At 34.6% G+C, this 144,179-nt stretch overlaps 1 protein-coding gene across 1 annotated transcript; it reads right to left on the minus strand.

Moving 5' to 3' along the window:
- Window positions 1-10,570: 10,570 nt before the first annotated feature.
- LOC143389434 (A-kinase anchor protein 9-like) lies at window positions 10,571-83,247 on the minus strand. Its single transcript, XM_076842497.2, has 28 exons — window positions 83,087-83,247; window positions 77,654-77,756; window positions 63,020-63,265; window positions 62,455-62,499; window positions 58,845-58,898; window positions 58,101-58,256; window positions 57,131-57,328; window positions 50,385-52,745; window positions 42,813-43,023; window positions 40,931-41,093; window positions 30,614-30,713; window positions 29,398-29,490; window positions 28,283-28,639; window positions 26,404-26,607; window positions 23,782-23,904; window positions 23,575-23,683; window positions 22,474-22,529; window positions 22,295-22,385; window positions 21,985-22,123; window positions 17,207-17,308; window positions 16,279-16,339; window positions 16,129-16,164; window positions 15,985-16,052; window positions 15,774-15,874; window positions 15,453-15,590; window positions 14,425-14,501; window positions 12,657-12,819; window positions 10,571-11,645 (listed from the first exon to the last, which is right to left on the minus strand). Exons 1-28 carry the CDS (start codon window positions 83,245-83,247, stop codon window positions 11,332-11,334), a joined length of 6,030 nt encoding a protein of 2,009 aa, XP_076698612.2. The 3' UTR covers window positions 10,571-11,331.
- Window positions 83,248-144,179: the final 60,932 nt, after the last annotated feature.

A 144,179-nucleotide genomic window follows, 5' to 3' on the forward strand; every position in this document is an offset into this window, starting at 1 on the left:
AAGAGAGCCCTGGCTCTGGGATGAGACCACTCAGGTGGAGAATGTCCCAAGGGAAAGCATATGTGATGACCCAGGGGAGTAGGTGGCAGCGATGGCCACTTACTGACCACACAGTGCCAAAAGTTCCTACAGTGTAGAATGGGGGTCATGCTTCTTCAAGGTATCAGAATCACCTGGAGGATCTTTAAAACCCAAGTCCACAATTCCAGCTCCAGGGCTTCTGACAGCATGTGGAGGCTGGGGCATGAGAAATGCACTTCTGACAAGGTGTCAGATGGCCTGGAGGTGACACGTTGAAAACCACCTGGGCACAGGCCCTGTAGGACAGCACCTTAAGTACCTTTCCATTTTCCTTCCTCAGGGGTGTGCATGTGAGGCCGCTCACCCTGGGGTGCCCTTCTCACATTCCTGTGCCTGTCCACGGAAGGATTCAGATGGCCATTTCTCCCTCTTTCACTCAGGTTTGCTCTTAGAGTTCCAAAGATTGTTCTGATGCCCATCCTGGTTGAAACACTCTGCCAACTGTCTGCCCACGGTGCCCTGACCACCAGGGTGGCTGCCCTGGATTGCCTTTGTCCACAGTGTCATCTCAGTCAAGACCCCTCCCCCATATTCCCACCTTCCCCCTAAATGGGTTCCTGTCCCTGACTCTGCTGGGACTTTCCTTCTGCCTTACTGTACCCTGTATTATACATATGACTTTCCCAGTTAGTTGTGGAATCAGGGGGACAGAGTCAAAGGTCCGTGCCCCTCATGGGTCACAGTGAAGACCATATACCACAAGGGTTGGATGAACCACAGAGAGGAGCTGAAAGCAAACCAAAACCAGACAAGAGCAGTTCGCATTGGCCCTTGCTGGCCACCTTCTGGAGAGTGACCTACAGAGGCCTAGGTGATGGGGAAGAGGTGGCTATTGCAGAGCCCACCATGAGATGAGGTGACCCAGAGCCAGAAACGGTGGGCTCCTCAGTCTTGAAAATAATGCAATTACTAATCTTCTTACTCAGTGAACTGCCACCCCCAGAGCTGTATTAGGAATGTTTTCCTCAGGCAAAGAAATATGCTGTCTTTGATACCCAAGCCTGCCTCAGGAATTTCATTTTATGATTGATCCCTCTTTTTTTTAATTGTTGGTTTTTTTCCCTACATTCCTGTACTTCTTCCAGATCCTTTCCTTCTGGATATCTTCATCAACACAGCCAAGCCTTCCCCTGCATCCCTTCAACACTCACATGACTTCCAAACACAGTGGCTCTGCACCAGGCCTGTCTTCATTTCTTGTCCCCCATTCCTCTCCAACAAAGCCACCATGTCCCCCAGGTTCAATGATTTCCCCTGACCTGCAGACCCCACATGAGTCCCATAAACCTGAAAAGTTCCAGATGCATCTCCGGGACACCTATCTAATAAAATGGCAGCATCATCTTGGAGAGAATTCAATTCACATGACATCCTTGAACTGGTTTCAGTTCAGCTTCTTCACAGAGGTGCTCTTGGAAACTGCCCTTCAACTTGTACCTAATTCATTAACCATTACCATTGTCCCCTGAATTCCGGCCTTTCTCTTAAAAAAATAATCCCTCCGAGTACATGTCTCAGATTGAAGAAAGGACCCTTAGTCTTGGTTCCTGATCCTGTCTTTCACTTTTCAGGAAAATGGCATGTGTGTCCCCTCAATTATTTGTGTGCCCGCTCTGCTATGTCCCCCCAGGCCTCCCTGCCCCAGCACAAAGTTGGAACTGATATTTTTGCTTTTTAAAATATGGATCAATAAGTCTCCCAGTTTTGGGTGGTGGACATTGATTTGCACTTAAGCAATTCTCCAGTCTATCAGGGAGGCAGGCCATAAGGCTGAGACAGGACTCAAGCTCAAGTTGTGGCCCCTCTACTTCCCAACCATGTGACCCTAAGCACTTCTCAGCCTCTCTCAGCTCAGCTTTCCTACCTGCTAAATGTTCCTGGTAATCGTGTTTTTCCTACAGCAATATTACCAAAATTAAAAGGAGATATTCGCATTCATAATGCATTACACAGAATAGGTACTCAGTCCATTAGCTATTCTGTGTATTGGTGGCCACCACATCACTAGATGACAGATTAAAGGTCAGTGGGGCATGCCCCTTGCCTAGCTGACCACATTTGGTGCAAACCCGAGTTCCTCAGCCGGTGTCAGCCCCAGGGCCTCATAGGATCTCTGCTGGTTCTAGGGCACTCCCTGCTCACCATCTCTGTACTGACCTCTTGTTTAGCCACATCACTCCAAGGTGCACAACTCAGCTCTTTCACCAGTGACCCAGGAAGTCACAGACCAGACAGAACACTGATGATTTTGTGGGCTACAAAGGAGAAAAAGAGAGAGGAAAATGTGTGATGTGAAAGTGTGTAGCAGTCACAACTCCTCTGGCCTCCTCTCCTCCTGCCTTTCCCTTCTTTCACAGAGCAAGGCACTAATTACCCCCCATCCAGGCTCCTGGAGCCTCACCTTCTAGCTTTAATGGGGCAAATTTCTACACAAATACTTTTCTTCCTAGAGGGACTTGTGTTTCCATCTCCTCTTCATCTCTTACAAGTGTTTAAATAAAGATTCTGTGTCCTTGAGGCAGAGAAGCCAATGCTTATATCTGGATGGACTTGAGAGGCAAGTGGAGGAGCTGCCCATCACTGGGATGGAGGCCTCAGTGGCCTGGAGAACAGCCACGGTCTGGAACTGACATCCTGGATATTTTGGCAAAGTGAGCCAAAGTGGGGTGCAGATGGCTGCTGCTGTTTGTGAGGGGAGGGCTGCTTTCCCTAAACTGCAGACCTGACATTCCGACTATGGGACTGGGTAACTTTTTCATAAAGAATCGAAGCACTGACTTTATGGTGAATGACGAGATGTAGGAGAGGTAGGCTGGGAAACAAATGAGACCTCCGACAGGCCTGACACATTCACGGGAGGGTGATTCAAAGAAGAACTGCAGCAGGAGTCACAGATACAACAGCTCTTCGGAACCCAGGGGCCTGGGGCACTGGAGTCTGCAGTGAGGGCTTCAGGCTACATGGAAGAACTTAGGGATGCAGGAGATACGCCAGTCACCAGTTACAAAGTTACTGAGCCTGGAAGTACATATGGAATATAAATATTATGTGAGCATATAATACTATTATGTATAATTGGGCTTCCTCAAGTGATGTTTTTAACAAACTTTTATTATACATACTATACACTATTGTTATAGAAATTATTATTTCTGCGTAAAGGTGATTGTATGGTTGGGAAATGCAGATATATTATGTGTAAAATTAAATATTTTTCTAAAAAAGTATAAATCAGATGTTCATGAATTTTGGAAATAAAAATACATAATGCCTAGCTAGTTCTTAAGAGGTAGGCTATATCTTCTGTTTGTCAAAGTATTTACTCTGAATTATTGGTGGAGCTAACTTTTATTGAGGTTTCTCTGTTGCCAGGTACTTTATTACCAAGGTTGCCATCAGAACCGGGAATGACATTACTCACTATCAGGATTGAGAAAATTGATCTAAAAGACACTGGACAGTGCATCGATCCCTACATTACAGTTAGTGTAAAGGGTAAATAACTGGCAAATTGCATTATGTTTTTTCTTATATGGTGCTGGGAGCCATCAGCCAAGTAGGTATGACAAATTCCTTGCCAGCTTACTCCCATGCTGTCTAGTGGAAGGACTTCTGAAAGGTGACCTTGCTCAAGGACCAGGGCAGTTTAGCATAATAGGAGATTAGGGTGTTCCCCCTTTAGAATAGGGGAGTTTAGCATAATAGGAGATTAGGGTGTTCCCCCTTTAGAATAGGGCTTATCCTGCTGTTGAGTTCCTCTTGAGTTCTTAGGGCCAGACAGTATATTTGGGAGACAGAAATCCATGCGGAGTGGATTTGGGCAGAGTGTTGGATTTGGGCAGAGAAGTGGATTTTGGGAGAAGTGGATTTGGGCAGAGAACGTGGATTTCCCCAGAACGTGTTTGTAGACAGCCAGTGTGAGTTCGGGAATAAAGAATTACTGTTTGAATCTACAAGCTGTGTGGAGACTCGTGATTTGTGCCCAGCCAGAGACTGCGGCAATATGGGACAAAGTTTTTGACAGGGGATGGTCTTGTATATGTGACAACTTACTTTAATGCATTCTATAATGAGGCAAAATCCTAGAAGAGATCATAACAGAACATAGTTCTGAAAGACTTACAAAATATATTTCCTACTTGCTTTTGAGTTTGTATAGATTTTTGCTCTTCAGATTCCAGCTAATGTGCGGACTAAACATACACATTGTCCTTAACAGCAGCTACAGCCTTCAGGATGTAGATTAACAACAGCACTCCTCACCTTCCATGGGTGTGTAGTTTTCTACACAAAGCCCCATGTCCTGTTTTCCCATCTCTCCTGCTTCAGCCCCTCTTCTTCCTGTGCTACTGAGGTATCTACATAGGTGAGTCCTACAGAGGCAGATGAAAATCAGGGGACAGGGAAGTAGGGTGCGTCCATAACATCCATGCCCTGAAAGCAATCCCTTGGGATGATGATGTGATTAAGGAATAAATTATACCATTTTACAGAAATAACTATAGTTAGTACAAATGGCTTATTTTAATCTGTAGTTTTGCACCAAAGGAACAGATCGGTGCTGAAATTAAATGGAGGAACTTTTATCAATTGCAGAAATAAAGTCAGATCCATGGGTTCATTAGTGCTAATTAAAAGAAAAATATGACCACAAAGAAAAAGATTTATTTAAAGAACATAATCCACAGCATTAATACTGGTACACTTTTAAATTCCGATGTTACCAGTTATCAAATATATAGTGTACTGGAAAATATTTACTTTGTTTGATAGACCATTTGTAAAACTGCATACTCATTCAGAAAGTATACTTAAAACACAAAAATATTTAATGATGTTGTAAATATTAAGTTACCTTTGCATATGTTAAACTGAAATATTTTTATGTAAATATTTTTTAATAATTAAATGTACTAAATTGTTTTTGAGCTTTTTGAGACTCATAAATGAATAACACATAAACACTGAGGAGTTATTAAATGAGTCCATGTTGAATTTGATTAAACTGAGATTTTAAAACCCAGAAAATTAAAACTACATATAACGTACCATCTGGTTGCTGTAAATTCAGGGTATGTTGTAAACAGTATAACCAGAATTTAGAAAATATATATAAAAAATTATTCATTAACAAAAGGGTTTTTGTTGGCTGTTCTCATCCATTTTGGGTTCTTAACAGGGAAATTATGATAAGGTTAGGTTTAAAGACTTTTCTAAATAAGCCATATACTTGATCAAAGTTAGAAATTGGTGGCAGAGCTCCATTGTGGCAAATTATATACTCCAGATTTTTTTTTTTTTTTGCATAGAAAAATATAGTGGGCTATTCCCTAAGGAAAACATGTTTGTTCTTTTTACCACTTCACTATGAAGATCAAATTTTGTCCACTTGGCCATGTAAAGGCTTCCTTGTCCCCTTCATGAGGTCTCCTATCCAGTCAATATTCATTTCTCTCCACATGCCCCATGAACTTAAACAACTCTCACATACTTGCTCACACCAAATAGGAATCTCTTAGCCTGAGAATCTCCTCTCAGCTCTTTCCATGCCTCTTTAGGAACTGTAACCTTTGCAGTTTCTAGATTTTCCATCTGTATATGTGAATGCTCATAAGCAGAAACTTATTTTGTTTCTCCAGATCTGAATGGCATAGATTTAACTCTTGTGCCAGATACTCCTGTGGCTTCAAGAAAAGAAGATACATATGTTCATTTTAATGTGGACATTGAGCTCCAGAAGCATATTGAAAAATTAACCAAAGGTTTGTAATTATCAGTTACTGACTTCTTAAGGACTTCTTAAGGACAGTACTTATCTGGGTTTGTGTTGATAGTGTACTTAACACAAGATCTTATGTCACATAGTTATGAATATTGACTTAAAGAAAGTGAAATCAACAATTTTTTTTAAATATGAGAATTAGCAGTTGCATTATCTAGTTGTGTAATAATGTCGTTAAATATTATTTGACAGGGAAGCTTTTCTCATAATACAGAGTTAAGGAAGCAGGTTCTCTAATAATTACCTTAAGTCCTTTTAGGAACCTAATGATTACTTTCTAACAGTTAAAGAATTATTATTATTTCTTTCAATAAGATGCATTGGGTAAAAACATACTATAACTGGCAGTTAGTTTGTAAGAATATGGAAAGGACAATCTGGGCATGGTGGTTTCAGGAGGGAGAGAAATAAAATATCAAAGGAACTCTTAAATTTCTATTCTATCTAATAGAGGTGCTTATTGAAACCATTGCTATAGGTACTGCTGATACTTAAGTAACTTCTGTTTTTCTTGTGGTATTTAATATTTTATATTCTTTGGTAGTTTATGATTCTACCTGTGTACATAACTTACATTCTTGCTATACAATTTTGTTGTACTTTGTAGAATTAAAATGATATGGAGAAATGTCACTCAGACAAGGTAGAAGAGCTTTGAGTGACAGCCACAGTGAGTTATCAACAGTTGTGTCATCAGACTGTTTGACATGTTACTTTGTAAAATCATAGGCTTCTGGTGACACATAAGAAATGTGTGGTCTCTGGCTTATGTGGTTTGTTTTAATTCCTTAGGTGCAGCTATCTTCTTTGAATTCAAACACTACAAGCCTAAAAAAAGGGTTACCTACACCAAGTGTTTTGCTTTCATGGAGATGGATGAGATTAAACCTTGGCCAATTGTAATAGAACTGTAAGTGATATACATATAGGATTCATACTGTTCTAATGGTTACTGGTTCATGTTTCTTCTTAGTCCCTCTTATCTAGAATGTAACATTGGAGTAAATCAATCATCAAAGTATTTTAAACAATCATCTTTCTATTGTGGTTACAGATACAAGAAACCCACTGACTTTAAAAGAAAGAAATTGCAGTTATTGACCAAGAAACCACTTTATCTTCATCTACATCAAACTTTGCACAAGGAATGATTCTGACATGAGTAATGTGGAATTTCTGTGAATTTTACCACTCAGTAGAAACCACCATAGCTCTGGGTAGCATATTCATCCTTCAGGAGGCAGGAAGTGAGCCGTACCTATAGGCCAGTGAGTCATTTGCAAAGCTGTACCACAGAACTAAAGTCCAGCACCTCATTGTTATGACTCCTTTGGATACAAGGTTTATTGTAGATTTCGAAACATGTTTTTACTTTTCTATTAATTGTGCAATTAATAGTCTTTTTCCTAATTTACCACTGTTCCTACCCTGCTTCCTTGAACAATACTGTTGTGGTAGGTATGCTCATCTTCAAACTTTAAAATACAGCAATAAGAATGTGCTAGAGTTTACACGTTTGCTCACTTTTGCTCCAATATGGTCTTTTGATTTGAATTAACTTCAAACTTTTGAATTGAAGTGGGTAGGATAGTACCAGATTGCTTTGAAAGGAAATTGGATCAGTTATGGTCTGTCTTATAGGCTGTTCCTTAGAGCTGGCCTAAATTCACCCTCATCTGATAGTTCTACTTAGAAATAGTGTGCCTTGACCAGATCAATATCTTATATGGGAGTGCCCCCCAGATTGTAGCTATGATTTTTTTCCAGATGACCAGATTGTTTTTCTGAAAGTGAGCATATTTTTAGTCATGTTGATTAGTTGTTCTACATCACATTGCTATTGTTTCTAGGGTTAACATTAATGATTCTAGGGTTAACATTAAAACCATGTCTCTCAGAATAATTACAAATTTTTGGGTGGGTTTAAATCATGTCATCTAAAAATATATGAGTCAGATGCTAATGAGATACTGCAGGAACAACTGCTGTTTTTCTGACAACTGATTGTGAAACCTTAAAACCTGCATACCTTGTCTTTATAAAGTGATGAGTATGCAAAATCTGGAAAGATATTCTATTTTTTTAATATAGGTAGATACAACTGCCATTTATATCCTATTTAGATATATTGACATTCATATGAAAATATGCAGGTCATTAGCCTATTATAATTTCACCATTTACATTACTTTTAACTTAATGATGAGACATAAATAAAACTTTCATAGTACACAAGGTGGATATTTGATACACAGAACATAAAAATTTGTGAGGAGCTTTTTTGTGGGTTACATGTAGAACCCATGTATTTTAATATTCACTATTTTAAAAGAACAATGCATGAAGGGAATGCAATACTTGGCCTATTTTTAAACTAGTGTAAACCCTAATCATACTATCTGTTTGCTTTTTAAACCGAATAACAGTTATTTTAGCCCTTGCACTTCAAGAGATCTAGTCTTTAATTTTTCAGTTGTCTGTTAGGTCAATTTTGTTTACTAGATGAATGTTAATAAAACTATATGAGCCTGAAAGAATTCTCAACCAAATTTAGTCTTTTCTTTCATCTGGATTGGGTTAATTTCACAAGTGCAAAAATAGTTCAGTCTACAGTAGTTCTAGGAAATGAAGAATTTGCCTTAATAAAATGTTCACTCAACTGAAACTCTGAGTAGTCAAAATTTCCAGACTGTAAACTTCTCAAGAGAAGGGCCTCATCTTCTCCATGTCATGTAAACTTTACAAGGTGCTTGGCAGTACTCTGTACCCTGTGGAGTACTCAGTACCTTTTTGTTTGATGTTACTGATGTTTGAAGTTGCTCCCTTAAAATCTACTATTAAAATGTAGCAAAACTGATACATTGTTCTTTCTGTTTTTTCATAGACTATAAAACACGTATATCAAAGTGATAATTTAAAAAAAAAAACCTTTTTTTTTTGGTTGTAGATGGACACAGTACCTTTATATTTATATGTGGTGCTGAGGATCAAACCCAGTGCCTCACATGCAACCCCAGCCCCTCAAAGTGATAATTTATATAAAGAAACATTTAGCATCCTTCACATAAGAATGCTTTTTTTAAACCTCTATTTATCTATGTGATGCTGAGGATTAAACCCAGGGCCTTGCCTGCGCTAGGCAAGTACTCTACCTCTGAGCCACAACCCCAGCTGCCACCAAAGAACAGGGTTATGTGAAAAAAAAAAGAGGATGCTTTGTATGAATGTCTTTCATCAGCATTAAACAAACTTAAATTGAACATTGTCATCAGCTTAGCTTTAATTCAGACCTGAATGACCAAACCTCCCCTGCCAAAAAAGGTGGTTTTATCTTGAAGCAATTAACACAAAACAATCTGTATCTCACAAATTAGTTGTTTAAATTTACTTTCTAGTGTGGGAGGGGATGAGTCACTGGACAATAATTACAACTATAGCAGTAATACTTTCAGGTTGAAACACTACTGCTTCACAAATGAAATGATTTTAGTAACTAAACTCAAACACAATTTGCTGGAGAGGACTTCTAAAACTTTTGAGATACAAAAGTATAATTGAATCAAGAGACAGTATTCTCTCACAACTGGTATATGGGCAGCTACCTTGGGCTTTGCTACAGAAGTGGTACAATCAGATGGATGTAAGGAGAGGCAACTATGGGTGGGTTCAGAACTGCTCAGATAAACTACATAGAACACATAATAGCTTACCAATAGAATAAATACAAAAAAGGCTTGAGAGGGAAAACTACTGTTGCTTTGAATAAAAAAATAAATCTGCCTTTCCTTGAAAATCTATCTTCCTAGCTGACATCACCTTTATTTAAATGCTATTTTAAAATTAGAAGTTTTAGTAACTTCAGCATTGCCTTGTGTCCTATAGAGGTTGAAAGATACATTCAAAATTGGTGTTTGTGACTTAAATTTTATTTTACAAGGTTAAAAATGGCATAAGCTATTATATGGTTTTCCTCTTACACACAGCTGCTGCTTCTGATATTAAATGGAGGCTATGTAGATTGAATTCTTCCTAACGGACTCAAATTCTTTTTGATTCTGAGTCATCTTCAGTAGTTTAGAGATGTTGTTTCACAGAGATTTTGTTTCACACTGAAGCTTTTGCCCCTATTTTGAGAATACTTAAGGGACATAAAAAGAACAATGATATGTTCTAGGTTTCAACAATCCTATTACTTTCTAGAACTTTAAAGAATGGAAGAATATGGTCTAGCAGTAAACAAAAGTACCAGGCTTTTATAATTTTATTTAAATCTTAAACCTCTTAAAATGTACTGTTAAAATTGCTGTAATTAAAATTACAGCTCTGGAGAGCTAGTTCTTAGAAACATTGTTTTAAAGACAGTAGTTACAGATTCAGGACTTGCTTTAATTGATTTTTAAATAAAATATATTTGAGTATCTGTAAAAAAAAAAAAAAAAGAATTTAATTCAGCCCATAGTTGCTGATTAAAGACATTATAAGCCTTAGAGTTTCATTCATTCTTTCTCAGAGGATTATACTTTTCTAATTTTTTTAATCATATTTCTTGAAAATCAGTGGCAAGGTACATTTTTTAAAAGAAATTTCCTTATTTTTTATAGACACAACATACCACCCTATATTTTACTGTTATAATGCAATAATGGCAAAAGCAGTAGAACTTCAGGTCAAACAACTCTTGCTACTAATGTAAACTCATTCTCAGAAAACTATTCTCACATGGACAGTGGTTAGAAAAAAGTACATGAATGTGCTACAAAAATAGAGCCACAAGACTTCTCACAAGTAAAATAAATTCCTCTGTATAAGTCCACAGTTGACCAAGGTCCAGCCTCCTTAACAGTGAGCAACAGGAAATATGCTGCCAAGTCACCATCTTCAGTTCTGAGAGTGAGTTTACATGCTTCCCCAATGGCACAAAGTCTCATGACAATCCAATGAATCAACAGACACTTGGGAAATATTAATAAACAATTTTTTATGAACTATTACAACAAAGAACTTCAGCAAGAAGGAAAATGAAGTTTATGATCTTTGAGTAAACATTTTTAGCGTAACAGTCTCTGCGACCAGATATTTAAAGAGAAAATCAAGCTTATAAAACACCATTTCTCTGTTATCAACTGGAATACACTAAAAAGAGGATAATGGAAATACATGTTCTTAAAGCATTTCCACAGGAAATGTCCATAATTATGACATTCTAAATCATTTAGCAATTGTATATGCTACATTAACTAAAACAAAGGTATTCTTTATTGCACATTTTAAAGTTGGAAGGATACTCTAGTTTAAGTGGGGGATATTTAGGGGGAAAATATTTTGGCTCCAAATGTATACTGTGCCAAGGCAGCTTCATTCTAAAAACATAAACCAATTAAAAAAACTTTTATATTTTGAAGCCAATAATCCTTCAACACAATGAATAGTTCATAGTCCACTTTCTGACTAAGTGTCAGAGGTTAATTTTATGGGCCCTGTTTTAAGGCCTGTGAACAGCCCTCACTACTCTGAGAATCGGGTGTAGTTGGAGGCTCATCTTTAAAGCCTGAAGACATTAAGTCTTTTGCAGCAGGTGGTGGCCCATAGTCTTGGGGACCATGAGTTGGAGGTGGTAATGGGGCACCAGGAATGAAGTACTCTCTTGGGTCAAATGAGCCTAAAGGTCTAAATGGTGCAGGTCCTGGAAAAAAATCACGAGGGTCAAAAGGCAAATCCCATTGTCCAGGTGGAACACCTGGTGCATATTCTCTGAAGCCTATTGGTGGATGCATATCAGGACCTGGAAAATAATAAGGAAGTTATGTAAATACCCAGAAATTTCTGAACTTGGGTGATTTCAAGTATGTTAATATAGTCTTTAATTTCTCCCAAGCCTAGAACATCAACTGGTGAACACCCTGACTTGCCAGATGAGGCAAACTGAAATGGAACAAGTTTAGGTTATAGCCTGGCCAACCAGCCATGAAGCAACATATTAAGGATTTAAACATGGCTCTACCTAGCTCCAGGCTTATCTTTTTTCTTTCCCTACTATATAATTGCAGAATTATTTCTATCTCACAAGAGCTCCATTTATATTTGGAAGTACTATATTACCATGACAAGATAATAGATTATGAAATAAGAACTTTGCTACATCAAAGAAATTTTGATAAAAGGAAATCCCACTATTTATTACTGTATCCATTAAAAATTCATGAAGTATTTCAGCATGGACTTTACACATGCCATCAAAATCAAGGTGCATGCCCTCCTGGAAAAGGCCTTCCACAGCCACCTAATTAAATCAGCAACATTTATTAGGTCACTGTTAAATCCTCCTCTTTAACACTTCCCTCTGACTTTTCTCAAGGTAAGGAGGATTTGACTTTTCCTTTTCTATATTCTATAACCTACTGCTTATGCTTCCATTATGGGTGATTACAAACTTTATGCTATAGGATTTTTATATCTGTGACAAAATTTTAAGTTATGGCATGTGTCTCATCCACCTTTCCATCTATTGCAGTGCATATCAACATATTTTCAACAAACATCTGCAGAAGTAATATTTCTGGCTTTTCTCTATAATAGCCCCTTATCCTTGTCAATGAGATAGCTATTGCCTATCTCAGTATAAGATTATGTAGTGTCCCATATGTCCCAGAAAACTGGAGGAAAAGTTAAAATGTACTCAGCTGTATCCTTTCATTGTTAAGACCTGAGATAGCAACCAACTGTTTTAGCAAGCAATAGAAATGAAAGATGAATGTGATTTATAAGTCAATCACTACTGTTCAGATCATCATACCAAATGGTGGAGGAATTGGCCGAGGCCCAAAAGGCCCACCGAGCTGAAATGGCGGTCCATACCAAAAGGGAGGTGGTGGAGGCCGTCCCATCGGGGGTCCCATAGGGGGACCCATGAAGGGTACCCCTGAGAAAGGAGGGGGCTCTTTCATAGCCATATTAACCTGCAATTTAAGATTTGAAAGCAGTTAAAAGTTTTAAAATTCCTATGTATTAAGACAAAGTACCAACACCGATAAAAGCTAAAACCCAAAACAGGCACCTGTCCAGAGAACACCATCAGTGCAACAAAACTCTACCCACCCCTCCTGTGTATTCCCACTGACAGCTTACAGAAGTTATAAGGATTCCACAAGAGGGAGCAGTTTGTTACTGATTATATTTGCACAGGAAAGGAAAAGGCAAGAGGACTGGCAGAGGTTATTAACAGAGGTGATTTCTGACCAGTATGTCTTGCTGTATTCACTACAACCTATTTCAAAGGGAGTCCCCCCCTCCCCATCACTTCCCTTTCATCACAGTAGCTCATTACTTCCATATTAAGAATGAACAGAATACAATGAAAAATCCATTCTCTACCCATGTAATAATAGCTACAATTCAGAGTATCTTCAGTACGTCTTTCATATATTATTCAACCTCTGAGATCTTTAAGTAAACTGTCTTGTTTTAAATAAGAGGGAACAAAAGCAAATGGATTATCATAATTTGTTGACGGCCACACTGCATATTAAAGGATCTCAATCCCAGGTTTGCCTCCAAGCCATGCTTTCCCACCTATACTCCTCTCTAACAACAGGTCTTTGCTCTCTTTTAAATCTTCTACTACAAAGGGGTTTGGGGGTCTTATCTAAGCTGCCCTTAGATTGCTCCAGAGATGTATGTTCCTGGAATATGTATACACTGGAACTTGAGAAGTATTTTCCAACACAATGCTATATACACAAATTAGGAAGACAAGGCTTTAATATTTACTTTCATTTACTGTAAACCATTTGAGATATTGATTTATCATTTCCTATGAGTAGTGGGTTTGAAACTAAACAATTAAAAATTTATTTTATTATAGAGCTGCAGAAGACCTACCAGATATAATAGCAACACAGTTACAAGAGAATGCACTTATGTGAACAAATGAGACCATTGCTTGGGACTGGCTCAAGAGGTCATTTCAGATTATCATTGTTGCACTGAAACAGTATTTCACTTTCAGAAAATCTGATACCAATCTAATTCAAATCACTCAAAATAGGGTTTGCTCAAATGGAGGAATTCTTAAATAGTATTCTTCCAAACAAAAATAAAAATGATGAATTATATAATTTATAATGAATTTACTTTGCCTTAGAACATTCAACACAAAACATCATATAAAGTTAGAGTGATAACTTTTCACATTCTGTAGTTCATTATAGTTGTACACACTTAAGCCACATTTCCAAGTTAAGGAGAAAAGTAAGCTCAAAATTGCATGCAGTTTAAAGCAAACAAGATCAGTGTCATGCTCTGAATATCCTTCCCAGAAATGCACAGAATAAAACCCAATTCAGTTCTCAACCTCTAAGTACTTACTCCAACTGGATGCTCAGTCAAAGAAGTAATGGTAGAAACTGAGTGGGTCTCAGGTTCTTGGGGAACAGTTTGCTTTTTAAAAAACAAATGGGATAGTACAAATAGAACACAAAGAAGGATAAAGCAAAGAGCAAGTACTGTAAGAAAGCTACATGTTCCTGCACGACCACGTGATTCACAGTAACTACAGAACTTACCTTGCCCTCATCTGTCACCTTAGCTGGAGAAGAACTTCTGGAGCTGCTGTTCATGTGAGCTGGACCACATCCTGGGTCTGTTAGAGATCAAAGAATGGATTCAGACTTATGCTAACATGAAAAGAATAAAAATCCTGCATCCACAATTACAGATTCTTTGAAATTACTTGGTCTCTTTACCAGAGGCAACGGGTTTCCCAGATGCCTCAGAAGACCATTGAGTACGAGGTAAAGGTCCATCCATTGACCCTTGGGAAAGAAAGATCAGAGCCCTTGTATGTATTTTTCAGAAGAAATAAACCACTGGTGGACAGGTCAGGGTTCAACAATAACTAGAAAGCAACATTAAAAATGGGTTGCCCAGGGGTTAGGGTCGTAGCTCAGTTGTAGAGTGTTTGCCTAGCATGTGTGAGGCACTGGGTTTGATTCTCAGCACCACACCATCTACAATTAAAAATATTTTTTATAAAAAATGGGTTGCCCAATACGAAAATCACAATTTATGAAGAGACTTAAGTAAAATAAAGAACTGCCTTGGGTTGATAGAACAGCAAATTAATACGTACTGGTCCTAAACTTTAAGCTATAGACTTGAAGTATGTGTAGGTTGGCTTTTCTTTAGTCTATATAACCTGACTTCTAATCTTACCAAGACTACAGTTCTATTTAGAATTGGAAATAAGACTCAGTATTTCATATTGGAAATATGTATGCTACATAAAGTTTAAGGCTACTTTTTTAATATTTGGGAAAGGAACACCATAGAGATTTAATTTAAAGATAAAGGTTTACACTTCACAGTGTAAAATTTAAAAGAAAAAAACAATACAAGGACCTCCAGGAAAAAAAAAAATGTTTTCTATTCTAGAACAGATTTTACAGAAAACATTCACTAAGATAAAGTAAGAAATTATCTTCTATATATTGTGCAGGCCCAAATTCTATGTTTTCATTAGAATATTCAAAAGGAAAAAAAAAAAACCAAAACCTTGAAGCAGTTTACTATAAAGCAACATGCGAATGCTCACCAAATCCATTTCTAGGCATATCTCTTTGATTAAGAGTAGCAGAAGGAGGTCTCCCAGCTGGCTCTGCTGTCAATGGAGGGGAACATTCTCCACCACTCACGGGGGATAGACCAAAAGAGCCATTATGGCTCAGTGGACCTAAAGACAACAATGCCGTGTTACTACTTTAAGGCAGCCTTCTCCCTGACACCAACCCCCACACCTCCCGCTTTAGCAAATCATTCAGATTATTTCATAACCATTACACACAGAAATAAAAAGTAATTTACATACATTCTGCACCAAGAAATAAAATAGCTCCTTTTACAAAGTGCCCCCTACCTCTCCGAGGAGGATTTTGTAAATTTGGTCTCCCCGGCATTGGTTTTACAATCACAGGTTCATCTTGCCGCATTGCCATCTTTTGGGTCATTTCCAGTAGTCTTGAATATTGAGAAAGAATGGGCTGAATTATGAAACAGCAATCCTAAATAATATCTAGCATAACCTTAAAACACTATAAAACATACAGTAAGACACAAAAATCACATACTTCTGTCTCAAATTAGCAACTTCCCTTTTCTCTTCAGCTATAGCTCTTTCTGCAGAATGAGCTTTGAGCTATTAAAGAGAAAATATTCAAATTCAGTTACGGTAGGCTATGCAAAAAATAAAGAAAAGGGGGAAAAAATCTTACCCAATTATCATGAGCTTTCTTCTCATGCATAGCAATCTGAAAAAGACAACACATTAAAAAAATGTTTTTAGGGACTCATTATAATAGCCTATAATTGTCTGTATTAGATATCAAAGAATTCTGCAACTACAGGACAGTATTAATTACTACCTGGTTTTTAAATGAGCGCTCGGTTTTCTGTAATTCTTCTTCTATCTCTTCAATTCTCCGCCTAAGAATTACAACAATTGAATAAAATTTGAAACATTCTGACCATTTTCTCTTTATTCCATCAGCTATACTTTTAAAGACTTTTATCATACATAAGAAAAACATTTCTATAGTTATATGAATCCAGTGTGATCAAAACTAATACTACAGACCAGGTGCAATGCCACATGCCAGTAATCCCATGCCAGATTGGGAAGCTGAGGCTGGAGGATCACAAGTTCGAGGTCAGTCTCAGCAATTAAGTGGGAACCTATGCAACTGAGACCCTGTCTCAAAGTAAAAAAAAAGGTCTAAGGATGTAGCTTAGTAGTAAAGCATCAAAAATAAATAAATAAATAAATAAATAAATAAATAAAATAAAAACCTAATACTAATAACTTCTTTATCATTTAATTGCTAGAGATTCTGAATTGATAAATTATAATTTCCTTAACTGCTCATCAGTGTGTTCTCAAGTAATTCTGCTAGAAATATCTTCCTCCTTAAAACTTTTTTTTCTCTTTTTCAAATTATATCCATAGAAGATTTCCAAGGTCTATCAAATGCCACACTTTTGTCGGTCTTGATATAACACACAGCAAACTGATTTCTTAAGAATTACTACAACATACAAAACCCCCAGAACTGTTTGCATTTACCAAGTTCCCTATGGTCTTGCCCATTGGGTACAAGTAAATTTTTGTTAACATTTTTTATTTGTTAAGTTGAAATTTATTTTTTCTCCTGTGTGAATTGAATGTGTTCATATCCTCTCGTTATTATACTTCCATGCTATTTTCTTCTATCTACATTATGTAAAAAAAGATTAAAAAGAAAGCTAACACTAATTCATTAGACATTGACACCCTCCTTTAGAAACTGAACTCACTTGTAATTTTTAACTTCCTGTACAGCGGAAACCACCTTTTCATCTGCAGCTGACAGCTGCTGCTCTTTTTCTAGTCTCTCACATTCTTCTTGACTCAGTTTCCTAAAATAAAGCCAGTTATCAAATCAAAAGTTTCTCTTTGTGAATATCACTTCCAACAATTCTATAAAATGCTTAGGCACATAAAATGGGAATTCAAACCTGCAATTTCATAAATCAAACTCTGGCAAATCACTTACATTTTCTAACTTCTCCTCTTAATTCTCTACTTACCAGTAAATAAAATAAATGTGAAAACAACATGTGCCCCAAGGGCAAGTCTCCTGTGTGTAAGATAATAAAAACTCACTTTACTTCAATGTGGAAGATCAGGACTGATCAACCTAACATAATTAAACATATTAGGATAAAGCAGGGGATAATTCTTTTCTCGTTTCTGCCATGGGTAGGACACTAAGTATATCTTTGTCATGGAGGAACTCTTTTCTCAATCCAAGACTGGTACCATAATAAACATATAGTCAGTCAAAGAAAAAATCTTCTAGAATATGTCTTTTAGCTATGTAATTAACCACAGAACATTTTTCACACTTCAGAATTGTAAATTAAGCAAAAAGACAAATCTGAGTTTTGATAATGTCTATCAACCAGAAAAAGAAGCCAAACTGACCCACTATCAGAGTATTATCTACTGACAAGTTTTAACTCTGATCATGAAACTCAAGATGTTCATCTACTGACAAAAAGGTAGCTACATTTAATGATTTAAAAAATACTATTTTCTGCTATCCTTGTACTACTTTAGCCATAGTTCCAATTCGAAAGATAATTAACTTGAAAGTTAATTTCCATAAATCAGAAGAACTACAGTAAAAAAGGATTACTGATACCAAATAGAAAAAGGGGATTATATATTCTTATATAGCTTCTCATTTAATTCTTCAGCAAGTATTTTATGAGTGGCTATAATATACTAGTTACCTTGTAAGATGCTAAAGAATAAAAGAGCTCACTGTTTCAGGTATAAATGATGCCTAAAGGAATATAATAATTTTCCCCACTGGCGTAAGAAGGAATATGGAGAAAACTGAATCTTGAAGAAAAGAGAGAATTTTGTTTCCAATTATCAAAGAGTTAGTCTGAGAGCACTAAGAACAATCAAAACATCTTTATAAGAATATAAAATTGTGTTTGAAGGGATCCAAGCTAAAAAGTCAGTGAAGATATATGTATGTGGCCAAGATCCATTAGAAAAAGGAATCTCAGAATTACAAGTAAGGCTGGCACTTTAAGGTACTTTTCTCCTATTAAAGATATCACAAAGATATGAGTCTGAACCAAGCCTTCATTAAATTCCTGGGCTTAGAGGAAAAAAGAGGCTACCAATAAAGGGACCCTTAATAAAAGCCCTAGTCTTTGAGTTTAGATTAGAAAGTACTGCACACTTAAGTGATGAATAGGCAAAAAATCCAAAAGGAACAATACTGAAACATTGAAAAGACAAGTCATTTTTGAATTATCTTAATTGTTGACTAAGTTTAAAGTGACAATCTTACTCAAGTAACCTCAACACTTTTCTATAAGAAGATAACTTCGTCTTAGTCCTCAAATTTCATCTATAATTATCACAACAATGTTGGCCAATCAAAACTGACCAGGCACTCCATAAGACAAAATTCTGTGAGAAAAAATCCCACAGAAAAGGAAACCAGCTAATGGGGTTATCTGCACATGTTTTAAAATCACTGTGCTTTATATAGTCAAAAAAGTAAAGTCAAGATTATGAATTTCAGGGCTGGGAATATAGTTTAGTTGGTAGAGTGCTGCCTTGCATGCACAAGGCTCTGGGTTCAAACCCCAGCACCACTAAAGAGGAAAAAAAAGATTATGAATTTTGTCAAAGGATTAGAAACTATAAAACCAAGAAATAGTTGGGTGTGGTGACCTTCCTACAGTGGAAGATACTCAGGAGGCAGAGGCAGAATTATGAGATTAAAGATAGCTTGGAAAGCAGTAGGACCCTAGTCCCTTATGAGAAAGAGCAAGGAGTCTGGAGAGGTAGCTCAATAGTAGAGCACATGGCTCAAGGTCCTGGGTTTGAGCTGTAGTACTGAAATAGGACTGGGGTTGTGGCTCAGTGGTGAAGCATGGGCCCCACACGTGTGGGGCACTGGGATCAGTCCTCAACACCACATAAAATAAATAAAATATTGTGTCGGGCTGGGGATGTGGCTCAAGCGGTAGCGTTGTCGCCTGGCATGCGTGCGGCCCGGGTTCAATCCTCAGCACCCCATGCAAACAAAGATGTTGTGTCTGCCAAAAACTAAAAAATAAATATTAAAATTTTCTTTCTCTCTCTCTTAAAAAATCCTATAAAAAATAAAATATTGTGTCCATCTACAACTAAAATAATATTTTAAACCCTGAATTTTTTAAAATCCTAAACTCAATGAATGATTTTAGCAGCAGATTTGGGAAGTAAAATAAATCCTAGCACTTTTAAGACAGGTCAGAAGAAAATATCCAGAAGAAGTAAATCCAGAATGTAGGAGGCAGGGGAAATCAAATTCTAATATGCATTATTATAATCAGAAGAGAGAATGAGGTAAAATCAACATTTAGAAAAAGACTCGAAAATTCAAGAAGTGTTTAATGGTCCCAAGCAACATAACTGCAAGAGGAAAAGTGGGTGGGGTGGGGAAAACTACACCTAGGCACTTCCCAATACAACTGTTAAAAAAACAAGAGAAAGGACTACAGAAACTAGGGGAGGGATAAGACCAAACAACAATGATAATGGACTCCTTAAAGAAAAAATTTAAAACAGATGGTAATTAATTGGATATTTTTAAATTGCTAAAACTAAGTAACAGTCAAAATTCAGTAGCCAAAAGAAAGATCCTTTAAAAATGGAAACTGGTTTTAACTCTAATCATGAAGTTCATGTCAGCCTAATACGGATTATAAAGGTAGCAATATTTAGTGGATAAAATACTATTCTCTGTTTATCCTTGTACTACCTCTGATACACTAATCAAATCTATCATTAAAGGACAATGTTCAAATAGAATGAAAATAATTTCAAATAAGAAACCAACAGTGTAGAATGCAGAACTACAGAAACTTTAAATATGTGTATAAATTGAATGAATGTCTTGTGGAGTTCACAGTATATGAAGTACTAACATATAATGCCACAACAGCTATCTGATTCAGGAGCTACTTAAAGCCCATAAAAAATAATAATAAACCTATTAATCTATGTCAGGTTTTTATTAAATCCAGAATATATACCATGGCCTTTAAATTATGAGAAGATGAATAAAATTATAATTATATAATTATAATTCCATTATAATTTATGATTACATCAAGCTTATACAGGGGATGAGGAAAATAATTAAAAATATATAAACTATTAAAAAGATACAAGGAAGAAAAAAAGAACAGGTCATCAAATAGAAAGCAAATTCTTCATAAACCACAGGCACATATTGACATGGACAGACTTATATTTTAGAAAGTCCACTCAAGCGGCTATAGAGAAAACTACTAAGAATTTGAAATAAGTTATATACAAATATAAAAAAATGGAGAATGAAGACAGATGATCTAGGTTAGAAACAGAAAAGATGACAGAGGCATGAACTGACATAGTACCTGAGGATGAGTAAAAAGAGTACAAACCACAGATGATGACTGAATGAATTTTGGAGGAGTTGAGAAAAATAGTGCTACAATTTAATTGCATTACAAAGAAAATTAATTGCCTTTTAGGTCATTCAGATTACTAGTAGGGACAGAGAAAACAAGTGTTCTTTTAAAAAAAAAGTGATAAAATGAGAAATGTTTCTTTGAAACAGGCCAGGAATTTAGATCTGGCCTGAACAAAAATTTGAGATTCTAAAAAGGTCACTTGGAGATCACAGAATTTTAGAAAAGTTAATGGAAAGGTTTCAATATGTAATGCATTAATTAGGCAACAGAAGTCAAAATACCTAAAAATAGTTAGGTCTGTAAGAAGGTCTGTCTTTGCTTTACAAGATATATATATATGCCGAAGAGTAAAATCAGGTGCAAACAAATAAAATCTGACACAACCTATTTTTAGAGAATTCAAGTATTTTTGTGGATTAAAAACTTCAAATGAACTTTCAAAAAATAACTAGCTCCACACTAAGAAGATTAATATATAAATATATACTCCAAACAAGTACTTCTGTAATCATAACTCCTAAGGTCCTTGCCACAGTTCAATTTTGTGTGAACATCTGAGATATTCAAGTCCAAAACTTGTACCATCAATAAGTAAATATTATTCCTTTTTGAAGTTTTTATTCTACTAAAACATGTAATTCCAAATCACTCAGTATTTTTAAAGGTCCAGAGTTAGAGATACAAGTTCAAAACATTAGAATTACATAACTGATCACAATGAAAGGTAATTAAAATAAATAGGGGGATCATAGAAAGGGTCTTGAACTTTGAGAGGTATTTCCACAGTGACTGTTAATACCTTTTTACCACTTCCTGCCTTCATATGAATTTGACAATTGATTATGATGTCCTCACAGCCTTAGTTTATGGTTCCAACTACCTCAGGACTCTTAAGACTGACGATGGAAAGAAAAATGCAACTTATAGGAAACAAAACACAAAGGAAAAAAGACAAATCTCTACTTATTACAACTAGAAGAAATTGTAAATAATCTTAAGAAAAGATAAAATTATCTGTTAGTTCACACAGTGATAACAATAACAAACAATGAAAATCTTACTTTTGTAGTGCCATCTCATTTTTCTGGTAGAGTTCATTTAAAATCTCCATTTTCTGCGTTAGAGTTTTGCATTCCTCTTCTAGTCCAACTTTAGAAGACTGTAGTGAATTGCAGTCACCTTCTAATTTATTTATTTGGTCTGTAAAGGATAAAACAGCTTATCTCTATATGTGTACAAGGACTTAAGAACTTGTTTGAGGGAGTAGTGCCAAGAAAAGTAAGAAGCATGAAAGCAAGAAGCCATTCTTTATCTTTGCAATAAAATTTTAAGTCTTTCCAACATGGCAATTTCTTCTCAAGAAGAACCCACCTTCTAGATTACATTTTGTGGACATCGAGGCTCTTAGCTTAAGTTGTAAAAGTTTTAGATCCTCTTCAACTACTGATATTGTAGTTTGTGTCTAAAAATTGCAGAAAAGAGAGGTATTCTTAAAAGTGAGGCACAGGAAGAATTCACAGGCACTATGGGACTCTAACAAAGAACTATACCCGAGAGACATCCATCATCTGCTTAATTTGATCTTTGATCTTCTCATTCCGATCACCTAAAAAACAAAAGACTTTAGCTTTTTCTTTCCTTACTTTTAACTCTATATTCTCCTAACTTCCCCAAACTAAATAATGATTGTGTTCAAACACCAGAAGAAAAAAAATCAATTAAATAACTAAACTGATTAGACTAATGACTTTTAAGAGAATTGCAAGCTTAGATTTAAAAAAAAAAAAGAGAGAGAGAGGTGAATTTCAGGCTGGGGTTGTGGCTCAGTGGTAGAGTGCTCACCTAGCATGTGTGAGGCACTGAGTTTGATCCTCAGCATAAAAATAAATAAAAGTACTGTGTCTGTCTTAAAAACAAAACAAAAAAAAAAAGGTGAATTTCTAGTTTGCACAACTAAAATGTTATCTATGCTATTCTTGTAAGATAAAATCTTTTCTTCTCTCTCAGATCTATCTTCACCTGGGCAAGTAAGTGTCTTATTTAGAAAGATTCAATCCTCTATTTTCTCCCTGAATCTACTACCAGGTGTGGTTTGAAATACTTGCTATGTAAGCAATATCCAACTTGGGAGAAAACATGTGGAAATATTTTCCTCATCAGTAAACACTGTTACACTCCCTCTCTCTAGATTTCTGATAGTCTCTAGCCTCTGTTCTCACAGCCTTAGTTTATGGTTCCAACTACCTCCGGACTCTTAAGACTGACTGTTGACCTTAAAACCACAGAGCCATAGAGATGATGAGTATCAAAATCAACTATCATCTGCATAAGTTAAGAAATAAATTTCTCTTACTGTACAATGTTCAATACTCTAAGTATTGTATAGGATGTGACTATTGTAGCTGCAGTGTACTTACTAGTTTTCAATGGAATAGAAAAAGTCAGTGTTCTTCACATGCCTATTGCTACATTATACCCCAGCAACCCACCTCTGCCAATGCAAAAGACATATCTATAGATCCAGTGATATGTGTCTACAACCCTGAAGCTTAAGAAGAAAATCAGCCAGCTGAAAAGTGGCATCAGTATAAATACTTAATTAAAGACAAGAAAGCAAAAAAAGGATTCAACCTCCCTGAGACTGATCTTACCTGCTACCTCTCCGTTGGTTAATTCATCTGACTCATCTTCTCTATTTTGATCCTCAGATTCAGATTCACATTGTAACCGATTCAACTGTGTGATATAATTAGTCAAAGCCTAGAAAAGAAGCAAAAGGTTGGAAGACTCTCGATTTTAATTCAGAAGATTTTAGGAGAATTCATGAGATGAAACATGTATTTGGAGTATAAACTTACATTAATAGTATCATCTTTGTGATTAAGAGCTACAAGTAAATCTTTCTGGAACTTCTCAAATGATTTGATTTGTTCACTGAGCTCAGTGTGTGATGCACTCCAGTCTTTGACTTCCTGCTGCAACTGAAAAGTCAAAACACATGAATTCCTATGGGTTAGGGAGGGGTTTCTGCACTGGATACATCAGGACTACAAGACTTAGACAAAGAAATAGAGAACCATACTCCTTGGTGGCCTGCCTCAATCGAGGGGGTTGAGACCTTGGTTAAGGAAGAGGGCGGAGTGGCCCCAACTTTGACAGCTGCAGTAAGAACATCAGAGCTCTCAGGAAGTTGACCCTGTTTATTGCATTCCCCAGAAAATTGCTGCCAATTCAAATAATTTACCTCCAGCAAGAATGGCTGGGCACATATGACTGTCTCCTAAATTTAGACTCCTTATCATGTAATCTTCCCTTGGCCGGTGAATCAGTAACTACTCAAAAGAGGATCATAAAATACTTAATTTTCTGGTTTAAAAAGTTTCTTTGAGGCAATGCAAGTTTGTAACTGATTGACATTTTAAGAAAATACACATATACAAGATAAAAATCAGGATGAATAAAGTTTATTACATTTGAACAACCATTTTAATTGACTTTGCACTGAAAAAATACACATTTTGTATAGCTTTCACTGGACAGACTATCAGGAGGTACATCTTCAGGTTTTATGTCCATTTCCTTTTCTTTCAATGTCTGTTCCTCAATTTCCCTTTGGTTTTCATTTTCATTCTGTTTAAGTTTGTGCAACGGCAGAGAGGACAAGACAGAAAGAAAACCTGTCATCTTAAAAACAGCATATCATTCTTCTGTACTGGTATGATGTGAACCAGAAAGTGCTTGAAATAATATTTAACTACAATTTATCAAGAGATCAGCAGTATCAAGAAAAGGATAAAACATTCAAGTGTAGAGATGAAAAATGTTTTAATGGCTTCAAACTAATATACTCTATATAGTGTGGCAATAAGGGTTGTCAATAAAGGTTGCTCCTTGGTAGAACAGTTTCTCCTACAGCAATACCAGATTCAAATTATCTTAAACAGAAAGCAAGGCATTTTGACTCCACCTACCTTACATCTAAGTGATCACCAATATGTTAAGCTCAGTAACTATAAAAATACGTCACCTATCAACAATAAAGACAAACAAATCCTACTGCATTGTTGATCTACTGTTCCTAAATGCACCAAGGTCAATACTACCTGTGTTTGCGTACTGCTGCTGTGCAGCTCACAACACAGCTTCTCTCTTCCAGCAAAAGACAGCTGCTTTAGTGCTTCCAACTCTTCTAAAAGCACCCTTTCTCTTTCTGAAACCAGGTTTTTGTTATTTAATTAGGATCTCTAAATAAGAAAAGAGGTCATGGAAGAATATTGATTGCGATAGAGGTAAAAAGCAGATTTCTTTTAACCCCTTGGGACCAAGAGACCTTGGTTCTACCTTATGATTCATATTTCATTATTACGGATTAAAAGGCACATATGAAGTTCAATGCAAAATTCGCAACTTTAGAAAAAAAGTTATTTAAACTTAAATATTCGGGAATTTGTATAGTTCGAGTAATATTTTCTCTGTCAATTTTTGCATTGAAATTTTAGAAGAATAAATTCACAAAATGCAATGAAGAAAAGCAAAACTGATTTTTCTTAAAGGAGAGAGAGAGAGAGAGAGAGAGAGAGAGAGAGAGAGAAAGAGAGAGAATTTTTTTTTAATATTTATTTTTTAGTTCTCGGCGGACCCAACATCTTTGTATGTGGTGCTGAGGATCGAACCCGGGCCCCACGCATGCCAGGCGAGCGCGCTACCGCCTGAGCCACATCCCCAGCCCCACAAAACTGATTTTTCAAATGATATATTTTATTCTCAAATATCAATTTCCCTATTATTTTATATTTTAAAAATACACGTTTTAGTTTTCAAAATTAAATTCAATAAATTTGTTTTCATAAGAACTTTCATGCAAATATTTCTTGCTTTTCTGAAATAATTTTGTGAGTATATTTTATATAGCAGTTGATAAGAATATAGCTCCCAAATACCATGAGATATTTAAATTTAGAAAAGAATGTTATATAAATTTGAATTTCTCTAATCAACAAGAGATGTGTCCTCTGAGAGAGTTCTAGAAACAGATTACTTCAGAAGATTTCCATTCATGATTAAAAAGATGGATTAAAGATAGCTAAAGATAAACCTTGGAGATGGTAATTGGTAGACTCACAGAACTACAAATGAACATTGAAAAAGTGAATGACAGCAACTGTATACTCAAGTACCTCAGTATAATATTTCCAAAACTCTCAAAGTGCTTTAGCTATGTATGGTCAATAGAATTTTAAAATTTATATTGTAGTCACATTTCCAGTGCCTGAAAGGCAGTTAAATAAAATGATAATGCACATTATATCAGTTGAGTTAGGTGTGCCTAACAAGGTCTAAAGTTGATCCCAGGAACTTCCTGATGTTAAGTATTTGTAATTTATTTGTATCTAGGAAAAATAATTTTGACTTAAAAAAAAAGCCACATAAAAAATACCATTATTTCAATTGAGGAGAAAAGAGACTCTAAAGTTCCATACCTGGGCTAACTGTCTATTAAGTCTCTTAATCTCTTCTTGTAGCTGCTCCATGTGCCACATGTGTGCCTGCCTCAACAGTTCTGTGGCCTGTTGATGTTCTTCATACTGTCGTACAAGTTCTTGCCTCATATCTTCCAACTGTTCTTCGTTTGACATCATTTGTTTAGAAGCATCCATGCTTGATGTCAACATCTTACCATGAATCTTTGATAGGAAAAAACACAAGCAAAAAACTCAATCATAACATATTTTGTGGTAATTAGTCAGCACTGATACTTTAACTGAATATGAAAACAATTCTATTAACCACATAAAGCATCTGAGTTTTAGTTTTATTATTAAACAAAAGCATAAATCACTTTTTTTAAAAAAATTATTTTTTAGTTGTAGATGAACATAATACCTTTTTTCATTTATTTTATGTGGTGCTGAGGATCAAACCTAGTGTCTCACCCATGCAAGGCAAGCACTCTACCACTGAGCCACAACCCCAGCCCATAAATCACTTGTTTTAAAAAAGTATTTTTCTTATTTATAATTCCAAAACAACATGAAGTTAATTTATTACCACCATACATGTTATTTTCCAAAAGGAAACAGCTACTTACAAGATAGTTTAGCTAAAATCTAATTCTAACAGAGAAAAACAAAATACTCAAGATTCTTTATCCACCCCCTCCAACCCCCACCCCATCCACTTTTTTTTCCGCCCATACTAGAGATTGATCCCAGGGCCTCACACATGCTGGGCAAGTGCTCTACCACCAAGCTACATCTCTAGCCCCTTCTCTTAATAAAGTTATAACTCCTTTATATCTCTTGATATTTTATAATGGGGAAATAATATAAACAACAACAACAAATATACACACACACACATGCAAAGTTTATAGGGCCAGGGTTGTGCCTCAGTAGTAGAGCGCTTGCCTAGCATGCATGAGGCACTGGGTTCAATCCTGGGAACCACATAAAAATAAACAAATAAAATAAAGGTATTATGTCCATATACAACTAGAAAAATATTTTTAAAAATTAAGTTCACAAAATATAAGGAATTTTGCCTATTTAATTTTTATTCATTGGTCATCACCGTATTATAGAAAACTGCTTATTCAAAGAAAAATTATAATAAATTTTATTTGGAAATAAATGCTTTACATTTATGAGTTTCTCACACTCATGACAAGTCAATAGGTTCTATGAATACTTCAATCCCTTAAGATACTAATTAAAATCATTCTGCCTTGAACAGCTATAGCTAAATTAGTTTTCATAAACATTTCACAAGTTTTGCATTACATAAAAAGCTGACAGTTTTATTTGAATACTCCTCTGAACAAGATATATCTATCGTGAACACATAAAATAAATTTGAAATTCAGATAATTTTAAAAGAAATAGAATTTATTGTTTTCTAATAAAGGCTGCAATTCGTTGGGGTAACAGATCCTCAACTAACAAGAAAAAAGAATTAGTATAGAGATAATAAGATACTTTGAATTGTCTTCTTGAATTCGTAGCAATTTCCTTTTATGTTCTTACATTTAATTGAGCAAATCATTTGGCCACAGGTATTACCTAGTTATAATATAATTAATCTTCAATTAGTTTAAATAAAACTAACACAGGTATAATTTACAATGAGAACTTAACATGTACTATGTCCATAAGACAACCAAGAATACTATGACCTGATTTATTTTATACTTCACACCAATATTGTTTCACTTAATCAAATACCTTATAATTAATAAAATACATTAAAGTCAAGACTGGACTTCATACTTTCATTCTCTATTAATCAGCATTATTGCTACTGTTTTAAACTGAAGATGTTATTATAAGTTTTTCTTTTTTATATTCAAAGAAGCATACTTACAGATTCGCTAACTATAAATGTTTTGTCTTTGGAGAACATTTCTTCTGAAATAGTTAGTTGGTGGACCTCTGATTCTGTTATATCATCAAGATGATCACTGTTTGGTAATAGAACTTCTCCATCTTCTCCTAACTCTTTACTAAGTGGCTTAAATTCTTCTTTAAATTTCATGTCCAATGCATCAGAGGTCTGAAGATTAATTTGATCCTGAGATAATTTCATTTCATTAAAATAATGTTTTTCATTTTGCTGATAGAAAGTAAATGCTTGTTTTGATGACATAGTATTTTCTTTTCCCTTTGATAGTCTAGATAGTTCAGTTTGTTGAGCAAATGCAATGCTCATTGACACAATGACCTAAAGAAATCAATCAAACAAACAAAAAAAAGATTAGATTTATAAATACCAGCTGGATTTAAAAAGTGGGTCATTACTCAAAATTATATGAATTAGAAAAAAGCCTGGCCTCATAGTTTTAAAAACAAAAATAAATCCTCTGATAAAATGATACAGAGATAGGCTATTTTTCAATAAATTTAACATCAAAGTGTTTTACTGCCTGCCTTTTAAAATAAAACAAGCAAAACTTTTCTAACTATAACATCAATAAATGCTCAGTACAAAAATAAAAAAAAAAATAAAAGTCTTTATATTTCTTCCTTCCAAGAAAATTCACTTGGCCATGAGTGATAATGTTATGTGACAATCCTCCATCAGTATCTGTAGTTATTATCTAACATTACAATAATTTATCAGGGTAATACAACTACTTTTTCTCTTCATAACTTTTCCCTCATTTTTAGAATGCCAAACTCCTTCACAAGGTAACTATTTACAATGTAACACATATATAAAAACTTGTGGCATTCTGAAAAATTGTAATTACTATTCTATATCAAGAAAAAACGTTCTTTTCAATGAAAAGCACCGCAAAACATTCTATGAAGCAGCAATTATAGTTGATGCTGTTACACAACTGTTTGATGGACTATATATGAAACTTACAAATAAAAACAAAGTACATACCATCAATAAAATCCATGCTTTTTTTGACAGTTCAAAGATCAAGAAAATCTATAAACCAAGAAAACCTTGCAGATAAACTATAAACTTACCTTAGCTATTTCTTCTTCTAATCTTTCTTGGTATTGTTTTTCCAAAAATTTAACCATGTTTGTTTCTTGTTTCATTCCACATTCCTTAGAAAACTAAATTTAAGGGTGAAATATGACAATTTACACTGATTTTATACCATTAATTTTAAGGATGTAGTCAATATTCCAAAAATATCACTATTTTTGGACACTTTCAAATAAAAATAAATTTCAGTTATCTTTTAACTAAAAACATTTAATCTAATAATCCTACAAAATAATTACACTTAGTATAAACTTAAAGATGCAAAGAGAGAAATATATTTACATATCTGTAATTATTAGCATAAATTCTAGGGTGGGTTAAAGATACTTAAATATAATTAATAAGACATAGGTAAAATGTTAACAAGTGGCTATGTTTGATAATGAAATCATGAGCAAATTTTCTTCTTGGTATTTATTAAAAGAACACAATTTTCCACATACAAATTATTTTTATCAATTAAAAAAATAAATCTTCTTTTAGAAATGTAGATATACAGTCAACATGAAAGTATTTGTTTATTTACCAATTATTTGAATTTCATCCAACAGACATTTAATAAGGGATGAATGTGGCTCATATCTCTTCTTAATATCCAGAATGAGAATGGGCAATAGTCAGTGATTTTAATTTTTACTAGAATTTAGAATTATTTAGTGAAGATGATGATGCAGTTGGGGGTTGAAAAAAGTTTTGAATAATACAATGTCGAGGACAGGCAGAGAGTGGTTCAGTGGCAAGCACGGTAAAAAAAGCGTTTTTCTATCATTATTTCTGTTGGAAGGTGGCCTGATCCATTATTCCAGCCCTAGCACCTTGGATTTTAGGGAATCCTATACACCATTCTGAAGATACCCTCCGCTTCCATAATGGGAAGGAAAGACTATGTTGGCCATGGTACTGAAGCTGATTTGTTACACAGTTCATAAAGAAATGTTACAAAGAAAAAATTTAAACTGTAACAGGGGAGGAAAATTCTCAAATTTAACTTTCTCTGTGTTTTTCCTATGCTATGAAAAATATTTCTATAGACATTCTGGATCTTTTACATAAGGTATTATCCTCATGATTTATGCTTAATCTTAGCCAAATATTTACTACATAATTACAAAACTGAAGACATAAAATTGATAGTAAGAAAAAGAATCAGTGTACATAACTGTTTAAAAATGAAGATCAAAAATAACATACCTCTATTGCATGATCAATATTCTTTTTTAGACAACTTCCAGGATGTACTACTGATTTCTGTACATCAGATTCTTTAATTACCACTGAATCAACAGAGAAGCTAAACATAAATAAAAAAGTATAAAAAAAAATTAGTGTTGTGTGTTTTATCCAAAGTTTCTACCATGTATAACGTGTACTGAGGCAGTGGGGATACAAAAATGATAGTTCCCTCAGGGTTACAAGTATTGTAACTTAAAACATTTTTGACTAAGTTTTCCAATTAAAAGTAACAATGAATATTATGTCATTTAATGAATTTCAGTATAAATGTATGATAAAAAATTTATTATGTAAAAAAAATTTTTAATAATTCTTTTAAAAATAACATCTTAGATATGCTTATATAGCAACAGTGTACATAACATACTATATACACTGATACTACACACTACTTATATACCTAAGATATATGATACATATTATTCATATTACATGGATATCTAAATTACACAGACACAAAACATATAATAATATAGAATAGATTATATTGGATTAAATATATTAAAAGAGCCAGGTACAGTGGTGTGTGCTTGCAACTCCAGAAATTTGGAAGGTTGAGGCAGGAGGATCAAAAATTCAGGATGAGCCTTAGCAATTTAGTGAGACTCTCTTTCAAAAAAAAAAAAAAAAACGGTTGGAAATGCAGGAAGATGGCTGAATAAAGTATTTGCTTCCCTGACAGATCTGTGGAGTGAACCAAGAAAAGCAAAAAGGTCACTTTTTTCAACAAGATGGGTGAATGGTCCAGAACTAGGAAGGACTTAACTGGAATTTAATACTGGATACTCAAAACAGATCATGGACTCAAGAGATCTTGTATAATAAAATAAGGGGGAAAGATCCCCAGCTCCAGAGCTGTAAAATAGCTGGAAGTACAAACCAGAATAATCCCTATGTGAATGTAGTAAAGCAATAAAGGAATCCCCATTCCTAGGAAAACAGAGGTGTTCTGCGGTATGGAGAGCTTAAGAGCTCAGAGATACTGCTCAAAAAACAACAACAACAACAAAAAAATCAGTAAGCTGTGCTGCACAGCATGTGTGTACAGGAGGGAAGCCACCAGCTTTCTTGGCGGCATGCATGGAGGACAGCAGAAAGAACCCTTGTGAAGCAGTGGCTGGGGGGCCTGCAGTTAGGTGAGTCAATTATTGGCAGATCGAAGTCTGGCCCCAAAAATGTGCAAGGCAAACCCATGCTGTGTGATAGAGAGTGTTCCAAAGTGACCGGAGAAAATCAAGCATGGAGGGACATTTACACAGGAGAATACTGATCAAGGAAACCCACCTGGCTTTCCCCTCCCCATCCAATCAGCTGCTTGCAGTACTGGCTGGAAGAAAAGTGCCTGACTGTGAATTTGAAAGGACAGGCAAAGAAAGAGATCAAGTTTGGAGACCAAATGATGACCAGGGTTCATGGGGTCTGCAGGCAAAGTTGTGGGCTAAGAACAGATTCCTACATCACATGTGTAGAACCTAAAGGAGATTCCTGAGGTACAGTCTTCCAATGTGGACAGACAATTGCTGAGCCTTGGAGGTGTGATGACTTAAAATCTTCAGACCAATAGGCACGCAGTGAAGAGATTGGAACGTACCTAAGCCTACACCTTGGCTCTAGTAGTTCCGCTTCCAGGACTAACACTCTCACCCTAGCAACCCTAACTACCCTGAGGGTAGAGCTAGCATCAAATTCCAGACAACATACCTAACTGCTCAGAAGAGAAGCTGAGAAACTTGAACTGCAATGGAAAAAAGTGTTCAATTTTTCATCCAGATTCCTTTTTTTTCTTCTCTCACATGTCTACCATTTTTGAAACCAAGTATTTTTCATGGATCATTTTATTGAGGACTGGGATATCTGAATAGTACATTACAGTTTTGTTATTATTTTCTTTTAAAAAATTATATATATATATATATATATATTCCCCTCTCATTTATCTGTTTCCTTGTATTCTCTTTCTCACTTTTCTCTTGCTAACACCCAACCTCTATTAAGTCCTCCCTTCATTCTTCCTATAATTTTTTAACTTCTATCTTTTCTGATCCTTCCTCATAAACATCACACCCTACATGACTTTTGTTCTCTCTTTGTCCACCAATGGAAACTGTAAACTTTTTTGCAAACTTAATGTTTATATTGTAGACAATAATTGAACACATCATTTCAGTTTAATGGAATAAAACTGTGGATGCCTTAATAGGAGCTATTTGGTTTAAGGCTGTATATTATTTGTATTGGGTGCAGTTATTATTTGTCTCTTCCTTAAAGGCGAGGTACTAGAAATCTTCAGGGACACTATTAATCTACAGGGTAGACACTGTACTGCTTGAAAACCACACTGCTAGAAGGACAGACATAAGAACAACATGAGAAAACAATGGAACAAAGTGGCCCAAACAAACCAAGATGATCCAATAATTAAACCCATAGACAACACAGTAAAAGAAATGTAGAAAAGGAATTTAGAAAGTACATATTAGACTGACCTGGTACATAAAGAATGATATAGGGAATAAAATCAGAGATAAATTTGAGGAGGTAAAAGATCATTGCAGAGGCAGAGATTCTCAGAAAATTACAACAACAACAACAACAACCCCAGAAATCCTCAAAATGAAACAATCAATAAACCAATTAAAAATTCAATGGAAATTACTATCAATAGACTAGACCATTTGGAAGATAGAACCTCAGGCAATGAAGACAAAATATATAATTTTGAAAATAAAGTTGACTACACAGGGAAGATGGTAAGAAACCATGAACAGAACTTCCAAGAATGATGAAATAACAAGAAAAGACCAAAATAAGATTTATCGGGATAGGTGAAGGCATAGAGATACAAACCAAAGGAATGCCCAGTTTTTCAATGAAATAATATGAAAAAATTTCCAAAATCTGAAGAATGAAATGGAAAATCAAATACAAGAGGACCTCAAATGTACAAGATCACAACAGACCCACATCAAGACACATCATTAAAAAAAGGTCAAATATAGAAAATAAGGATTGAATTTTAAAGGCTATGAGAGAAAAAATATCAGATTATATATAGAGGGAAACTAATTAGGATCTCAGGTGATTTTTCAACCCAGACCCTCAAAGCCAGGAGGTCCTGGAATAATATATACCTAGTTCTGAAGAAGATGGATGCCAACCAAGAATTTTATATCTAACAAAAATAAAACTTCAGATTTAAAGATGAAATAAAAACCTTCCGTAATAAAAAAAGGTTAAAGAATTCATAACTAGAAAATCTGTGCTATAAAACATTATCAACAAAATATTCCATGAAGATGGAAAAAAAAGTCAAAAAAAATCAACAAAGGGAGGAGCCATACAAAAGGAATAATCAATCAAAGGAGAAATTAATTCAAAGTAAAAAGTAGAAATAACCTAAAATGACTGGGAACACAAATCATATCTCAAAAATAATGTTAATGGTCTAAACTAATAAACCCAAAAGACATAGATTGGCAGATTGGATTAAAAAAACAAAACCCAAAAATCTGTTGTCTCCAAGAGACTCACCTCATAAGCAAAGACATCCACACAGTGAAAATGAAAGGACGGGAAAAAACATACCACTCACATGGACTGAGTAAACAAACAGGGGTTTCTATCCCCATGTCAGATAAAGTGTACTTCAAGCCAAAAGTTAATCAGAAGGGACAAAGAAGACATTTCATACTGCTTAAGGGAATTATACATCAACAAGACATAATACGTTAAATATTTATGCCCCAAACATTGGAGCATCTACATATATCAAACAAACCCTGCCTCAATTTCAAGAATTACATAGACCATAATACAATAATACTGAGTGACTTTAACAAACCTTTCTCACTACTGGATAGATCGTCAAACAAAAACTAAACAAAAAAACTATAGAACTTAATAATATAGTCAATAATTTATACTTAACAGACATATAAAGAGTATTATACCCATCAACGAATACATGCTCTTCTCAGCAGCATACAGACTCTTCTCTAAAATATGCCACAAAGCAACAACTATGAAATAAAAAAGAGATTATACCCTGCATTCTATCAGATCATAATGGAATGAAATTAGAAATAATTGATACAATAAAAAATAAAAAACTCCAACACCTAGAGACTAACCAATGGACATAAGAAGAAATCAGGGATGAAATTTTTAAAATACTTACCAGAGATAAATGAGAACTAATAAAACTTGTCAAAATCTCTGGGACACTATTAAGCTAAATTCATGAAAGAATGGAAAGTCAATGAGTAAATGACCTAACATAAGACCTCAAAGCCCTAGAAAAAGAAAAACAAATCAACAACAAAAGCAGTAGAAGACAGGAAATAATTAAAATCAGAGCTGAAATAAATGAAATTGAAATAATCGGAACAATTAAAAAATTAACAAAACAAAAATTTGTGTCTTTGAAAAAATAAATAAAATTGATAAACTCAATCGTGCTAATGAAGACAGAAAACTCAAATCACTAAAATTCATAATCACAAAAAATATTACAACAGATACTGTTGAAATACAGTAGAGAATCAGAAGTTATTTTGAAAATTTATACTCCAATAAAAATGAAAAATTTAAAGACATCAACAAATTTCTAGAGACAAATGAGCTACCCAAAAGGAATTAGGAGGACATACACAATTTAAACAGATCAATTTCAAGCAATAAAATAGAAGAAGGCATCAAAAGCCAACCATTTAAGTAACACCCAGGATGAAAAAGATTTTTACCCAGTACTACAAGACCTTTGATGAATTAATACCAATAAGCCTCAAACTATTTCATGAAACAGAAAAGGAGGGAACTCTTCCAAACTCATTCTATGAAGCTAGTATCACCTGATATCAAAATCAAAGACACATCAAGGAAAGATAACTTCAGACCAATATCCCTAATGAACATAGATGCAAAACTTCTGTATACAATTCTGGCAACTCACATATAAAAACATTAAATATATAGTTGTTATGGTTTGGTTGTGAAGAATCCCCCAAAAGTTCACATAAGACAATGCAAGAAGATTCAGAAGAGAAATGACTAACCTAATCAGTGAATTAATCCCCGATATGAATTAAAAGAAGTGGCAGGGTATGGCTGGAGGAGATGGGAATTGGGGGGATGGCTATGGAGTATACATTTTTTATATGGAGAGTGGAGTCTCTATATGGGGTATATATTTTGTATCTGGAGAGTGAAGTCTCTGACTCTGTTTCCTGATCACTATGTGAACTCCTTCCCTCTGTCACACTCTTCTTCCAGATGTTCTGCCTTACCTCAAAGCCCAAGGGATGGAGCTGGCCTTCTATGGACTAAGACATCTAAACACGATGAGCCCTCAAATAACACCATGAGTCCTTTTCCTCTCTTAAAATTGTTCTGGTCAGATCTTTTAGTAACAGAAATAAAAAAGCTGACTAAAACAATAGTGCATCATATTCAAGTGGGATTCAAGGTTGGTTCAAATACAGAAATAAATAAATGTAATTCATCACATCAATAGACTTCAAGGAGAATCATATGATCATTTCAATTGGAGCACAAAAAGCATTTGACAAAATAAAGCACCCTTTAATGTTTAAAACACTAGAAAAACTAGGGATAGTAGAAACAAATCTCAACACTGTAAAAGCTATACATGCTAAACCCAAGACCAAAATCATTCTAAATGGAGAAAAACTGAAGGCATTCCATCTACGAACTGTAGTAAGACAAGAATACCCTTTTTTTTACCACTTTTATTTGATATAATCCTGGAAACTAGCCAGGGCAAGTAGACAGAAGAAAGAAATTAAAGGGATACGAATAGAAAAAGAACTCAAATTATTACTATTTGCCGACAATATGATTCTATATTTAGAAGACCTAAAAAATCCACCAGAAAACTTCTAGAATTAATGAATGAAATTCAGCAAAGTAGTAGGATATAAAATTAACAACTATACATCGAATTCATTCCTATATATCAGTGATAAAGCCACTGAAAAAGAAATTAGGAAAACTACCCCATTAACAATAGTGTAAAAAAATAAAATAGAATATTTGGAATCAATATAACAAAAGAGGTGAAAGACCTCTACAGTGAAAACTACAGAAAACTAAAGAAAAAAATTGAAGACCTTAGAAGATGGAAATATCTCCCATATTCTTGGATAGGTAGAATTAACATTGTCAAAATGGCCATACTACCAAAAGCATTATATAGATTTAATGCAATTCCTATTAAAATTCCAATGACATTCTTTGTAAAACTAGAAAAAGGAATCATGAAATTCGTTTGGAAAAAAGAGACCCAGAATAGCCAAAGCAATCCTTAGGAAGAAAAGTGAAGCAAGAGGCATCATAATACCAGAACTTAAATTATACTACAGAGCCATAACAGCAACAACAAAAAACAATGGGATGACACTGGCACCAAAACAGACATATAGACCAATGATACAGAATAGAAGACATAGAGACAAACCCATATAAATACAGTTATCTCATACTAGACAAAGGTGACAAAAATACTCACTGGAGAAAAGATAGCCTATTCAACAAATGGTGCTGGGAAAACTGAAAATCCACATGAAGCAAAATGAAATTAAACCTCTATCTCTAATCTTGCACAAAACTCAACTCAAAGTGGATCAAGGATTTAGGCACTAGAACAGTGACCATGCATTTAACAGAAGAAAAAGTAGGTCCAAACTCTACCACCTCAGCTTAGGAACTGACCTCCTTAACAAGATTTCTAGAGCACAAGAACTATAAGCAAGAATCAATAAAAAGATTCAAACTAAAATGGTTCTTCACATCAAACAATCAATAACATGAAGAGTGCCTACCGAATGGGAGAAAACCTTTACCACACATACACCTCAGAGCATTAATCCCCAGGATATATAAAAAACTCAAGAAACTTAACAACAGGGGCTGGGGTTGTGGCTCAGTGGTAGAGTGCTTGCCTGGCATGTGTGAGGGACCTAGGGTTTGATTCTCAGCACCACATATAAATAAATTTAAAAAATAAAGTTTCATCAACAACTAAAAAAAAATTAAAAAACAATAAAAACACCAGAAAAACAAACCAATCAATAAATGGGCTAAGGAACTGAACAGACACTTCACAGAAGACATACAATTGATCAACAAATATGTGAAAATACATTCAACATCTCTAGCAATTAGAGAAATGCAAATCAAAACTCCAATGAGATTCTATCTCACTCCAGTTAGAATGGCAACTATCAAGAATACGAGCAACAGGCCTAGGGACATAGCTCACTTGGTAGACTGCTTGCGTCACATGACCAAGGCCCTAGTTCATTACTAAGCACCACAAAAAAAGAAAAAGAAAAAATATGCAACAATAAATGTTGGCAAGCATGTGGGGGTAAAGGTACACTCATACATTGCTGGTGGGACTGCAAATTGATGCAACTACTATAGAAAGCAGCATGGAGATTCATAAGAAAATGTGGAATGGAACCACCATTTGACCCAGTTATCCCACTCCTAGGTTTATACTCAAAGGGCTTTAAATCAGCATAATACAGTGATGCAGCCACATCATGTTTATAGCAGCTAAATTCACAATAGCTAAACTACGGAACCAACCCAGGTGTCCTTCAACAGATGAATGGATAAAGAAAGTGTGATATATATCTTCCCAATGAAGTATTACTCAGCCTTAAAGAAGAATGAAATTATGGCATTTGGTGGCAAATGGATGGACCTGGAGAATATCATGCTAAGCTAAATAAGCCAATCCCAAAGAACCAAAGACTGAATATTTTGTCTGATATGCAGATACTAATTCACAATGGGTTGGCGGGGGTAGGGAAGAATAAACATATTTTGGATTAGACAAAGGGCAATGAGGGGAGGGGAGGGTTATGAGGGAAGAAAGGATAGTAGAATGAATCAGAAATTATTACCCCAGGTACATATATGATTACATCACATATTCTACATCATGCACAACCAAAGAATGAGAAGTTATACTTCATTTATGTATGATATGTCAAAATGCATCCTACTGTCTTAGATAACTAGTTAGAAGAAAAAAAATTGTTAGAACTAAAAAATAATAATTAGTTATTGAAACTACATATATAGAAATAATAGTTCATTAAAATTGATTTGTCTAACATTACCCAACTGGTATGTGGTAGATCTGAACATGAGTTATTTAAAATAAAAACAGTAGTTCTGAAAAAAAAAGAAGAGGGATGAGGATGTGGCTTGATGGTAAAGAGCCCCTGAATTCAATCCCTGATACAAAAAAAAAATTATATATATATATAAATAAATAAATATATGTGTGTGTGCATGTATGTATGTATATATATAAAGATATACCTAAGATATATTACTGAGTTAAAAAAGCTTGTAAATTCTCACTTGCATTAAAAGCCTGTTTTAACATATATGTCTATATAAATAGGAAAATGTCTGAAAGAATACATATCAAAAGTAACAATGATTGCTTATATTGGAAATGAAGAGTGGCAACAGGAAAGAGAAGGTTCTTAACTTACAATTAGTTTAATTTTAACTTACAATCAGTTTAATTTTATCTACCCACATATCTTTTGGTATGTATGTCCGAATTCTGTATTGTTATATAAGCATTCACTACTTTGTAACAATGTTTTCTTAAAATGTCTAATCTTATAACAATAAGGCAAGATTAGTATTTAGAAATCATGTGGATTTAGAATACATCAGTGACTTAAATAGACAACGATAAGCTTAAATTCCTAGGCTGGGGTTGTGGCTCAGTGGTAAAGTACTTGCCTAGTGTGTATGAGGCACTGGGTTCAATTCTTAGCACTGCATGTAAATAAATAAATAAATAAAATAACAACTAATAAAAATTTTTTTAAAAAGGCTTAAATTCCTTAATTGAAAACAAACAAAATGAAACAGTATTTCCTCTAAATTTATATATATTTGGATACATAAATTACACACATAAATTATTTATATACACATATACATGCACACAATGATTATAATGTATTTGTACATATAAAACAAATAATTTTAAGAAAAAATGAAGTAGAAAAGTAAGACACAGACTCTTTGGGGACGATTTTAATTTATGTAAGAACATGACATCTAAGTAAAGAACCAAAGGAGATGAGGGTATGGGCATAAAAATACCTGCAGAATAATCATTCTAGGTAGAAGAAAAAGCCAATCAATCCCTAAAGCAGAAGCGTACTGATATGTGATATAATTGAGGATCACAGTGGGGATGTATGAGGTTTTTTTTTTAATCTTTTAAAATTGTTTTTAGTTGTCAATGGACCTTTACTTTATTTATTTATATGTGGTGCTGAGAATTAAACCCAGGACCTCACACAAGCCAGGCAAGCGCTTTACCGCTGAGCTCCAACCCCAACCCCATGGGATTATATGGTTTGAGAACAGTAAGTGATAAGAAAGTCAGTAGGAAAAAGCCAAAGATGTCATGGTCCTCAGGACTAGTGAGACTGTAAAGAGCAGAAGAGGATTAGAGTAACATGATGTAACTGAAATTATAAAAGCAAAGGTTCTGGCACTTGTGTTGACTATATAGAGAATAGACTGTAAACAGAAGTTGAGTAATCCAGGTGAAACACAAAACAATGGCAGGGACCAGTGGAGCAGTAAGGAGTGGCACAGTTGTGATGTACTTTGAAGGTTAAAAAAAAAACAAGATTTTTTCATAGAATGGCAGAGAGTTATGACAGAAAGGAGTCACGATGGATGAAGATGGCTACAGAAGGAGCAAATTTTAGAAGATCCTGATCCAAGAAAACATACATAGTGGTAATTGAAGATCATTTCTTCTCTCCTCATAGATCAGGGTTCTATTTGGGACATGATGAATTTGAGCATTAGACAATCAAATGGAGTATATTCAAGTCATAGTGGAATGATCATACTTAGACTATTTAAGTACTCACCACATCAACATATCAAAGCCTAGGCATAGAATAAACAAGTAAATGTCTACTACCTGACATATTTTAATTCAGAAAATAGATTAATAATAACATCTTTATAATAGTATAAGTAAAATTCCTAAAATAAAATGTCTTTGGTTTATACCAACATTTATTTCACACATTTCAAATACAGAATTATCTCCTGCTCTTATTTCTTAAAAAATGTTACATCCTATCTCTTTCTTAAAGTTATATTTTATTCTTAAAATAACCATTCCAGATGATACTATCATTGTTACTAAGCTACAAATACTGCTGAATGAAGTTTTAAGTAAATAGATACCTTGGGTCCACCGTGGTCTCACTAATGGCTTGAAGCTTCTCCTGCAGAGAATAAATTTCTGCCCTATGATTTTCTTCAGTTTCTTTCAATTGTTTGCGCAAAAAGCATATGAAGTTTTCTAATTCTTGAATTTGTTCTTCAAGTTGTTTAATTTTTTTGGTATCTTTCAGAGAAGATAACAGGAAGAGAAGACAATACACATTTCAATACAAACTTCTCAGTGAAATAACAATCATTTTATTTCAATGTATAAAAATATTTATTCTTTGAAAAGTGTTTTGAGTGAAACTCAGGTTTTAATTTGACTAATTCTGACTGATGAAAACAAGAAAACAGTGTGATTCAAGATCATTTCTCCTATCCTTATGGTATAGTATCTCTAAATTCAACAATTTTATATCTTTAAAACAATTCAGAAACATGAAACAAAAGAAGTGTTGAAAAGGGACCACAGGAGAGTAGTTAACACCTTTCACTTTCCTCTTTTATTTTTATTTCTTAAAAATGCTGATAATTAATCACTAAACTAACTTTTTTGCCAATTAAATGAGCCATTAGTTAACATGCAATTTGGGAAATAGTGGACAGACTACCTCAAGAAGATATCAATTTAAAAAAATATAAACTTAAAATATTACTATATTCAAAGAACCCCTGAAGTGAAAAAGCATGGTATTATCTGATATGCTTGAAATTCTATTCTGTTCACCAAAGCAATTACAATAATAAAACTCATTCCTAAAAGCAAAAGTGAAGGCCTAGAGATACCTTGAACACAAGAAGTCTAGTTAACTGGCCAAATAATCATGAAAGAAAAACATTAACTGTGACTAATTGTTTATGGTTCATTGTATGGTCCCTTAACATTGTTACTTCCCATTATGCCATCTTGGTCTTTTAACTCACTCTCTAGTTTCCCCTGATAACTCATTCTTGTCCTTGACCTCTTGTCCTTGACATTCATGCTGATTATAAATCTTTACCTCATAATTAAATTTTTCTCCCAGGTTTCAGACTTCTATTTTCAACTAACTCCTATATATTTTTTCAAAGTCAATAAGTATTCTATTCTTAACTCAATATATTTAAAACTGAATTATTATTTTTTTCACAAATTGGTTCCTTTCTATGACTAGAACCATACTCTAGTTTCTTAAGCTAGAAACTTGGGTATCATTCTTAATTTCTGCTAACATTAACGACAAACTAGAACCAAACTCTAAGTGTTGAACTTAACTTTCTATCATACTCAATTCAATCTGGCTGGTCTTCCCATCAATAATTTCATCCCTTCCAACTGATCCTAATGGTATCAATTTAAAATAAAAATCTTATTGTTACTCCCACTATTTAAAATCCTGCTGTAGGTCTTATCACCAATAGCATAAAACATAAACATGTTTCATCAGAGTACATAAAATATTTCCTGATCAAGCTCCTTCCAATCTCTCCAGTTTTATCTAGCTAACACAACCTGAACTCCCAGTTCTCCCAAAAGGATGCAATCTTAGATAGAGCTCAATGCTTAAGACTCCATAGCCTTCCCCAAATTTCCAACCCAGTTACTCCTACCCATACCCTCATCCTACTCATCTCCACAGGAAAGACAAAACTCTTTTTTCTCCCTCCATTCTTTACATTTCAGAAATTTTCAGTGTATTTTACATATGCTTTCCCAATGGATTATAATTTCCTATGGGAAAATGACTCAGTAATTTTAGTTTTCTCTAGCACTTGAATGAATATCCAATGTTTATATGAACAAATAAGACTAGGGCTTAGATACACAAGTCACCTTCCCCTGTGAGTTCTAAGAACAGAATTATAAAATGGTGGACTCTAAGTGATGCTTCATGGTAATTATAAGTCAGAAACTATTTACCTGTTTGTGTTTTTACATTCTGTAGTTCTAACTGGTATATTTTCTGAAGCTCCTTGATCTTTTCCTCTTGAGTAGAAATAAGCTCCTCTTTAAGATTGCAAAGAGCTTTATCTTTTTCATTTTCCATATATTCACGAACCTGATCCACGTCAGCTGAATAAACCACTGAAAGGCATATGCACTGAGCTATCATCTGTAGCCTTAAATCATTCTGAAAGTGAATATATATTAGAAAAATTTAAAATAATTTACTATAAAATAATTTGCTTTTTGCATATACTAAAACAAGAGGAGAAATAATTTATAGTTTAAAACTTCATAAGAGAACCAATGACATTTTTTCTTCATTCTTCATTCAATTATACTTAGCTACTTCTTTTTTCAAGGAGAGTAGTATCATTACCTCAATTTTAGAGCAAATTCTGATATTTGGTATAGCTTATGATTTGTCCATATTGGAGAGTCTTTATTCTGACTGTCTGGGAATGCTCCCTACAGGAACAAGTTGTCTCTGCAGGAAACAGCCTAGAGCCTCAACATTTTAGGATATTTAAAGACGAAAACCACATCCAGATTGACTTGGCAACCAGCAAGCAAGCAAGCAAGAAGTAGTACAGAAGCTGAATAAAGCCATTAGCGAAACAATGCAATGTCTTCATCAAATTTTCATTTCATTCATTTCTCCTGGGATTTTTTCATAATCATAATCAAAAGAGAAATGGATCAAAGTGACCCTAGTTGAATACACATTAAAGAATGGCTACTAACATCTAATCAATTATTCCCCACAAAGGTACACTGCCCAAGGAAAGTGGGAACCAAAGAGAACAATTTTACATTGTGCAAGAATTGCTATTCTGTATTGCAAGTAGGCTATGCTAGGCAATTAGTAATGTGGTACAGTGATGGGATTTTCCTATGGGAGAAGCTCTTCTTACGTAATATGGAGTCTCAGGGTAAAATGAAGTCTGTTTGGTCATTGCTTATATAGCCTGGCCTATAACATTCCCCACTGGTTTTATGGAACTAATCAAATCATTAATTAATCATCATTGGTTTACAGCTACTGTAGTGAGTATGGAGGACCATCAGTTTTACAGAATGTATTTTTTGTTTTATATATCTTATTAAATAAACAGTTAAAGATGCAGGGTCCAATTAAAAACCCTAAGAGGACTAACAGCAATGGATAGGCTACAGCTGTGTAAGAGTAGTTAGCCAAGGAGACCAGGAGAACAAATTTTCATACCAATTTCTCTCATGTTGTCTTGGCTCTTCCTTATCTTTCTTTTTATTTTCAAATAATATTTTATTTTCATGGCACTGGGAATTGAACCCAGGGTTGCTCTCTACCTGTGAGCTACATTTCCAGCCCCTTTTTTTCAATATTTTCATTTTTATGTGGTACTGAGGATTGAACCCAGTGCTTCACATATGTGAGACAAACACTCTGCCACTGACCCACAATCCCAACCCCAGCCCTTTTTAAGGCAAGGTCTCAACAAGTTGCCAAGGTTGGTCTTGAACTTAGAACCCTCCTCTGCCTTAGCCTCCCAAATAGCTGGAATTACAGGCATGCACCACCATGCCTGGATTTAAAATATTATTTTAAATATGGAAAAATGCAAGCAATAAACTCGAAACCCAAATTAACAAGTACTATAACATTTTCTCTGTATTTTTCATTCCCTGTACTCCCCATAAACTTCTATGTTCTCATCACTCCTTTCTCACAGGCAACCATAATCATAGTTTGGTACAAATCCAGTCCAATTCTTACATTATCACTTCTCATTACAATACATTTTGCATTCTCAATGCACTGTATATTTTGTATTTTTATGGACTTACACAAATGATATTAATTTTACAAATTTATTTTCTCATTCAATATGTCTGTGGTATTATTCCATGTAGGTAATGGGGGGTTTAAAATCCAGTACCACAAACAAACAAAAAAATAAACAGCATGAAGGCAACAGGTTAATTCATTTTAACTGTGGTATTATGACTATACCAAAATTTGTCCATTTCCTTTCAGGAGATAAATTGGTTTATTCCTAATTTTTGGATAAATGTGCTAATTTCTTTCTAATTAGTGGTTCTCAAATGTAACATGCATCAGAATCACTTGGAATGCTTATTAAAACAGGTTACTTTAGGAACCTAACCCAATCCCCACAGTTTCTGATTCAGGAGAGGTCAAAGAGCTTTGAATTCTAACCCGTTACCAAGTAATGCTGGGCTTCTGGTCAGGAACCCCACTTTGAGAACTACTTAGAAATATAACTGCTAGGTCACAGATAGTGCATTTTTAACTGTGCTAGATTTGATCAAATTATTTTTATATAACAGTACTAATTTACAATGCTACCAGAAGGTTGAGTACTTATATACTCACATCCTCACCATTCAGACTAACTTCACCAACCTAAATGGGTATAAAATGTTATTTTATTTTTACACTGAATAGTAAGGTTGAAAGAATATTTTCATGTTTATTAGATACTTTGATTTGCTATTCAGGCACATGTCTTTCACATCTTTTGCCCATTATTATTTTGTTTTTGGACCTCTTGTTACATTAATTGTTCTTTCTATATTCTTGATAGCTTTTGTTTGCAACTTACATTCATGGCAAATATCTAGTCCCAGTCCTCAAATCTGTTTTACATCATTGTTTTTAAAAGATACAATAAAAATTTTAAATGTTTTCCCATGCTTTGTCTTTATTAAAAGTTTTCCCTATCTTAAGATTCTATTTTCTTCTTATGTGTACATTTTTAACCAACCTGATTTTTTTCCCTAAAGTGACAATGATCTAATTCCCTAACTTCTAACCTCTAGTATCAAAAGTCAATTGTGCTCAAAACAATTTTGTTTTTTTCCTCCCAAACAATTTTGAATACTCTAAGCTTCTGCTAATTTGGTTTATTTTTTGATTTCCTCTGTCTCTGCTCAAATATCATCTCACCAAAGTAGTCTTCCTTGACCTACCCTATGCAAAAAAAGCCCTACACTTAGGGAGATCTTCTTATCATACTGTAATTTTATTCATAGCACTTAAGACCACCAGAAATATTTGTCTGTATTTTCTAATGTTCATTTAAACCCTAAAAAGTAAACTTTATTCTTCCTTGACCATTTTCATTCACTGTTAAATTATGAATGACTTGAACAGTGCCTGGAATGTAGTAGAAATTCACTAAGTGATTCATTGACTTGTAGGGCCTTCTTGCTAAATTTTTACAAGATACAGATCTGTTCTGGGCTTTTCATTATATTCTACTGATCTTCTTAACCATCCTGGCATTAAACCATATTGTTTATAATGATTTTGTAATAAGTTTTGATAACAAATACATACTTTTTAAGATTGTCTTGAGTATTCTTGGCTATTTACTCTTCTATATCAATTTTAGAATCAGTATTCCACATTCATTAAGAAACCTTATTGTAATTTTGACTAGAACTATTAATTAGGAGAGAACTGATATTTTTCTTTGTATCTTTCCATTATGGATATGATATGTATTAGCACACAGTCAGGTCTTTGTGTCTTCAATATTTTATAACTTTCTTAACAAAAACTCAAAACATCTTATTATCTTGGATTTAAAGTTTTGCCTGATCTGCTCATATTTTTTCTCATTTCCTATTCTTGTCATATTGCAAGAACTGGAGAAGCATTCACTAAGAACTACAAAACCATGTTGCAATAGTAATGTTGACAATTGGTATGTATCCTAGTCCTATACTTGATTCTAATGGAAATGCTTCTAAACTTCACCATCAGAAATATAATCTGTCAACATTTTGATGAAAATCAGCATCATGACTAGAAAATTTCCGTGCTATTCCTGATTTCCTAAAGCTTTTTTTTTTTAACTTATAAATGGGTTGTCAATTTTTTTTATGTATTTTTTTCTGAGATGCACTAAAATAATCATGGATTTTGTCTTGCTACATAAAAATGTAGAGATTACAGTCACAGATTTTTTTTTCAAATGTTTAACTATTTGTCCACTCTTGGTATAACTTGCTAATATTTTATTTGGAATTTCTGCAACTACACTTACAAGTTAGATTACTCTACAATTTTATTTTCTTTACAATTCCTATCAGGACTTCATATTAATATTGGCCTTCTAAGGTGAACTGGGTGGTTTTTCTTTCTTCAGTTTTCTTCTTTCCTTTGTTTTTCCATTCTCTCTTTAATCCTACTTTAGTGGACAATTACACTTTTGTTCTTGGAGAGTTAATAACAATTACTTGTAAAATGGTCTTAAGTCTAGCATTTTGGTTTGAGATGAGGCAAAAGGGAAAACTTCTGACCACTACTTCAACTCTTTAATGATTACTGACTTATTCATTTCTATTTAATGGTTATTTGAACTTATTCATTTCTATTTGCATTAGTTCTGGTAGTTTATATTCTTCCAGAACACCATCTAGAGTTTGCTTATATTTTCAAATCTATTGGCAGAGATTATTTGTAGCATTTTTTTATGACTTTTAAAATTTCTTGTGGTACCTGTACTTATGTCCTTATTTCATTCTTGATTTTGCTTATGTGTTTTTCCCCCCTTGGTCATATTTTCGGAGATCTAATACCTGTAAATAATCTTTTCAAATAATAAACCTCCAAAGTTCTTGAAAAATTTTCCCACTTGTTTATTACAAGTTCTCTTATTTTTGCTCTTTATTTCCTTCCTTCTACTTCCTTTGAATGTAGATATTCTTGACACTTTTCTATGCTGTTTAATACTTAACTCATTTCAATATCTCATTTATTAAATTGATTGTATTCTAATTTTATTTATATTGGTCTTACACATTTTTGGCTAATTTTGACATTTATTTTACATTAGGTTTTTTGGTTTCTTTGCTTAGATTATTTTTCTCAATTTCTTAATTACACCTGTGAATTATCTACTTCTATTTATGCCATGTATCTTTTTATCTTTGGAATGGTTAGGGCTTATAGAACGATGCTAAATAGCAAGCGACAAAAGCTATTCTGATTTTCATTCTAACATGAAGGCCTATCCTGATTCACAGCTGATTCTTGATAAAGCGGCTTTGTTTATTTCCCCTATTCACCCCTCATTCATCCATTTGTAAAACATTATTAACTGCTGATCATGTGCAAAACATTATTCTAGGTACTAGGGATATAGTAGCTGTCTATATAGCCTATATAGTAGTGTCTCTTCACTCACAGAACTGATATTATGGTTTCTCTTGAGGTTTCTAAGTTCCAGTAGATGTTTCTAAGCTCAGTATCTCTTCCAATACCAATAATTACCTCCAATTTTAAACACACACACTTGAATTTATGGCTTCTCTCAGCATCAATAACTAGCCAATATCTATAATGTTCCTGCCACTCCTTATTTCTTGCACCCCAATGTTGAAAAGACTCTTTGATAATATGGAATTATACTCCAAAACTATTCATTTCTTTCTTTTCAGTTAAAAAATTATTTTTTTCTTTTTCTTTTTTGGTACTGGGGATTGAACTCAGGGCACTCGACCACTGAACTACATCTCATCCTTATTTTGTATTTTATTTAGAGAGAGGGTCTCACTGAGTTGCTTACTGCCGCACTGTTGCTGAGGATGGCTTTGAACTCACTAGCTTCCTGCCTCAGCCTCCCTCAGCTGGGATTATAGGCGTTTGCCACTGCAGCTGGCCAGTTAAAAATTTTTAACAGCCACATGTATTTTGGTTTCAGTGAGATATATCTGCTCTAATTACTAAGTTTAATACTGAGAGTAGGAGTATTTTGTTGCCTCTGCAGTATTTCAGACAAGTAAACAGTATCACTATGTAAGTCACCGCTCAATTTCTTCTGTGAGCTTCCCTCCACCTGCATAAATACCTTACTCCCCCCTCTGTATCAATGATGGGGTTTATTTTAATAATGATAAATGGGAGCAATTTACAGACTTGCTTTTCTTCACTTTGTTTAGTTAATTTCAAGGAGAGAGTATCTAAATACCATTGCAAGTATCTTCAATACAGAAACAAAATTCCTATTAAGAAAATTTCACCAATTTGACAAATGTGCTTCAAATTCAGGTCTTCTTCGAATAATGCTTTTTAATAAAATTTAAATTATGTCTGACATTTTTTAGGAGTAATTACCACCATTTATAGTTTTAAAAACAATTTGCAATATTTAACATAGCAATAGTAGTTAAGCAATTTGAATTTCTTGGGTCTATTCAAGTTATTAAAAACGTAAAGTATGACCACATTTTATAAGATCATCAACATGAACATGTCATTAGAAATAAAAACAGAAAACTTTCCGATGACTTCCTATTGTACTTAGGGATAAAAATCTAAACTTACAAAGTCTGTAAGGCTCCCTATGATTGAGTTTCTTCCTTCTTCAAACTCTTTCCAAACTCAACTACATAGGCCTTCAATTCAGTTCCTCAAATTTACTCATGGTACAACTGCTCTAATTTCCATAATGCAGCCTCTTCCCTCTCATTTGAATCTCAGTTCAAGTGTTAATTCCTCCAATCTCCAGACCACCACCCACCCCCACCCATCATTCTCAATTTTTTTTGTGAGCTTCCCTGTTTTATTTTATCACGATACCGTGTTTTATTTCTTCATAGACTGTTAACAATATTTCTGTCTTATTTTCTCATTTATTACCTGTCTTCCTCACTGAAATATATACTCCTTAACTTCTTCTCTCTTTCAACACTAAACTCTTATATCTGCAAAAGATATTTATTACCTGAGTTTTAGAAACACATAAGTTTATTTAGCAGGCTACAGTTGTGGCTCAGTGGTAGAGAGCTTGACTAGCATGTGTGAAGCACTGGGTTAAATCCTCAGCACCATATTATAAAAAAATAAAATAAAGGTAAAATGTCCATCTACAGCTAAAAGATGTTTTTAATTATAAAAAGTTTATTTAGCATTATCATACTGAAGATACACATCAGACTTTTCTGTTATTTCTAATATGAATAGCTGACATAAAAGGAAATAATCTATTATTTTATGTGTTTTATTTCTTTAGCTGTACAGAGAATTAATACTATTTTTTTCCTCCTCAGGTATAAGACTCAAAAAACTCTAGGGCTTAAGTGTTTTTCTTGCACAAAGGAAAAAGAATTTATAACTATTGAACAACTGCATAAGGTTCTAAAACACTCAAAAGAGTTTGTTTACAATTGTGGAACCTTGAAAAAGACCAGTATGAAATAAAAACTCTAAAAGTCTTTGAAATTGCTACAAAATACTAAGTTATAAAATCAATAACTTTTGTAAAGTTGAGATTCTAAACAATATTATTTAAACTATTGTCTTTACAAAGAAAATATTGCTTTAATTTCTGAGCAGAATACATAATAGATTAGCTAAAAGAAAAACAGTTTAAGAAAAAAATAGAAAAATTAAATGATAAATGATAGATCCAAATGAGAATTACATAATTCACTTTCATTTTCTTTTATAAATTTGTTTTAAGAAGGTGAAAACTCTTTTTAGCATGAAATGTACATTTTCACTGTGCTATACCATATGTAAATAAGTAAACATACCTGTTCTGATTTAAGTACATAAAGTTCCTGATGGAGTTTATCGTTTTCACTTGATTGATCTGTCCCAGGTGAGGACTCATTTGTTACTGATGGTGAAAATAACTGTTCTTGCTTGCTTTCTCTTCTAATAGCCACATTTTCAAAAGAAATTTTCTCTTCCACTACTGTTTTTGATTCTTCTCCAAAATCTTCACCTACATTAGATAATGATCCTTGAGAATCCTTGTTTATAATAGTTACCATTCCATCTTGTAAAGGACTTAAATGAACATCACACATGTTTATATTTTCTGCTCTATGATGGTTAATTAGGAGTTCTAGCTCTTGACATCTCAATAGAATTTTCTCTTTTTCTTGCTTTAAAGATTTGACTTCTTCACTGAGAAAATTAACTTCACCATGTTTCTGTTTTAATTGTTCAAAGAGATCAGACAGTTTCTCTGACAATTCTAGCTTTTCTCGCTTGGTTACCTCAAGTTTTTCCATAAGTTCTGTTGTATCTTTCTCAACAACTTCACAGATTTCTAATGCCTCTGCGACAAAAGCTTTGTCAGTATCAAGCATGGCACTTTTCACTTTGATTGTAGCTGGATTTATTCTTTGTAAATGAAGCTCTTCATTAAGTGCTTTAAGTTTACTTTTATACTCTAATTCTTGTTTGTTTTTACTGTCTTCTAAATCATCTTTTACCTTGAGAAGGCAAGTATACTCCTCCTGTAACTCTTGATAGTTAGCTTCAAAATTTTTTTCAGCAAATGAAAATGTACTTCTTTGATTTTCAATTTCTTCATTTAGCTGAATACACTGTTGCTTGAGGGCCTCATTCTCTTTTGTAAGCATTTCCATTTCTTTTTGCCAGCTGCAATCTTTGGATATGGACTTGCTGGAGTCAATGAAAATCAATTTTTCTTCTTGTTCAGCAGGAACATAAATTTTCAACATGTCCTCAAAAGCTTTTTTCTCATTTTGAAGAATGTTATTTTCTGCTTCAAGTTGTGAAAACTTTTCTTTAAGGTCATCCTCTTTTTCCTTTATTTGTTTCTCCAATAATTCAATTTTAAGTTGTAATTCCTGAACTTCTTGTTCAAGCGTACCTTTTTCTTTTTTTTCTTGTCTTAATATTTCGATTTCCTCTTGGAGTTCATGCATCTGAAGGGTCATTTCTTCTGATTTTGAATCCATGATGGACTTCTGTAAATCTTTTAGTTTTGAAATTTCCAAAACCAACTGATTCTGCTTAGTTATCAAATTATCTTTTTCAAATTGCATTGTTTCCATCTTTTGACTCATTAAATTTTGTAAGCCATCTATCTGCTGTTTATAGTGAATGCCTAAGCTATCTTCAAGTTTTTCAATATTTATTCGATGTTCAAATTCTAAATCATCTTTTAGTTTCGAAAGTTCTTCTTCATGACTAAATAGGAGCTGTGTTCTCAGCCTCTCTAATTCAGCTTCTTGTGATTCAGCCATTCTGTCTAATACAGCATTTTTTTCTTTTTCCAACATTTCAAGTTTTATCTTGTAATTTGTAACTTTTGCTTCATGTTTTAACTCTAGTTCTTTCCTAGATTCAGATGCCAGAACAATCTCAGCTTTTAAAGTTTCCACTGTACTTAGGGACTTACGTGCTTCATTCAGTTGACTTTCTTGTTCAGCTATTATCATTCTAGCTCTCTGAATTTGGTCCCTTAAAAAGTTCAATTCTTCAAAAAGGTCATCAAGTTGTCTCTGCAGAGTAGATTTTTCTCCTGAAACTATTCCTAGTTCTTCTTGGAGTTTTTCCTTTTGCGCATTAGTATCTTGTAATTTCATATTCAGTTCATTTATTGCCACGTTCATTAACTTTATTTGATCTTCATTAATTGTAATATTTAAATGTGATTTTAAAACACTCTCAATTTCTTCCTTATGTTGTGCTTTAAGTTCCTCTATCTGTGACATGTGTTGCTTTATTAACTCTTGTTTCATCTGTACTATCTGTTGCCCATACATTTCATCCATCTCTGCTCGGAGTTGTTCTAATCTTTTCTGCATTTCTTGTTCCACCATTTTCTGTACCACATCAGATTCAAACTGGCTATCTGTGTAATGATGTGTTTTCTGAAGGTCTTCAACTGTACCCATTAATTGTTTTATTTCTTCAGAACATTGTCTTTCTTTTTGCTTAGAATTAGCCAGCTCTAATTTCATACTTGCAATTTGTTCTTGTAATTCTCTCATTAATTTTTCAGTGGCTGTAACTTGATCCTTTAGCTCAAGATTCTTTTTTTCTTCTTCTGTTATTCTTATATTTAATGCCTGGATGATCGCCTCCTTTTCTTGTAATTCTTTTTTATTTGACTTTTCTACTTCATCTTGTTCCTTTAGAAAGAAAAGAAAATGAAAATATAAGAATGACATTTTTAGCTTCTGGCAACTTCTTATGGGTGTCTCCTTTTTATAAAATTCTATAAAAAGCAACTGTTGGGCCTGCCCCCCCCCCCCCATTTTTCCCAGTACAAGGAGACCTAGGACTCAGTACATATGAGCAAACAATATAACAGTTTTACCCTTCTTGGGAAGAAATTTCTCTTACACTGTGCTGTGATTAAATATTTAAATTTAAAAATGCAATCTAATTTGCCTAGCATGTGTGAGGCCTTGGGTTTGATTTCTAGCACCACCAAAAAAGCAAAACAAAACAAAAACCAGTCTGACTAAAATATCTATATAAACTATCACATTTTCATTTTTCTTATTAACTGGTCAATATTCTAAATATAAGTATTTCTGATGGCTAGTTATAGTACTACATACTATCTAGACACTCTCAGAAGACACAAAAATATAAAAACCGGTCCTCCCCTGGATTCCCATAAGAAACAAAATAAATAAATAAATACCGGTCCTCCCCTGGATTCTAGTGATTTGAAGGTATTTCATGGACAAGTGCTATAAAATGAGAACAACAACAAGAACTAAAGTGGATTCCTTAAAGTCTTCCTTAACTTTATTCCTGGGGTTTTAAGTGAGTCAGAAATTTAGGGATATGCAATGCTTAAGTGACTGAACAATAAGTGACACCTAAGACCACTACTGTATATTTACAGCATACCAACTTGGGCTTAGACCCACAGTTCACACAGAAAGATAAAAGACCATCAGATAATTTTCCCCAGTTCCTATCTTTGGAACTGGAGATTAGGCTAAGACAAGACATATTAACGCATATTCATTAAACAGTTAAGAGCTATAGTCCCAAAGCCAAGGAAATAAGTGAAATCCATATAACTGATGAAAATATAGGTAAGGAAGTAAAGTTATCTTAAGGAGACACGAGTCCTTGCCAAACAGGACTTTTAGGCGCCTTGAATAAATGTACTAAGAAAATGTAGGCATTGATCAATTGAGTATAGTTCTTGGAAGAAGACCAACGCACCATCAACCTTTTAGAAGTCTGATCCCTCTCGAAAAACCATACTGAATGCAGAAAACAATGTTGGGAGTTACAGCAAGGAGCATTTAAGAAGTTTAGTCTACAGACATGAACATTACTACTCTGAGATGGATGTAACAGGTTATCTCAACCTCATGCCACTGAACATCTGATTCCTCCAACACCCTTTCATCTAATACTTAATAAACAACTTTTTAAATTATTACCTGGCTTTTAAAATTCATCTGTCCATAGAAAGAATATAAAATCCAATGAGCTTAAAATCTGAAGTTTGTGATAATTATTTCTCATTGTAAATTCACAGTCTTATATTTAGACTTAAACATTAACCTCTTGAACTAATTCACCTCTGATATAGCTCAAGAAAAAAAAATATGACTTCTGAGCCTAACAAATAAAGGCCAAATTTTGCACTACATAAACCAAGGTTATCTTGTGCAGCCTCTTGAGTGAGACTATGAGCTGTTGTCTGAGTGTCACATATTCCTTTTCCAATTACATCATATGTTATTACCAAGTGCTGAGCCTTCTTAATTTCTACACTAGAATGCAACATTAGTAAATTAGTGTAATCTATTAATCCTGGTATTTCTATCTGTACAATAAAGATAAATTTCCTCTACCTCCCAGAACGTGTTTGAGGTTAAAATAAAATAATTAAGGTATTTTATTTTTACTGAGCTTTATACAAATATATTCATATACTAGAAAGAAATTTATAAATCATTTGGAACCTATATAAAATGTAAAATCAGGACTGGGGCTGGGTCTCAGAGGTAGAGTGTTTGCCTCACACACATGAGGCACTGGGTTCAATTCTCAGCACCACATAAAAATAAATGAATACATAAAGATATCTTGTTCATCTACAACTAAAAAAAAATTTTAAAAAAGTAAAATCAGTTCATGATGGTCAATTTTAGCTAAACTGTTAATAACTAGTTTTGAAAAATGTTAACATTGATATAAAAATCTGTTATAATTTTATTTCCTGATTTTCTATAAGATGAAAGGAACACTCCTCATAAAAGAAAATAACTTAATTCAACACTGTCCAACACCTAATATGATAACCATAATTCTTCATTCAACTATTAAACACCACAAATTCACAGTTTTCTTTGTTTAGCTTTTTTCAAATTACATGGTTTTAAATCACTTGTTCTATGTTACAAAACTGAGAGCCCTTCAGTCAAGGAAACCTCTATTTTTAGAACTACACCTGAAAGAGTGGGGAATAATATACTTCCTGTTTGTGACTACTATAACACAGGAGGTTTGGAGGATTAGGATAATGAGCCTTTGACTATCAATATAGTTACTTCAGGTGCTCTGACAGAACTACTTCTCAAAGGGATTAAATTTTTTGAAAACTGAGAAATTAAAATATAATAATAAGAACAATAAAAGTATTATTGCTAACATTCAAGTAAACAGTTTATTTTCATTACTAAAATGAATTACATAAATTTTAGATTATCTGAAATTATACTGCCTAGTGACAATAAGAAATAATAAAATCCTAGATCCAGGCACTTTCAACTTAGGCCTCGATTGTCTTTCTACTCTTACCCTCCAGAAAGACAATTCCAAAGCCTATTGCTTTCTAAGTAAATTACTTTTTGCTCCCTATACATTTTCATCATTTCAGCCTGGGTCTTTATGCCCACTCCATACCCCACAAAGAATATCCTGCCTATCTCTATTTGTCATGAATTCATAAACAATTCTCTTGATTACCAAATAGGTATTGAATAGCTGTTCCATATATTATACCAATTTATGGGTAAACAAAATATAAATAACACATTATTCCAGTTTATAGATCTATCTCAAATATTACTTCCCTGCTGATGTCTACCCTGAATCTTTTCCTCATAATTCAGACCTTGTCAAAACATTCATAACACTTGTTACCTGCACTTACTTTTTATTTTGTGGTAACTTGTGTACATGCCGCACCTCTCCATGGGTTCAGGGAAGAAAGGGGACATCTTAAGGTCCGTCATATATCTTTTGCAAGGGTTACTACAGAATAGGTATTCTGTAAACACTTGCATAATCTTTAAATTACCTTAATTGAAAAGCATGCCCTTCTCATAATTTTAATTTGTACATTTCCTATTTTTCAAAGAGGAGTCTCTGGAGTCAGATAACTGAGCTTTGAAATATGGCTCTATCAATACATCACTTCTGCACCTGGATTATTTCCTTCATCTTGCATTGTCTTGGTACCATCATTTGTAAATGATAAAGGTACCCTTATCTCATGGGGTTGTAGTGATGATTCAATGCATTAATATGTGTAAGAGGCTTTGAATACTGCCTGTTATAGAGTAAGTACTTAATAAGTGCTAGTTAAGGCTTTTGTTATCCAAACAATATTCTTGTCTTGGTAATTTCTCAACTTCCTGTAGAATCTTCTGGTTTATAAAATATGCTGTATTATATGTATTCTCCATCTTCATTGTTCCCAGATTCTGTATTTGCCTACTTGCTCAAATTTATTTGAAACCCACAAATCCATACCAATGGTGCTTTCATAGACATTTGAAGACACACACAGAGTGATGGAAAGAAATTTGAGTTACTGTAAAATGATGTTCAGCTACATTCAAACACGGTGATCACACTGCCTTGTTTCAGCTCTCACAGAGCAAAAAAGAGGACAGAGATGGCAAGGATCAGAGTGCAGTGTAGTGCAAGGAGCTCAGAATTTCAACTCTGGCACCTGTTAATGGGGAAGCTTCAGGCAAATCACATCTGAACTTCAACTTCTCAAAAAAACAAACAAAAAAATGGAATCCACTAGCATGAATTGCTTTTAAGATTAAAGATTACAATCCATGTGATACATTTCCTACCAGGAGCACTTATTGACTAAATAATTCCCCCAAACTGGAATATAACTCAAGTGAATAAAAAGAATCAACCACAATTTTTTCTAGTTTAAATTTACAAATTTTCTTTTTCAGAATTTTATAATCATGGCTAAAATAAGAAGAAATACATTTAGTTGGAGGAAAAAGGATAAAAATCCTAGTCATAAAAATAGATTCTCCTGAGACTTTAGTTTAACATAGGCAGATCACTTTTAAGGAGCAGAGTAATGAGTAGTATCATCTTTAAAACTATTACTACGAAATTCTCAATGTTTTTGAAATATATTATTTTATATACTCAAAGAGTTTGTCTCAATTATGAAATTTTGGGTGCATATGCATAAAAAAAGATAAACACCTCCATTAAAAACTTTAACGTTAATTACAAAGCTGCTACAAGTAGGTTGACTTCCTTAAGACACACATACCATTTCATATACTTTAATTTTCTCCTGTAAGAAATTAATTTGCATTTTGAAGTCTTCTTTCTTTTTTTGATAATCTTCTAATAGATGGTCTTGTTCTTCAAGCTGTTGTTGATGAGTGAGAATCTGTTGTTTGGCTTGCAGTAAATCTGCAGCTGTGTTACTGCGAGTGCTGTTTCGTAGAGTTTCACTAGCCTGTAACTTGAAAATAGAAAGAAATCTCAAAATATTAAATTTTGAAGTGACACTTTATTGTACCCTCAGCCCACAGGGGTTCTCTGGAAACTATGCTCACTTCATCGGCTTACTATCTCAGTCAACAAGTTTCCATGCTGTCAACATGCTGATAGGTCATGTGCACTTTGGGTAATGAGCCAAAGAATTTACCTTTCACATTATAAAGCTGAGAAGATAGGAGAAATAAGACAGGCAGACAGGCAGAGAAAAATGCGGACTGAAAGTTCTTCCTGGATTCTTGATGACTTTTCAAACTCTAGTTCCAATTTCTCTCAGAGTTCTGATTGTATTTCTGCCCTTAAGTTCTATAAACAAGCCTGTATTCTTACCTTAAATTCCTCCCTTTTGTTTAACGCAATTAGATTATAGTTCCAACTAAAGATAAATGGAATATATCCAGTTGTCAGTCTAGTTATAATTGAGAACCTAATTAACATAAAACCATACCAGGGTTGGAAAAAGTAGGGTGTAACTGCAGGTTAAATTTCTGCAAAAATACACCTGATAAGACTTTGTAGAATTTTTAAATAGAGACAGGGAAGAAGTACAAAGAAAACAACAGCAAGAAACTACCCAAGAAGTATAAATTAAATTCTTGATTAACATAACACTTATTCACTAGTTTTTCCAGTACGAATAAACAAATGGCTTTATAACAGATTTGTCCTAGAAAGTGAAAAAATTTAAAAATTCATTATAAAAATCGAGTAAGTCTTGTTCTACTTGTAATACTTACTTGTTGGAATTGAATCTGCAATTTTTGACTTTGCTCCGTCAACTCTAAAAATTTTGTCACCGTTTCGTCCCTTTCCCTTCTTGCCTGTTGTAAATTGGCGGTGAGCTGTGTGATAATACTATCTCTTTGTTTAACTGCTGCTTCAAATTCTTGTAACTAAAGGAAATCAGTGAAAATAATTACATTCTAGGCTTATATTTTACATAAAACTGGTTATCATTGTTACAAGCAACTTTTTAAAAAATATGAGATTCAAAACACATCAGTGGAATTCTTACAGGTTTTCCAACTAAATCGTTTTCTATCAACTCTAGGTGAGTCTCACTATAGTGTGCGCCTTGTTCAGAATAAGAATCAATGACACCACATTCTTCTTCCTAAATTAATCCAATATTTTTAATAATTCAGTACTAGCAACATTCCTGAGAGAGGAATTCAAATATTGAATTCCATAGCAAAATCCACTTTAAAACATCACTCTTCACTTTGAAGTTCACTTCTATGGTAATCTGGTTTGCTATTAATGTGACATTACCCCTAAACAGCATATCTGCAAATTTTGTTCCAATTCCATGTTATAATAAAAATGAGGTAACTTTGTTTTGTTAAGCAGTAAAGAAGATCTAGTAACTTTTAGAAATCACATACAGAAAGAATTACATACAGGAGAAAGCTTGGTTAGTAAGTCAAATGGTTTTAAATAATAAAAAATATTAGTATCATGAGTAGTTTTATATACTGTACCATTAATAAATTGGTAGGCTTTCCTGTTTTCACCACATTACAGCAATCATTTACCTGTATAAAAACAATTTCCTGATATATTATGATAGACCAAATTTTATTTACCTAACAATAATATTTCTACTAACTGTGTATCTTTTACATCTAGGGAAAAATGCCTTAATAGCAAAACAAATATGGTAATTATATTTAACTGAAGTATCTAAGAGGCATATCAAATGCCAATCATTCCTCAAACATCTAAGTTCTTACAATGCAAAAGACACTTTCATTTAAGTTAACTGAAGTTCTAAGTGCAGTTCCTATTTAGTCTTCAGAAAGAAAACTAAAAGCTTCAAGTTACTAGATCTTCTTTTACAAAATGCTTCCTTAAAATTAGCTAAATATATTTTTAAAATTAAGCCTTATTTATTTTCAAATAAAACCATTTACTGGTATAAATTTTATTAAAGGCTAGTAAGCAAGCCAAGGGAAATAAAGAGGTAAAGAACACTCCCCTAAAAACTTTCCTCTGGGGATAGTACTATTGCTAGTCATGCATATCCAGACAGATGTGGGGGCTTTCTTTAACATATCACCACTTGTCTGTAGAACAGATATTTTGTAGTAAGAGAAAGGAGGATGATAGAATATGTATATAGGGTTTAAGGAGTGGGAAATTAATTTCTTATCAATTAATCATTTAATTGCCTTTTTACCACTAAGAATACAAAAACCAACTTCATTCCTGCCCACATTCCTGCCCATATCTTAAGCCTTCACAATTCTATGTTAATAGAACCCAGGAGAATGAAATTGTTAACATTGAAATATGTAGGACAGACTAGTCAGAATGTCTAGAGTTAGGATTAAGTCTGTATGAGCCATGACACATTAAAAAGTAAAAATCCTAGGACTGAAGATGTAGCCCAGTTGTAGAGCATCTGTCTAGCATGTGCAAGGCCCAATACCCACAACTGCCAAATAAAAGGGGGAGAGGGTCCTAACTAAGAGACTTTTAAAAAATCAGTTTGATTCCTCTACTTTTATTCTAAGAATAATCTCTGAGAAATAAAGCTAAAGGGAAGGCAAAAAAACAAGTTTTGTTAACACATTATTGTAATTGGTGAAAAACCACAAGAATGTAGAATACTACTTCTAGATATAAAGTCACTTGTGATAATTTTCAAATTATAATACTTCTAAATTTCAATTAGTTTTTCATGACTCAGAAATGACACATTCTAATTTCAGTACACACTAAAATTTCTATTTTGAAGTAACAGTGTAATAAAATGAATATTTGTAAATATCATCAAAGATCATGTCAAATACCATGTTATCAGTATTACATAAATTATTTATCCAGTATAATAGTTATATCTAATACCTCTATAGCAAATATTCAGTTAGTTCTCCTCTAATTCAGTTTAAACATATTTATAATGCCCCACAATGAGTTGGTTAGGATCTATCTCCAAGTACTTTCTGGCCATCATGTTGCCCATTGTTAGTTCTCCTCTAATTCAGTTTAAACATATTTATATTGCCCCACAATGAGTTGGTTAGGATCTATCTCCAAGTACTTTCTGGCCATCATGTTGCCCATTGTAGAGTTGTCTTGAAGTGCCTGGACTGTTATGATCTGCTCTGAGTTCGCTGTTTAGCCCTGAGTGCTAGTCACAATGCAGCAGGTTGAAGACAGCCTACTGGAGGACTGTCACAACCTTCATAACTAAGATTCTCAACTTCTTATCTAAGATTTTTTTCATAAGTTTGCAGAAGAGTTCTCAAACTTCACCTCACTCTCCTCCATTTCATTCTTCTCATCCTCATCTTTAGTTAGTTGCAGGCCTTCCCACCAAATTCCCCAAGCTACAGCATATAATACTCATCAATATACAAACTGAAAGCCCTGTTTCTCCACTCCACAAAAGCAGAGTTGCTATCTGATCTTTGCTCTCATCAGTGATGAGACCTGAGTCTCCTTCAGGCAACAGACATTTTTGACAGAAAAGTGATCTCACCTCCAGACTGGGAGGTATGATAGTCAAGCAGCTCAGAAAGGCATCAGTAGTTATTGGGAGTCCTCAGAGCTTCTAGGTTTTAGAGAGTTTAAGAGAATGCCTCTGAAATTTTTTTCCCTGTAGTTTTCTTTATTTTGTGCCAGCTCAGAAAAAAGCTCAAGGCAAATTTTAACAATGTCTTTGTGAATGACTTTCAAGATTTTTCTCTGCTGAAGCATTTTCTTGGGAGATGTTCAGAGGCAGGTCCTCAGAGAACCACACCATGGAAAAAGTTGAGATAATTCTGGTTTGCAAGTACAAGGCTAGCCTGAGCAACTTAGCAAGTAAGTTTCAAATAAAAACAGCTGGGAATGTAGCTCAGTGGTAGAGCGACCCTGGGTTCAATCCCCAGTAACAAACACACACCCACACTCAAACAACAAAAATAAAAACTAATATGTTAATTTAAGAACATAGTTTTTTGAGCTGGGATTGTGGCTCAGCGGTAGAGTGCTTGCCTAGCATGGGCAGGACCTGGGTTTGATTCTCAGCACCACATTAAAAAATAATAATAAAATAAAGGCATCGTGTTGTGTCCATCTACAAAAAAGATTCATATTCATTCTCATTCTCTCTCTCTCTCTCTCTCTCTCTCTCTTAAAAAAAGGACATAGTTTTTCTATTAGAAGCCTACAATAAATTCAGACTTATGAAATATACTAAGTTGCTTAAACATTCAGAGTAAAGAATAATTTTCCATGTACTCTAAACTTGGGAGCAAAGAAATGACAATCATATCTAAAAAGAATAAGATAACAAAGTGATACTTATTGCAAACATATAAAGAAGGCAGGTATTTCTTAAGAGACCAATGCCTATTGTATAGTTTATCACCTAAAATAAAAATCATCATTGTCAGGCATGGTGATGCACACCGTTAATCCTATCTTCTCAGGAAGCTGAGACAGGAGGATCACAAGTTCAAAGATAGCCTGGGCAACTTAGTGAGAATCTATCTTAAAATAAAACTGAAAAAGGGCTGGGAATGTAGCTTGGTGACAAAGTGCTTTCCTAGCATGTACAAGGCCCTGAGTTCAATGCCCATGCACACGCACAACACTACAGCAACATTAATTCCAATAAACATTTATATATATAAATGTGTATATATGTGTGTATATATATATATATATATACACACATACATATATATACACACATACATATATATACACACACTAGTATTCAAACATTTGTAAAAAGCATTACTATAAAAATCATACTAATTATAAAATTTTTACTGTGTTAAATGGCTATCTTAAAATGGTCATGGATCCTAGAAATGCAGACTCACTTTCCTAAAAACCAAGATAGGGCTGCTATATAATTAAGAATTAAGCAATTCAAACAGTTAAGACTTTAGCTAACCACTGGAAAAAGATACAGCAGTAAAATATTATTTTCAGTTTTTCAATCCATTTATATTATATTATGTTACCTTAAATTATATTAAATATATACAGAAGCATATAAATTTATAAGAAATAAAGTACAAAAAATCAATAATTTCAAAAAAAATATCAATTTTATCTATGACATTTTTAATTGGGATATGTTAGTCTTACCTCCGAAGTATAATCTTCTGCTGTGGTTGAAATCTCACTTTCCGGCTACAACAAAAGTAAAACATGATTACAATTATGACATTTTTCCCCTGCTAAATATCATACTTTACAAAAAAAAAAAAATCCTGCTTTACTAAGACGTTGCTGTTAGTAACGATAGAAAATTCAAAAAAATACTATTAAAAAACTAGTAAAAATTATCCAAATCTTTAAAAATTTCATTTCATTATGAATTATAATGACTTATAATAATGCATGTAAAGTTTATAACAAGGCATTGTTATAAATACAAAAGTACCAAGAACTTTTACATATATAGTAGATGTCATCTGTAAGCCAAAAGCATCAAAGACACCATTCCTCTAATTCATGTAACTCTTTTAAATAAAAGTAAATCCTTAACATGCCATCAGAAAAGTTCAAGTTCTTTATAAGAATCATCAGTTCTTGATGCTAAAAAGTCAATGACTTTGTCAAGCTTCCCTCAGGTGGATGTTAATGACTTTTCACTGCCACTACTTTCTAGTTAGAGGTAGAATGTTTTAAAATCTGGATGAATACTTACATCAATAGAAAAGACCTCCTCATGCTTAAGCATTTCTTCATTGTTTAGAGTTCTCATTATTGTGGATTCAGGCATCACGGCTGATCCAACACCCTGAGAACTATTTGTGAACATCTCCTCACTCTTTGATTGATCAATATTCAAGCCATGAACATCATTTTTACTGCTTGAGGTTTTCTTCTTTTTTGGCTTCTTATGAGGGTTTTGTCCATCCAATCGAGCTCTTCTTTGTCGAAACTGGGCAAGCTACAGGAAAAAAGTATCATTAATATCAATGATAATTTTTCTTTGGGATCACTTTATTTAAAAGATCAAACTATCACCAAATTAAAACGATGATAATAATATAGATGACTTCACAGTTTCAGAATAACTATTGGATTGAATATTCGGGTTGTAAAGGTTGTAAAACTAGGTACTTGTGAATGAACTTATTAAATATTGAGGGGTACGAAATGAACATGTCAAGTCTAAAGAAGAGGAAATTAGCTGAGTTAGGGGAAAAACTATTCTATAACTAGAATAGGGGAATAGAGGGACTCTCATTCACAGTATAATCTCTGGATTTAAGATTATATGAAAATACACACAAAAACAAGGAGCTCCAAACACACTTGTTCTGGTCTACTACTTTATACAAAAGATATTGTTTATAATTATCTTTTATACAAAAAAGATAATTAGCCTATTAGCTATACAAATGCTCAATGCAACCATATTTATAGTGGGAAAAACCTTACAAGTAACTTAAAATTTTAAACAGCAGTGTTTTCTACCCTTTATCATTTGTCTGTCATCATCAGAATTTGTACCAAATCCTAGTCGCCGACATGTTATCATTTTCTTAACATATTTTAAACAGTGTATTTTCTTTAAATTTATTTTAAAAGGAGATGTAATCTCTGGCATAAATTGAAAGTTAATATCACTTGTTATTTCTTTTAAGAGATAAATTGAAAATAAAAGAAATGATAAATCTATTATTGAAATTTTAGTAAGAGGTTGCTGAAGGCTATGAAAAAAATGGACAAAATAAAAGACTGTTAAAGAGAGACAAGCATCAAACAGATTTTCATTATCATAAACAGAAAGAAAACTGAAAAAGGTAAAAACTTTCTTACTATACTATCCAAAGTTTTTTAAGACCTAAAATATTTTCTTACCACCTAAAATCAGAAGTACACATTATATACCAGGTAACACTAGAACTAATTATGGTGAACTTATATTAAAAATGCCAATGCAAGCAATTGCTATTAAAGACTTTGTGATATAATAGCAGGTATAAAGTAGTATTGTAGCATATCTATTTCTTTTGATGAAAGGAAAATTACACTTCATTTTTTAAAAGATAAGGCAAGTCTCAGGCTCATAGCTTTCAATGATTATATCCAGTATGAATTTAAACATCATTATATTCATAGGCATAGGTAAATTCTGGAAAACTACAACCTTAACAACTTTTGTTTACATTTGGAGTTCAGATTACAGGTATTTTTCCTATTGCTCACTTACATTTTATTTATTTATTCTTACGAATTTTTTTTGATGGACACAATACCTTTATTTTATTTATTTTTATGTAGTACTGAGGATCAAACCCACAGCTTTGCATGTGCTAGGCAAAGGATATATTGCTAAGCTATTACTGTATTTTTTTAAATACAGTAAGTATTCTGATTTTTATATAAAGCAACTACTGACAAAGACTTAAATTTAATTTGAGCTCCTGAACACTCTTAAGAGGAGAAAAAAGACCTCATGTAAGTTCCTTTCTGCTTTAGAAAGAGGAAATATATGCCTAGAATTACCATAACTCTTAACCAGACCAATTACAAAGACAGCAAATAAATTTCTTATTATCTAAAGTATTAAAGCAATCTTGCTAATGTTACTATCAAAATATGTGGCAAATACATTATTTATAAATAACATTTTATACTTAAATTATCTGCTGTAGATGAAGAAAAGCATATAAACAAGTTCTATTCCCTTAATAAAGATATTTAATTCATAAGTCAGAAATAGCTCATGATTATACTTACAGAGAATAAAAATATATGACATTTAACATTTTTCCCAGTTATTTAGTAACTACCCAGTGTGTTGAGGAACAGGTGCAAGACCAGTTGCCTCTATTTTCACATTATTAAGCTGCTGAAATGTACTTGAACTACTTGGAGCATAGCAGATCATTCTTAAAAATAAACTAACTAGAATATTGGCAAATACTTTATCTATAAATAGAATCAGAAATCCAGGAGCATTATTTAAAAACATCCCTTTGAGAGAATGCAATGCCAAAAAATAAATACTAATAATAACATTTATAATATTTATACTCAATTTCAGAAACTTCTTGAAATATCACGTTTCTGCATCAGAATATATTTAGTCAGCAAAATTTATCAAGGCAAAGATGAAGATTTTGCTTAAAATTCCAAGTGTTAGATTATATCAATAATTTATATCTAATATTTATTCAAATATCAAATATATAACAAAGGAAAAAATTATTAACTTTGCATTATAGAAAGAATGACTTAGATCTGGGGATGTGGCTCAGTGGTAGAGTGCTTGCCTAGCAAGCACAGAGGGCCCAGGTTCAACCATCAGTACAAAATGAAAGATAGATAAATAAAGAATGGAAAGTTTGATTTAAACAACAACAACAACAACAAAATAACAAAAAAAACCCCTCCAAAATACTAATATCTGTTACTAAATGCAAAAAAGAAGCACACAGATATGGAATAAAAAGTAGAAATAGTTCCATTATAGTATTTAGAATGAATCACTTCTACAACATAATTAAAGATACTGTTCTAGGCCTATACTACTCATTATATGAGTCATATTATTTTTTCAGAAAAACTAACCAGAAGGTAAACCCCATGAGGGCAAGGATTTTTTTTCCTCCCTACTTCTATATATTAAAAGCCTAGAGCAATATTAAATAAATATATGTTGAACTTTTTATCTATTTTTTTAAAAAGATGTTAGAGTCTGTAAACGAGTCTGGATGGGTGCCTGGCATTTTGCCAGAGGGAGTGGTTTGTGACATAACGCCAGTGAGCCATTAAATGTGGAGATTCCTGATTGGTTGACTGCTGTATCTAGTTTATGTTAATTAGATAAGCTGTGTGGAATGTATAAATACTGCTCCTGTCCTACAATAAACGGCTCCCATTCCTGCTGTATCAACGTACACAAGTTGTTCGTCATCCCCCGGCTAGTTTGCTGCAGCCGGACTGCGGCAAAGAGAGAGAGAGAGAGAGAGAGAGAGAGAGAGATAGATAGATATGGAGAGAGAGAATTTTAATATTTATTTTTTAGTTATCAGCAGACACAACATCTTTGTTTGTATGTGGTGTTGAGGATTGAACCCGGGCCGCATACATGCCAGGCGAGCGCGCTACCACTTGAGCCACATCCCCAGCCCCTATGTTGAATTTTTTAAAAGGATAATTTATCTTTTATTGAAAAGTCACCACACTAAGCAAGATCATATAAAAGGCATACCTAATTCTACTTTATTAAAATGTTCGATGGTTTCAAAATTAAAATGAACAATTTTCAAATTACTTGAATCACTCTTAAGAGGTGAAAGATAAAAGAATGAGACTAAGTGAATTTCTTTGTTCCTTAAAAAGAGGAAATATATGATTGGAATTACTGTAACTATTAAATAGACCAACTACAAAAATGGCTAATAAATGAATAAGAACATAAAAAAAAAATCCTTCTCACTATAACCTCCCTCCTCCACCAAGAAAACCAAAACAGAACAAAAAGTTTCTCATAAAAAATAATATCCATAATAGCTTTCTGGTAAGACTACTGTTTTATAAAAATGTGAGAGGAATAAGATTGTATCATGTATTCAATTATTTATAACTATTTAGTTTTATTTTAAATTTGAAAAATGGCAAGCTAGCAGATAAGCAAAAAAATCTGAATCAATTAGATAACCATCTGATACTGAAATGATGCACTTTAAATTACTGAGAAAACATTTATTCTAAAACATGCTGAAAATTCAGACTACAGCCATCTGTGTTTGTCATTTGGAAGCCAATTATAAAAGTGTTAACATATGTAGTCACAGAAATAGTTGCAAGATTTACTGGAAAGATATTATGTTCACATATTTGTCTTTCAAAAGTAGACCAGATCACAAGTAAATGTCTTATCTTGACCAGAATATGAATAAACAACTGAATATAAATATATTGAGTTCCTTAAACTCAATATTTATAATTTTATAAATGATCATTCTCAATAAAACAATACATTTTCAAAATGTTATATATAAAAACATGCCAAGTTTTTATAATGTTCCTTCAAAAATAAATGACTAATTGAAGTCTGTTTAGGTTTTTGTGTGTACATTGACTATTTACTACATGCCAGACACTGTGCTAGACATAAATGAAACACATGGCCCCAAAGGTAGAACTTCAGAGTATAATGCCAAACTCTATTATTAAATGGAGTGAGAAATAAGGGTTAGAGCACAATTTCTTAAGCCTGGAAATCGTTCATATATACATATATGGACAGCGAGAAGAGAGAGAAGAGGTGTATTGTGTTATAGGAAACTGTACTGTCCTGATTTTCTTTAAAAAGGACTTCCGAAAGAGATGTGTTGTAGTTTTATGCCTGGAAAGCATAAAAAATTGGATTTATGTCAGGTTGTAAGTATATAGTTCAGTTATTTAACAAATACTTATTGACTGCCTATCATGAGCTATGACAGGGCATGTAGTGATAAATAACACATATGAACTCTCATGAATTGTAATCCAGTAAGAAAGATAATATTAAACAAATAAAGAAATACGTACATCCAAGTTATAAAAAGTGCTTTGAAGAGAAAGTATATGCATTAAAGACAGCATACAATGGAAATTCTATTTGTGGGACTGTAGGGAGAGGTCAGAAAATATCTTACTGAGACAAAAATGTAGAAGCTGATATATAAAAATCAATTTGTTAGGGGCTGGGGTTGTGGTTCAGCGGTAGAGGGCTCACCTAGCACATGCGAGGCCCTCAGCACCACATAAAAGTAAATAAACAAAATAAATGTATTATGTAGAAATAAAAAATATTTTAAAAAATCAATGTTACCTGATCAATATTATAATCAGTGGCAAAACAAAACAGAACTAGAGTATCTGACTCCAAATCCAACCTTTCATTATACTAATTTGCTTTCTATGTATTCTTAGGTCCTTTTTCATTGTATTTCACAATCCTAGAACATTAATTTTAAAGCATGAACAAATGAAATTGCCAAACTGACAAGTGTTTTTTGATGACAGGAAAAACAAATGTGAGAATGCACATACCACAAAGAGAATGTTACAAAAATATGTAATCTGGTAATCTCTATAGTATTTAAAAATAACTATAAAAAGTGATTTTTATGTTTTTCCTGTAGAAAATAGAAGAAATCCCAAATAATTCTAATTATGGTGACTATTTGTTCCTTGCAGGGATGTCATTAAGCCTTTTTAATATTTCTTTATGGATGATAAACAAGAAGCTATATAAACTATCACAGAAAAACTTTGGTGGCCTAACCATGGAAACAAAAAGATTATAACGACTAACCTAAAAACCAGCTGAAGAAGGGGAAATGAGAGCAAAGATAAAAGCAACATTTTAGGATGCTCTGAATCATATTTTCCAAAATAACAAAAAGGTACAAACCAGGCCTAGTAGAATGCCTGTAGTCCCAGCTATTTGAGAGGATGAGGCAGAAGGACCTCCTGAATGTAGGAGTTTGGGGTCAGCCTCAGAATCAGCAAGACACACCCCCCGTTCAAAAAAAAAAAAAAAAACCTGTAAGAAAAAAATAGTGCTAAATAAAACTAAGGAAATCAAGAATGGAAAAGACCATAAGACTTTAAATCATTGAGCAACCAAACCTATTTATAGCCTATAATCTCATTCAATTTGATCACCTTCATGTTTAAAAAGAAAACAGATTCTGTAGCTTAAGGAATCATCTTAATTTTGTGTACTTCATGGCCTGGGTATACAGACAACCCAAATATTTCTTGAATTTCAAAACAATATGGACTACATATAATATAGTGCTGAGCTGTCATATAGTACTAGCTATGTGACAGTGGACAAGCCACTTAACATCAGGAGAATTCAGTTTCTTCAACTGTATAATGAAGAGATACATTAGAAGGATCATTTAAAATTTCCTCCAGGTCTTGGGGTTTTTTGAGAAAATTTTTCAATTATTTCCTTTCCTTTCTCCTTTCTTTACCTGCAATTCTAAGGAAACCAGCATTTTACTTATGAAAATTTGTAAACTGTTGCTTGAAAATACAAGCCAACAAAAAGTATATAGCTATTACTAAATAATCCCAACTGAAAAATGGTATAGGATACAGAAAAAGTGGAATGATTCAGTGTTCAGAACGAATCACATCTAAGTACATAAAATTACCAAAACATTATTTTATTCTCATGTTATTAAGTATCATTCAGAACAAATTACTAGAAAGTTCCATAAAGGAGGGGATTTTTAATAAAAATCAATCATTATACACTCCAAGTCTAGAACAATGACTGCATATTAGCTCTGAATAATTGCTGAATTTTTAAAAAACTGATTTTTTGTGAAAGAGGCACCTCTAGGCATTAATAATAGGCATTATTTCTCAGAACTTCAGAACTCCTACATAGTTTCTTTAACCAAAAACAAACAAACAAACAACAACAACAACAACAAACCCTAAAATGATACATTCAGGTCCATGGCTACACATGGCTATAATTACTTAATGCAATGTAATGTTATGCAGCTGTCAAAAAATATTTTCAAAAAATTCTAATGTGGGAAAATGTTCTCAGTATAAAGCTGGGTAAAATAAGAGCACAAAACTGCATAAAATGAATCAAGTGGAGTTTTTAAATATATTTGTGCATATAAACAAACTATTAAAAATTAAAACAAATTATTAAAAATAATTACTTGTAGATTATGAGACTACAGGTAATTTTCTTCTTCTTTACTGCCTTCTACCCCTACATATCTTTAAAGAATATTCACTGATAATATTATCATGGCTCCATGTGTTACTATAACTATTTTTTATGGTGCCTATGTTTTCCATTTACATCTTCTTATTTTATACATATAGATGCATGTAAGTATATGTGCATACACAGAGAGATCTCTGTATCTAATATGCACATATAAACATATACAACAAAAAATTTAGGTCATTAAACAATCTTTTTAGTTTCTTCCATGAATCAATACAATGATATTAGCACTAGAATACCAAGACAGAGTGAGGAACAAAGTGATAAATGCTAAAGCAGTGGCTACAGTTTCATATTGGAATCTCATTTCATTTTACTATCACATTGGTTCCTATGTTTATGATGAAAACCAAGAGTGTTTTCTTTTTAGCCTGAAGTCAACTGAATCCAGTACTCCTGGCTCTAGGGCAATCCAAATCAATGTGAGAGTTTCATTTCAGATGCTTGATAGAAAATGTCTAGCAAGAATATCATTTACAATTGCTGCTTGGGATACTATGCTCAGTCTTTGTATGCTTATGTCTCAGGCTGTCTTCTCCCGCCACTGTCATTCCACCACCATTCCACCACCATTCCACCTTCAATAATAACTATTTTCTTAAAGAATAATAAAACTATATACCTACTAGAAATCACATCCAAAAGAGTATTATTCAGATACCACCTACCTCTGCTTCATTTCACTGTCATGCAGGCTATTTTATTATTTATTAATTTTTAAGTCTAGGTTATAAATGACTCCTTCTGGTAAGCATATAGTTTTGGCAGGCAATATCAACTCAAAAATACAAGAACTGGGCTGGGGTTGGCTCACTGGTAGAGCATTTGCCTTGCACATGTGAGGCACTGGGTTTAATCCTCAGCACCACAGGAAATAAATAAAGATATTATGTTCATCTACAACTAAAAAAAATAGAAAAAAAATAAAAGAACTGCTACCTCTGTTCAGGTCAGTGATCCATATTAATGGTCAATGGGTATCAAGTGTTCATCAATAGTTCCCAGGGGTGTCTGTTTGATGATTTATATAATGAAACCATGTAGATAATATTAACAAATACAAGTTTTGCTTTTTTCATTTTTTTTATATTTTAGTGGTAGATAAACTCAATTCCCATTTTATTATTTTTATATGGTGCTGAGGACTAAACCCAGTGCCTCATATCTGCTAGCCAAGTGCTGTACTACTGAGCTACAACCCCAGCCTCACCAGGTTGCTTTTGATTTCACTCCCTCTTTCTACCTCATTTTCAAAGACACTCTCTAGTACTCAAGGACTAAGGGAACACAGGATTCATGATTTCTATCCAACTCTAAACCCTTGGCACTTGCAGACAAAACCTAACACAATAGAAATATTTGTAACAGTAACAAAACTGGAAATGACCTAAATGCTCACTGATGAGAATGGACTCTGAGATAAATTTCTATAATGGAATACTATTGCAGGAGTGAAAATGCTCTAATGATATTGAACAAAAGGAAAATCACTGAAGACGTCACATAATGACACCACTTAGTTCAAAAACAGAAAACTAACTATAGTTTATGTACACATATGTGGTATAAAAAGCAAGGTGATGATAAATTCAGAACTATAGTTAGCTCAGGTGCTAGGGGTGGAATTAGATAAAGATTTTATTGCATTGGTAGATGAATGTTTTTAATCTAAGTGACAGATGTAGAGGTCTTTTTTTCACTTGTTTTAATATTATTTATATATATATATATATTTACCATGCATTCTTCTGTAGATGAAACACTGAAGTACTTTTAAAGTATGTAGAACTTCATTCTGAGGGAACTGGCCAGTACTTACAACTTCTACCATCCATGACATCTGTTTTCACCCTCTTTTGATAAGAGGAGTGAATCAATTAGATTCTTCTCTTGAAAGTAGGGAACAAGGAAGTAGCAGAGCTGTCCAGAAAGGTTATAGAGAAGAGATATCTTGTATGAAGGATTCTAAAATTAGTGCATAATTTGATCCTCATGTAATTACAGCCACACCACTAAAATGACCTCTAAATAACAGTACACATGATCATCCTACAAGATAAATTGCAGCCCAAGACACTTTTCTCTATATCCAATACAGCCAGTTTTCCTTCTGGCATTAAATAATCCTTACAGAAGCATACCAAGTAAAGTACCTGGCTTATAAGAAGTCATAATATATAATCACTCAAGTATTGCAAAATCTTGCAAAGTGGCTCTATCAATGGTTTTAAACTTTTCTGCTCTTTGAAAATCTTTTTAAAATAGTGAGACTTTCTGATTTTGGCATGGTGTGTGTTCTAAACAGTAAAAAGAATTTTTAAAAAGCTTACCAGAAGCTTCGAGTGTACAACAAAATTTGGGAACCACCGGATAGTGGTTTATTTTATGAGATTTGCTTCCACTGTTTATATATTGTTTTTTTTTTTTTGCCTTTTAAAAAAAAATTAAAATGTTTTTAATGGGAAACCATTCCACTATATAGCATAGGTTTGGAAATTCATCCTATAATTTTTGTTCATACACAAACTGATGTGTAAATAAAGGAAGTTAATATACAAAAATATGGAAATGAGATAAGAAATGGTGGCAAGAATGGCATCAATTTCCCATGGCTTTTCAGATTCTCTGAGGCCCTACTACACTTCTCCGTCCTTCCTCTGAAATCTCTGCATTTTTACAACAACCCTCTCTTACCTCATCTTAACTAATCTTAGTTTTTGTTTTGAAACAAGGAAGTCCTACCAGAATTAGACTGTTTATATTCAGCGATCTTAATCAAATCAATACTTCATTAAAAAAAAATGATAGTTTTATTGCTTCATTTGTACAACAGTAACACATACCTAGCACCTGGTGGCAGCATACCTACCTAAAAATAATAAATTATTTGGAAAGAACCCTTTCAGAGGTTAAGATACAACACACTTTAAAAAAAAAGTTTTCTGCTATATTTAGGTTAAAATTCATACTACTTTTAAGTGATACATACAGTCCCTCATTATCTGATTCAAGCATATTTCTCTATTCTAGTTTTCTGCTATATAGCGTTAATCTTCTAAATCCCAACATGACAATGATTTTAAGAATGGCTAATAATTCTTTAAGACTTTTTACAGCCTGACAAAATTCTAAAGTATTTTATACTAAAAGGCTAAATCTTCACATCAACCCCAGTATCAACATTTACAGATGAGTTACTGAGTTACAGAGAGGTTAAGTATAACTTCATAAAGACTTATAGCCATAACTGACAAATTCACACTTGATCCCAGACAATCTGGGTTAGCCACTATAGGTTATACTTTTCTCAACAAAATTTTTGAAAAATTCCACTCAGATGTCTCATAAGAAACTTCTAATACAAAATATTCCAAACTGATTTCCCAATCTTGCCTGAAGTCAACAACTGAAACTGTTCTTCTTTTTCTCTTAGTGATAACACCAACCTTCTATCCATGTTCTCTCCTTTACCAACCAATCACATTCTGATTTTATCCTCTCTATATTTCTTGATTATCCCTACACTTTCACTCCTATTTCACTGTCTCAATTGTAGTTCAACAGCCTCTAAATAGTTTTACCCTCAAGTCTGTCCTCCATACAGCTGCAAAATGGATCAATCTGAAACTCAATCTTTTTAAGTACCAGTTAAAAATAATTTTTTAATTGCAAGAATTTAAATGAATGAATGTATATGTAACCATATTAGTCCTTGTCTTAAAACCCATCAACATATCCCACAACCTTCAGGATAAAAATCTCCTTAACATGAAATTCAAGACCCTCAGGATAGAGCCCAGACCTACCTTCTTTAGCTTCATCTCTTGCCCTATCTTGCTTATACCTTTATACTCCAATAATACCAATGCTCTTGTACACCTTCCCCCAAAGAAGTCAAACTGTTCCACACCTCGGTGCTTTACTCTTCCTGTCTCATTTTCCTGAAGTTTCTACCCATACCTCTCTCTTTTTCACCAAGTTTCTCTCAAAACTTCAAGGCTTCATTCAGAGTTTATCCATGCAAGAAACCTTCTCTATCTGCCAAATGGAATCAGATATTCCTCCCTTGTGTTTTTCATAGAGCCAGAATTATATTACATTCCTAAATTTATAAATATCTGTTTATATTTCTGCCTACTACTAACTAAATGAATCTTGTATTTAGCAGATTTCATGTCTTTCACATTCTACAGTCTAGCACAGGAAATAACAAGCAATAAGTGCACAAATGTATTTATCAAATGAGTAAATAAATGATTATCTGCACTTCACTTACTGTATTGTGGTTGATTTTCTACTCTATTAGAATGTGAAAATATTAGGGGCAGGCCTGTGGGTATTTTTATCTCTGAATCTACACCAACTTGCATGGAGGTCAAATAAATATTAAATAGATTATTAAGACTGAAAATACCTGAGTAACAAAATGAAAGGGACATTTTAAGATCAAGACAGTGACAATGTACAGAATCAACTTGAGAAAATTAACAGAGTCAAAAAAAAAGCACATAAAAGGTGAGTTAGGCCTGATTTTTTTAGGGTGTGAGATAGGAATAGAATGAGGCAGATTTTGAATTAAAAAAAATCAGGTTTGGGATTTGGCTATGAGTATAAAAAAATAATCCCATAATGTTCAAAGGATTTTTCAACCAAGATGCGTCTCGAAATAAATACTACTGTGCATAGAAAATATGATTGTGTGTGAGACAGAGAAAACTTAGAACATTAAAACAATTTAAGTTCATATCCTAGGAAAAAAATAAGTATAGATTCTTCTTTCAAAAAATTAAAATCTTGAGGCCTATATAAAATATTATTTCATTTTTTAATTTACAAAAAATAAATATCATATACAAAAATAAATCTCAAATTAAACTTTTTCTGTCAAACTTTATTTTAAAAATTGGTATTGGTTGTTTGAAGCAGAAAAATGAAAGTCATTAGAAATACTCAGACATGTAGTTCACTAAAAAGGAATTTATGCAAGTCAAAAGTAAACATTAGTTTGACAAATATAAAAGATTTCACACCAAAAATATTTATCTATTAGTAGAATATAGAATTTCTATGACTTTTAGATAAAACCCATTATTTCATTTAAAAAATGTCCTCCTAGTGCACATTTGTTAATGCAGTTTTTATACCTTTTCTAATACCTTGATCTTTAGAGCATCTACTAATTTATTCAACTTTCAAGGAATCAACATATACACATGCACTCAATAAAATATTAATGATGCGGGAAGTTAACTGAGATCATTTACCACACCTATGGCAACAACAACCCCCCACATCTCCCTCACACACTTTTCACACATTAAATTTGATTCTTGAACTAGTATTTCATTTATAATTGGTTCCTTTTTCTATCTTCCCTGGGGAAAACAACTAGTAAAGAAACACCAACTTGAATAAAAGTGAGACTTCTGAGGAATAAATAAAACCTAATTACTGAACCCCCACAATGAACAATCCTTAGAAAACAACAAGGAATTTTATAGTATATGCAATATCAAGAAATAGAAGGCCTAGCATGCATGAGCCTCTGGGCTCAATCCCAGGGTTGCTGAGGGGCTAGGGAGTGGCTAGAGAAAGAAACTGTAGATCTTGTTAGTTTTTCAGAAATCTGTAAGTCAGAAAATCTAATCAATCAATACAATTTATAAAGTCAAATTTTTAAATAGGACTTTGTATAATATATAGAGTAGTTCTGAATCATCAAAATAACTTGAGGCTCTAAAAAATGATCTCTAAAAGGGGAAACACGTCAACACACACACACAAATCTTAGAATTACACAAAAAAATTTAGATTACATAAAAATCAGAGCAAACAGTAACCCAAAAGAGGACAGCAACTGCAAACAAGAATTACATTGTTCGTGTAAGATAAAGGAATTTTACATAGAACAAAAGAATATAGATTTAAATAAATAACCTAGGCAAAACTACTCCTGGAACAATGCTAAATTTATGAACAGTCTTAACATTTAGCACTTTTGAACAGTGTAAAATCCATGAACAAATTAACCAAGCTTTAGGAGGTGTACCAAAATGGGCATTAAATATCCTAAGTTCTATTTTGGTGAAAACTACCACAAAAAGTAAAAGGAGAGTCGATATGACAATAAAAATCCTTTGTACTAGGTAGAATACATACACATGTCTATCATGTTCACACAGAAAAATGACAGGGCTTTTTGTTATGGAAGACTAAGTCATCTTTCCCCCCAAACTGATATGTATTGGTAATGATCAAGCCAAAAGGCCAACAGGTGCCCATTTGACCAGCTGGTCAAGGAATGGAATGACTCACTGCACCACAAAAAAACTCAAACTTCACCATCACGCTGTAATCAACTCACCAACAGCTTATTCAAAGGAAGTACCAGTTTAAATTTTGGTGAGCCAAACAAGCTTTAAAAAAAAAAGAGATGGAAGATAATCCCACTGGAAATGTATATTTCTGTCTGTTCCTCTCTTGTACATGATCATACATGCTCTCTCCCTTGATATGTAAATAATATGTAAAACAAATTCCTAACAACCAAATTACAAGATAGGTAAAGGACTTGAATGGTCTGAAGATCTACAAATGGCCAAAAAGCATACAAAAATGACACTCAGTGTCATTAGTCATCAAGAAAACAAGAATTAAAACCACAGTGAGAAATCCCTTTATGCCCACTAGAATGGCTATGATTTAAAAAAAAGAAACCAAATTTGTTGAGATACAGAGAAACTAGAATTATCATGCATTATCAGTGGGTATGTAAAATGAAATGGTACAGTAAAATGGTAAAGCCACTATGGTAAGCAATTTGGAGATTCTTCAAAATGTTAAATGGAATTACTATAAGACCCAGAATTCTTAATCCTAAATATACGCCCAAGAAAAATGAAAACAGGTATTCAAATGCTTGTATACAAATGTTCAAAGCAGCACTATTCACAATAGACAATACAGAGAAACAATCTAAATGCCGATCAATGGATTAAAGTGTGAACACATTGCTGTATATACACACACTGGAATATTATTCAGTCATAAAAGGGAATGAGGCATGGACACATGCTACACCATGGCTGAACCTCAAAACATTATACTAAGTGAAAACAGCCAAACATGTAAACACCATTGCACGTGGCCCTTCTTATTTATTATTTTGAGACAGGGTCTCACTACGTGGCCTAGGGTCTCACTAAATCGATGAGACTGGCCTAGAACTTGTGATCTTCCTTCCTCAGTCTCCTGAATCACTGGATTACAGGCATGCATCACCATGCCTGGCTCCCAATTAAACGGATGCTAACCAATTAAATAGAATGCCTAATTTTAATTTTATAAAAATCTTACTAAGAAATAAAAATAATGTCCCTTATCACTAATGTTTCACAATTTACCAGAACTTTTTTCTATTTGTCATATTAGAAGAAATTAATTCACATTTCAATCATCAGCAGCCTAAATTAAATGTTTAATAGTCATAGTTTTGCTCTTTCTACAAACCTTTTTATTTAACAAAAATAAGAAATGTTTTTGTTTGAAAAATTTTTGTCCCACTCTTGTCATAGTCCAATCCTTTGGATGAATTCTATCTTTTTTGTTTCCTCGTTGCTGTGGGTTATCATTCAGTAAGGATGTCTGTGGTGTTCTGTCAATAAAACTGAAAAGTGAAAAGAGAAAGTAAAATAAAAGACACATCCAAGGGACTAGATGAGAACAGGAGTGGGATAAAAATTGTTCTCAAACAAAATTATCTCTTCATTGGATTTTACTGATGCTCTGTTTTCCTGCCTTAGAGAAATTTCTTTAACATACATTTCAAGAAGCCTGTCATGTCTATTCTTTCCTCTCAACACCATGATTTCTTTTATTTCAGCAAAGCCCAAAAGTCATGAATTAGTTTTAAATCACAGGAACGCACCAGTCTCTGATGGAGGCATCAAATTGCTATATCCAGAAAAAGCTTAAAAAATTGTACGTTGTAAAACTGTTATCAAATGTAACTTTGAAAATTAAGTAAGACCTGTCACAAGTATAAAAAACTAGAAAGTTTAAAAGAAATCAGAGAGGGAGAATAGCTTTCTTCACTGTGGAGCAGAATATCTGAAAATGCAAGGAACAATTTTATACCATAACTAGCTTGCCTATCAGAGCAGCACAGTAATTGAAAAATCCTATCAATAACCTAATAAGAGAGCTTACACAGAACATTGTACACAACACTGGCATTACTCTACAAACTAAAAATGCTTGTTAAACAACAACAACAACAACAAAAAAAACTCATATAATTCCAAGTTACTGAATGTAGTAAAAATTTTAATTATTCAATAAATAATGACAATTATATAAAATGCTATAGAAGTATAATACTTTGGTTTTGCTGAATTCTAATACATTTGAAGAACTTTTTAAAAATATAGCAAAAGTGATTTATAGGACTAATTTCATTCTAAATACACAACTGTCCTTTAATTTTGTCCGCTAATAATTAACTACTTTATTTATATAATCATAAATAATTTTACTTGGAAAAAATGAAGTCATTTAAAATGGAGTTGAAATAGTTTGGTTGATTCACTATAAGGATAGCCTATGTGGGACCATCTCTGTCAGGAACTTGTAAATGAGGTCAAGCCCAGCTCTGAAAATATTTAATAATGTAGTTAACATCTCCAAGTATTGGGCTTCTTGCAACATCAATACTGAGGAGATAGTTGAGGACCCAACAGCAAACCAAAGAACTACCTAGCATCAGAAAAACTGAATTGCTGCGAAATCCTTTCTACTAAGTTCCATTAGCCCTTCATTCTTACAAATCATTCCATTAACCTCAGTTTCTGGGTTCTTTTGTTACAACAAATCTAAAGCAGCAAGTTAGGGAAAAAGGCAAATGAGAAAATACAAAGCTGGACAAGCAAGTTCATAGGAAAAACCAAAAAAACTGACAGCAAGGAAAATGGATAAGAATGACAAAAACAAAAAGGCGATCCATAAATGTCCAATAATATAGAATTCTGACTACATAATACAAGTGGTACTGGAGTAAGAATTAGAGTTCCAGGACTACACTAATGTAGGAGACCTAGTTATTTTGCATTTCATATTCTTGTTCTGGATGAGAGTCATACAACATTAACCTGTTTATCATACTGCATGTAATATCTTTTTCTTAAAAATGATACCTGGGGCTGGGATGTAGCTCAGTGGCAAAGCGTCTGCCTTGCATTTGCAAAGCCCTGGGTTCGACCCCCAGTTCCAAAAAAGACAAAAAAAAAAAAAAGAACCCCACCAAATAAAAAAAGAAAAAAGAAAAAAAAATGATACCTGAACATTGTGCCTGATCATAAAAGAATAATGTTGTAGAGAATTTGTAAAATAAAGTATAAAAAAATTAAAATACCTATAACCCACTACCCAGAGATAACCACAACTGACATCTTGGTGCATGTTTTTTCAGATGTCTTCATATATAAATACTTACACGTACCTTTTTTTTTTTAACCTGACATTTTCTGTGGGCATTTTCCCAACTTGAAAAGTGTTTGTAGAATTATTTTAATGGCTACATAAAATAATTCATTCTCCTATTACTGCAGATTTGGGTTAATATAAAATACTTTACAAAGTACACTTCTATACTGTAGGGGTTGGGGTTGTGGCTCAATGGTGGAGCACTTGTCTAGCAACATGTGCGGCTCTGGTTTCAATCCTCAGCACCACATAAAAGTAAATAAATAAAATAAAGGTACTGTGTCCATTTACAACTAAAAAAAAATTTTAAATTATACTATACTGTATACATGAGAATTTTAAAATGATCATTTATTAAAAGGTCTTGAAAAAGGAAATTTAGAGAAATCGAGAGAGAAAGAAACAGAAGACCAATTACCAAGAAAAAGATTAAAAAGTTGTATGTTGTAAAACTGTTATCAAATGTTAACACTTAAGTCTTATGAATAAATGAGATACTTGGAGAACCAAGTCTCTGAATAAATTTTGGGAAATGATCATTTTAGGTGGTTTCTGATACCAGCAATAAGAGACTTCTAATTAAGAAAATTCTGGATTACTCTTATTAAATTCCAACCTAGCTGGTAACACTATACTCATTAAGAACTTATTCTGTCATTCTGCTCATTCATTCAAGAAGCAAATGTCAGGGACTGCCCTGTGCATGAGCTAAGCCCCTCCAAAAGCCTTGAGTAAAGGGGATATTGGACTGGCAACATACGCCACACCATGTGTTATACCAAGCAAGTGGCCTTTACCCCCACTCATCAAGGAAGAGCCTCAGCTCTGGGCTTGAGCAGTACCCAACAGGATTGGGCAACCCCTGCTGAAACACTATCCCCTGCCTTATTGGGGTGGAACATTCTATCAAATGTCTTTTCCCTAATAAACAGATGGGTTCCAAGTGCACTCGCTGTCTTGCCCTCTTGCCTTGCAGCATGGAAGAGGACACTTGAGGTGGCAGAGCAGGCCCACCCTCCACCTGAGAAACTGGTGTCCATGGGTTGCATGATTCTTAGCTGTTTCCTTACTTTAACGTTGCAGCCAACTCTTTTGACCAGCTCATCTTGCCAGCATGCACAGCTTGAGAGAAGCAAACACTTATTGAATACCTGCTATTTGAAAAGCACTATGCTAGGTTGCATTTAATTGATATTGAGAGTTTTCCTTATAAAATATTCTAGAAAATGAGTCAGTAGCATTTTAAATATTTTAACAAAATGTTGTGGGGGGGGGGTAAGATCCAAAATCCAACCTCTCACTGTACTTATTACCCAGGAGCATCTGTCTCTCCTACTTTGGAAAGCAGAGACTGTTGCCATTTCTCTATTTCCACCTCTTGATCTAAGTTTGCTGATTATGTGTCTGTTCAAAGTTAACTATGTTTAGTAGAACTGCTTTATAAATTTTGTTTGGTGTTGGGGACTAAACCTAGGAACTTGTGCTCTACCATTGAGCTATATCCTAGCCCAAGAATAACTATATTTATAATAGTTTTTCAATCCCATTCTAAAAGCACATGTTTATACAAATGAAATAATGTACATACTTTGTTTAGTTTTGTTCTTGCAGTAGTTGAGATAAAGGGCAGTAGTGCTCTACCTTTGAGCTATAATGTAAGCTCCCCCGTTTTTTTTTCCCCTCAGACAGGATCTTGCCTCAGCCTCCTGAGTAGCTGGGATTACAGGTGTATACCACTGCAACATCTAAACTATTTCTGTTGTTTTCACTCTATTTACCATGTCCCTCTCAGCCTTAATTCTTTTAATGATTGTATAATATTCCATTGCACTTACATGGCCGAGGAATCATGACCTCAATAAAGTATTTTATACCAGATAGCTAATGTTACAGCAAACATATGTTGCCTTAAAGGCCTCAAGGATCTCTTACTGGAAACTGGGTTCATTTATAGGGGAAAATAAACTACAATAAAAATTAACTTAAAAAGATTTTTACCCCATAGGTAGACTTTTGAAAGATAAAGAAATATATACATAAAGAAATCAAAATTCTACTTTGCCAAATCTACTTAGAGCAAGAAATTTAATTATTATGAAATGTGACTGTTCAAAATTAACTATGTTTAGTAGAACTGCTTTACATACATTTAAGAAAGATACATTTGGCAGAAGGCAGTAAACATTCTTAGGTAACAAATAAGATATCTAACCAGAACTTCCATGCTTTTGAAAAGGTACACAAAATTACTTTCAATTCCATAGATGCAGAGTGTTTGCTTAGTCCCTTGCTTAGTCCCTTGGGTTGCACAACTGTAAGCAATTTTGGGCTTCTGAAAATGCCAATGTTCCTTCATTTATATATCCTAGAGTAAAAAACAAAATCTACCTGTTTACGTGCAAGCATTTAAGTCTTAACATTAAAAGGGGGAGATTATAAAAAGTCAATTATATTTTAGAAATGCAAAGCTGGTTAACCTACACATTCCTTTAACACACTTCTCTTGAACATCTACTACTGCATCTCTGCAGTAAGGCCTTTCTTTCATTGATTACTGAAATTATTGACCTGGTTTCCTTTGTTTATGTGGAAGAATGAAGAAAGAAAGGAAGAGAGAAAAAATAGTTAATTGTGTTTCAAGTATGATTGTTATCCATTAGCTCTAAAAAGAGTATCACCTATAAAAAGTAACTCATTGTAGGGAGGAAGGGGGCCTTTCAGGCAAGCCTAAAGAGCTGCTCAAGTATGTAATTTAAAAAAAATGCTATTCAATTTATAGTTTGTCTACGTTAAATTTTTCATGATGCCCCAAGAAGGATATCTATGCATAATACAATTTTCAAATGTTTGTGTTACAATTTCCATACATATACACACGCACACACACATAAAATCAGAACTTCACTACACACACACACACACACACACACAAAACAAATTATTTAAAGCAGGAATTCTAAAGCTTTGTTCTGTGGAATCTTTCCGTCTTCAGAATGTCCAATCCACAGGATACAAAACCAACTGCCATGACAAAGACCTCCAAACAGGAACGTACAAAGACACGCTTTTAAAAACGTCCCTAAAGCCAAGTTCACAGCTGGCACTTGTGGCACACTCAGGCCACTGCTGAGGCAGCTGTCACAGGCCAATCTCACACACGTCCTGGAGTGCCAGCGTGCCACCTAAAGAAGACAAGCTGATGATCAGCGCACAAATTCCCCACTGAATAAAAGGAAAGCTCTAAATCCCTGCCCTGGAAAACACAATGTCGGCACCACCCATAAAACTCCCTTTAAAAGTGAAGGGCTGAAAGTTTAAAGGCTATTAATTACCACCTAATTATCAATACGGTTTAAAGAAAAGAGAGAGAGAGGTGTTTTATTGGGGCAGTCGTGAGAAAAGAGCCACACCATTCAGTCACCATCAAAGTCTCCTCAGCTAGGTAGCAGCACCGGGCTTTACATGTCCTAGGAAAAGGGACAGGAGGGAAGGGAGGAAACCCAGACCCTGCAGTACCTCCCTCCGAGGGCAGCGCACATGGCTGCCACAAACTCGTTCCCCAGGCCTCCTCCCACCCTTTCCCGGCCACCGCCTCCCACCTCTGGCCCGGCGGTCCCCGGCTCTCCTACCTTCGCTTTACCAGCTTCTATCTTTCTCCTTCTTTCTTCGTCCTCCATGGCTTCTGCAGGGTAGGCAGGGAAAGAACACGGAGGCGGTCGGGGGTATAAAGGAAAAATCGGTTCAGACCGAGGTGGGACGGCTAGCTCCACGACCCAGGCCGCAGGGCCCAGCCGGGAGCTGCCTCCCCACCCGAACAAAACCAGTCAGACGCTGCAATCACTGGCGAATTGTCCTCGTCCACACGAGTACAGCGGTCGCCACCGCCATCTTCGTCTCCATGTAAACAGAGTGAGGCGGGACTCAAGACACGTCACAGAGCGCAGGCGCCTAGAACTCCACGTTGCCTGGCAGGTGCACCAGCCGCCCAGCCCCGCGGGCACCGCTGTGGGGGTGGGGATGGCCCTAGCCTGGCGCCAAGTGCAGCCCGCCTGGCACCGCCCCTTGGAGCCGGGGCCCCACCGTGCCGCCCCCAGCCGCCTGCGGAGGAGGGGGCCGAGATCCCCGCGCACGCACTCCCGGGTGCGCCCTCGGAGCTCGGGAAGCTGGCCGCGCGCCGCCCCGCGGGAGGGCCCGGCGCAAGCCGGCCGGGGAGTGGGCGGGGCGCGAGCTCCGGGCTCGCGGGAGGAGCGGGGCGCTGCGCGGAGCTGCGGAGTCGGCCGCATGCCCGCTTCCAAGCTGGTCGCGCCGCCGGGCCTCCGGGGGCCCTCCTTCCCGTGCTCGGAGCTCAGGCCATGGACCCCACCTGACGCGACTCGGGCCGGCAGGATTTGTGGCCTAGCGCCTTCCCGCCGGCAGCGGGGTCTTGGGGCCTGATGCGCCCCCGCCTGCGCCGCCCCCTCGGATCCGGGGGAGCCGGCGGGGCGGGGCTGAGGCAGCTGCGTGGGCCAGGATTCGAGCCGGAGGGGCCTCCGAGGGACGCCCACCCCGCGCGCCCGGGGTCCCCACTCACTTGGTCCTGCACTCCATGGTTACATGTCGCTGCGGGGCTGTCCATCCCGACCGGCGGCCGGCCTGGAAGCCAGCTGCCCACCACTCAAGGGTGGCGCCGCTCCCGCCTCCGCCGGCAGCCCCACCGCCAAGGAGGCTACTCACAGCGGCGGTCGCCGCGGGCCCATGTCGCGGGGCCACCGGAGCTACCCCGCCTCCCACCCCACCCCTAGAGCCTTTCTGTGACAGCAGCAGTGGCGTGGCCGCTGCCCCGTCTCCACAGGCCGCCGCCCCCACCGCCACTAAAGCAGGGGCCTCTTAGTTCCTGCGACGGAGGCCGCCCACAGCAACTCCTGCACCTTCTACAAACCAGGAAGTCGCCGGGAGTGGGGGAAGGGGCGCACGGAGACGCGTCAGGCAGCTTCACCTGGGCCGCAGGGCCCAGGGCGGGAACCTGCAGAGGACGCCTGAGCCAGGATCCGGGCGCCCCAGCCTCCCAGCAAACATAGGACACGTGGCTACACTGATTGTCATCCAAATGTGTGTTACTTCAGTCTATTTTCACGCAGGAGGTAATCCAATGTGGTATGAATATAGTGTATCATGAGATATAAAAGTCAAACAAGGTCTTGGAAATTAGGGAACTTAGAATCAAAAAAGCTAAGGTTAAATTCAAAGATCTGAAACTTTCTTGCCAAGGTTATTATTACTTGGTCAACAAAACAAGACATCACACAGCTATGGCCTCTTAATCAAAAATGAAGCTAAAACATAACTGAATTTTTTTTGAAGTTTCATTTTGGCATAATGTGTTGTCATAACTTGACTTGGGGTAAGACATTTAACTTCAGTTTCTCAGTTCCTACATTTATAAAGTGGGAATTATAGTAATACCACATGAACAGAGTAATGTTCAAGTTTTAAAGTTCTATAAATTTGTGTGATCTTTTAAAATATTATTCTGTGAATTTCAGTTGTATAATTAAGCCAACTACACCACATAAATTTGTTTTTCCCAAATTAAGTTTTTTCTACCTAAGACATTAGCATACTCCAAGACTTGAAATAAATTCTGTAAACTTAAAACCACTTCTGCTCCATGTGTTATGAATTTTTTGAACTTCTCCTTTCACTATAATTAATTCTTCTCCAAAGCAAAAAAAGAAAAAAAAAAACCCTACCTGGGATGCCTACATCATGAGAAAGTACAATTGTTTTCTCCAACCATTTTTGGTATTTTAAGTGACAGTTATGGCCCTGCATAATATGCAGTGTTGTTTATTCTATTTACCTTGTATGTATATGTTTTGAATATTTTTAAACCACCAAAGTGAATGTTTTTAAACCACCTTTTAGGTATCTGTAATGAAGAGTTCTATTTATTCTGAGATTACCAAGGTAAAAGAGAATCAGATGGACATGATTTACATACATAATTTACTAAAAACTACTGGAGAAGAATTTAATACTCACTTATCTTGGTAATATGATTATTGAAACTGGTGGTATAATCTTAGTGACACTTCATGTAGAACTTCCCCTATGACTGATAGAGAAGTGTACAAAGGGCAGACTTTCAAATTGGTATTAGACCTTCCAAAAATCATATTTCAGCAGAATTTCCTTATTGACATTTGATGTTAACATTTTCAAAGACCACAGTCTGCACAATATTAATGTTTTTTTTTTTTGTTTTGTTTTTTTAGGGGTTACCGTCTTCCTGAGGATTCACTTGGAGGGCTTCTGCTGTCACCACCACCTCCCTAATAAGAGTTTGCATCATAACTTTGTTTCAACCACTCTGGTACTGTGATTAGGGTTCAATTTTTGGAAATTCATTGGTACCTGACCTTTAACTGGGTGAGGCTAAAATTAAGATCACAGTTTACAACTACTCCAAAAGGGTTCATTGCAGAATATACTTCAAAACTGATTTCAACAATCTATTGGAAAGGAATGGTGTGCTTTTGAGAATTTGTGTTACCTTAGATGATCACAAAGTACTGGGCATAGCACTGTTGCTCCAGAATCTAAGATTGGTAAGCACTTCTCTATATTAGTACTAAGTATAGAACAACAAAAGGTTTTAGTGGCATGTTTTTAGCAAAAAGAGAAACCCAAAAACTGTTCTAAAGCTAAAAGAAAACTTCAATATTTGAATGCTACATCTATGTCTTAGAATGAAAATATGACGAACCTGGCAGAGACATTTAAAAAATGTTAAATGCAGAAAAAAATAATTTAAAGATGCAGAAAAAAAACCAAAATGCTTGACTGCTGGTACTTGGAAATGTCTAATTTCCTGTTTCCTGGCTGGTAAAAGCACCTGACCTCTTTGTAGCTCAACCAACTTTTTCTTACAGCCTAAACAAATTTTGTGACAGTGTTGAAAATAAAATTCTAGGTAAAATGTAGTCTGCAATTATTTTTTCCTACCAGCTGAATCCTAACCACCCTTGTTTTGCCTGTCCCTGTGCTAGCCCTTTGTTGTAAAATGTGTGTGTAATTTACTATGTAGAACCTCCCCTACATCTATGCCTTTTCCCATTATTTGAATCTGACAGTGGTGTCTTTGGCAGAGTATTATTTGCATAATGGTACTAAAATATTTGTTGAATTTTCTGGTGTATTTACAGACTTAGAAAGTTTATGTCTATTTAATCACATCTATTAACTTTCTGCTAAGTAAACCTTGTATATCTATGAAATGAGCCCTGTGAAAATAAGGGATGATATTCACTTAACTAAAAAAAGGGAGTTCATAACCCACTTGAATCTACTGTATGAAATATGATATGTCAAGAGCTTTGTAATGTTTTGAACAACCAATAAAAAAAAACATAGAGAAACACAGACAGGTGGTATGATTAAGTGATTTATAGTAGTAATCAATTGAAGTCCTTCCAAAAGATGTATTTATAAGAAGAGCTTTCAAAATGTCACCTATATTGCTAAACTATAAATTCTTTTTTTTTCTAACAAAATGGGAAAGACAAAAAAAAAGCTAAATATAAATGAAAATTTTATAGTACCAATTATTTCTGTAGAATTAGTTGCACCAACACATTTGATAAAGATTTTACTCACTAAGTTTAATGTTGGGCTAAGATGGTTGAAGTTGAGAAGGCAGTACTGACCTATTGCAAATATTTTGCTTTGAGATTAAGATTTTATCTAGCTATTGTTCTGTATATATTTTTTTAAGTTGAAGTGGAAAAGTGAGTATGTAACTAGGAAATATTAATGTTTTTAAATGTTTTTAGAGTTATTTTAAATGTTTTGTGTAGGTTTATAAAGTATATTCTGGGATTGGAATTGTAGCTCAATGGTAGAATGCTTGCTTAGCATATGAAAGGTCCTAAGTGCCATCCTTGGCCCCTCAAGAAAAATTAAAAAATATAAAGAATATATATTCTGCAGCCCTTGGGTACAGTATTCTAACAATATGTATCAAGGATAGTGAGTGTGTTTTGACATTTTCTATTACTGAATTTCCATGTGCTTGACTGGTTCAATTAATGGGAAGGGTGAGTTAAGATATCCTAATACATTGGTGGATTCATCTATTTCACCTTATAGACCTGGCAAATATTTCTATTTTTTTGTTTCATATAGTTTGCAGTTATACATGCCAGTTTATAATTATTATATCTACCAGGTAAATGAAACCTTTCATCATTATGTGGTAAATTTCTTGAGCCTTAAATGCTAAGCAGTTTTCTTCTGAGTAGTATTTGTCTGGTATAAGTATATCTCTTTTCTTTCTTTTACATTTGAACTTTTTAATCATTGTGTTTTAAATTTGCCTAATAAATTTTACTTTCTAACTAGTCTAATTAGATCCAGCTTTTAAATCATTTGCACCTATTATAATTTCTGATAAATATGAGCTTATTTCTGCCTTTTAATGTTGTGCTTCCTGTCAGTGTCTCCTGATTTGTTTTCCTCCTTCATCTTCTTTAGGATTGATTGTGGTTTTTTATGCTTCAACACTCACACATCAACCTTCAAGTTTGAAAGCTTTGTACTTTCTATGCATTTAGCTGACAGTTTATAACATCTAACAGGCAGATTCTAACTGATTAAATTCAGAGTTCACTGATAGACCCAATTTCTCCAAAACAACACAAGAATCTTTAAAAGCCCATCCAAAACTACAGTATGTAATTAAGTATTTATAACATCTTTAATTTTGAGACAGGACCTTGAACTTGCAATCTTCCTGCCTCAGCCTCCCAAATAACTGGGATCACAGACATGTGCCACTAGGCCCAGTGAATGTTGTTTTATACAGTCAATGTTTGTTCAGATTAATCCAGAATTTTACCACTCATTTTGTTCTTTTTTCCTATTTTCCCTTAGATCTCCCATCTAGAATCACTTTACATTTACCTAAATTATATGATGTAAGTGCTGGTATATCTCCTCATTTTTTGTTTGGGAACGTATTTTATCCTTATTCTTTAAAAAAAAAAAAAATCACACTATCTTCTAGCTTCTTTAGTTACAATTTGAATTTTGAAAAATAATCTTGAAATGTAATCCATCTTTTCTCTCTAGCTACATTTAGAATTTTCTCCTTGTCGTTAGTTTACAATAGTTTTACTCAATAAGAGTAAATCTAGGTACAGATTTTTTTGAATCCATCTTTCTTGCTATCCTTGGATTTTTTGACTCTAGAGTTGGTGACTTCATCAGTTCTCAAACATTCTGAACCCCACTTTTTCTCTTCTTTCTTTCTAGGCTGCTGATAGCACATATATTCTCATTCTACACTCCATATCTCTTTCATAGTATCTTTCTCTTTATCTCTCTGGGCTGCATTCTGGATAATTTCACAAATGTCTTCCTATTCATTGATTCTTCAGTTTTGTCTCATCTTCTGCTAACATCATCTTTTTAGTTTCTAATGTATATTACTTTTATTTCTAAAGTTATGTTAGTTTATTTTTTAAATTTTCTTTCTCTGAACACATATCTTAAAGCCTCTTCTAAATTTCTTAAATTACATTTCATATATACACTTAAATTCTGTTTCCGAATACTCTAATATCTGAATCATGGATCTGATTCTTCGATTTTTGTTCATGCTGGTTCTTACTTATGGTCCATTATTTTCTTATGTATGTGGTGATTTTTTAAGTTATCTGATCCTTAGAGCTTTATGCATGGAAATTTAGTGAGTTTTGAAATGATAAGTTCTCGGAGAAAACTGCTGATAGATGCCTATATGAGATCTGGCTCATATGAGATCTGGCTTGTAGCTATGCATCCTCCCATATGAGATCTGGCTTGTAGCTATGCATCCTCCAGGAAGCTTTTTTCTCCTTTACTCTGTTTTGGTGTTTGAAATAATTGATTTTCCTTAAATCCCTCTGGGGTGTCTGCTTTATGAGGAGTATCCTATTGGATTCCCATATTAGGAAAAGCCTCAAGCCTCATGTGGCCATGACAACAGATGCTAAAATTCATCCAGTTCTGACTTTCACTCCCCCACCCCCAACTCTTTCCTTACCTGACTGCCTGCTCTTGAATACATCTAAAATATTTTTTAGGGCTGGTAGTCTAGCTCACTGGAAGAGCATGTGCTTAACATGTATAAAGCCCTGTGTTCAATTCCAGAAAGAAAGCAAGGAAGGAAGGAAGGAAGGAAGGAAGGAAGGAAGGAAGGAAGGAAGGAAGGAAGGGAGAGAGAGAGAGAGAGAGAGAGAGAGAGAGAGAGAGAGAGAAAGAAAGAGAGAAAGAGAGAAAGAGAGAAAGAGAGAAAGAGAGAAAGAAAGAAAGGTAAATAAAAAACTTTTAAATAATTTTTTTAAAAAAATTAAATTCTTGATTTTTAGTTGATATTAATGGAAGTCTTGACTAAATTATTGTAATTGCATAGTTTTGTCTATAGTGTCATATAAAATAAATTAATACCAACTTTTTAGTGACCTAATATTTCCACCTTCCTTAAGCCATACCCAAATGGTCCTTTACTTTTACATCCTTATATATTAATGGTGTGGAAAAATCCAGTTCAGGGACTTCAGTGAGCCAACTGCCCTGTTTCCTGATGTGCTGTGATAACCACATGGGTAAGCCCTGGCCCCCCAACCTCCTGTTACTTATCCATATATAAATGTGCCTTAAATTAAAATGATGAGTTACTGATACCTAGAAGTACCAGGAGAGGACATTCTTTCCCATTGGAGTGTGAAAAGAAAAACACAGTTGTAAACTCTAGAATTACCATTTTAAAAATAATTTCATTAATAATGCTTTAGATTCAATATAACTTAACTGGACTCAAGTGGGCTGTGAACCTCACCAATTTATATTAAACTTTTGAGTTTCAAATAATTAATTTAAAAATAAGATTTTAGATATATTCCTCCCATTAACTGTAGTCAGTATGTACGCAAGTCAGGCATTTGTAGAATCTAACTCTGCACAGCTTCTTATTATTGTTCTTTGGTTTAACTTATTAATACTATCATCATCTTTATTAATTAATAAAGAAAAATCTTTATTATATAGGGTTTTAACAAGCCAAATTTCTTGAAGAAAATTATCTTTAAAACATTTTATCAACACCTGACTTTTTTAATATCAACTGAGACAATGTTGTTAAGGAAAACACTCTTCTATTGTTTTGTTTCTTACCCTCAGCAGCAATACTGTGAATTTAAATCTGAAGTTAAAATCTCCTTCAGCAGCACATAAGAGAGAAGGTAAAAGAAAGGATTTAGGGCTGGGGATGTGGCTCAAGTGGTAGCGCGCTCGCCCGGCATGCATGCGGCCCGGGTTCAACCCTCAACACCACATACAAACAAAGATGTTGTGTCCACCGAAAACTAAAAAAATAAATATTGAAAATTCTCTCTCTCTCTCTCTTTCTCTGATCCTTAGAGCTTTATGCATGGAAATTTAGTGAGTTTTGAAATGATAAGTTCTCTGGAGAAAACTGCTGATAGATGCCTGGAGGCACCAGCAGTTCAGGACCATTTCATACTAAATTCTCAGCTTGAAAATTTTTAGACCACCCATATGAGATCTGGCTTGTAGCTATGCATCCTCCAGGAAGCTTTTTAAATTCAGATTTAAATTCCTCTCTCCCTCTCTTTAAAAAAAAAAAAAAAAGAAAGGACTTAGGCCTGAAAGTACACCTTTCTGACTTGCTTTCATACCTCACAGCTTATAAAGTTAGCATCCTGTGTTGATTTAAAAGTCATCTTCATTAAAATATTGTATTACATTTTGGAGCCAAAGGGCTTATATAAATTTTGATATCTTTATTACCAAATCTGAATATACCCAAATAATTTTAAAATTCAAGTGGAAATTTTGATATGTATTTATTTATAAACGTAAGTAGAAAGATAGTAAAATTCTCAAAAATAATACAGCAAAACATATTCCCCTTCCCCCTTGTTCAGGTAATTTTCCCAGAGTTGTAGAGTAAATTCTCCTACCTCTGACCAGCTTCTGCTAGTTCACCCTTATCTTCTTTCCTTAGTCTGTCAGACATTGGAAAACTTAAAAGTTCTTGGAGTTAACAGCAAAGAATATATGAAGCAGAGTATGTCCAATAGATTGTAATAAGAGGAGTCAAATTTTCTTCAGGGACTCCAAGAAATCTTACTTGGGCTTCAAGAAACAGAGCAGTGTTTGTGTGACCTGGTGGCACTGTGTAGGAGTTTCCTACTCCAGCCACCAGATATTTTACATAAATAAAAACATCATCATTGTGTGACGGCTTTGCTCACACCCTTTTAATACTCTCAAAAGAATGAGTAATCACATCCAAAGAGCAGTGTCATTAGAATTTACTGGAAGGAAACATAGAAGAGCATCTAATGTGATATAGATAGTCCAACAAAATCAGCAACCCGTATAAGCAACCCTAAACTTAATGTGAATAGAGACATAATCAAAACAAATCCCTTTGTGCCAAACTCTACTTTTCTAACATATAAATAAAACTAGGAAAACATTAGGTATGCTTAAATGTGATTAATTCTGGGGTAGAGGAATATAACATGCTGGCAAATATAGAACTTACTAAAATGCCAGAGGAAAGGTATAATTCCACAGCAGAACTTCCTTTGAATAATAAATAGAGATCACATCTCTAAAATATTTACAGTAAAAAAAGTAAAAAGTAAAAAAAGTAAAAAAATACATATATATAGTATTCCTGGGATTCGTAAGTATGGACATCAACTTATCTCTCTGCTGATATTATAAATCCAAGACATAGGACTTACCTGGTAAGACAATTTCTACTATCATCTTCTCTGGGAAGAAAGGAGAAACTGATTGTTTTCTTAGTTTGGTGGGAACTTACTTGCTTCCACTGTGGGGGGGACTGTCTCACCCACCTTTCTTCATTCTCTGTGCACAATTACAACAATGTCTTGTCATCTTCTTGACACACCAGGGAAGCTGGGCTTGGCTGGAATGAGAAGCTTTTAGACCCATGAATCCGCCCAATAGTATGCATGTGACTGAGCAGAATTCCTGCATCAATGTGGACGGACTGCCTTTTCTGCCTGCTACACAGCTGCATCTTACGTCTTCCCTTCCTTTTCCTCTTGGATGGAGTTGTAAATCAGGAACATACAGCATAATATGTATACTGTGCCCGGTAATTATCCTGTTCTCACTGTGGTAACTCAAGAAAACTACCAAATAGGTGCTGCTAATTCCTATTTTGTGATGTAAATAAAGCCTTCAATTGCTACATGACCCATTTATTTACCCCTATGATTTTTAATACAAATGTGTTGCACTTCTTTAAATAAGCAGGTATAAATTCTTAAGCAATATATTCATGAGTTTATGGAGAGGCCTAATATCAGCATTAGAAGGAAGGTTTTAAACCTAGTACCCTATTATTGAGTTAGAAACAATTCAGTCTAGCAAACCAGCTGGTAAAACTACTCCCAGTTTGTGAAAGAGAAAAAAGAAAAAAAAAATATTTTCCTTGACATTTGAGTCACTGTATCATTTCATGCACAAAGGCTTTATGTACATACCAGAAAGACAAGCCTTACCACATTTGCATTTATCCTTTTTTATAGTTGTGATTTTGCCAAGTGCTTTATGATCATTTTTTATTAGCCGAGTCTCTCAATAGTCCTATGAGGTACAGATTAGTGGGTTAAAATGATAAAGCAGGAAGCTCACTCTCTAGAGACATTTTATTTCCAAGAATGTCTGTATGGAAGAACTACTTTCCCATGTTTGCCAGAGGCACCAGGAAATAGAAGTCAGCCCACATAATACTGCTGAGCCATTTTTAAAAGCCGTTTTCTTTATAAAGCACATGTATATCTGCCTTCTCTCTGTCTCTCGCTTTCTCTTTCACAACAAAAGTAAGCAAAGTTCAAGTGAGTATATTCCAAATCAGTAGCATTTATTATCATATGACATCTCCCTCACTGATATTTTAAGTACAGATAACAAGCAGCACTGAATACTCGTGTAGTCATGCCTCCTTTAAGTGTTCTCTGCAAATTGTAGTAAAACAAGCTCTTATAAAAGAAACAAAAAGAAATATTAGTTGGTTAGTACTTGTTATTACTTCATCATATTACAGGTAATGAAAGCTAAAGCTGAAGGAAACTGTCTTACTGTAATTAGTCAATAAAAAAAAAACTGCCTTTTAGGGAAAAGTTTTGTCTATAAACTGGATTTACTGGTTCTTAAAGATGAAAAGGCAAAACTAAGGTATAATTCTCTATGAACATTCTTGAAAACTGAAAATAAGCCTTATGATTCTTTGTTAGTTATATTCATTTTATTATATAGTTGTGGTATGATTCCATGTATAGTTTTTAGCACACTAACATTACATATGCATTAGAGGGCTTTCTTTGATTATAGAGAGTGGGACCTAGAGTTGGGGCAAAGGCCAATGAAAATAAGCTGTCTCCACAGTCGAGGTCTTTTTACTCATAATGGAGGTTGGGAATAACTGCCTGGGCACAGACCTGTGATCCCAGTGATTCAGAAAGCTAAGGCCGGAGGACTGTAAATTTGAGGCCAGACTCAGCAACTCAAAACAAAGAATAAAAATGGCTAAAAAAGCCCATAAAAGTTAGAGCACAGCCTTAGCTGACTCACTATGCCTTAGGCCCTAGACTGTCCAGTCAGACTCAGGCATGTGCTAATTAACGCAGTGGGACAGAAGCTTCCTGGGCTGAGAGCTTCTGTTCAGTTTGATGATTACAGAATCAAGTTCAAGTTGTTAAGTTTATAAACACAATATTAATGTTACCAAATACTAAAGCACACATAGATGAATCTGAACTTCCAAACAAGGGCAATATTTCAATGGCAACTTCACTGTATCTCTGTTTCTTCCTTTTAGTGAAGAAACTCAAAACACACACACAAAAAAATCAAGTACTTAAAAGTATGTCAAAAAATCTCTGATGACAAGTTAAACTCTTCCCAGCCATTACCCCACCTCACTATGCTAGAGTACCCCTTGAAACCCCTCTCAGCCAAGGCTTCTCATGAGTTAACTTCAGTTATAGCCCTCAGACTTAATAACTCTGGAATCTAAATACAGATGCTTCTTGATTTACAATAGGGTTATGTTCTGATCAACTCATTGTAAACAGAAAATATTATAAATTGGAAATGCATTTAATATATCTTACTTAGTTATTTACTTACATCCTAGCTTGGATACATGGTACACTCTAGGGTATTCGTTGCTTAGCCTGATGACCCTATGGTTGAATGGGAGCTGTGACTCACTGCCACTACCCAGCACTGGGAGAGAATCACATATTGTTAACCCAGGAAAATATCAAAATTCAAAACCTGGCAAATAGTTTCTACTGAATGTATATTGTCTTCACACAATCATAAAGTCAAAAAAATCATAAGTTAAACTATCATAAGGCAGGGACCATCCATATACAGAAACTTGGTCCCTGTTACTGATCTCTCTAAATCTCCCAGAGCAGCTGGACTGCATCAGTCAGAAAATTTGTGAAGAATGTAATAGCACAGTGTCAGCAAAATGGCAGAATAGGAATTTCCACTCTGAAGGGATGAAGTCTCATCCCTTCAGAGTAATATTAACTTGAACAACAATCCATGAGTGCATATTCAAGGGTGCGTGCATGCACACACATGCACACACAATACCTTCACAGGACTAAAGTGGGAGATGATGGCATGTGGGTGAAACACAGAAATAAGAAAAGACCCATTCAAGAGAGAAGAAAGGACAATTTCAACATTACTCATGTTACCTCCTCCCCTGAATCTGCAGAGAACATTGTGGAGAGAAATACCTTTAGTGTGGGGATAGGAGAGTGAACTGAGCACCCACCTTTTCTGCATACTCCAGGACCAGAACTGTCCCAGTGAACCTGGTGCCAGACCAGCACAGAGGACCCAGTCACTAGTCTGGCACCTGTGAACCCAGGCTCCATACCTACCCCAGCACCAAGCAAGCCCCTCCTATCTTAGATTCCAGGATAGCCGCAAAAACAGGCCAGCCCCCATGCCCTAAGATCCAGCTCCAGGCTAACACCTGTGCCAAGCCAGCTCCCATGCACTGAATCTCCATCTGGCCAGCTCTCATTGCCATAGGTTCTGTACCATCCCCATGCTATGTCCAGCCTATGTGGATACAAGCTCCAGGTCTCTGCCCCAGATTCCAGACCAGCCCAGAGGTAGGACATATAGCCCTGGGCATCAGTTCTACTCTAGTGCAGGTCAGCAGCCCTGGCCTCAAGTACCAGGCCAACAACCACAAACACAGGCTTTAGGCCTACCTGGTCTGCTCCCATGGCCCCAGGCTTTCGACCAGAGCTGTGGCTATATGATATAAGGCTAGTATACATGACTCCAAACTCCAGACCAGCCCCTACAGACCCATGTACCATGACTGCTCCAGCATCAGGTTGACTCCATATTCCAGATTGCTAGAGATGTTTAACATTTTTTTCACATATTTGTTGATCATTTGTGTTTCTTCTTTTGAGAAATGTCTATTTAGTTCTTTTGCATACTTAATTGGATTATGTATTTTTGTGGTGTTAAGTTCGTATTGACTCCATATCATAGAATATGTTAATAATGCTGCCCTGAACATGGGAATATAGATACCTCTTCAAAATATTGATTTAATTTCCTTTGGATATACCTTGTGGTTGGATTATTGGATGACATAAGTTTTTTTTTTTTTTTAAGTTTTGAGGAAGTTATGCTGTTTTCCAAAATGCCCGCCACTGTAAATTCCTATCAACAGTGCACAAGGATTCCCATTTCTCCCTTTTCTCTGTATCCTCACCAACTTTTTTGCCTTCTTTTTGACAACAGGTGTGAGGGGATATTCCATTGTGGTTTAAATTGTATTTCCACAGTGATTACTGATGTTGAGTCTTTTTTCAGGTATTTATTGGCTATTTTTAGAAGTGTAGTTTTTGTGTGTGCAATAGAAGTTGTTACTATCAGCTTCAAACATATTTTCATGACTATAAGAATTTTTATGGGGCTGGGGATGTGGCTTAAGGGGCAATGCACTCGCCTTGCACACACGGGGCGCTGGGTTGGATCCTCAGCACCACATAAAATAAAATAAAGATGTTGTGTCCACCAAAAACTGAAAAATAAATATTAAAAAATTCTCTCTCTCTCTAAAAAAAAGAATTTTTATGTAAGCTTCATGGTAACCACAAAGAAAATACTGCAATTGACATTCAAAAGAGAAAAAGAAAAGCATACCACTTAGAAAAATACCAGATTACAAAGGAAAGCAGCAAAAGGAATCAGGAAACAATGAGCAGCTCAAAACATTTACTTTAATTATACATGGATTAAATTCTCCAATCAAAAGACATAGAATGACTGAATGAATAAAAAATAACTGGATCTAACCATGTTCTACTTATAGAAGACTTACATTACCTTTAAGGATGTAGACTGAAAGTTATGGGATAAAAGAGATATTCCATAATAACATCAATCAAAAGAGTACATCAGTGACTATACTAACAAAGTAATATTGACTTCAAGTAAAAACAAACTATAATGGGGAAAATAAGATTGTTATATAATAATATATTTATAATTATTCTATCAAGAAGATAGAATAATTATAAATATATATGCACAACTTCAAAGCACCTATGTATACAAAGTAAATATTAGCATAAGTGAAAGGAGAAATAGAGTTCAATACAATGGTACTTGGGGACTTCAAAGCCCCACTTTCAACTGTAGATCTTTTAGGCAGAAATTCAGCAGACTTGAAGCAAGGATGTGGAGGAAAAGGCACTGCACATTGGTGCAAACAATCTGGAAAGCAGTGTGGAGATTTCTTAGAAAACTTGGGATGGAATCACCATTTGACCTAGCTATCCCACTCCTCGGTCTTTACCCAAAAGACCTAAAATCAGCGTACTATAGTAATGCAGCTACATCAATGTTTATAGCAGCTCAATTTACAATATGTAAACTATGGAACCAACCTAGATGTCCTTCAATAGATGAATGGAAAAAGAAACTGTGGTATATAAACTTCAAGGTATATAAACACCATTAAAAGATAAAATTATGGCATTTGCAGGTAAATGGATGGAGGTGGAGATCATGTTAAGCAAAGTAGGCCAATCCCAAAAAACCAAAGGGCAAATGTTTTCTCTGATAAGTGGATGCTAATCCATGTTTGCGGGAGTGGTGGGGATGGGGAAAACTGTGATTGGGAAAAGGGAGAAAGGGAGGGGAAGGATCATGGGGGCAAGAAATATGGTGGAATGAGATGGATGTCATTACCCTAGGTACATGTATGACTGCACATATGGTAGCAATGCTACATCATGTACAACCAGAGAAAAGAAAAGTTGGACTGCAATTGTGTACAATGAATCAAAATGCATTCTGTTGTCATATATACCTAATTAGAATAAATAAATAAATATTTGTTTAAAAGACATTCAGCAGACTTGAAAAACACTATAGACTAAGTGGACCTACTAGATAAATGGAGAACATTGTCTCCAACAGCAGCGGAAGATGTTCTTCCCCACATATTCTCTAGGATAGATTATATGTTATATTATAAATTAAGTCTTAGCAAATTTAAGATTTGGTTAAAATCATATCAAGTATCTTTTCCAGCCATAATGGTATAAAACTAGAAATCAGTAACTGTAGGAAAATTGGAAAATTTACAAATGTGTAAAAGTTAAACAGCACACTCCTGAAACATCAGATATCAAAAAGAAATAAAAAGGTATCTTGCAATACAAAATAGAAAGAAATTTTAATAGAGCTTAAGAAATTCAGCAAAAACAATTGTTTGGGGAAATTTTATAGTTATATGGGCCTACATTATGAAAAAAGAAAGATCTAAAATAAACAACCTAACATTATACTTCAGGGAACAAGAAACAGAAAAAAACTAAGCCCAAAGTTAGCAGAAGGAAGAAAATAATAAAAACCAGAGCATAAATAAATAGAGAACAGAAAACATTTATGAAACAAGAGTTGGATTTCTGAAACAAAAAAAAAAATTAACAAACTTTAACTAGACTATCTTTAAAAAGAGGGAAAAGATATGTAAGTGAAAGAAGAGATATTACAAGTGACATCACAGAATTTCAAAGGACCATCCCTACCAAGAATGAATCATAAAGTCCATCGGTGAATAAATGCTAATACAGAAAATATCAGAGAGAGAGAGGAAAAAAAATTTCTGTCTTAAAAAGAAGTATATCTCACCATTTGGGACAAAATTTTAGGACATTATGCTAAGTGAAAAAAGTCAGGCACAAAAAGACAAATACTACATAATTTCATGCATTTGTGGAAGCAGAGATTAAGTGGTTGTCAGGGTTTCTAGGAGAACAGGGTCATGCTGATCAAAAGGTATCTATGTATGAGGTGCTAGATATGTTATTTAGCTTGATTGTGGTAATCATCTTATGTTTATCAGTATATCACATTGCGCAACCTAAATACATACAATTCTTATCAATATTTAAAAGGAGAAAAAAATGAAAGAAGCTTATTGAGAAAGATATATAGGAGTGGCAGTTTGCATTTACTATTGTATTCATTGCTATTTTAAGTGGTAGCTATACATCATGTTGCAATGAGATTTTTTATGTCAAAATATGTGTGATGAAATTCACAGAATACCTTTTGTGATGGCAACTTTTTATTCAATGGTATATAGATTTATGAAAAAAAATCCTTTTTGGTTTCTTTTTCTTTCTCTTTTCATAAGAAACATAGTAAGGGTCAGTCTCAATTTTCTTCTGTGCCCCACTGTAATTTTTAGTACTAGTCCCTTTTACTCCAAAAAGTGTCACAAGTTGGTTTAATATATTATGTAGTCTTTGGGAGTATCATTGTCCATTACTCGAACAGAGAAAGGGAAAGCAGGAAAGAGGAAAAGTATTTAAGACAACCACGTGCCAAAAAATTAACTAGATGTTCTGCTTATGTTTTTATTTCATGGATTAATGATGCAGCTCCTTAGTGGTAGAGTACTTGTCTAGCATGGTAAGACCCTTTTTGATCCTCAGCAAAGCAAAAGTAAATAAATAAACTAAATAGCTTCATTTCATTCTCACAATCATTGAAGGAGACCATGCTTTCCTTTCCTTCTTACATATTGGGCTTAGATGATTTTTCAAACTTACACAAATGAGGAGCAAACCCAAATCTTTCTGAATTTCTATTTTACTATGAGTAGCATGGACTAAATATGCAAGTTAATTTGTAGCAAAAATTAACATGGTAAAGAAAAAGAAAACAAATTCCGCAAACTGCGGAAACGTAATCAGCATTCAGCTTTTCTTAGCATTTTCTAAACAGAGCATCAGCAGCTCGGTTGTTCTCCATCAGCTTATTTAATCACTCAATTAAAGTATCTTCAGGACACCTGTTGCAGGTATAAAACACCAAGACTCAAATTAATTCCCAAACAATAATGCCACCTGTTAATGTCCCAAGGCAACATTTCTCCTCAGGTAATAATAACCCGTTCTTACAGTCTATTACTTGCTCTGAAAGTCATGCCTTTCTTTGGCTTCTAAATGGGATGTAAAAAAGTGTAAGCATCATTTTTCTTCCAGTTTCCATGCCTGTGTTCCTGCTGATCCTCCCCATTTGAGTGGCTTGTCTTCTTCCTCCTACTTGTCTTTCAAGTTCCAGCCACGCCTTGCTGATTCTACAAAACACTCCTGGCAACTGGATTTGGTACATAGTAATCTATCTCTCCTTTGTGTTCCCATAATTTTTTAGTCAATTTCTAGCTGTTTGTTATTTTACTGTTCTTTGCTTTATGTGTAAACATATGATATTTTAAGTACTTCTAATATAAACACTTAAAGGGCAAGAACTATGATTTCTACTGTGTGTGTGTGTGTGTGTGTGTGTGTGTGTATATATATATATATGTGTGTGTGTGTGTGTGTGTGTGTGTCCTTTTTGTAATACCTAATGTAAATTGGCAACCATTTGGCATTCAGTATATACTGCTTGATTAATATAATAATTAATATAATAATACGATGACTACCAGGCAAAGAAAGAAGATCAACTGTTATTGTTATTCTGCAACTCTTAAGATTCTGGATTTTAGTATTTTCAGGATGGGTTCATCTGTAAAACTTAGTTAATGTAAGACTTTGAAAAGACATCCAACTCAATACATAAGCTATGCTTAAAGGGATGGAAAAACTGAGATGAAATGGAAAATATAAGTAACATGATAATAACTGATAAGAATTTTTCTGTAAAAAAAGGTTGAAATCCATAAAATCAAAAAGGCTTGGAATTTGAGGCTTAATATATTTTAATAATTTGAAAAAGGGAATAAGAGCTCCTCTCAATAAGTAATATGGACTAATCAATAAAGTGTAGAAATTTTCCCTGAAATAATCAGATTAAAAACTTATCTAGAGGAATTCATATCTTCCAGGCTCTTCTTACCAAAATCTTACCAAATTTATTTACCATTTCATTCATTCATTTATTCAACCAATATTTTTAAATCTTGTTTTTCCCTAGTCTCCAGGTATTAAGGATCATGCTGACTATATTGCACAAGTGTGTTATTTGCTGATATATTTTGGAAAATAAGTTTTCTATATTTCCGTAGAGCTATATGCCTCTCACAATTATAGCTCATCTTGGTGCCACCCCTCAGTCACACCTATGGTTTTGCAGCCTGATTAATTATTTTGCAGCAGATGTGGCAAATGCAGAGGTGGAGCTGCTCTGAGCATTTTCTGTGTTAAGTGGTGGGGATTCCCCCTGCTGTTCCCTTTGGCTGACTAGCTCCTCTCAGGGTGTTGTTAATCCTGTCACATGGTCTTCTGAACTTTGCAGCAGCTCCTCCCTCATGGTTCTCATGCATGATTGTGAGTTGATGGATAGACCAGCTAGGCTCTGATGTTTAAGATTTTAGTGAACAGACACATTCCACTGCAGAACTTGGACCAACATGACCAGCATCAATTGGTTTTTGTCTTGACATAGTTCGTGCTTTGTTCCTTAGGCACGAAAAGCCTACCATTCTCTTACTAATAATGTATTTCTTAGTTACTTTTTCTGCAGTATTTCACGGTGCTGGATCTTTCCTTCCCGTTTCAGTTGTATTTAAGCCTACATTCCCCCTGCAGCACAAAACAAAGGGTCCAGTAATCATGATCTTTCACCATGCATTTGCACTAGCAGGCCCATCAATTCATACATTTCAAGCACACCTGTTACCTGCAGTACTTGGTATCTACATTTGAAACCCTTGTTGAATGTATTCTTCTACTGAACAGCCTTAATTTAACTAGTCCTTGGAGTTTCATATACACAAATTGACAGTCTCCTACTTCATCAGTGTGAAAGCTAACTGTGCAAAAAAACAAATGTATGAGATATTTGGTATATTCCTAGAAGTGTTTCTTTAAAATACTATCCATAAAAAACAATTCAGTGTCTAAACTCACCATTTTCAGATTGAAAGTCAGCAATTTTAATGCTAACTTTTTTCTCCTAAATGATTTATTATTAGTGTTTAATAATTACCAAATGTTTTCATGGAATTTTTTGTCAATTTAATTCTTTGGAAATTTAGCTATGGTACTGAATAATTTAGAAAAGAAATATGAAATTATTGAAGATGTCCAAGCTAAATTTGGAAATGGATTTAAGTAATTTGTGAGTTCATAAAAATTGAGGCATTTGAACCATTGATTTCACTTAAGCTGCCTTGGATCTTAGCATTCTGTTAATCTGTATTATAGTCTTACATCCCTACCAAGCCTTTGCCTAGAGACTAATTCACAGATACATTTATTTCATTTTCATCATGATAGAGTCTCATAGTACACAATGTAATGTATATGAAGCAATGAAGATTCGACTCCTCTTCTAAACCCCTACAAGGTGATGTATATAGAAATAATTTGATGAACTTCTTCATCATAATCCTACACATTCTCAAGAAAAAAGTTCTCATTCTTCTTTGAGTACTGTCACATTAATCAGTATAAGACAGTGCAAAATAATTAGTACTTGCCAAAACCAGCAAATTAGAAGCATATCTATTCAGTTTAGTTGATAGATATGGGGTATGAAATAAGAATTATTAAAACATACTCATTAAAGTCATATGTTGGCAACTTGGATCCCTCAGTCAAGTGCCCAGAGGCAACAGAAAGCTCAAGAAACATAACCAGTCAGTCCCCTCACCAACCTGTAGCACATCTATCCCAAAGACTGTTGGGTTGTTTACAGACTCCTCAGAGTTTCAGCACATGTCCTGCTTGAAAATTCAAATATGGTCATGGCTACTTTTCTCATCAAAATTACAGAGCAAGAGGGGATCCTAGTAGCAGATCTGAAGGGATTAAGGGAGCAGGCAGAAGAGAGCCAGTGGACAGTCACCTTTGGTGAGGGAGGAAACTGGAAGAGAAATGCAAGGAAGGAATCAAAGAAAAAACCCTGCATTCATTCCCTTTCCTCAGACCTGTTGTTGCAGACGTCCTTGGGCTAGATCCTGGAAAACAGCAACAGATGGTACAAAAGCCTGTCTAGGTCTGATTCCAGACAGCAGAATGAAACAGGGTGGAGAAGTGATCTGTAGGGTTGAAAGGAAGATATTCAACCCATTGTCCACTTAGTATAATTTAATATATCTAACTACCTCATATTGTTTGAAGTAAGCAGGTTTATAAGTCATAAATTCAAAACAAAAATGTACTAAAAAATAGAAGCAAGATGACATTTGCTTATTTAACTTCATTCTCTGTTTCAGCCAGCATAAAGGTAGGCTTTGAGGAAAAACAATGAAAAGAGAGAAAGTCTTCTGTTGCCATGCTTTTCCATGTCCTGTTTCTTCATGCCCACAGATCAGGTGACGTCCAAGACATGCCCTTCTTATTTTTGTATCTTTATTCCCCATATATTTAATTTGATATTCTTTGGGAGAATATCAAATATCATACACTTCTCCAATCTGTCCTATATTTACTCACCTTTGGGTCTTCACTAGAACTGAATCATACGACATCACCAGGTTGGTCACTAACTCTCAATGTTTGTAGTTTTTAAATGAAATGTAGTCTTTATTAAGTCCTTGTTGCATGTAGCTGAAAGAATGAGATACCAACTCATATTTTTCTTCAAATTGTCATTTACAATGGAAGAAATGAAGACTGTCATTTAAATATTACCCAAAAAACGCATATCTCCACTCCCTCCCCAACCCCTGCTAAAATGATTGCAAAAGGAAAAATGGATACACAACAGGATTAAGAAAATTTATGCCAGCATCCAAAAGAAGACATCTTGGAAACAGAAAAAGGAAATGACTGAGTAGTCCAAAGAAAGTTGAATTTAAGGCATTTATATCTCCATCCAAAATGCAAACCAATTTCCGCCATTTATTTGTGGAAATTGTAAAGAATTACAGGCACTGTATATTCTGAAGAGAGTGTTATGGGTGAAACTAAAAAGAAAAGAAAAATCTTTTAAAGTAATTGAGATTTTAACTCTTACCTTCCCCACTCCATGAAAGAAGACAAACACGACTTGTTGCTGAAGATAAATTGACTTTCTGGAGCAGTCAAACCATCGGGGCTCAGGTACATCAGACATAACTGATAGGGTAGGAAGGAGAGTGGATAAGGAGAGACACCCTATACTGAAAAGGAGACTAAAAGTTGACAATCTGAATGCTGCAACCTCTGGATCACTTTCCCTAAAACATTAGCAGCCAGGGTATCTAATCTCTAAGTAGAAATAAATAAATAAATAAAGATTCTTCTCCAGGAAAACATGGCAAGCCCAAGGAAAAGAACTACTCTTACGAGTCCCTCAGAATGGCCTGATGATAAAGTGCTCAAACTCAGGAAGACAAACTCCATCTGAGCATACTGATCAGATTGTTAATGTTAATGACTCATTATATATATATATATATATATATATATATACACACACACACACACACACACACATATGCCTTTTTTTAGATTTAGTTTTATGTAGTGCAGGGGATGAACCCAGGGTCTCACACATGCTAGGTAAGTTCTCCACCACTGAGCTACAACCCCAGCCCTAATATCTCACTCTTAACAACAACAAACAAACAAAGGATCACCCAAATATCTGAAAACTTCTCTAACAGAAGTCAAAAACAGAGGAAAAGAAGAAATAAGAATACAAAGGGAAAAATCTCCAATTACTTATGATATATTATCAAGTTATCAAATCTCTGAAATAAAAATACAAAAAGATACTTTTAAAAATTCAGAAAATAAGAAAGAGCTCTTGGAAACAAATAATAGGGAAAAAAAGTAAAAGTAATCAGCACAATAAAAAGGGTATGAGAAAAATATCCCTAACTGGCATCAATAAGTCAAAAGACAAAGAGAAAGAGAACAGACAAAAAAATGAAACTATCAAGCCAAAAGGTGCAACATCTGAAACAAAATGAAAACATGGAGAAAAGATATTGTCACAGCAATAATCAGGAAGTTTCCTAGAATGAATGGGCATGAGGTTCCAGGTGGAAAAGACCCATGGCCTGATCAATGAATAGAGATTCAAGTCACATTATCAAGACAAACAAACAAAACAAAACAAAACAAAAAACCACCAGGGGTAATTTGAAGCTTAAAAGGATTAGCAAACAGAGCTTGGGTTGTGGCTCAGTGGTAGAGTGCTTGCCTAGCACATGTGAGGCCCTGGGTTCAATTCTTAGCATTGCATATAAATAAATAAAATAAAGGTCTGTTAACAACTTTAAAAAATATTTAAAGAAAAAAAGATAAGCAAACAAACAATACCACATAAAAGAGACAAAAACTTCCTAACATCTTACCTGAAAATGGAAAGCATATAGAAAGATGCCTTCAAAATTTGAAGGAAATGATTATTTTTAATTTAAAATTCTATACTCAACCAAGCAGCAGCCAAGAATCAGCCAAGTATTAAAAAAAAAAAAAAGAAATTTTCAGAAATGCAAGGTCTTAAAAGTTTACCTCCCATGCTCCCCTTTTCAGAAAGCTACTAGAACATGTGCCCAATGAAACCAGAAAAGGAGATATGGAATCCAGGAAAAAATGGGTACAATACAGAGAAAAAGTAAAAAGTATTCAGAATGATGGAGAACAGAAATACCAAGAACAGAAATACCAGACACTGGAAACAATTAAATTAGAGCAGGACAGAGCCTTCTAAGAACAATGGCGCTAAGAATAATATACAACTGATGAAAGAATAATATTTGTGACCATGTTCAGAGACAAATTAATGTCATGGTTAGAATGAAGAGAAAATTGGTACATGCACCAAGAAGTGAAAAAATGAGGCAACTTTAATATCAGGAAAAAGGAAAAGAACTGATCAGGACAAAACAGTGTATAAGGTAGGAGCATAGTCCAATCTTTTATGCCGGTCTCCAAGCTTAATTTCGTTAAGGTCTCTTTGATGGTTCTATTTATCTTTTCTACCTGTCCTGAACTCTGGGGTCTATAGGCACAATGTAACTTCCAATTAATCCCCTGGGTCCTGGCCAGTCCCTGACTTACCTGGGCCACAAACGCCGGTCCGTTATCGGACTTCATTACCTTAGGCAGTCCAAATCTTGGAAAGATGTCCTCCAGAATCTTTTTGACCACTATCTGGGTTATTTCCTTCTTTGTGGAGAAGGCTTCCCAGAGTTCTGTATCTGTGTCCCCAGATGATAAGCTGCCTGAATGTTCCTGTGCAGCCAAGTCTCCGTCTTGGAGGAAGCTGCTCTCATCCGTAAACCATACGACCTCAGGGTAGGGCAGTGGCTGATCCTTTAAGTCTCGGTGTACACTAATCTTTTTTACCAGTATGTGTTGACAATCATGAGCGACAGGTCCTGATGATTCTTCCGGCAACAAGTGTAGCTGGGTTAAGTGGAGCAAAAGGCTCTGGTAATGGGTCATTTTGGAGTTTGATAGCCACCTGTCTGGAGGCTGACGGATGATGCTCTCTAGGGCATGGGGGGCTATGATAGTTAGCTTCTGTCCCCAGCATCCTTTATCAGAAGGGCTGCCTTTGCTATTGCCCTTAGGCAATGGGGCCACCCGCTGACCACTGGATTCAGTTTCTTTGATAAGTATGCTACTGGCCTTTTCCAAGGTCCCAAAGTCTGAGTGAGCACTCTCCATGCTATTCCTTTCTCTTTCCTTGACGTAGAGTGAAGGGTTTTTTTACATCTGGGAGTGCTAAGGCTGGGGCGGATAGCAGCGCCTTTTTGATATTATCAAAAGCCTGTTGGTGTTCAGGGGTAAATTGGAATTGGACATCCCCCTTTATTAGCCGGTATAAAGGGGCAGCCAGAGACGCAAACCCAGGAATCCATAACCTGCAAAAGCCGGCAGTCTCAAGAAACTCTCTGAGCTGTCTCTTATCAGATGGGGGCGGTATCTGCACAATAGTTCTTTTTCTGGGCTCTGTAAGCCATTGTTTGCCACCCCCAAGAGATTAACCTAGGTAGATTACTTTTTGTTGACAAACTTGGGCCTTTTTGGCAGAAGCCCTGTATCTGAGCTGAGCAAGCTCGGACAATAGTGCTTGGGTCCCAGACTCACAGTTTTCCTTGGTGTTGGCTGCCAGCAGCAGATCATCCACATATTGGAGTAGGGTGACTTCGGGGTGTGCAGTTCTGAAGTCGTTGAGGTCCTTGTGGAGAGCTTCATCAAAAAGAGTGGGGGAGTTTTTGAACCCCTGTGGGAGTCTAGTCCAGGTTAGTTGGCCAGATGTTCCGATTTCTGGGTCTATCCATTCGAAAGCAAACAATAACTGACTGTCCTTATGTAGGGGCAAGCAGAAGAAAGCATCTTTTAAGTCCAGCACAGTGTACCATATTCGCTCTAGATTCAGAGTGCTAAGCAAATTATATGGATTAGGCACCGTGGGGTGAATGTCCTGTACTCTGTTGTTGATCTCTCTCAGGTCTTGAATAGGACGATAGTCCCCAGTTCCTGGCTTTCTTACTGGTAACAGGGCGGGTATTTCAGGCTGATTGACAGGGCCTTAGGACCCCAAGAGCCAGGTATTTCTGAATATGGGGTCTTATCTTATCCCTAGCTTTTTTGCTCAGAGGATATTGTTTAACACTCATTGGAGAGGCAGAGGCTTTTAATTTTATTACTACTGGAGGTTGTTTTATGGCCAGACCTAACCCAGCAGTTTCTGCCCAGGCATCAAGATAATCTTTTAGTTTGCTTGTTTGATCAGTCCCTGGGGGCGTAAAGAGTTGATATTTATCTTTTACTGACATAGTCAGAGCTGTGACTATGGGAGTTTTTATTGAAGGATTTAGAAATTTCAAATGTTACCCTGAGCCCCGACTTTCTTAGTCATCTTTTGGAGTCAGCATGACGGGCTGGCGTAGCTGCTTCTTTTTGGGGCACTCTTTGGCCCAGTGTCCTTTTTCTTTACAGTAGGCACATTGGTCTGAGGCCAGGGACAGCTTTTGGCATGGGCCCAGATATCCCTTCTTGTCTCCCTGCTTTCTAACTTCTGGCCTATCTATGGCTGTGACCAGGACCTTAGCCAATGCTTTAGTCTGCCTTTTGTTCCTTTTATCTTTCTTTTGTTCCCTCTCTTCCTCAGTTTCTCTAGCCAAATCTCTTAAGGTCATACCCTGGATAATCTCTCTTACCTTGGCCAAATTAGTTGGCCGCCTAGTGGCCGTTTGGAGACCCGCACCAAGAGCCCGGCGATAAGTGGACAGATGCTCCCTACCTTCAAAGGTGTTAGGGTCCCAGTTGGGTCGGTTCAAGAGGGAGCCAGCTTCAATGATATTGGGAAGTTGAGTTGGCCTCCCATCTGGTCCAAGAATATTCTTTCTGGCTTCCAAAAGGATTTTCTCCCGTTCCTCTGTTGTGAAGACAGTCCCCAGAAGCTGTTGACAGTCATCCCAAGTGGGCTGGTGTGAGAACATCAGCGGCTCGATTAAACCTGTAAGTCGGGTGGGGGGAAGGGGTTGGAGCTGGAACAAGGAAGGGCTTCACCCATGTGGGAGGAAATTCGCAGAGATCCTGCCAGGATAAGATATATGGCTGTTGATCTGGATGGCCATGCAGCCCCGGCTGAAAGACAATATCTCTGACTTGGCAGATTCATTCTGAAGCGCAGAGTGTCTGCCAGGTCCAGCATTTCACTGTAAAGGAAAGATTCTGGGCCCTTGTGCGGACATCCGTCCAATGATCAAGGGTCAGGGACAGAGGCATGGAATGGCTTTGTCCCATACTGGGAGTTACTTGAACTGAGACAGAGACAAGACAATACAAACAAGACACACTGAGACGCAATCACAGACACACAGTAAAATGTTTAACATAAGTTCAGAAGCAAAAATTAAAGACAGGCAGTGAATTCAACCTGAGAACAACAAAAAGAATTGCCGGCAAAACCAGACGGATTGGCAGCAGAATACACCTGACGAGGGCTCCTCCCTCTACCTGATGGGGAGCACTTCCGTCCCCCCCGAGTCGTCCAAGGCGTCCCTTGGAGGGTGGCCTGTGGCTCCAAAGACACGCTGTACACCTGACGAGGGCTCCTCCCTCTACCTGATGGGGAGCACTTCCGTCCCCCCGAGTCGTCACCACAGCCAGGGAAAACTCACGCTTTCCACTGGCAGCCACACGCTGCCAAACCCAAACCCAAACCAAGGCTCTGAGAACTCACGCCCTCTGGGAGCTTACGCCCGCCATTGAGCCACCAGAAACCAAACCCCGAGCGATCGCGAAAGAAAAGCAAGGAGAAGAAGAAGGAAAAGAGGCGCCTTACTTACTTACCCCCTAAAGCAGTCCGTTGGGGTCTCCCTGTCCGGCGATGCGCAGTTCCCGGCCAATGCACCAAATGTAAGGGTCCAGCGAAACGTCGGAGGGAGAGACCACAAGAGACCGGCTCCATGCAATTGGCAGAAGGGGTTTTTATTGATTCAGCATGCTGAGGCTCCAGGCTCACTCAGGAAGATACAGCAGCCCAGAGCCCAGAGCAGAGGTCAGGCAGAGCTTAAGTACACTTTTTGGGGAAGGGGGGGTATATTTAAATTGATTCTGGGCCCATGGTGCCTAGTGCCAGGCGACTCAAAGTCCCAAGTTATCAGACCACCAGAGGAGTCAGTGAGAATGATTACTGGGGCAGCTCTGGTATTGTCCTAACAGCTACAGAGATCAAAGGCTCCAGGGTAGCCGAGGTATTTAACATATCAATGGTCTCTTACTTTACAACCCAAGCCTTGCAGTTACAGACTTCACAATGTCTGGTCTTTTACACTTTAACTCTGGCTCTGAGGCTTAGAATCAGCTTAGAAATTTTACCTTTACATCTCTACACTAGATATTCAATAGCTACTTGCTTCTTGCAGGAGCACAAACCCAGAGCCAAATCCTGAAAAACTGAAAAGTCATAAAACAAATATCACTAAAACAGAAAATCATCACTTCCCTTTACACTCTGCTAAAGTGCATTACTTACTCTCCAGGGCCTTCCTCACCCTACCCCATCTGTACCTGAAGTTGCTCTCATAGAACTAGCTAGAACCATAAAGCTTAGGGTGGAGGTTAATAAAGGTTACTACTCAGAACCCAGGTTTCTAGTCACTTCAAGGGTTACTTCAAAAAACTTCTAAAAAAGAGTTCAACATCAACAACAAGAGTTCTCTCCTGAAGAATAGGATCCTGATTAGAATAAGTTATGCTCCATGTATTTATAATATGTCACAATACAGTCTATTATCATGTACATCTAAAACAACAATTTTTTAATAATAAGAGTAAAAACAAAAAGAAGCCAGGGATTCCCACTCTGGCTCAAGCTGAGACATTGAAATCTCATCCACTTATAGGGATACTCTGCCTAGAATCCCATTTGGCATAAAAAACAGTGTGGGTTACTTTTTCCCAGCCCCACCCCATGCATTGCCACCAACAGCTCTTCCTTGTGCCCTGAACTTCTTTATACAAACAAGAAATGATCTCTAGTCCCCCCATGTGCTCTTTTGACATCAATAGTATCTCTCATAATATAATTTACCCTCATGTGTTCCAGGCTTAGGGGAAAAAACATGGATAAAGATAATAGTACAGGAAAAAAATCTGAATATAAAGTTCTCAACATAAAATTTCATTTTAACAAATTACTAGGAAGTGGATTTTAAATAGTAACACAGATTCACTTAAATTTTAGCATCATGGATGGGCTAGATTACTTGAATTACTTAAGTCACATAAAAAAAAAATTAACTTTTATAAGAAAAGTTTTAGGATGGGAATAGAAGTACATGTATAATCCCAATGATTAGGAAGGCTGAAGGGGGAAGATCACAAGTTCAAGACCAGCCTCAGCAACTTAGTAAGGCCCTAAACAACTTAGTGAGATCCTGTCTCAAAATAAAAAAATAAATAGGGCTACACACCCCAAGGTTCAATCCCTGATACCTAAAAGAAAAAAAACAAAGCTTTTTTATTTGTAAAATTGTAAGTTTTTATACCCTTTAGAGAACCCTGAATATTTCTCATTTCTAAAAGAACTATAATTTGAGAAATACCTAGGTCAACTTAGAATTAAAATGAACTATCTTGATACTCATGAAAAATGTGATAACTATCTAATGATGAGCTCCAGTAATACAATATTTTCATACTTGTCTTGAGTTCTACTTGTCTTGAGTTCTAATCAATCTTTCTGCCTATATAATCAAAGGGAGTCCCAGGATTCCAGACACATTTTTAGCTTAGATTGCCTACTGATAAATTGTTTGAGGACAGAACTCATCTTTTAGTGGAAAAACATTTTTTTAATTAAGTAAATAGAAGCTTGAAAATGAAGCATTTTATGACAATAGGACTAACAAAAAAAATAACATTCCCACTGGCACTCACTAGCAAACCCCTTAACCCGTCATTCTTCATCTCTGGGAGGAGAAATATAATTGAGTTCCCTTTCCTACCCTGCACATTTGTGGTTCTGGTTTTCTCCTGGGTATTTAAACACTAATGTAGAAGCCATTTTTATGTATGTGCGGAAGTGGGAAAATTCTGATCTCAAATTGAAAAAATACTAATGCAGAAGCCATTTTTATCCATATGCAGAAGTGGAAATATTCTGATCTCAAATTGAAAACTGCAAAGCACTTGCCATTTTAGTGATGAAAATAGAACAATGTAAAATTTTAATATTTTAGTAGTGCTCAAAGGAACTCCGCCTCCTCTACTTCAGGGTACAACACCACTTCCAAGGACAAAACTGGATATATGACTGTCAGGAATGGAAAAAAATAATTCAAGAATGAAAAAACAACATGTCTATTCAAGAAAAATAATGACAATTTACTTGACTTGTAGAACATCTAATTGATGCTCTGATACTGCAAGGGTGGCAATAAGGAGACAGGAGGGCTGCTGTTCCTCTCACATAAAGGAGGAAAATGTCTACTTCCTCATTTTCCATAAGTGCCAAAAAACATCTATGGAGTGTATGGGTTTTGGCCTCCAAACTGGTTGAAGAAAGGGATCTATTTCAACACAAAGTATCATTTGAACTTCATTTACCTTTCAGTGAAATAAAGATTCCCAGTTGTAGTAGCAAAGAGGTTCCCTTCTGAGTCTTCATTGGCAAAATCCTAGACACTTTCAATGAAAATAGGAATTTAAGAGATCCATAGAAGCCTATTCCTTACTTATATCCAACACCTTTATTATTCAGTTTTATTAAAAGATCTAGTTTTTTTTCCTACATAAAAGAATGAGAACTAAATTTTTTTTAAAGGAAAGAACTTTGGGGTAAAAAAAATAATGGGAAACATCCATTTGAAGGGATAGTTTCCTTTAAAGACGATTCATATCCGTGAGCTATGTGTCTGATGCCAAGAACCGATGGCCTATGCTCTGCAGTACTGAGAGCTATCCAAACACATAGTAGATACATTCTGTTTGCCCAAAGAGACAGGCTGGAGAGGCTCTTTAATATATTAAGTGCTAAAACCTATACAAAGATGTAATATGTAATTCTATTTTATTGCACAGGCAAAGAAGAAAGAAGAAAACGTTAGTTTAACCACCTGACCTCTTGCAGAATTTATCTGCCGTGATAAGATAAATTTTAAGCACTCTCCCTGTTTCTCTTTAGTTTCATTTCCTCTGCTTTCAATATTGTTTCAGCTTAACCTTTATTATTCAAGGAACTTTCAGAACAATTTGACAGCCAATGGTGGATGGAGAAATATGAGGAAAGAGGTTAGAGCTCCATTCTGAACTCAGCACTTCATAATAATAAGAGAAGCAAACAGACCCCTCCCATGGTGACACAGATACTTTTGCTTATGAAGGATTAAAATCAAGTAACTGCTAGAGATTTCATTACTACCCAAGACTAAGGATTTGGATAACCTTGTGCCCTTCTGGTGCTAACTCTGCTAGTTTAGAAAATACTTTGCAACAGATTTTCAAAGAATGATCGAAAAAGAGGAAGAAGAGGGAAAAAAAGCAGAGGAAGTAAAATTAAAGATTTTCAAAACTTGGAATATACTAGAACACCATTGTGTTCACTGGGCTCTCAGGTTAGCCTTTCTCCACCCTCCTCCATCACCACTACATACATATACCTTTTCATTTTCAGGTAACAATTATTAGCATTCTGCATACATAGGAACTGGAAACACACAAGCTGCTTGAACAAGCCTTAATAAAAAATTCTTACATGATAATCTCTCAGACATGTGTTGAACATTTTTTCTATCCCAAGAATCTTTCTAAGTTCCTTACATGGCTGATCTTATCTATCCCTTCACAACAATTCTATTTAGTAAGGCTTTTTACAAATGAGACATTTTTCAGCTGTCTTTTTGCCAGACAGTTGTTAGGGGACAGAGTTAATGTTTGCTCAGACCAAGAAACATCTATAGAGAAATCTGCACCATTTGGGATTTTTCTGTAGTCAGCCAGTATAAGGCTTTTTTGTTTGACATGTGAGGACACTGAATACACAGACTGTTTTGATCATGTCTTGGGATTTCACAATCCACATGTAAACAGAGGCCTGTGGTTCTCAGATTTCATATTTCTGCTTTGAGGATGGACTGGTTTAGCAAATCAAGTTGGATTTTCTAAGAGATCAAATTTCTACTACACAAGACTGGAATGAACTGGTACCCTTGCCTCAATTCCAACTTAGACATGTGTATCAAAAAGTAAACTTCCTGACTTCAGAGCCATCTTCATCCCTTACTGATTAAATTCAAAATACAGAATTGAGTGGTTTTAAAGGAATACAAGGTAAGATTTAATAATACTGACAAATTTGTTGCATCTTTTGACTCTGGATAGATAAAACTGAAATTGACTTCCTTTGAATTGTATAGCTATATAGCTTAGGGTTAAGTTTCAAAATAATTTACCATATATATAATAATTTTCATTCTGTATAAATACAATCATGTTATTGAGGATCTACTAATGATGTTTTATATATGTTGAGCATCTTCAATGAAAACGTCTCTTCCTTAACTGAAATATCAGCAGTATCATTTCCCAGTATCAGTTTTTGTAAAGCTATAGAAGCTTATTCACCAGGAAATTGTTTAATGACTAGTACAATATTCACTGGACCATTCTTTTCAAATGGTCCTGAATTATTGAGCCTCAATTATTATAAACTATTTGAGTATGACTCAATAAAAAGCAATTAAGATATTTTTCAGAGCCGTAGAGGCAAGTCACAAAATTTTCTCAAATTCTGGCTGGGTGAAAGGATGTGATAGGGATGATGCAATTAACTTCTAATAGCCCTCTCTTCTAACAATAACCAGTACGATTATAGAAATGACTTCACCACCCAGTTACAGCTTCACAATCTCTTCTAATACTGTTCACATCCCTAGAAACAAATCTCAGAGATACCCTGAGTTCTTATATAGAACTATGGGATCTTTTAGTGTGTCTTCTGGAGATGCTGTCTCTCCACAGTGAGGGATGGTAATGACCAAATCAACTTATCCTCTAGTTACTCAGTCTCCCTACACTAAAGGGGTTCAAAACTTATAAACGCACTGATGGATCACTCAAGATATTTTCCCTGAAGACAGTAGATATTTCAGTATATATTGTGTGCTATTATATGCTAGTTTCTAAATTAGTGCATATGTGTGTATGTGTGTAGGTACACATGTATGTATATTTTCCCCTCGCCTAATTCTTACAATGAATGGAAATAATGCAGTACCCTTCAGTACAGAGCAGAGAGAGAACCTAGAATGACTTTTATCAAGAGCTAGGAGAGAGGCAATTTAGATCATCTGGAAAATTCACTAAACTCAAATGGAAAGACTTCAAAATTTTTCCAAACATGAGTTTGAACCCTATCTCTACCACTTCCCAGTTGGGGGGCCCAAGCCAGAAAAAAAAAGTGATTTTAGGGAAGGATGCCCAGAGTAGCTGTGACATTTGAGAAGAGCAGGCCACAGAACATCTGTTCAAAATAAATATGCATAACACCTGGCAAAAATATCACTGGGGAGTAAAATCCCTTTAGAAACATTTTAGCAAATGTCATTTATAACCTGTTTTCTTCAATTTCTCAACTCCTTGCCAATAGGGATCTTGGCAGTGTCAGAATAAGCACAGCTTTCAGCTGAATTAAAGTTGAAGATTTTTTCAATTATACAAAATTTGGAAAGTAATATTTTTACATGACTTTTGACCACAGCAGGAGTTCCTTCACTGGTAGCTAGAAGTTTTCAAGGAAAAACTCCCTTGAAATATTTCTCTTTCTGTGTCCTAATCTATGTCATTATCATTTTCTAAAAAGTATAAGAGACAGCATGTACTTGATGCTTTTTACCCTTCTACTTGGGGGAAGTTTAACTTATAAATTCTAACTGTTCAGTTTATTAAAGAATAGAACACATCTGTTACTCCAAATACATTTGTTCATCTTTGTTTCTTGGACTGATTTTGGAATATTCCTATTGTGACATTGCTACCACTACTGACAAAAGGCAGAAGTACAATGTTTCCTAAAGGGAAAATACAGAATGTAATAAAGGAACAAATAACCAAATCTGCTATACTTTACTGTATACCCCATGGTTGGGCCAACTCATGACCACATATATACTGGTGTGGTGAAAAACACAGGACACAGAATTCAAAGACTTGAGCCAGAATCTCAGGTCTAGCTGCCCATTGGTGTACTTTGTGTCCATGGACAAATAACTCTTGAAAGCTTATTGAATAGTATTAAATGTGGATGACAAAACCTACTATAGAACTTCCTTGAGGAATGAATAAAGCAATGTGTATTTGTGCGTGCATGTATGTGTGTATGTGTGTGTATATTTGGTATACGGTAAATGTGAAACAAAGGTTAGAATAATGGCAAATGTATGTTTATGCTATTTTATAGTTTCTTAATGCTAATATGAGCTTTTTATATAGAAATTTTCAATGTAAAATTTATATTTTGACTCCTTAAGTAATTAATGGGAAAATTAGTAAGGAAATATATAATATTAGGAGGGGTCAAACACACACACACACAGTCATCATGTCATCCCTCTGTATCCACTGATGCATGTTTTCAGAAGGTTCCTTTCCCACAGTAAAATCTACAGACTTCCAAACTTTTATATAAAAAGGTGTCATATTTGCATATACTCTATTCATATCCTCCCATATATATCATCTTATTTTATATATAATAAAATGAAAATGCTATATATGTATTTGTTAAAAGGGAACAATGCAAAGAAAAGTCTACACATGTTCAGTACAGATGCAAAATCTTTTCAAATATCTTCCATCTCCAGTAGGTCAAATCTGTAAATGCCAAATCTGATAAAAGAGAACCAACTGTGTACTTGTGTGCATGTATGAGAGAAAGAGAAGTCAATTAGATTGTTATAAATAAATGGACTTAATGATCTTTAATGGAATCAAAACTATGCAAAGGATTTGCAATATCAGTTTTACAGGATAACTTAACTTTTTCACAATGTAGGGAATGTTTCACAACAAATTACAACTGATGGCTCCTGCCACTACCAACCACTTCACTGAATTAGGAATGAGACAGAAGTTCCTTCGGAGAGAGCAGTAATGTTTCAATTTCTCCCTGGGGTACTTGTCACTTCCAGTTTTATTTTATATATTCCACTTCTGTAACTATATGTTCTCTGCAGATTTGACTTTAATTTTTCTTTTTATCTTCCATGCTTCTTGGCATTTTGAATACCTCTACAAATATTCAAACAATAATAGAAATCATTGTGTTATTGACCTGTTTTATTTACTGTGGAGCTTCTCAATAAGAAAGAGAGATAAGCTCTCTTTTAAAATTATACATAAGTGTTAAGAATCAAAGAAACCTTCTGAAGTAAAATAGGAAACCCAGACACTGAAAGGAAAGGAGGTGGCCCATTTGATTGCATGAAAATGGAAAATTTATATAGCAAAAGACACCATTAACAAAAGACATTAGTAGACTGATCATAGGTAAAAATATTTAAATCTATGTAACAGATGGATTCTTATCTATAAAATACAAAGAAGTCTTTAAATGGTAGGAATAAAAGGCAGTAAAATTTAGGCAACAATGCTGAAAGGTAATGCATAGATTAGGAAAGGCCAAAGCCATAGTAATTTTTAATAAAATGCAAATTAACTATAACATATAATTTTACCAGAGATTGATAAGTGCTAATACTCCTGATAGAATATAGTAAAAAATGTGTTTCATCTTTCTAATGAAAATAAGAGTAGTCACATATGTTGAGGAAAAAAAAGTCCCATGATACATGCTAAAATTTAAAAATACATATAGAACTTTCCACTTAGGAGTCCTATTCTTAGAAATCTGACATAAAATTGAAATGCTTCTCCATATAACAAGGAAGTTTATCACAAAAAGACTTTCAGTAGGAGCTAAACAAATAAAGAACAACAACAAAAAATACCTATAAATATATCAAGTTGACAAAGCAGGATGCTGAGAATTGTATATAACATGGATGAATTTATGTAAAGCAATGCAAATTAAAAACTATGTATTTATACATGATTATCTGAGCATGGAGAAGGAGTGGAAGGGCACATACCACTCTATTTAACCTGGTTGCCTATAGGAGAAGGAGAAAGGAAAAGGTCAAAATAATCACATGAACCATCTATTGTTATGGACTTTGTGTCTCCTCCATGCTGCCTAAGTTTGGAAATTTAAGGTGTTGATTATTTCAGAAAAAAATATTTTAAATAAAAATATCTAAAATGTGAATGAAAATCAATGAAAATATGCATTTCTAAAGAGAGTACCCAATATTCAGTATTTCCTTAGGAGCACTCTAATCACCGGAGCTGTATGTGCAAGGTACCTGACTAAATGTTTAGACTGAGCCAGATAAGAATTATGTAGACAGCATCATTGAAGAAACGTCACATATCTGTACACATGCATCATAGTATTTGTACACTTCTATAAATACTGGAGCAATATGAGCCAGTTGCATGAGTAAGAGTTATCAGTTACGTCCCACCATCTCCAATTCATGTTTTCTTTAAATATATGTATACATATACATATATATGTATATGTATATGTATATTTAGTTGTAGTTGGACACAATACTTTTATTTCACTTATTTATTTTTATGTGGTGCTCAAGATCAAACCCAGGGTCTCCCACATGTGAGGCAAGCGGTCTACCGCTGAGCCACAAACCCAGGCCCAGTCCATGTTTCCATACTCATCTCTTTTGTCTGGATTCCAGGCCTTGTAATGCAACCTGAGAAGAGAGAACAGGAATTCAATTCTGGCAGCTTTCTACTATAATGGGTTAGACAGAGAGACTAAATGATCTCTTATTCTCACCTGTCTGCTGTTACAAATAAGCCCCAAATATAAGACATCATCTTTAGAAGGGTTCAAAATGTATGTCATACTATCTTCCTGAAAGACTCAAGGGGAGGGGAGATAAATTATGGGCAATGCAGTCATTTGCCAGGTGATTTCTTTCCTATTAAACTCAAGGTTTAGGATGTGGCTGAGGGAAGGGAGTGCTGTGGAGTCATATTGGTCAAATTCTATTGTTATATTGTGTGCATGTGCAAATACATAACATATCCCATCAACATGTACAGCTATAATGTATCAATAAAACTGGAAAAATTAATACTAGAAAACCTCGCAGTTATTTACAACACACAAATTTATTTAGTGTTTAGAGGCATATTTTTCCTCAGAGAATTCATTACTAAATTAAACTGCTTAAGTTTAAAAAAAGCAGGAAGATTGACATGTTGCCAAGGGAACTTAGACAATTAAAAAAAATTTACCGAGACAGCGTCTTGCCTAAAACATTCACAAATGTCACAGTAAAATGTGTTGATATTTTGGACAGAGTGGCATTTATTCCATTGTTAAATAGTATGCCTTATCAAGTATTTTCAAGTGAGATGACTCCCTCTTTTCTCTAGGTAATTTTAAAATATAGCTAAAAAGATCAACATCACTTGATTGGCCAAAGTCAAAGTACCTCTATCCTGCCTCTCATTTAAATGTCAAACTGGCAGATCTTTTACAAAGTTATTGAAATAACACAAGTACACAGAAAATGGGCAAAAAATCTTGATATTCATGCTATAATATATTAAATTAGAATAAATCAATTGCTTAGGCAACAGACAAGTATTTGAATATCGAATATGCAAGGAATGGAGAGTATAAATAAAGTCAACTCACATAACCTACAATAATTGAGAAGAAAATATGTATAGGTAACCAAAACAATAAATAACTGCACATTCAGATTTTTTTCAATAGAGTGTCAATATTGAAATAAGAAATTACATATGCATTTACTAATGTTCATACATACATGTATGTTCTGTGCCAAGAAACTGGTGTGCCAGTGGAAATCAATTCTGAAAATAAATTCACTCTAAATAATAGATACAAAAAGGAGTAAAAGAATTTTGTTCCTCTTTACCCAAGATAAGTTCCTATAAAACCAGGAATTCAATTAAAAGAACCCTTAAGTAATACCTTATTGAAAGATTGATTGATTGATTGATTGATTTTGGTACCAAAGATTGAACGCAATGGTGCTTAACCACTGAGCCACATCCTCAGCCCTTTTTTATATGTTATTTAGAGACAGGGTCTCACTGAGTTGCTTTAAGACCTAGCTAACTTGCTGAGGCTGGCTTTGAACTCCCAATCCTCCTGCTTCAGCCTGTGCTGTGATTACAGGCATGCACCACCGCACCCAGCTTAAAGTAATACTTTTAAAAGTATTACTTTTAAAAGCTTTAGTATAGACTTAAAAGAAGTAAAATGAATATACTCTAAGTTGTCTACATTTCAAACTCATGAAGAAAATGCTTCTAATTGTGGTCACTTTATTTCTTGTCATCAAGACATATCTTTCAAGAAAGAAGAAAAAAAAATCTAAACAGCTACATTAAAAAAATAAAGTGATTATCACAAAACCTGAGACACATGGAATATAACAACACTAATTTCTACAGACAATACACACAATGATTACATTATTGATTAAGCAGTAGAATGAATTTTTAAAGATCACATATACTCCACCGTCTGAGGTTGGGATCTGTGGCTCTGGTAGAGTGTGTGACTGACTTGTGACAATTTCCAGAGCACAGGTCTAGGTACTCACACCTAACTCACAATCATAATTTCCACTTCAAACTCTACCATCATTCTCAATGACATTTATGTCCAAGTTAATGATCAAGCCAATATGAAACTTTTTTTGTTTCTTAATCTCATGTCTAATTATTTGTATTTGATATAACCTCAACTAAATTTCTTTTATCTGCATCTTTTTCAGAAATATTGTTGATGGTTTTCTCTTTTTCCTTGGCTCCACAACTTTCCTGATTTTTTAAGATTTTTATTATCACTCTTTACAATCTTTTTCACATTGAATTTTTTTACCCACATCTTAAATGTCTGTTACCCATGCTCTACGCAAGGTCTTGTTTTCCTCCAAAATATATCATTACTAAAAATTACCACCAATATGCTCTCTGACTCCGAGCCAAACTTCTCCATTGAGCTTTGAACTCATAAACTATGCTTCTTTAAATAAAAAATTCTATCCTGTTTAAGATACTAATTAAATAATCTATTTATCATTAGTTCACTAGTCTATCACTTTACAAAAACTGTCAAGTAACTATATCAATTATTTCCAACTTAATGTTATACTTTTAAAATATATTTTAGGCAACAGACAAGTATTTGAATATTGAATATCCAAGGAATGGAGAGTATAAATAAAGTCAACTAACATAACCTACAATAGACTTTTTATACAAATGTTTTATTATATATCAATGTTGAGCACATATCAAAACTCCCAAATGCAATTAATTGGCTAAGGGTTCTTAATTCTTTATACCAAATACTTCAAGCATTTTATAACTCAGTTACCTATGCCTGAGTTTTCCTTCATACTGTTATCTTCTGTGCTGTTACAGCACTGGCAATACAGAATTTTTACCAGTACTCCATTGTTATTTCAGAAATATGTTCCCTCAATGCTGATATCAATTCTGCAAAGTTTCATGCTGGCACATTCTTGAACTTAAAAGATATTACGAAACAGTTCCTAAAGCAATGGTCAGAAATCCTATTTCTTTTACAAATGCCCCAACATGTTTGTTATGTGAAGCATTAATGTATCGCAGATGTATAATCATGGCAATGGAAATAACAGCTATGTTCAATAAGCCAGAAGAGACAACCACACCAAAATACTGCTTGAGTTACTGTGAATCTAAGATGTCTTTGAGATGCATTAAACTGACAAAAATGCAAAAAATTACAAAAATGAATCTTAAAGTCAGTGAAATATGTTATTTATTTGATGTTTGTTTCCTTTTAGCATCATATTTAAAATCACCATGCTTCTATACATTAAATCTGCACCTTGAACAGTGCTAATCATTCTCTCAGTCCAAACGAGAGACCAAGTTTCATCCCTGGCTTCTTTATTAGGTACTACATTTTATAGTGAGCCTTTTACTAAGGTGTGAAGTGCGTAGCCTTCTCCCCATTTCTTCTCCATGACCCAATTCCTAGATACTTTCATCTCTCTGACTCTTGTTGCATCTTGGACATGACCCTTATCTTGCAGTATGATTTTTCCTGTAATTTGAAGTTTATGCTCATAATCATCTAATCAATATTCACATTGTATTAAGGTATTTGATATAATTTGGTACTCATAGCCATTTTAAAATGCAACAGGACTATCAAAAAAAGTCAATAACCAGAGGATTTTGCTGAGACTATAACTAGATCCTTCAAATATATTCAAGATCTTAGGAAAAATTAAATGCAACACAAGTAGTCATATATTGTTTTACACATGCCTTTCCATGCATAAAATAAAGAAGTCAGACTAACAATTTGGCAAAAGAACATCCCTTCTACATAATAGTTTGATATTGGGAGGTGGAGTCAAAGAATTTTTGTTTGTGAAATAATATGATTTAACTTATTTCCTAACATGGGAAAGTATTATAGAAACCTTAAGGGGAAAAATTACAATTTATCAGTGTTCTAATTCAGAATGAAACTGTAAACTTCAATTTTTACTTGTGATTTTTCAATAATACTAATAACAATATTAATTATTAATTCCTTAATCTTAATATTTTTCTAGGAATACAGGTCTGGGTATTTGGAGAAATTCAGCCAGTAGAGCATAGCATTACTCAGATAAATCTTAGTAGACTAATATAAAAATCAAACTTCTTTAACTTGTATATACCTATACCAAACATTGCTGTTAAAGTAAAATGTTATCATGATTCACACTAAAACTAATAGGAAAATATGATACCCATTATTATTACTATTACTATTTGACAAGTACAATAATTTTAGAAAAACATATGGAAGATAGAATTGAAAAGAAATAAATTCAGCAATCATTATTTGCAAATAATGAATTGCATGCACTGAAAATCCAAGAGAATCATCAATCAAACTTTTAGAATTCAAAGGACTGTTTCAAGGTTACTGAACATAACATCAATTAACACAAGTTAATTAAATTCTGTAATCTAATCTTCATATATACAATAACCAAAAAATAAGGTACATAATAAGCCTACCAAAAATATATAAACTACTTAAGTACAAATTTATAAAACTTTATTGAGAAATGGAAGAAAAATCTGAATAATTTGAAAGATAACATTATTATAGTGATCAAAAAATCACTAAAGACTTTTAAAGTCAGAAAACAAATCTACCAATAGAACTATAATGTTTCTAAAAATAAAATTAAATGGGGTAATTTTTCCCCATATATTAATACAATATGCTAAAGTTGTAGTGATTAAGACAATATAGTATGCTACTAATTCAGAAAAGAACAAATAGATTAGCATAAGAGCATTGAAAACTCACACCTCAGTGATACACAGATATGAGTCTACTCTACAGAAAACTAGCAGTGCAGATGAGTGACACTACTTCACAAATAGTAGTGAGACCATTTTTTATGTGAGAAAAAAAATTAGATCATATATCTCATTCTACCAAAAAAAAATCAATTCCATGATTAAAGAGTTGAATATGAAAATCATTATTTGGCACTTTAATATTCCAAATAAATGAAAAATTTGTGATCTTTAAGTAGTAAAGATTTAGAAAGACCTTATGTGCAATAGCCATGAGGGGATAAAATGATAATTCTCTCTCTTGAAACATAAAAAATTTATTTTTCTTCTTCAAAACATTTCCAAATACACACACACACAAAAAAAAAAAAAAAAAACAAAAAAACTCAAGACACTAAGAGAATGTATTTCCAAACCATAACATCAACTAAGGCTCATTATAAACCATACAAAGAACTTCTATAAATTAATAAAATACAAAAAACTCATTAAAATGCACAAAAGTCACAAGTAGGAGTCTTATGGAGGAAATATGAATGCTTCATAAACACATAAACCATACATTCAATGTGTCTTTAATTATCAGAGATCATCTTATATTCACCAGGTTAGTACAAATTAAAACATCTGAAGCTATCAAGTGTTGGTGAGCATATCAAACATACTTTTCAATGCTACGGGGCTCTGTGCTAGGAGGCAAATACATGTGAATGACACTGGAATACTCCCACTCCCTCTAATTTTCCAAAGGCAAAAACTGAAGAGAATTTCAAGTATAAGATTTAGTGGCAGAAGAAGGGTAGTTTAGAGGAGTTTATTCTCTAGAGGTGTCTCTGCCTGTCATTACAGGTTTTCTGTATTCATATGGTTAAGCAGAAAGCCATGACCCGTATTAGATAAGCCTCAGCCTACACTAACTCTCTTCCAGTTCTTGGGACCTCTCATTTCTTCTTCAGAGAGAGGTTGGTAATAGTTTTCTGCTGCTCCTACCCTTAGTTTACCTTCCCTTGTTGGTTTCTCTATTTCCCTATCCAATGAAAATAATGCAACTCTGCTCAAATTACCCAGTTTGAGTGTTCCATTTATTCTTGATAGGTCCCTGACAAATATAGGTAGCAATCGTAACTATAATATACAATAATGTGAGTGAAAATTGATAAAAATCCTCAGTGATACAAAATGAAAACTGTGAATACTTTGAAACTCTTTCTAAACTCAGGCATAAGAGTTTATTGTTCTTGAGATTCCTTAAGGAAATGTTTATAGAATAACTTATATTTATTAAAATCATAGCCAGCAGAATTATATCTATTTTATTTTACTACTGGTTTACATGTTACCATCTTGACCATACTCATCTTTAGAAGATTGTGTCCATGTTTTTTCAAATGTAAATCAGATAAATCATAATGTTATTATTAATGAAAAATGGGGTGAAGACTTTTCTCTAAAAGCATCCAAGAATATCTCAACATATAGACCCCATTTTATGTTTTTCAGTCCTTGAAAAATCATAGTCCAATAACATTAAAAAGAATATGATTGAAAAAACTCTGGTGAGGTTACACAAAAATATTTCCATTCCACAGTACCCAAAATATCCATGCTAATGACAAATATACAGTGGTCTACAACACTGGTCACCATTACAGAAATACAAGGAATTCCCAGTTCTCACCTGCTGTGTGCTAAATTTCAATACTTAATGGTCTGTGTAAGCCAGAAGGACTGCTTTCTTGTTTTTCCCCCCAAAAAAATGTCCTTTAGAGGGCAGTTCTGATCTTTAATAATTTCAGGACAATCCCCTCAAATTTACTGAACATCTATCCTAATATTTAACATTCTAAAAGTATTCACCTCTGCTGAGAAATACTTAAAATAATTATATCTAATATTTATAAAGCCATTACTATATATCAGACACCAAACTTACACACATAATTTCACTTAATATTTAAAGAGACTCAATTATTCTGCCAATTTAACAGATAAAAATACTACATCACAATCCTAGAACAAGAATTCAAACAATACACATGACTACATCACCTATACCTCTACCAACCAAATGGAAGAGATAGAGGAGAGCAAATGGTATCCACCTTACCAGGAAACTTATTAGGAAACTATTACCAAAGGGCCAGGGTATTGTCATATACTTAAAGATCTCAATGATTATTTACTGGCATTTAGAAAGGCCAGAATGGAAGCTTACCCTTTACACTGACATGTATGTATACATTTACACATTTTTCTTATTTTACTCTAAAACAAGAGTTAGTTTCAGACATACAAAAATCATGTTTTCAACAGCAATGAATATGTTTATTATGAGGGCCATATTTTTTAAAGAAATAATTTTCATCACAATCCTATAACCCTTAGAATATACTGGATTTAGAAAATATTTCATATGGAACATTATATTGTTCAATGGAACATCTGGTCATATTCTTAGTTTCCAAGCTGGAATTCAGCAAATCATAGAATGGAGACAGAGAATTGAGCAATAGCTACTTCATAGGAGTTTCTGGGAAGAGCATCAATCATGTGTCATCACTATCGTTCACTCAATCTCAACCACATTGCAATTCAAAAGAGGAATGTGAACCTGTGAATCAGGACATTTTGATTACATTTCCTAACCCCTAATTGCTTTTGTATTTAGAGGGGAGGAGACTGAAATGTAGTAGAGGGAAAAGGATAGGACATGAGAGGGAGTATTTACTAATCCAATTTTTCGTCTGTTATTAAAACTGTAAATAAAGAGAGAAACTCCCATGTGCCACAGAGAAAGGAAACGTTGATGCACACAATTAAAGTAGAAAAATCTGAGTTAGCTATCTCAACATGATAATCTATATCATCTTTGAGCTGAAAAATTTCAACTCTGCATCTTAATAGATCTACTACCATTCTTTCACTCCATACTATATATCCATCCACTATTTTATCAGGTGCATGAAACTACTTTCCTGAACCTGAAGGGAATACAATTGTGATGCTAAAGCAAACAATAACAAACTAAAATGTTATTGTTTTGATTAAGCACGAACATTTTCAAGTTCAAAGCTTGATACATAATAATTTCAAGGCACTAGAAGAGAGTACAATTGTCCCCGGTCTATTCTTCAATTCAGAGTTTTACTGAGGCAAAAAAATGCACATAAAAATATATGCTTAGTGTGATCTACTTCTCCCTTATTTATAAAATTGTTCCTTGGGATACCAGGTACCTGTTGACATCCTTTCCCCCTTATTTGCTTTCTTTTTTTGCTTCCTGCCTGGAAAATTTTCCTAATCCTTTTTTGGAAGACTAATCTTCATATCAATCAGTGACTTTCTAACAGACATATGTTGTTTTCATTATATAGTTACCTTGAGATAGAGACTGAGATAAGAAATGTGCAGTAAGAAAATGAGATTCACTCTACCTCTTGATTCCACCTTAGGCAAACATTACATAATACAGTAGTACTGCTGCCTTAATTTACTCCTTCTCTTTCCAGGTAAAGATTATTGAATTTCATTTTTAAATGTCAATTATGAAATTACTCATCAGTTAAAGGTTTGTATATAATTAGGAGTCACTATTTCAAATATTTATGTGCAAATATTCAAAACAGAGTAAAATATGACAAAATCATGAAGGTTAGGACCTGGTATGGCTGAGATTTGGAAAATACTGTTCCATACTTCTGAATTGCTCCCTGTTTCCCGTGCACATCTTGACATTTCTTATTATTGCATCTGCACATTGTGTTCGCTACTGCTGTAATAGTCTCTCTCCTCTGTGCCAAATTTCCTCTCAAAATTCTATTACTGGCCACCAAACAGCACTTCTTGAGAAATCTATTATTATGTACTGAAAGTGTACCTCCCTCTTTTCAGCTCATATTTTGGGCCTGTGTAATTCTTCAGATGTTTGCTTCCTGCATTTCCTATTACTAAATATGATGTGGTTATCAGATTTCCCCTACTTGATGAGGTTATAAAGTTATCTATGACAACTTGAATCCTATTCTTCTTTGAATCTCTACAGTAGGATGTATGGCTGTACCTTTCACTTAAAATATGCTTAATGGATCCATATTGAATTTCATTCTGTTAAAATTTCAGCCACTATTACTGAGAACTTTGAATATGAGAAAGAACTTCTATAATTACATTTATGGCAAAAGATTTCAGACTGTGGTACTTAGATAATCCATTGATTCTGCAGGCTCAAGGAGGAGAGAAATTATCTGTGGCTAATTTTTCACAATGCATGCATGAAAATGAGTTCATTACTGAAAAAATTGAAGCAGTACATTATATTTGAGATATTTGGCTTTAGGCTTCCTAGATTAAGCAAAGATTAAGAGAATTCTTTGCTTACAAAGGAAAAATACATTTCACTTTTTTTTTTTATAAGACTAGGGCTAAGATTTAATTCTAATTGAAAATTTGCTCTCAGATTACCTTCTCCTAAAGTGATACTTTTACATCTATTTTTCATGTAGTATGTAATACAATTCTATAAAAGGTAATGATAAGAATGCATTAAATCAAGTGCATAGATCTCTGAAAAAAACTCTAAGTTGCATGACAGTAAAGATTCTATCAATTTGGTTCATGCCACACTTCTGAGAACATAACCAAGTACCCACATCAGGGTATCCACCTGTATTTGTTGAGGAAAAGAATAAATGAGACAGCTAATTCAAGAGTGTTCTTTAAATTACAGATACTTGAACCCCTGCCTGGTCTCACATAAAGCACTCTCAACTGTGGGCTCTACAGTTCTACTCTAATTGAGGTATTCACATAAAATTAGCCATTAGCTATTTTAAAGTGCATAATCTAGTGGCATTTTAGCACATTTATGATATTGTGCAACCATCACCATACCATCTAATGTCAAGATATTTTCTTTCCCCTGAAAAGGAAACTGTGAACCCATTTAACAGTCTCCCTCATTCTTTCCCACATTCAGTCTCTTTTAACCACTTATTTTCTTTGTATCTCTACTTTTATCTATCTTGGAAGTTCTATATAAATAGAATTATACTATTTCTGGATTGTCTGATACTAAGATTTAGAATTAGGCAAGTCTGACTGTGTACATATATTAACATACCATAAGAAATTAATTTAAAAAATAACTATGTGTAACTGGCAGCTCAATAGAGGGAAGCAAATTAGGGGAGTAGATTAAGGAGGGGATGGACAGGTACTGGGGTCTGAATTAAAACAAGATATAAACCCCCAAAGTTGAAGAATTGTTAAAATGGACTGCTGTCTTCATTTTCCCATTGAGCTTCTACTTAGATAATGTCAACAATTCACCTGGCCAGGCTCATGATTTCCCAGCTAGCCATGCCTGGCCATTCTTTTCTTATATTCTTATATACATAAAAGCAGCAAAAAAAATGTTTTGAATAATAAACAAAGTTGAGACTCAGCTTTATCAATCATCTACTATCATTGCCTAGAAAACCCCTCCTATGGTATCCCCAGGTTAAATGTGCCTTACCATTATTTACCACAAAACCTGTCACAGATGTGGTCCCTAATCAATGGTTTTTGTATTTGCTTTTGTTTTCAGAGAATTCTATTTGTATTTGAGTGCTATCTTTAGAATTTATTCATATGGATAGATTTTCTTCATAATTAAGAATCCAGAAAAAATTTTTAGAATTTAAAGGTATATTTCTTTGAAAGAAAATTTATATGAATGAAACCTAGTATTAAAAGCAAATAGACTATATTCAACATAGATTACTAAAATCAAATATTAAAGACATGCATTGGTCACAAACAATTTTAATTCTAAATGCTGTGCTTTAAAGTATACATAATGATAGAGTGATTTTAGTATAATTGTAATGTCAGTAATTTTTCCCACATTTTTATTGGTGTATTGTAAGTATGCATGTTAATGGGATTTATTTGTTATATATTGATAAAGGCACACAATAACAATATAAATTGATCAATATCACTCTCTAGCATTTATATTGACCAATATCACTCTACCTCCCTCCGTCCCTACCTCCCATCTCTTGGTCCATTTTCTCTGATCTCCCTTTGATTTTTAGAAGATCAATCCCCAACTTTGTTTTCCCTTTTTCTCTCTAGCTTCCACATATGAGAGAAAACATATGAACTGTAACATTCTGACTTATTTCACTTAACATGATGGTTTCTAATTCCATCCATTTTTCTGCAATGCCATAATTTTATTTTTCTTTATGGTTGAATAAAACTCCATTGTGTATATACGTATTATATTTTATTTATTCATTCATCCATCAATGCACACCCCGGCTGATTCTGTATTTGACTATTGAAAATTATGCTGTTTTAAACATGGGTATGCATGTATCACTATAGTAAGGTAGATTCTTTTAATACTTCAAATAAATACTGAGAAATGGTATAGTTAGGTCATATGGTAGTCCCATTCCTACCATTTTAAGAAGTCTCTATAGTTATTTCCATAGAAGTTGTAGTAATTTACTGTCACATCAATAGTGTAAAAGTGTTCCTTTTTTCCCACATCTCTGAATCATTTATTATTATTTATATTCTTGATGATTGCCATTCTGACTGGATTGAGATGAAATCTCAGTGTAATTTTGGTTTACTTTTCCCCAATTGGTAATGATCTTGAACATTTATTTCATGTATTTGTTTGCTAATTGTATTTTTTCTTTATAGAAGTGTCTTCAATTTATTTGCTCAGTTATGAAAGGTTAATTTTTGGTATAAAGTTTTTGAGCTCTTTATATGTTCTAGATATTAATCCTTTCAGGGTAGCTAGCAAAGATTCTTTCATTCTGTGGGTTAATTTTTTCATATTTCTGATTATTTCCTTTGCTGAACAGAAACTTTTTAATTTGATATCATTTGATTTATTAACCCTTGACTTTATTTCCTAAGCTTTGGAGGTCTTATTGAGAAAATCATTGCAGTGCCTAAACCTGGAGTGTTGACACTACATTTTCTTCTCAGAGTTGCATAGCTTCTAGTGTAATTCTGAGGTCTTTGATCCGTTTGAGTTGATGTTTTTGCAGGTTGAGAGTTTCATTCTTCTACCAATGGATAACCATTCTACCAATGGATAAAGATGCCGTCTTTTCACCAATGTGCATTTTTGGCACCATTGTCAAGGATTAGATGACTGTGGATGTGTGGGATTGTCTGTGTCTTCTGTCTGTACCATCAATCTGTGTGTCTATTTTTATGCTACCATGCACTTTTTGTTACTCTAGATCTGTAACATAATTTGAATGCAGGTATTGTGATGACTCTACCATTTTTTTTGGTTGTTGTTTTTGTTTTTGCCAGGGGCAGGGTAGAGACTTAGAACTGTTTTGGCTATTCTGGGTCTTTTATTCTTCCAAATGAATTTTAGTACTGCTTTTCCTAATTATATGAAGAATGCCATTGCTTCTTTTTGATGGAAATTTCATTGAATCTGTAAGTTGCTTTTGGTAGTATGGCCATTTAACAATATTCATTCTGCCTACCCATGAATATGGGTGATCTTTCCATTGTCTTCAATTTCATTTTTCATTATTCTATACCTTTCATTGTAGAGCTCTTTCACCTCCTTGTGAAATCTAACCTCCTTGGTTAGATTTATTCCTAAAATAATTCCATTCACAATCCTAATTGCTGTAAATAGAATTATTCACAATTATTCCTATTGCAAATGAAATTATTGTCCTATTTCTTTCTCAGCATATTCATTGTTGGTACATAGGAAAGCTACTGATTTCTTACGTCAAATTTGTGACTTCCTACCTTGAAAAATGGGTCTGTCAAGTCCAGCAGTCTTTTGGTGGAGTTTTTTGGCTCTTCTGTGTATAGGATCATATCAATGATGATTTCTTCCTTTCCTTTATTTACGCCTTTTATTTTCTTTTCCATAAATGCTCTGCTAGAATTTCTAGCATAGAAGTGGTGAGAGTAGATACCCTTTCTTGTCTTGTCCCAGATTTTAAAGTAAAGGCTTTCAAGTTTTTCCCCATTTACTATAAGGCTGTCTTTGGTTTTTCATATATAGCCTTTATGAAGTTGAGGTAGGTTCTTCCCATCCCTAGTCTCTTCTGTGTTTTTATTATGAATGGGTGCTTAATTTTGTCAAAGGCTTTTCTGCATCTATTGAAGTTACTAAGTAACTTTTGTCCTTGATTCTGTTAATGTGATGAGTTACATTTATTCATTTGCATATATTAAAACATTCTTGCATCTAGGATAAAACCAACTTGGTCGTGGTATGTAATCTTATTTTGTTGTACATGAATTGCTAATGTTTTATTAAGTATTTTTGCATCTGAGTTCATCAAGGATAGTGAGCTTGTCTGCTTTAGATATGAGTGTGATACTGGCCTTATAGAATGAAGCTGTAAGTGTTCCATCTCCTTCTAATTCATGCATTCTTATTTAAAGTTTGGATAGAATTCAGCTGAGAATCCATCTGGTTCTGGTCTTTTCCTTGTTGGAAGTCTTTATTATTGCTTGTCTCTCAGTATAAGTTATGTATCTGTTTAAGTTTCCTATGTCTTCTTGATTCAGTTTTGGCAGATTGTATTTGTCTAGAAATGTATTGTTTCTAGGTTTTTCAATTAATTGGAGCATAAGTTTTCGAAACAGTCCCCAATTATCTGCTAGATTTCTGATATGTCTATGATGATTTCTACTTTTTCATCTGCAAATTTAGTTTTTCTCCCATTTTCTTTTGGTTACTTTGGTTCCCCTTCACTTTTCTGACTTGAATCACCATGAGTAAAATCTTCTATGCCTGTTTCATTCCCATTCTTCTAGGAACATCCTAGGCTACATGGAAGGCACTTGCCAGAAGAGTGTAACCATGTTTTGGCTGCTGCAGTGTGGCCACCTCAAGATGGCGCCACCTCATCTCTTTGCAAACAGCTAGGAAACATGGGATACTTTTCAAGCACCAATGCAGAGTGCAGCCCATAGGTCAGCTAAGGGCAGGCGGCTTTCCGATCTCAATATTTTCTATACTAAAACTGTCTATTGGGTTTCTTTCCATGTTCCCCTTCCCTTTGTGTGAAAATAGCACTGCTTGTACATTAAATAACTTGGCTCTAATATAGTCTTTATTTGTTCAATGTACCCAAATTTATGACTTCTAAGACATTCTCACTGTCTAATACTGAATATAAGTAAATCCCACTTTCATCCACTTTGTAGAGAAGCAATACTCCTACCACTTGAATCCTGAGCCATGGAGCAATGAAGAATGCAGCTTACCTCTCAGCTTTCCTCTAGCCCACAATCTTTAATTCCCCTGAGCAATGTTTTTAAGGAAAGATGAAGGAATAAAGGAAGTTAAGTCTAGACCAAGCCCTAGTTCTTAATTCCCTTGGAACTTGAATTAGCTTTTCTTCTCAATGTTTGAGGTGCATTTTAGGATACACAGGATGGTATTTTGGGTATGAGAATATCTTTCAGTTCTTTGACTGCAGGGAGCTTAATTGGCCGTGGTTCTAGCAATTGCACTCTGAAGTCCATCATTTTCACTCTGATACCACATTTCCTACTGACCCCTGTTAACCAATAACTAAGCATCACTGAGATACTAAGGCAGACCCATGGGTGGCAGATGCAGGACTCTTGTGATTCTGATTTGACTCAAGGACCACCCTCATACTCCCACTGAAGACCGTGCGATATGCTCCTTAGAAGTAGGATACACAGAACTATCCTACCTTCTCTTCTATAGATTGTCTCAGACTTACCTCACACTTTTCCTTTTCTTACTCCTCTCCAAATCAAAACTACACTTCCGTCTAATTGCTTTCCAAGTTTCTGCTGGATCCCATTTCATTTTGTTCTCATATGAATGTTTACTAATTAGTTTGTTGCATTTTCATAACTCCATCTTGGTATCTGCTTCATGGAGGATTTGGAATAATGCCTAATTTGTCCAGTTAGGTCATTTTACCTATGGTGTGTCCCACCTCATTCAGATTTCCAACCCTTACTCCTGAGGCCCGGTGGAGAGAAACTGGGATGCTTTTCAACGTTCTCCACAGCTTTGGAAACCAAGACTTACTAACATTTTCTACCTCATTTTTTTAAACTAACTGTGACCTTATTGTTTTTAAAGCAAATTTAATTTTAGACATGGCAAGAGAAGGAGAAATAGACCCAGAGCTCATTATCTTTTTTTCCCTCTTATAGCCCACAAAATGATTTCTCTGAATCACATCTTCAAACCAATAAATACTAAAGTTTTATTGCTAAACTGCCTTCCAAACTTATTCCTCAGGTAGCTTCTCCTCTGTATTCTTCTTACATTTTATCAGGGGGGAAGAACAAATCTTGGGGTTTTATTTTTATCATTTTTACCACAGTTACTCCCTTTACACAAGCTATTCCCTTGGTTAAATAAGGCAATGATGCACAGCAAACCCTATTACAATAGTTATACCAAAAACACAAAAGAAAGCACAGGGGGAGACCTGAGCTTTATATTTCTATTCCTTCAAATTAAGTCATTTGCATGTTATATGTTCTTCTTATTTTGATGGACTTTATATTACCTTCTTTAGGTGCATTATGAGGCAGACAGGAGCTTCATAGAAAAGAGGAAAATGGATAAAATCCCTAAGTTTGGATCTTTGCGTTGCTCCTTTTAATCAAACATCCATGAAATTTCAAAAACCTAAAAATAATTGACAAGTTCAGTGATACCTCTGTCTATATATATATATATTTCAGGTAATAAAAAACTCAAAGTCAACTACATTCAAATTAGACCCACAGCCCTCACCTCAACACCTTTTCTCTCCCCTCTTGTGCACATAGGCATGAGTGTTTGCACACAAGCACAAACACACAGGCTCACTCAAAATACAGGGAAAATCCTGATACTAAGTTTTCTGGAAACAACTTCAATGAAGTCTTATCAATACCTCTCTCACCCCTAGGAATGGTAGGCATTTCTTTTCTGATTCTCATTTTTTTTTTCATTTTATTTGCAAAGTTCATTGAAGCAGGGAGACTTGGCATGGCAGCCTATCATTTCTGAACAGACTTGATCTAAAAGTTTTCTGGGTCACATATGCTCCCTCAGGCTCCTCCTGCAGTCTGATATTAACCATCTGGGATATAAGGAAAAGACATCAGCAAACACTTTTTTTTTCAACAAAAACTATCCCAAAGTAGGTCACTCATTAAAACCTCGTCAACTGAGAAATAATCCAAATCGGACACTGAAACAAAGTTATTGAAGAGATTTGTACCAATACACATGTGAGAAATACACATTTCAACATCCCAGTGAGCTCTCCACATTTTCAGTTCTATTGACTGAACATAGCCATCATCTTCCCCATTTCTTCTCTTTCCATCTTTATGCAGAATTTAAAACCTGAACCTCAGTCTCTCAGTTACACATGAAAATTGGCAATGTATTAAGAGTTTAATAGTGATGTTGAACTTAACTAAGATGAAAAATCCTGTAGTGGAAAATAACCTTTTTAAATTTAGTGGTAATAGCAGAGTTTGAATTCCACTATTACTATCATTCAACTTGATGTTCAGAGGAAATAACTGTAGGCTGATTTTCTGTAAATGTATATTTTGTTGAATATGACTATTATAGCAGATTAAAAAAAGAAAAATGGAAAAATAATCATTTTTCACCAACTAAGAGATGACTATTATAGATAATTTGATCCATCTGTAAAAGCTAGACATGTAAGAGTCAATGAATCTCCAACATACCTGTGTTCAGTTGATATAAAACTAAGTACCAGCTAATGATCAGAGTTATCAGCTCCTACTTAGCACTGGATGCAGCCCCAGCATTATTGTCTCTGTGAAATCTTCCTCAAAAACTGTGGACCATAGGAATTACTCCTTCCTCTAGTCATCCACATATTGAAAAGTACAGAGCCTCTTAGATGATACATTATTCATATGCATTTTTTGCAGCACTCAGTCTCCCTCGAGCTAATAAGAGTGCACAACCACCCCTATATGTTTAAGACTGAGAAGTTTCCTGGGATATGTGGCTTTCACTGCTAAAACCAGGACAATGATCCTACTCTCAAACTTTTATTCTGGAGTGAAGTTAGAAGCATTGTTTTCATTTTGCAAAAGGGAAAGTTATTGTTTGAGGGGAAGCAATTATCAAAAATTCTAGTAAGTAGTAGAACGTGTCTCTTCAATACCAAATAGTCTCCTTTTTCCCACTATGTTCACTTGCTTCCTTTCAACAAGATTTATTTTACACGAATATTAATGAGACCTACCCTCTTAACAGATTTTTAAGTGTACAGTACAGCCTTATCATTAATAGGTACATTGTTAAACAGATCTCCAGAAATTACTCATTGTATAACTGATGTTTCATATCCATCAATTAGCCATTCCCCACTCTCTCTACTCCTAACTCCCAGAAACCCCTATTTCATTCTTTTCTATGACTTGACTGTTTTAGATGCCTCATGTAAGAGGCATTATGCAGTACTTTTTCTCTACTACTTGCTTATTTTTCAGAGGATAATATCCTCTGGATTCATCAATATTGTTACATATTAAAGGATTTATTTTTTCATAAGGACTAAATAATATTATGTAGTGTGTGTGGTGTGTGTACACGCCACCTTTTTATCCACTCATCATGTATATTTAGGTTATATTTACATCTTGGCTATTGTGAATAATGCTGCAAGGTATATGGGGTTGATAAATCCCTTCAAGACCTTGATTTCAATTATTTTGGGCAAATACCTAGAAACGGGATTGCTGAATCATATAGATGGAGTTTTATTCTTAATTTTTTTGGGAAACATTGTTTTCCCTAGCATCTATACCATTTTGCATTCCCACCAAGTTTCTGCATATCTTTGCCAACACCTGCTATCTTTAGGGTTCCAGTTTCTGCATGTCTTTGCCAACACCTGCTATCTTTAGGTTTCTTTTTTTTTTAATAATTGCCATTGCACAGCTGTTAGGTGTTTGTTATCCCTTATAATTTTGATATGTATTTACCCGGTGATTGTTACTGTTGAGCACCCTTTAATATACCTGTTTCCCATTTTTATACCTTCTTTGAAAAAAAGTCTCTCCAAATATTTACACTATGTTTTAAAATTAGGTTATTAGTTGTTTCATTATTGAATTGAAAGATTTCCTTATGTATTTTAGAAATTAACCCCTTTTCTTCATGATTTGAAATTATTTTTCTTCTATTCTGTACATTAGGAACATATTCCGCTTCCTTTTACAGGACACATTTCTCGAACCTGCCACAAAATTCTCTGAAGAGAATATATCTTGTTATGAACAAAAGTAAGTTCTACTTTTTGTGATAGCTAAATAAGAACAAACATGGTTATTGATAAAAAGCTGCAGCTTCACTAGGGTCTTACTGAATAATATGAAGCAAATATTCTCCATGTGGTGAGTTTATTTGATACAATACATATATAAAGCATAAATTTACCCTAGATCTAATAACAGTCTGTGCTTTCTGGTGCTCAATGAAATTATAGTAATCTCAAGTCTGAGGATTTTGAAAAGAAAATTACACTTCTAATTAGGTATAATATACCTTTGCATTTAAATAAACGGTTACTACATGTTGTGTAGTAAACCAATAGAAAATGAAAACTAATGGGTTTAGCCCCACTTCGAGGAAGCATGATCTAATACTTATATACAACAAGTTTATTCAAAACACCCAAATGCATCAATTGTTTATTTTATAAGCAAATTAATGTATGAACAGCAGGATATCTGGCATATTTAAATGCTCTCATTTGTAACATTAATAATACATAATTACTCTAAAGCATTTTCATTGAAGAAACAAACTCATAGGCTTGAAACTCACCTTATCAAGTGGAATAAAACTCGTCTTAAAATTAAGTTTCATTTTAATGTTTCAAATCTATTCTGAACTAGAAATTTCTTTATAATAAGATAAAAAATAAGAATAAATTATTTTGCTTATTTTTTTTACCTTCTAATCTTTAACTATTTATACTTCAATATAACAGTTTACCATGAGGTTTAGCTTGAATTCTGAAGTAAGTAAAGGGAATACACTTTAGGTTTTGAATGAACATAGGAAGAGACCAAGCATAAGAGAAGCCACATCTAACACTCAGGAGGAAAGGAGAAGTTTCTCCAACTACTTAAGTTAATGAATTACTGTATTCATCTCTAGCCTTGTTGAGGAAAGTACTTTCATTCATTGTTAAGTGTTGAGGAATACAACCTATGAATGCCTTATCCCATCACAAAACTAAAGACTATCAGGTAGTAAATAGAGAAGATTTGGAGTTGAATTTAATGTAAGATAATAACATGACTCCCATCTTCCAATATAGGACTAGCTCCATTAATCTTGTTATCAAATTTGTATCAGCATATAAACATTACTTTTAATAAGTTTCAAGGTATGCAGATTTTTAAAAACCACTTCTGGAATCCAAGTTCATGTTAACAGTCTATGATATCTATCTCCATAGGAACATTTTTGGTGTTAGTATAAATTGTCCATTGTCCATGCCTGAATCTTGTAGTATATGTCTTAGCTTCTTTTGCAGCTGCAACTAAAAGACCTGACCAGAACTACTGAGAAGACAGCAAAGGTTTATCTGGGGCTCATGGTTTCAAAGGTCTCAGTCCATAGGCAGACGGCTCCATTTCTCATGGTTTGAGGTGAAGCAGAAGATCTTGGTGGAAGAGTATGGCAGTGGAAAGCAGCTCATATGATCAGAAAGCAGAGAAAGACTCCATTCACCAGATTCAAAATGCACACCCAAAATGACCCACCTCCTCCATGCACACCCTAAGTGCCTTCACTAAGTACTAGCATCAAAATTTGCAGAATAGTTGTCAGGTATTTAGGAAAACATTCCCTGACACAATAGTGAATAATTTAAAAATAAATATTGTCCCCAATTCCCTTTAGAATGCAAAGAGCAATATGTATAGAAATGATACACATAACTGACACTGATTAAGAAGGAATATGACTATGAAGAAGTTTTAGGAATATTTAACCAAATTAGTTTGCTTACCTTCCTTTTTTTAGTAGGATGACAGTTTACTAAGAATGCTATATAATTTTTAAAACAATTTAAACTCAAGCATTTTTGCTAAAAGGAAAAATACTGCTAAATAATAGAAAAATATAAGGCTACATAACTGGCAGTACATTTTAATCTCATCAGTGCTCACTAAATAATGTGATAGTAATGTCTGTGTTGAATAATGTCTTCATCATATGCATAGCATTAGCAAAAACTTTTCTTCAATACTATATTAGATGACCAAAAGGGCAGTGTACTTGTATGAAAGTCAATAATTTTTTTAATCATTTTTAAAAATTTTTACATGACAGCAAAAGGCATTACAATTCTTATTACACATATAGAGCACAATTTTTCATATCTCTGGTTGTATACAAAGTATGTTTACACCAATTTTGGTCTTCATACATGTATTTTGGATAATATCATCCATTCCATTCCACCATTTCTGACCCCATGCCCCCTCCCTTTCCCTCCCACCCCTCTGCCCTATCTAGAGTTTGTCTAATTCCTCCAATGCTCCCCAATCCTACCCCACTATGAATCAGTCTCCTTATATCAGAGAAAATATTCATCATTTGTTTTTCTGGGATTGGATAACTTCACTTGCCATTATCTTCTCTAACTCCATCCATTTACCTGTGTCAAGATTTTATTTTTATTGCTGAGTAATATTCCATTGTGTATATATGCCACATTTTTTTTATCCATTCATCTACTGAAGGGCAGCTAGGTTGGTTTCATGGTTTAGCTATTGTGAATTGTGCTGCTATAAACATTGATGTGGTTGTGTCCCTGTAGTATGCTGTTTTTAAGTCTTTTAGGTATAGACCAAGGAGAGGGATAGCTGGGTCAAATGGTGGTTCCATTCCCAATTTTCCAAGAAATCGCCATACTGCTTTACATATTGGCTGCACCAATTTGCAGTCCCACAAGCAGTGTATGAGTGTACCTTTCCCCCCACATCCTCACCAATATTTATTGTTATTTGTATTTATAATATCTGCCATTCTGATTGGAGTGAGATGAAATCTTAGAGGAATGCAAATCAAAACTACTCTAATTGCTAGTGATGATGAACCTTTTTTCATGTATTTGTTAAGTGATTGTACATCATCTTCTGAGAAGTGTCTGTTCAAGTCCTTGGCCCAATTTTTGATTAGGTTATTTGTGGGGGGTTTTTTTGGTGTTTAGCTTTTTGAGTTCTTTATATATCCTAGAGATTAATGCTCTTTGTGATGCGTGAGGGTAAAAATTTTCTCCCATAATGTGGGCTCTTTATTCAGCTCAGATTGTTTCTTTTGCTGAGAAGAAACTTTTTAGTTTGAAAAAAGATCCATCCCATTTATTGATTCTAGATTGTAATTCTTGCACCAAAGTAGTCTTATTAAGGAAGTTGGGGCCTAAACCCACATGACAGATTAGGGCCTACTTTTTCTTCTATTAGAAGGAGGGTCTCTGGTCTAATTCCTAGGTGCTTGATTACTTTGAATTTTGTGCATGGCGAGAGATAGGGTTTTAATTTCATTTTGTTGCATATGGATTTACAGTTTTCTGAGCACCATTTACTGAAGAGGCTATCTTTTCTCCAGTGCATGTTCTTGGCACCTTTGTCTAATGTAAGACAATTGTAATTTTGTGAGTTAGTTCTGTGTCCTCTATTATGTACCATTGGTCTACCAGTCTGTTTTGGTGCCAATACCATGCTGTTTTGTTACTATTAATCTGTAGTATAGGTTAAGGTCTGGTATATGCCAGATGCCACCTGCTTCACTCTTCTTGCTAAGGATTGCTTTATCTATTCTGGGTCTCTTATTTTTCTAGATTAATTTTTTTTAAGAGAGAGTGAGGGGGGGAGAGAGAGAATTTTTAATATTCACTTTTTAGTTTTTCGGCGGACACAACATCCTTGTTTGTATGTGGTGCTGAGGATCGAACCCAGGCCGCACGCATGCCAGGCGAGCGATCTACCACTTGAGCCACATCCCCAGCCCTTTCTAGATTAATTTCATGGTTACTTTTTCTATTTCTATGAGGAATGACACTGAGGTTTTGATCAAATTGCATTAAGTCTGTATAGTGCTTCTGATATAAATATTTAGTTCTAAATTTTTCTCTAATCTTTATTTAAAAGGATACTCCAAAACATACATTGCTATTCCCAGATGTAAGAGACTCTGGAAGTTTTTCATTTTCTGATTTGTCATTAATTTCTGTTTCCTGTTACTAGAAAAAAAAATTATAAAATTAATTACACATTTTACAATGTAGTTTTTTGGGGGTTTAATTTATGATGAATTTTTCCATAGGTACTTGAAAAGTACTTAAACACACATGTGTATACATTTACATAAAGTTTATATATAATATGGTTCATACTTATGAGATGTATTAGTCTGTCTAGGTATATCTATTATATATAGCCATATCCTCATCCTCAATCTTTCTCCTAAATTACTCAGGGCTTCTATATTCTTTGGTTTTGTGTACTAGACCTTCAAGGACTAGAAAACAACAAGAGAAATCATCCACTCATGTGGATTTAAAAAAAAAATAAATCTTTCTTTTCTCCTCTTGCTTCTCTTTTGCCCTTCCCTTCCCTACCCCCACTTCCCTTCCTTCTCTCCTTCCTTCCAAGAATTAAACCCAGGGGTGCTTTTCCATTGAGTCATATTTCCAACTCTTCTTATGTTTAATATTGAGACAGGGTCTGCTTAAAGTTCTTAGGGGCTTGCTAAATTTCTGAGACTGACTTTGAACTTTAGATCCTCCTGCCTCAGCCTCCTGAGTTGCTGGGATTACAGGCATGTACCACTGCAGCCAGTGATATCTTGCTTTTATTTTTTCTCACCAAAAATGGCAGCACCCAGTTGTACGAAAATGTAATCCAACATTTCCCTATGATTAAATGTAATACAAATAAAATTCCTTTTATAAAATAAGAAAAACTCTAAGCAAATTCAAAGGATATAAAAATGACAAGAACATTCGTGGCATACCATCAATTCTTTCTTATTTTATTAACATTTCTGAGTTAAATCAAGTATGTGTCTTTACTTTTACTTCAATTATAACATCTTCTATTCTATTATGGAATTTTTAGCTAAATGAAGCTAGTTGCAGGGACATGCACACAGCCAATTTGTTCATTAAATCTATTGTTGTAAAGGTGAATGAAAGGTTTTATTATCAATCTCTTTAATTTCAAGATAGAATTTAGTGGAAATCAATATTAAAGAATGCATAATTGCTAATTCTTCTTAAAATAATAGACTCATTCAATAAGACAGTCTCATCCCAGTCTCATCCCAACAGTTATCACTTAAATCATTGACACTGTCTAATTATTTAGCAAGCAGCAAATCTTACCTAATTCTGATGCTTTGGACAATTATACAATGGGATCCTAACATTGTCCTGAACTGGAATTAATTTGGGCATGAATATAAAGTGTCTTAGCAATAAATTTGATTAGAAGAAAGATGACTACCCCAAAAGAAAATTGATAACATGCTGATGCTTGGAAAAAATACTCGTAACTAGCAAAGTCTTAACAGAGCAGAATAGGACATGTACCAAGAGAGTACTCATTGGAAGGTATCAATTTTTAAGCCTCTTGAATTAAAAGTCCAACAATATGGCTAAAATTATATACAGTACTGTATATTCGTTAATTCTGAAAGATGAGACTTTTCATTTGTGCTTTAGTAGGCAGTATTTCTGGGCATAAAGTAAATTTTAAAAAGTATAAAATGAGGAAGGCTGAATTAGTCATAAGAGTGTCATATAACTTATAAGCACCATTTCTGAGTCTTTAAATTTTTGTGGCCTTAGATATTAAAATCAAATTTAGAAAAAGAAGTACACAAAAGGACTAAAACATGCTAAAACATGGAGTAAAGGTTAAAACCTATTTCCGTTAATTATTAATTATCTGTGATGACAATCAAATGCAATGGGAAGCTAATTTTAGGTTCAGAGTTCCAACAAGTTTTGAACAATAGTCTATATAGAAGTCATTCTCATTATGTTGATTGTTGTCCAGATAATCAGCCTAAAATTCACTGCTCACTTTAGTACTGTCCTGGGATAGGCAGCTTTCTGCCATTGTTGTTTGGCCAATATATACCCACATACTACATACATATAATTATATAAATGTATACAAATACACACATATAACTATATGAATAGAATGTGTATATATACATATATATATATATATATATATGAATTATGAATGAATTATATGAATATAATTGTGTGTATATTATATTCATTGTTAGGAACCAAAACCAGAAAGAAAATTTTTAGTACGGGAGAGAAATCAATTATTTGTTTGGAGAATTTCTTAAACCTGAGTTTAATATTGGTAGTATTCAATGGGGGAAACTTGTCAAGGCCAATGAGTCTTAGACTTAAGACATACATAGCTTCACTGTAGATAATATTCAAAGTATTTTGTGAACACTACTTTCACTTACCTCTCTAGAAACACTAATCCATATACTTAAAATGGCTTATTTTGGGTAACCCAATTTTTATTAAGAATAAAATTGCTACATTAGAATGTCTTTTACAATAAGAAGTAAATTATAAGAGCCTGGAGCAATGGTGCACGACTGTAATCCCACGGACTCCAGAGGCTGAGACGGGAGAATTGCTAGTTCAAAGTCAGCTTCAGCAACTTAGGAAGGCCCTAAGCAACTTAGCAAGACCCTATCTCAAAATAAAAAGTAAAAAGTTCTGGTTACATGGCTCAGTGGTTAAGCACACATGGGTTCAATCCCCAATACCTGGTGGGGGAAAAATGACATAAAATATAAAGAATCAGTGACTATGTTTTCTATAAACAACCATAAATTTCCTTATGGTTTTGGTCCATAAAATTTATTTCCTGTAATTTCTCTACTAATTCTTTAAAAAGCTACTGTTCACAATTCATTGCACAAAATTACACAGATGTAAAGACCATAAATTAAAAGTAAAACTGATGAGAAGCAGTGATGCATATTGAACAGATTGTCTCTGAAATATATGAAAATGATAATATAAAAACCAATTTGTGACCCCTGAAATATTTTCTTCATGGGTCAATTTAAAAAATTATTTTCTCAAAAATGCACTATATTGTAAAAAATAATTAGAAATAAGACAATTTCAAAAAGTTTAACTAAAAATTCTGTAAAAACACATTTGAAAAATCTTATATAATTATGTAAAACAATGTTCCTTATTCTGTTTAGAATAACAAAGGAAAAATCTAGACTTGTATAAGTGTCCAATTGACCTTTTCAACAAGAATTTAGTATATATATATTATATACTACACCTGCAGAATTACTACTCCAGCTCATCTCTGCTGAGTAGAGGGCATATGCACAGTGCTTAAATCTGTAGGTCTAGAGCTCATACTCCCAGATTTGATCTTTATTTCATCACAAAATTAGCTAGAAAACTGAAGTGACCATCCCTAACATTGCATGTATTGATGTAAATTTTGCAAAACAAGCAATAATGCTATCTACTCATTGATACAGAATAACAAATATTTTCTCTTATTCTAAGTATTAAATATAATAATGCACACATGTTTCTTTTTCAACAGAAAACACTTAGTGAATACTAGATATAGGGACAGCCCTATTATTTTTTACTTTGACTTTTTTTAAGAATAGAAGCAAAGAGTTAGCACAAAACTGTCTTAAGATCATGATTTAGGATTTTAGAAAAGATAAGGAAACAGGAGAGGGGGAAATCATGTGACTAAGAGAACACAGAATGACATTCACAGAATTTAGGAGATTTGCAGAGTGAAGAAAAATGTCAAATGCACAATAAGTTCTTTCAAAAGGGATACAAGAATATTAGAATGGTTGTAAATAATGCAGAAGTTTAAATATGTATAATTAATATTGACAAATGTTGACAGTATATTTGAACAGGACACTTAATTCATGTAACCTAAGTTACTTATATTCTCTTTTTCATTAGTATCAGATCAAATTACTCCTATATATTCTGTATATATATTGAGCCCATCAT

This window comes from Callospermophilus lateralis, unplaced genomic scaffold (assembly GCF_048772815.1).
Source record: "Callospermophilus lateralis isolate mCalLat2 unplaced genomic scaffold, mCalLat2.hap1 Scaffold_323, whole genome shotgun sequence".
Lineage (NCBI taxonomy): Eukaryota > Metazoa > Chordata > Mammalia > Rodentia > Sciuridae > Callospermophilus > Callospermophilus lateralis.

Coding starts and splice junctions, on each gene's coding strand:
- LOC143389434 (XM_076842497.2), bottom strand. CDS start 83,247: ATGGAGGACGAAGAAAGAAGGAGAAAGATAGAAGCTGGTAAAGCGAAG. Junction 43,024..50,384: donor ATGTACTTAAATCAGAACAG/GTATGTTTACTT, acceptor ATTCACTTTCAG/AATGATTTAAGGCTACAGAT. Junction 28,640..29,397: donor TAGAAGAAGAAATAGCTAAG/GTAAGTTTATAG, acceptor TGATTTCTTTAG/GTCATTGTGTCAATGAGCAT.